General features: G+C 42.1%; 2 protein-coding genes across 2 annotated transcripts; one reads left to right on the forward strand and one right to left on the reverse strand.

Annotated features, from left to right (window-relative positions):
* Positions 1–26,408: 26,408 nt before the first annotated feature.
* On the reverse strand, positions 26,409–68,649 carry Wasf1 (WASP family member 1). The gene is given in 10 exon segments (XM_085690681.2): positions 26,409–27,269; positions 28,308–28,554; positions 28,556–28,937; positions 30,087–30,266; positions 31,324–31,496; positions 32,597–32,714; positions 33,854–34,007; positions 37,872–38,006; positions 41,484–41,644; positions 68,498–68,649. Coding segments are annotated over 9 exon segments (1,680 nt in total). The 5' UTR covers positions 41,617–41,644; positions 68,498–68,649; the 3' UTR covers positions 26,409–27,111.
* Positions 68,650–70,051: 1,402 nt separating this feature from the next.
* On the forward strand, positions 70,052–117,764 carry Cdc40 (cell division cycle 40). The gene is made up of 15 exons (XM_048425132.3): positions 70,052–70,497; positions 86,114–86,200; positions 92,863–92,992; positions 96,372–96,455; positions 98,309–98,448; positions 99,522–99,618; positions 101,536–101,675; positions 102,437–102,511; positions 104,387–104,432; positions 106,342–106,443; positions 108,574–108,689; positions 108,900–109,033; positions 113,329–113,405; positions 115,305–115,449; positions 116,244–117,764. Exons 1-15 carry the CDS (start codon positions 70,309–70,311, stop codon positions 116,419–116,421), a joined length of 1,740 nt encoding a protein of 579 aa, XP_048281089.1. The 5' UTR covers positions 70,052–70,308; the 3' UTR covers positions 116,422–117,764.
* The last annotated feature ends 4,132 nt before the right edge of the window (positions 117,765–121,896 follow it).

Here is a 121,896-nt window from a genome sequence, read left to right on the forward strand (position 1 = left end):
ACCGTCCATCTCTCCCCCAGTCCCCGACGGAGCAGTCCAGTCTTACTCGTTCGTGACTGTACCTCACTCTACACAGTGGTCCCGCATTTACACGGAAGGTGCACAGATGCTTAAGGATAACAGGTCCCTCAAGACTTCTTAATCTCAACTGGACATTAAACGATTTGGAGGGATTTATGGTCCATGGTTCCTTCTCCCCAAAAGCAATCGTTCACATAGTTAATTGAGGCAAAGGATGAGGGCCTGGGCTATGTCACAAATATTCGGATGTGAAGGAAGGAGCAATGGAACAATGCAATGGGAAATTCACTGTGCCTCAGAAAACCCTGTTCAGGGAAGCAGAAAAAGAAGTGAACAGCTCTACGCCTTATAAAATCAAGACTCTACGCTCAGCATCCTGAAGGGTGGATCCCTGCCAAACATGACTTCCCTAGAAAGGGTTTCAAATGTCTCCCCCCCTCCACAGGTCGAATACTGTACTCATCAAATCTGAGAGGCTACCAGGCAGGAGGCCTGTCTGTGAGGGAGTTTGTTTCTCACCCCTCTTAAGCTTCTGCTGATCCCTTGGGGATATTCTGCTACAGGGCTGCCTGTCTGGCACCTGCCTCGTAGTGAACAGCATGAGGCTAGGCTGATAAAGACAAATGCTGTGCTCTCTCTCAGGGAGAATACCATGGAAGAAATAAAGCCTTTTTAAAAAATGGAAAGGAAGGAATGGAAGAAGAGAGAGAGAATGAAAGAAGGAAGGAAGGAATAATGTACACAGCCGAGTGAGCTTAATAGGTCCCTGGAGAGAGAGAGAGAGAGAGAGAGAGAGAGAGAGAGAGAATATGAATGAATGCATTCAGTAGAAGGAACTTACTGGGTCCCTGGATACAGTTTTCTCAGGCAAGCTAGCTGTCCTCAAATCTCACGGTGGTTGCTTAGTCACCAGGCTAATTCTATTGTCCTGATTACTTGTTCCAAGACCTTTCCTGCCTCAGCATAGACGGCTGCCTACTGACAGCCTACTGAAGTCTGGATGCAGGAATGACTTTCCAGTGGTTCCATTCTGTCAGTCCAAACTGTCAGTAGAGGCTGAAGAATTCGCTTCCTGATTTCCTGACAGGCTGCTTTGGTGGCATTTTCTGTGGTCCATAATTGGCTTTACCTTACAGGAACTATGAAATGTTTGCTGTCTTGTAGAAAGCAGAAAAACCCCATTGCTATAGGCACAACTTTAAAAGATGCCCGATACTTTTTTGTTTGTTTGTTTTTGTTTTTTGGTTTTGGGTTTCTGTCCTAGAACTAGTTTTGTAGACCAGGCTGGCCTCAAACTCACAGAGATCTGCCTGCCTCTGCCTCCGGAGTGCTGGGATTAAAGGCGTGCGCCACCACTGCCTCGCAATTCCACACACAGCAACAATCACAAGCAGAAGGAACAATTGTGATTATGTATGTGCCTTGACTTCTATGAAGTGAGGGTGTTAATGAACGACATGACACACATGAAACATCTCGTGATTTTACTCGATAATGGAAACATTTCATACTGCTTTAGATTTTGTACTGTTTTGCAAGGAATTTAATATGTTAAATGTGCTTCATTTAAAAAAACAAGCAATAATTTATTTGTTTTTCCACATTCTGATGCGGATGATGTCTCTGAGTTTGGACCCGGCACACTCATGGACGTCACAGGAGAGACACACATAGGCTTTTTAAAATTGTGCGTAACAAATAAGATTTTGGGGGAGGAGGTCACATGCAAATCTGAACTATCATCTCAGTGCACAGTAGATGTGTGACCTCACAGGCTTAAGTGAAAACTGAGAACTGGGGAGATTTAAGTAACAGCTGAACAGAGGGAAAAATGAACACTTTGTTTTTAAGCCACAATGTTTTTATATTGCACCGTGGAGCGACACAAACATTTGCTGAATATTCATGCCAAGAGCTCTCTCTCTTTAAATGAAATGCCTGTTGCATAAATGTTAATTAATGTTTGTTGATCTATTGAAGAGTGATGGTAATCGAAGTATTTAGAGGCTGAGGAGATTTTATTTGAAAGTATTACCATTTAGATAATACATCTGCAGTGTTTTGGCATTTAGCTAGGGTGGCTTTTCTAAAATACAACAGAAAAACTTCTATTTCATCTTTTGAAGAGGTCCTAATTAGAAGGTGGCCAGCAAGATCCTCTTAAAACACCCAGAGTCATGGTGTTGTCCAGGCTGGGTCCACGGTCCTGCACTGAGTGGCTGGGGTCTGGGGTGGTAATGACCATGTTGGTGTCTGACCATGCTGCCATCAGGGCCATACTGATCTGGGTGGCCTGTGCTGTCTTGGGGGCCATGGTGACGTCCAGGGAGGGCCCAAGCTGCTGCTGAGAGCCACGTCTGTGTCCATGGTCCTGCTGCGGCTGGGGTCTGTGATGGTGTCCGCACAGGAGGTCATAGGAGCCACACGTGTGGAAATCTGAAGGCTTCACTGAACCAGTCCCGCCCTTCACTGGCCCTTGAACAGATGGTCCTGTCACTTGCTGGAAACTGTAGCCCACAAGCTGGCTCCGCCTCTCAGGGATGAGCTGGCTCCTGAGTTCAGGAGAGATGACCCTACCATTCACCCTGGGGTGTGCAACTCACCTGGGCAGCACCCTAGAGCTGACCCTATGGGGGGGGACGCAGGTAGGTCCAACTCTGAGAGAATGAGAGCAAGACAGCTAATGCCACCCCTCCCCGTTATACCCCCTACAGCAATCAGGAAAGAGGGCATAGCACCCCTCCTGGGCTAAACAACAGAGCTGGACCTGGTGGTGTGAGTAGTGGGATCTGAGGACTGGAGAGCAAAACTGACCCTGCTGCTTGCTGCAGGCTGCATTGGGTGAGCATGCCAGGGCGGCGCTGGAGAGCTTGCCTGGGTGTGATGACGAGGGAAAGGGGGTGGGCTGACCAACCCAACTACCACCCAGGCCCAGAACCAAGGCTATGCGTTGACCCACCCCACAGCCATCGAATCTATGAACTGTGAAGGGGACAAACCTACAGACCTAAAACTGCAGGATCTCCACGACGACACAGGACAACAGGCTACCCAAGAGGAGTCCCAGCAAGAGCACATTATTGGATGTGGAGCAGAAGCCAGAGGCCTCGAGTCATGTCAATGAACACTTAGAGACTAAAGGGTAAACTATGGGACTCAATGGGCCTCTCTATAGTTTCCATGACAAGATTCTTTTTCCTCCCTTTGGTTTGGTTTTAGGCTTTCCTATTAAATTTTATTTTGTTTCTCTCTCTCTCTCTCTCTCTCTCTCTCTCTCTCTCTCTCTCTCTCTGTGTGTGTGTGTGTGTGTGTGTGTGTGTGTGTGTCTGTGTGTCTGTGTGTGGGGGGGGGTGCAAGGGCAGAGGGCAGAAATAAGGGGACAGGGGATAAATGGATAAAGGGGATGCATGATATGAAATTCACAGAGAATCGCTTAAAGGTTAAATAAAATAAAAGATTCCGTTAAAGGACCAGAGTGAGTTTAAGGCTTCTGACTTTTGGCCTAAAGTTATTGTAAGGCAGTTGTCGCTACTATGATTTCTAAAAAGAAAATTCACTTTGATAGCTTTAAAAATATAGTATTCTGAAAGAACTGTGGATTGTACATTTTCCTTGAAAGACAGTAACTCTTTCTTGGAGATAAAAGGGCTAAACCAAGTCTAATAAACTCTATTGACAAATAACGGAAACACAGATGCCTGAACGGTAGTTCATGTTAAAATATAGGAAATAAATTAATGGAAATAAATAAATATAGGAAATAAATAAAATAATACATAATTTAGCATATAAATTTTCTCTAAATCAACTTTTCAAGAAACGCACAGAAGTATTAACTTTGAGCCAGCCTGGGGATGGTTCCATACCCTGTACCACCTGACTTCTGGTTCTTTTGCTCTTTTCCTCGAGCTCTGGAAGAAGCAGACCTCTTTGGGCAATGGCCTGCCATGTGCTGTTTCTCTAACGATCTTGAAGGTCACATCTAGAATACTGTAAGCTTAGTAAAGGAAAGCACAGGGTTCTTCAGAGGCAGAGACTATGCAACAAGGGGCGGGAAGAGCTCGGCCGGCCCACGGCAGGCAGGGACAAACACATGCACCTTCCAAGTTATGTTTGTCCAGAGGTCATTTACAGACTCTCAGTACAGACAAGATCCTCAAGCCATAAAGTCATCTCGGCTTGTGTGCGTCAAAGATCCCCAAGAAACAGGGGGCCCAAACCTTCTCAATATGACCAGTCACTTGTTACTCGCTTTGTGTAAGCCTTCCCAGTCTTGGACATCGCCTCTAACAGATCCTGTAGCTAACAGAATCCGTGGCTAGAGACGGGCTCTTCCACGCTCGCTCATTAGCTCACTGGTATATACACCAAAGCCCTGGAGATATGGAGAGTCCTGCTGATGACATGGGGTGAAGCACCCGTCTCTGCAAAGAGAAGCAGGAAGTGGGGTGGGTTTGGGGTGCCACAGACAACAAACTCTCCCAGCACCATGGACAGAGACTAGGTAGTGCGACAAGGCAAATGTGGGGTCCACAGGCAAAGTCCTGCAAGTGAGACAGCAATGGCAGAGAACGGCAGTCATCAAAATTTATGTCTCCTTGTGATGGCGTCTTCCGACAAATATATTCTAGTATATATACAAGTACATTCTGTGTTTCTTCCCTTCCTTCTTACCCTAGTTTGGTCCTCGCTAGTGACTCTTAGCATGACTATGGTCACTAGCCAGGGGCACAGTTCAGTTGAGAACATTTATCCATCCCTCACAGGCCAGCACTTGCCATTGGAACTGCCACCATATATTCTGTATCTATGTTTTCCGTGAATTTATTTGTATTTTTACTACAAGTGTATATGTGAACATATATATCTACTCATATTTGTTTTACGTGTACATATGTTCAGAAGATGTATATATCCTTAAAAAGCACATGGCATGCTCTCATTTTAAAGCTTTCAAACTGTAAACACTTGGTATACCATTTTTCTGCAGCTTGTGCGTTTCCATGCAGTATTTGTGAATTCCAGCCACGATTGTGTGTGCTGCTTTAATTGCTGCCCTGTCATTGCCAGAGTACTATACTGTTAAGTTATACCACTGTGGGAACAGACATAACTGACTTGCCTGGTTTCTTGTTGATGGCATTTCCTAGGTAGCACATAGAAAGATTTTGTCTTCCCAAAACAGGGAAAGCTCTTTAACACTTTCAAGTATAGCTAAATCTTTCAACTGATGTGCAGGATGTCCCTCCCCAGTGCACCTTAGAACTTCCAAGGACAGAGACAGAGCGCCCAGCAGTGAGATGTGGACCGAGAATTCCCGCCGAGAGGCTAGGGACACTCAGCTCACCACTGTCCGAATGGAAGAGCCAGGACAGGCTGGCATCTGCTAAAGGAAGATGGGTGGCTCTAATAGTGTATTAGACATGGAGCTGGGGGTCACAGGCCGGGAGAGGTCAATCTGACTAATTTCCTAGCAGAGCCCAGAAGACAGCAGGCAGGTCTAACAACCTAGAACAGTTTTGATGTCAAAGGTGGTGAACTTGGGCCCAGACAGATAAATATCCTTTTTTTCCCTCCACAGAGAAAGGAAGAGCCTGTGTGAAAAGGGGGGCTTGTCCCAGCACAGGGCCAGAAAGCCATCAGGGCCTCCAAGCAGCCTCTCCGCTCTCTCCCACCCCCACCCACAGGGCTGGAAACTGTCTGAGGCAGCAGCGGCACTCACACTAACCATAGCTTTACCATCTGCTGGGTTACAGGTGAGAGAAAGGGTGGGGTTCAGGGAAGACAGACGAGCCCAAAGAAGCTGTCTGTGGAGGAAGTTTCCACTGTCGGAGGGAGAAGGGCTGGTTAGTTATAATCAACACAGTAACAAAAGTATGAGAGGAGGTGGTGGCCCAGGGCCGGGTCTTGGGGAGAGAAGGCTGTGTGGACAGCAGCTCTGAATTTTTCTCTCAAGGCAAAGAAAATCCTTGAGAAGGCCATCAAACCCCTCCCTGGGGAGGACCACAAACCCCTTGCTTACCTAGACAACATAATGATTTCTTTTTAGTAGTTGAGAAAACAGTCTTAAAATTCTTACAGGTATGACCCCAAATCATGCAAATATAAATACATCAAAATATCTAGATTATGAAATTATTCTTTTTTCCTACAACTTGAAATGCAGTCTCTACATAAAAACATAATTTGAAAATTCTATCTGAAAAGCTGTTTCCAGTGCTGGGAAGAACTTCCGACTGTACTGGCTGGCACTTATTTCTCAGAAGGAAGAGACATGTGGGTTTTATAAGCCTCTACATAACCAATCGAAAGTCTTCTAGTGTTTTCTGTAACTGTAATTCTGATCTTCTATGCAAGCTAAGCTATGCCAGAGTCATCCATCATTTGCCTTCTCACACGTGATGTTACGGCAAGGGGCTGCAGGCTCAGTGTTCTGAGGAAGATGGTCTCTGTATCATTTCAGTTAACCTGACACCGTCCTCAGAACCTATCACAGGAGAGGGAAGTCCTAAGGAAAACAGTTCTCTTCATTTCCTTAAAAATCAACTGTGGAGGGGCTGGAGAGATGGCTCAGCGGTTAAGAGCACTGAGTGCTCTTCCGGAGGACCTGGGTTCAACTCCCAGCACCCACATGGCAGCTCACAACTGTCTGAAAATGCAGTTCCACGAGATCTGACACATTCACACCAATGCACATAAAATAATAATAATAAAAAAAGTTAAAGAAAAAAAAAGAAAAAAATCAACCGTGGATCTGGTACATGTAGATCTGATGCCTATAGACCAGCAGAAACAGGAGAACTACAATTTCTGACAATCTCTGTTGAGGTTTCACTGTTAGAAGTTATGATTGAACCGTAAGAAAATTGTATTTTAGTCAAGTATAAATTGTTAGTACTGTTTTGAACTTTTTTTGCTTTATTATTATTAAAACACTCAGAAATATCTTCTGCCTTATCTACTTGGCATCAGAGTGGTACCAAGACCACACACAAAGAATTTCAGATAATTAGAAAATAAACCTTTTATCAACTTCTTTTTTAAAGTGACTTCTGAATTAGAATGGCCCATAGAGACTCACATATTGGAATGCTTAGTCACTAGGAAGTGGAGCTGTTTTCAAGGATTAGAAGGATTAGGAGGTGTGGCCTTGTTGGAGGAGTGTGTCACTGAGGTGGGCTTTGAGGTTTCAAAAGGCCCAGTCTCTCTCTCTCTCTGCCTGTGGATAAGGATATAAAAGCTCCAGTACCATGCTTGCCTGCATGCCACCATTCTCTCTGCACTGATGATAATGGACCAAACCTCTGAAACTATAAGCAAGCCCCGTGATTACATGCTTTCCTTTGGAAGAATTGCCTTGGTCATGGTGTCTCTTCACAGCAACAGAACAGTGACGAAGGCAATTACCAACATGTATAAAGTCTTTGTGACAATATTTTTAAATGATTTGTTCCAAATAACCATAGAAGTCATGAAACTTTATTACATCCTATACCAGGGAAGGAGGAAAATAATACATTTTAAACTGTATCTCTAATCGTCATATTTTAGAGATAGTAACACATTATATTCATACAGAATCATGATATAAAACATCAGTATTCCCATGAGATGAAATAATCATTTCCTTAGAAAAATATCAGGCATTCAAACTCTCAACTATCACATACACACACTTCCAGGCTAATGTTATTCACAGCAGAACTGGATTTGAGGAAAGGTGGACCTCGGTGCAGGCGCATGCCTAAGAACAGATGGACTGAATGTCTATCAGGTGCTTTCCAACAGTTTGATTAAAACAGTGTACGTGTAGGGCTGCCAAGAAGGCTCAGCAGAGAAATGCTAGGGCCTGGAGACAGGAGTTCAGATCCCCAGGGTTTGGATTCCCAGTTCCACATAGATGCTGCATGGGTGTGCCAGACTGCTTATAATCCCAGTGTGCAGGAGGTGGAGACAGCACCTCTCCAGAGCAAGGCGACCAGCCAGAGTTCTGATACAGAAAGGTGAAGAGCAGCTGACAGAGACACTGACATCTACCTCAGGCCTATCACATGGATATGTACACCACACATACCCCACACTGCTATTACACATGGATATACATGAACACAGGTACACCACACAATGATTACATGCACATATATGCATACACACATACACGCCACATGGCTACATATACATGAATATGCATGCACACGGGTATGCCACATGCATGATTACATGCACAGATATGCATACACACATACATGCCACATGGCCACATACACATGAATATGCATGCACACAGGTACACCACACACACACGATTACATGCACAGATATGCATACACACATACATACCACATGGTCACATACACATGAATATGAATACACATACATACACCCCCCCACACATGCATGCACACAATGATTACATGCACAGATATGCATAGACACACATCACATGACCACGTACATTAAAAAGTGTACATTTACAATATACATACAACCTCAGAGAAAACAGTAAATGACATAAAGTGTCCCGCGCTACCTTCTCGCTCACAAGAACGACGCGGGACACTTAGGATCCTTCTGCAGAAAAGCTTTAATGCGTCTTGAGAGAGAGAGCATAAGCTTACATGGCGGAGACCCAGAATGAGGGGAACCCGTCCCTTACATAGGAAACAGTCCTCGCTTCAGACGTGTCACTCTTGGATTGGTCCGCTGCCCATCAACCCAGATGACGCCTCGGGAGTAGGCAGGGACAGTAGTAGAAAGTTACCAAGCACAGGCGCTGAGATTAAAGGCGTGTGCTACAACACCTTGAACTCACAGAGATCTGCCTGTCTCTGCCTCCCAGGCATTGGGACTAAAGGCGTGTACCACCACACCTTGAGGTCACAGAGTTCAATCTGCCTCTGCCTCCCAGGCATTGGGACTAAAGGCGCGTATCACCACACCTTGAGGTCACAGAGGTCAATCTCTACCTCTGTCCCTTGAAGCAATGGAGAATGTGGTTGCGGCCCTCCACAATAAAGCAGAAAGTTACTGGGATATCTGAAACAGATTGGTTGGGTATCTCTCCTATTCTGGCAACTTTTCTGTAAGGAACATTAAGAAACAAAGTCAGTGCCCAGTGTTTGGAACTGACAGAGGGCAGAAGGCAGGGCAGCAAAGGTGCAGAAGTGAAATTCCTAGCCAAGCACACAGGAGCTCCCCAGGGTCTAGGACAAATTTCAGTTCTGACATTGGTTAATGTCCTCTTGCATTAATTATACCGTGTATCCAGAGCGGAAGGTGCCCCTTTCTGGTCTGGGTTCTGAGAGTAAGGTCCCCCTGCTAAGACACACCCAGCACCAGAATTACAAGTAATGCTCCAGAGAGGCTGAGAGTCAAAGGGAGAAGTTTGCCTCTCAGATGAATGCAGCGCAGGGAGAATCCCAGACAACTGATCAGTGGGACAGACCTGACCATGACCAGATCCAGTCTGTCCAAACTGGGTGTAAGATTTTATTCTATGGTGATATATCACCATAGAACCTTCATCTGGCGATGGATGGAGATAGAGACAGAGACCCACATTGGAACACTGGAGTTAACTCCCTAGGTCCAAACGAGAAGCAGAAGGAAAGAGAATGTGAGCAAAGAAGGCAAGACCAGAGGGAACCTTCATCCGATGATGGATGGCGATACAGACGGAGACCCACATTGGAGCACCAGACTGAGCCCCCCAAGGTCCAAATGAGGAGCAGAAGGAGGAAGAACATGAAAAAGGAAATCAGGACCGTGAGTGGTGTGATCACCCACTGATACAAGGGGACTGATCTAATGAGAGTTCACCAAGGCCAGTTGGACTGGGACTGAACGAGCACGTGATCCAACCAAATTCTCTGAATGTGGCTGGCCCGGAGCCTTTCTGAAAAGCCATTGACAATGACACTGGGACTTGTTTCCTCTGCATATACTGGATTTTTGGGATCCAGTCTGTTTGGATATTCACCTTCCTGGACCTGGAGGGAGGGGGGAGGAACTTGAACTTCCCACAGGGCAGGAAGCCCTGACTGCTCTTAGGGATGGAGAGAGAGGAGGAGAGGGAGTGGGGGGAGTGGGAGGGTGTTGGGAGGTGGGACGGAAATGGAAACTTTTATAATTTAATAAACTTTGGAAAAAAAATAGAAAAAAAAACTCATGATCCAAAAAAAAAATTTTTTTTTATTCTACTTGCAGGCTGAACTCCACAGAGCTAAAAGAAGGTCCTGAGACACCTGGGACGCAAAGGGCTCCTTACAGCAAAAGCAGCAGCTACTGGCAGATGCCTGTGATGATTTCCTGCGCTCCAGGCTGCACTTGAGTGGGAACACAGACACAGATGGATTAGCACGTTAGTGAGCTGTGCACACCAGCTAGCTGTTAGAGGAGAATGACGCTTTGGGTATCTGCTGCTTAGAGCAGGAAATTAGCAAATTCTTTGCCGCAGCTGGAGATTTTTATCTCCTTTCCTCATGTCACCAACTGTAAAAACATCAGTGGAAAATGACCAGAATGAACAGTGGTCAAGACCCGGAGTCATGGAGGACTCACCGGTTAGTCCTGGTAGTGCATGCTGCCAATCATAATCCAAACACTTGGCGCATGTATCTAACGTGGGCGGGTTGCATAGGAAAACAGCAGTTAGGAACAGATGGGTGGGTAGGGAACAGTAGCTCATTCAAAATCTCATCATTGCTTAAGTAGAGGGCACAGGAATAAAGCAGGTCCCTTCCAAAATGAGACTGGGCTCCCGACGGAACATGGGATATGGGGAGGGAAGGGCTCTCCTGACGGTGTCGTCTGGTTTCCCCCTTGCAGCTGTTTCTTCCTCCCCAGGTCGTTCTTTTCTCTGGCCCTCTCGTGGCACACTCCTGGCTGGTTGGGCTGCTTTCCCTTCTCCTTCACAGGCTTTCCTGTGCTAGGGTGTGGCCATTTGCATCTTGCCCCTCCCATTGCATGTGAGGCTTTCCTGACAGTTCCAACTCGACAAAACTTAAACAAAGACCACTGTAAAAGCCAAGGTTCTAAGAGTCAAGCCACGGTGAAATGCTTGAATGTACACGTTTTTATTGCATTTATATATTTATTGACTGCACGAAGGCACGAATGGGCAGCTCAGAGGATGATCTGCAGGACCCAGCGCTCTTCTTTCTCATGAGGGGCCTTGGAATTAAACTCAGGTTTTCAGGCTTGGTAGCAGGCACCTTCACCCATTCAACCATCTTGCCCACCCAACCTTGGCTATTCTTAGTTTTTTATTTTTCCAAATGAATTTTAGGATGAGCCTAACAAACACCATGAGTAATAACTTTCTTAAGGTTTTTTTTTTTAATGGACCTGGATAACTTTATATGTTACTATCCATGCAGTTTATATCCACAGGGTAAACTAATCATGAGGGAAACATCCTGCTGCTGCAGAAGCATCCGAACCTATCCTCAGTGCACATTCACACATGGGAATGTGACGGATCGGAGAGTGACATTATGATTCAGTGGAGATAAGATCGTTTTTATTCACAGGGACAACGGTTAGATTCCCTACTTAATACCCACACAAAACTAAATTCTAGATGGTTAAAGACCTAGCCGACTTCATATGCAAAGCTAAGCTGTAGAGCTTCCTAGAGAAATTGGATAAGAGTATCTTTATGACCCCAGGGTATAAGAGATGCCAAGCACAGGCCAGAAATGAAAATAATAGTAAATCTGACTATTAGAATTCAATGATGAAACTCATCATGCTCAAAGTGAAAAGGCAAGCTACAGATTAGGAGACCGTATTTACAGCTCATATCATCATGCGACATAAATCAGCAAGAATAAGAAACGTTCTGCAAGAAAATGGCAAAGGACATTAACAGACAATACACAGGGAAACTTAAGGGGCCAGCAAACGTGTGAAAAAATGGTAAGTAAAGACAGATTATTTCACAGTCAACAGACTTGTAAAGATTATCAGGCAGTGCCTGCATTTGTGGGAACTATCAAAAAAGAAATTTTAAAAAGGACTTCTGTTTAAAGGACCTAGTGGAAAAGATAGACAGCATGCATGAACAGAGAAGGAATTCCAGCGGAAAGAACTGAAAGAACGAAATAGAATCGCTACAAGAAGTCTAGCAAGAGACTTAATGGACTTTCGAAAGTAGATTTGCTACAGCCGAAACACAAACAAAAAAATCCCCAATGAGTTTCAGAGACAGCAACAGGAATCGTCCTGAACTGAAACAGAAATCAGCGAGTGTGGGATGGAGCCGAGAGGCAGACCAGAGCATCTAAAACCCAGACGACTCCCATTCCGGAGCATACAGACAACTGCGATCCCCAAAGAACACCAAAGAAGAAATATCTGAGGAGATGATAAAGGTTGTGATGTGTCAAAAGGGACCGATGACCAGCCAGATTTGATAAGCACTGGGTAACCGGTAGGATCTTCCTCCTCACTCCATGAAGAAAGCAAGCAACAAAAGCCTGGAGAGGAGCAAGGGATGTATCAAGGGATGCATCACACTGAGAGGGCAACAGAAACAGGATGCATAAAAGATACATTGTTCAGTGTCAGAAGCTTCCTGAAGTGACCTTCCAAAGACCGCCCCGCTATACACACTTCATGGGAAACAGGAGCTACCTCAGCTCTGCCATTCTTTGTATGTGCAAGCTGTCTTCTGTCTGGTACGTTAGTAAACCTTAGCTGGGTGATAAAGAAATGAACAAAAAAGCAACATTCAAGTGTAAGGACCGCCAGCGCTGCCCCGTTAGCGTCAGAGTGTAATAAGTCCCCTCGATTTCTGCTTCTGTACTTTCAGCATTTCACAGTAACTAATTCTGATAATAATGACGTTAATTCATGCATTTAAAAAGTTATTTTAGCAGTCATTTACTGATGGCCTATGAACTTCAATCTAGACTGAAGGCTGAGGATACAAAATTTAACAGGATATATAATTCTTAAGGTTCTGGGGTGGGGAGATGGTTCAGCTGGTGCCTGCAGAGCAAATGTGAAGACTGGATATTATAGTGGTATTTTATCTATGTTTTAATAAATAAAGCTTGACTAAGATCAGAGGGTAAAAAAAAAAAGCCACTAGAGGCCAGGCAGTGGTGTTACACACCTTCAATCCCAGGATTTGGGAGACAGAGGAAGAAGGATCTCTGTGAGTTCAAGGACACCCCGGACTACACAAGATCAATGCAGAAACAGATTCAGGTGGTGGCGGCTCACATCTTTAATCCCAGTACTAGGGAGTCACGTGCCTTTAATCCCAGCACTATAGGGACATATAAGACATTTAAGATGGGAGGAGACTGAGGCCCAGCATTGGCAGAGGTAAGACTTCTCTAGTGGTTGGTTGTTTTGTTTTTCTGATCTTCAGCTTGAACCCCAATATCTGTCTCTCGGTTTTTAATAATCGTGCTAAAGGATATGATAGTGTACATCTGTAATCCCAGAAAAGGATTACAGGAGGTGGAGACAGGAAAATCCCCAAAAGCTTGAGGATCAGGTAGCCTGGATTACACAGTGGCAAAATGAGAGACTCACCTTAAAGTGAAAGATGAGAACCAACACCCAAAATCGTTCCTTGAAGCATGCATGACTGCACACACGCACGCACGCAGACAGGTGCACACACATACACAGATTAAGATTCTCGGAGTCCAACAGAAGGATAGTAACCTAAGCAAGTAATTATAATACACTCTGGCAAATGATACACTAATATTTCAAATGCATGTTATATTGCCCACATTTCTTAAAGGGCAAGGAAATGCACAGTAGCTTCCAGCAAGAACAAGGATTTTAGCCAAGTTGTGGAGCTGGATGAGGTACAAACCTAGTCCTTACAGCACATGAACTACAATAAGACGCAGGCCAAGTTCAGCTCGGAGCCTCAGCTCCTTCATCTATGACACAGGGATGATGAATGTCCCACCCTGTTCTACCATGAGACAAATCAACGGAAAGAAGTCATGTAAACTCAGAGCAGCACCTGCCACCAAAATAGAGCTGGCTGGTGGGTCATGAAGAGAGCATGTATACTTTTAGGCCCTAGGAATCTGGAAAACAAGCTACATCCACAAGGGGAAGGATTCTGGACAACTAATATTTTATCAAATATGCACTGGACCAGGAAGTAGCAGGAGAAAGATGGGACAGACATGGTCGATGAGCTAACAGAACGTTACTGGAGGAGACGGCCATGAGGACAGCATTTGTGATCTCCAAAGATGCTATTGTGACTCAAGTTAAAACAGCACTGAACTCAAAAACATGTGTCAAACATACAATTGCCTTTGGAATTTACTTATGATAAGGCCATACAGCTCCAAACAGTGCCCTCGAAGACCTGAACAATAAACCTGACAGAACTATACATTTTTCTCAGTCCTCAAAATACTAGGCACACTCTCTCCATCTCTCATGGAAGCCTCTGTATCTATGTTTTGGAACAATCCCCTTTGCGAGTTAAAAATAGCCTAGATGGTTCACAGCCTCGTTTTTGTTGCTGTTGTTTTGACATGTCTTAAAATGCAGCTGCATGCAACAAACAGTTTAATTGTAAGTTTAAAAACCTCTGTGGAAACTGCATTTTGGGTTACTTGCACTCAAGATGCAACATGGTTACTAACTGCTTTTATAAGTAACAAGATGGGCTTGACTTTAATTTCAGTGTTGATAACTTAGCTAGCCAATGTCTTCGGATAATAGTGGGTTTGGGAGTTCTAACCTCTTGCTATGGACAACTAGAAATGGTGGGCAAAATATTAAAAATGCTTGAAGTCAACCGGGAGGCAGGATAACGAAGAATTATCACGTCAAGCGGGGGGGGGGGGGGTGTGAGTTGTCGATGATTCAGTGCATAAAAGTGAAAAGAAAAGTGACCCTAATGGCTCCGGAGGAAACTGTCATGAGAAAAAGCGGCACTTCCACCAGCCTCGTGGTGTGAAGAGGCCAGGCGCCAGCTGAGAGGCCGGCCAAGCCAACTTCCCTATTTTAGAGGCTCTAAAGGGCTAGTCCATGGGAATGTCACTGATTCCCGAAGACAGGTCTTGCAAAGATGGCTACGCAACCTTACTGAATATGCGCCTCTGATAGGGGAATCACCAGGCTGTGACAGAGCTGTTCTTACCACGTCCAATGAAATAAAAAGCAGCATTAAAAGTATTGACAGAAGTCGGGTGCCGTGGTGCACACCATTAATCCCAGCACTCAGGAGGCAGAGGCAGGTGGATCTCTGCGAGTTTGAAGCCAGCCTGGTCTACAAAGTGCGTTCCAGAACAGCCAGGGCTGTTACACAGCAAAACCTTGTCTTGGGAAAAAAGAATATTGACAGGAAACTGGGGTCTTTTTAAAAATGATAAAGTCTACAAATGACAAACACTGCAAAATTGTAGACAACTGTAGGTTTAACAAAGGCTCATGAATTCTGAGGGAAGACAGAAGAATATATTAAAATGAATCAGGCAGGAGTATAAAGCAATGGTTAAGAGACTGGAGACAGTAGAAACACCCAACACGAAGGTACCTGGAATTCTAGGGGGAAATAAAGAAAACCAGGCAGAAAATGTCCCCAATCGGTTAAAGACACCACAGCACAGATCCAAGATGCCCGTTGGATCCCAAGTACCACAAATAAAATGAAACCATTGTATGAAACAGATTCTGTCATTCAAGGACAGTAAGTAGGCCAATAATTCAGTGCAGGTGAAATGAACACAACTGGTGTCTAAGGAAACAACCTACTATCAACAAAGGCAGAAAGATCTTGTTTTTTTATTTTTATTTTTATTTTAAAAAAAAAAGCCCTGTGGGGAGTGGCGAGGGATATCTATTAACCCAAATAGGTTCAAACACTTAAAAAAAAAAGTCAATCTTACACAAGCTGAGAACATATTTAAGAAGACTGCAAAAACAATTGAAAAACTTGAGATTCGAGAAATGCATATTTAATATTACTAAAATAAAGAGAAAGCCACACTGGATTGATACAGAAAAAAAAAAATCTGACAAAATTCAACTCCAACCCAGGATGAAAACTCTGGAAGAAAGCCCTTAGGTGGCAAAGGGCGCTATGAAAACCTTGCAGGTTATAACCTTAGAGGGAAATACGGGCTTTCCCACTAACGATGAGGGCAAAGCAGGGACGCTCACACTCAGGCCCTTACCACACTCACTCAGTGATGCACTGCACGTTCTAGCTAGTACCAGAAACAGATGACACGTGGGTCAGAAAGAAAGCACAGGAACTGCTCCCAGGAGACTGAAGATCTGCTCACTAGAGACACAGTTCTTGAGACTATGTGTCTGTCTGAAGAAGCGGTCTTGTTATGTACCGTGGTACTTCCTTATGGACCAGGCTGGACGCAGACTCGGGACTGCCCTGTCTGCCTCTGGAGGCTGAGGACTACTGGTGGGCATGTGCCATCATGCCCGGCTCCCAGAGATGTGCAACTGAGTCACTTGGGCTACACCAGGGGCCAGGAGCACACAAGGCACACAACAGCAGCAAAGGAAAGGCGTACAGTGATCATTGTCTGCTGCTTCTCAGTGTCTGTTATCTGCTCTCCTGATTCTAAATTTATATGGAAAAGCAAAAGACCAAGGTCACTGAACACAATCTCACGGGAAAACGGGGAGCAGGCTGCATTCTGGTTAGCAATCCTGATTTAAATCTGTAAGAAAACTGATACTAGCTGGGCAGTAGTGGTGCACGCCTTTAATCCCAGAGGCGGGAGGCAGAGACAGGCGGATCTCTGTGAGTTCGAGACCAGCCTGGTCTACAAGAGCTAGTTCCAGGACAGGCTCCAAAACTATAAAGAAACCCTGCCTCAAAAAAACCAAATAGAGAGAGAGAGAGAGAGAGAGAGAGAGAGAACTGATACTACTATGAAGATGTGAGTTACAAATATGCAGGTATTCATCTACCTACACTTTTAGCACTAGTCTACACATAATAATCAATCTCCGATTATAATCTAGATGTAATCAATGAAAATAGTCATAAGAAATTCTTAAACAGAACACACATACACAAACACAAAGAATGATAAAACAAACTTCATTAACATGAGTAACTTTCCCTCAATGGGCTCCATCAGAGAGATACACCACAAAGGAAGATGATATGGCTAGCAGCCACACAAAAACGTGCTGAGTCTTATCAGAAGTCAGGGAAAGGAAAATCTATTAAAACTACAAGGACACATTGTCACCTATCCACGCAAATGACTAAAATAAAATAGTTTGACCGCCTAGGTCAAGCTAGGGTGTGAAGAATCAGAATCATGATTACTGGTATAAGTACAAATTTGCCAACTGTTTCAGGAAAGAGTTTGGCACTATCTCGTTAGACTAGGGGATGAGTGTCCTGTGACTCAGATCCACTTATCTGTAAACGTTCCCAACAGCAGAATAGATAAACTGTGACGTAAAGCACAGACACATACAAACATGGTTAAATCCCACAAAATTTTAAGACGTCAGATACACAGAGCATATCTGCATAACAAAAGTATCATTTATTTATGCATACCTCCAAATTCAGGCAAAATTAGACAACAAAAATTAGATTAAATCTTCCCATTGGGGAACAGTTACTCTTTTTAATGAAGTTCACTTTATCCTTTTGTGTGTGTGTGTGTGTGTTCTGTTTTACGATTTTCTTATGCTAAGGTTAGGATGATTGTCCTATGTTGATTAGTAGACTGTGGTTTTCATCTTTTACACCTAATTGTAATTTGATAGCCTGAGGTTGGAATTTGGGAAAAATTGGCAATCGGAGGTGTCGGGAGAAATGTCTTTGGAGTAATGACAGTAAGCTACTCTGTGACCTGAAAGGGGGTTTGCTGACAGATTACGGAACTGAAATGAAATGTTACATATTTTCCTATATACATTGCTCACAATAAAAATATTACAAGAAGAAAGCCTGGAATCTGGTTAGTTGGCCCTTCACTCTGAGCTATTTTAAAAGTAATGCTAAACAGTTTACATAGAATTACCCACATTTTTCTGTTTCTCTGAAATAGAAAGTCTATTGTCAAAGGACTATGGGAAACCAACCAATTCAATGATTAAAACTTTGGTCCCATCTCAACAGGCTCTAAAAGGGAAAATTAAGAGGACCACACCTAAGTTATTACCCGAGCCAAGGAGACATCATCATAGAAAATAGATTCCTACTGACAGAGTAAATTGGGCAGACAAGGTAACTCAGACATGAAAGAGGCAAACGCAAATCCTGAAGGGCTTTCCTCTGCTCTTTGTTCTAAATTACATCATCAGAGCAGGATCGTCTCTGACAGGACTCTGAGAAGGAAGACTCTAGACTGGAAAGACGACCATGCAAAGGGCAGCTAGAGCTGTTTTAATCTGAAAATAAGAAAATTCTGCAGGTGAGACAGGAAAAGAGGGTCTGTCTCCTAGCCTAAGAGAAGGAAGCCGGGGCGATGCAGAAGTGGGGAGGAACAAGGCCTTCTGATGGAAGGTGATTGACTGGCATGATCTGACAACTCCAAAGAGCCCGGGGATGCACTCAATGACGAGAGGAAATCAAAACAGCACTGCAGCGGAGAGTGTGAAAGCTTCAACGTGGAAATGTAACCATGGAATTAGGTCAGGCTGCTGGGAAGCAAAACAAACCAGCCAAACCAGCTCCTGTACAGGCTGCATACTGGAGCCACTGTAAGCTGGTGATCAGCAACCTCAACAATTGCTTGCTGATAACTTTGTATTGATAATTTCTCTACAAAGCTCTTACTCTGTTCACATCCATCCTGAATGAATCCCTGATCTACCTGGAACTTACACATCCCTCTAAACCTGCCTCTCCCTTGATACTCCCTTCTAGCCTGGACCCTAGAAGTTACCTCGACTCTTTCCTCACCAATAAACCAGCTCAGCATATCTAAGCCTGTGGTTCTCAACCTGTGGGTCATAAACCTCTGAGAGTCTAACAGCCTTTTCACAGATATCAGATAGCCTGTATATCATGTTTACATTATGATTCCTAACTAGCAAAATTAGTTATGAAGTAGCAATGAAAATAATTTTATGGTTGGGGGATAACACAACATGAGGAGCTGCACTGTAGGGCCGCGGCGTTAGGAAGGTTGAGAACCACTGCTCTAAGTAGCCCCATCTCTCCTGCCAACAGCCCATTGTCTGTCACTTATGCTAACCAGGAGTGGTTCCAGTTGTCTGCATACACATTGCTAGCTCCTTCACACTTGTAGCCACTGGGCAGGTTTGAAAATTATATTCTAATGTCACCTCTCCAGTTTCATTGCCCATGGAGCAAAATGCAAACCCTTCTGAGAAGTCATTCTGAAGACCCCTCACGACTCATCCCTCCTGCTCTTGTTTTGGCCCTGCATCCCATGCTCCAAACCTTTCCTGCCATTCACAGAGACCTTTCCAGTGCAGGGGAGACCCCTCTCTTTCTTCCCACTTGTCTGCCAAGGTATACCTCCAACCTTCAATGCTTTCTTCTCTCTGGATGCTTGTCCTGACTTCTTCAGTGCGGTCTCTCTGGTGGTTTGAATGGTGGCTCCCATAGGCTCATATACTTGACTACAAAGTCCTCAGTTGGTGGAACTGTTTGGCAAGAATCTCAAAGTGTGGTCTTAGAGGAAGCTATCACTGGCGAGGGCTTTGAGGTTTTAAGAGTCATTTCCATTTAGCTCCCTGCTTCCTGTTTGTAGCTCCAGATGTAAGCTCTTAATTATGGTTCCAGTGCCATGCTTGCCTACCTACTACTATAATCCTGCCATGGTGAACATGGACTCTAACCCTCTGGAACCATGAGTCCCAAACACTTTATTTTATAAGTAGCTGAGCTGGACAGTTTTATGTCAACTTGACACAAGCTAAAGTCATCTGAGTGGAGGGAACCTCAATTAAAAAAAAAATAAGATTCAGTTGCAGAGAATTTTCTCAATTAGAGATCAATGGGGAGGGGCCAGCCCATTGCAGATGGTGCCATCCCTGGTTTGGTGGCCCTGAGTGCTATAAGAAAGCAGGCAAAGCAAGCCATGAGGAGCAAGCCAGTAAGCAGCATCTCTCCATAGTCTCTGCATCAGCTCTTTCCTCCAGGTTCCTGTCCTGCTTGAGTTCCTGTTCAGACTTCCTTGGATCAACAGTGCTGTGGAAGTGTAAGTCAAATAAACACTTCCCTTCCGTACTTGCCTTTTGCTCATGGTGTTTCCTCACAGTGATAGACAGCTGCCTTCATCGTGACGGTTTGTCACAGCAACAGAAAAGTAACGAAGACAGAAATTGGGACCAAGGAGTGGGCTATTGCTGTAATGGGCCTGACCATGTATGTGGCTTTTTGGAAGAATGTGGAAGACTTTGGGACTTTGTTCTAGGAAAAGTATTGGAAGGCTGTAAGTAGGGGCTTAAAGGGCCATCCTAGTAGGAGCCTGGAAGACAGCAGTACTAAGATCAATGTGGACTATGGAGGCCCAGCTAAGAGGTTTCAGAGGGGAACACTGGCAACTCGGTTAGCGACCATTCTTGTGATATCCTGGCAAAAAATGTGGCTGCCTTTTGCCTTTGTCCTAAGAATCTGCCTGAGGTTAAACTAAAGAGCTCTGAACTAATTTTGCTGGCAGAAGAGATTTCAAGATAGTCTAATATTGACTTTGTCACTTGGTTATTAGTAACGAACCTCACGCAGGTGAAAAAGAGCAAGCAGGGCACAAAGAAATGCAAAACGTACCGTTTGAGGAGAAAAAGAGCACCAGGCACTTCAATGTTGAGTCAAGGTTTGTGATGAAAGAGAAAAAGAGAAATGAAAGAAAGGGGGTGGTACCTTTAGGGCAAGATTCCATTCAGTTAAGTTTTCAATTTGCAAAAAAAGAAAGCTTATGTAAAAAAGAAAAGCAACAACAACAACAACAAAAAATCAAAGTTTTTGCAAATCTAACACAAGGAGGGGGCCCAAGCTGGGCAGCATCTGCTTCATGGTCTGACTTTAGCCTCATGACATCAGACACAGAGCTACAGAATTTGGAGTTTGCCCTGGGTTTTGGTCTTGCTTCGATCCAGGGTTTCCTCACTATGTCCCATTTCCTTCTTTTTGGAATGGTAATGTATATTCTGTGCCATTATATGTTAGAAGTATGTGATCTGCTTTTATTTTACAGGGGGGTTATAATTAAGAGATTTTCTTTAGATCTCAGAAGATAACTTTGGTTTTTAAACTGCATCAAGACTGTGAAAGGGCTATGGGGACTTCCGAAGCTGGACTAAGTGCATCTTGCATTATATGGCTGTGGGCCTGTAGGTGGTCAAGGCGTGGATGTGGTGGTTTGAATGAGAATGGCACCCACAGGCTCAGGTCTATACTCCCTTGGTGAAGCTGTTTAGGAAGGATGAGGAGGTGTGGCCTTACTGGAGGAGGCCTGTCTCTGGGGGTGGGCTTTGTGGTTTCAAAAGCCCACAGCATTCCCTGTCTTGCTATCTCTGCTTCATGCTTGCACATCGGGATGCAAGCTTCAGCTCCAGCTCCAGCATGCCTTGCCTTTCTGCTGCCACACTCACTGCCATGATGGTTGTGGTCTCGCCTCTGAGACAGAAGCCCCCAGTAAACTCCTTCTTCTACAAGTCGTCTTGGTCATGGTGTTCTGTTACAGTAACTGAAAAGATAGTCTCTGTGCTGCAAGCTTCTCTACTATAATGTTCACTGTGCTTTGTCAATTTATCTGCATACTCAGAAAGGAGGGCTCTGTCTATTCACTGTTACGGCCCCAGTGCCCAGGCATCAACCTTGCAGTATAAAAAAATAAAAGTCATTCAATAAACAGAAACAGAATAAAAATAATATAAAATAAAAACAAAACATCTCTCACAAGAATGTGCTCCTTTTAGAGTGGGCTAAGTATTTCCTATGTGTTTTCATTAAAGTTAGAAGTATATTTCATGTCCTTAATGAATACAAGTAAAATATACACTAAGAAGTACTGGAAGATGTTAAAATAGAAAACATGGTGATTGAGTAACTCTTGTATCTTTTTGGTTGTTTCAGGTCAGAGAGGTAGATGGGGAATTTTATTAGTCATGAAAATATCTGTGTTCCATATCAAAGAAATAGTATTAGAAAAGCTAGCCTAAAGGCAGGATGGATAAACAAGAAAATTATCAAAGTCTTTTGAGTATAACACATACATAGTATCCCGTAAGGTCACACACGTACACACAATAAAATATTCAAAATCATTACAGGTTTATAAAAAAAGAATATATACCCCAAAAAGAAACTCAATACATGCTCAGTTGTGTGTGTGTGTGTGTGTGTGTGTGTGTATTTTCTCTTAAAGTAAAAAAAGCCAGAGCAGCTGGCCTTACAATGAGAAAAAGGTATTGATAACTAGCCTTAAAAAAAAAGGGGGTCTCAAATGCTCATTCAAGGCTGTATTCATTCTTCACTCAGAGCCTGGCTGTCAGGCTGAAAAGCGGCAGCGATTATGGCTGCATTCTACAGTCCAGTCATGGAGAACATAAATAATGTGTTCTTCATACCACAGTGAATAAATGGGGGTGCATTATATGTATTACAAGGGCCTATGCATTCTTGACTTCATTAAGTTGCCATTAATTAATTACAATTATTTATATTCAACCAGGAAATTTCCTAATTTGGCATTTTATTAGTGCAACACAAAATTCTATCTTTCAATCGATTTGCAGAGTGTTTTTTGTTGTTTGTTTGTTTTTACTGGTATATATGCAGTGTTATCGAGTGAACTTAGCAGATAATTGGCTCAAAAAGGAATTTAACTATTTGAAAGAGAAGCTTGAAGTAATTTATCTTACAGTTACTTCACTTTAGGGAGGTGGTTTTGAAAACAGCTGGGATCATCAAAAGGAAACGTAGTAGGGGTGGCAGAGACGGCTGAGTGGTTTGAGCTGGCGAGGCGGCACCTGAAGCTCTGGCAGAAGATCCAGGTTCAGTTCCCAGCACCCACATAGCAGCTCGCAACTGTAACTCTACTTTCAGGGGATCCGACAGCCCCTTCTGTCCTCTGTGGGCACACAAGTGCACACAAGTGCACACAAGTGGTACACATACAAAACAGGCAAAACGCTCATATGCATAAAAAAATCTTTAAAAAACAAGAGCAACAGTGCCACGTTTACTGGGGACAAAGTTAAAGCTGCACTTTGAAAGTAACTCATGGGAATTCCCATTAAAACACAATCAATTTTGCTTTCTATACTTAAAAAAAGACTTCAGAAACATTAATGATTGCCAGCTTTTGACCAGAAGCCACTCCTACACTTTTCATTTACCGGAACACACAGACACAGACATGCAGACACACACTGATGACATCAAGGTATGTTTCCCACCAACTGTTACTGAGATTAACAGAGAAAGAAATTTTAACAGGAAGAAATACTTTAAGAGTCGTGGGTAACAGAAAAAAAAACCGAGGGCATTTCTGAAATCGTTTATAATAATAATTTTGGAGTTGCCTATTAGCACCCAGCAGTCTTGTGAGCGGTCTATTTCGCAGGCTCAAATAGGTAAGAACCTGCTATGCCAAGTGTAAAGACTCTGCTGAGAGCCGCAATGAAAGAATCAGAGGAACCAAAAGAAGAACATAGTTCTAGTTGTGACGACCAGAGAGTTCATGGAAACAGAACGTGAGACGGATGTGCAAGAAAGAGTAGGGCCTCCCAAAGATAAGCCCAGGGGAGGCACTTCATCACTTCACACCCAACCCAAATTAACACCGTTTGTCTTTGGGATTCATCTCGTTTGCTCGCCTTATTGTAAGTTATGGTGACAGCTTAACATGCCTTGTAAGCCTGAAGCTAGCAGCTACCCTGCACTCAGGAACAACTAGAGAGGAAGCCCCCTCTGCTCTACAGGCAATGGCTGCCCTCATGCCAATGTTACCACTGCAGGGCAGCACTTCTCCCCACCTACCGACTCACCATTCCTGGGGAGAAGAGGAGGGAGAGCCCACAGATGCCAAAGGGATCTCCAAGTTTGAAGCACGTAACTAAGACTGTTCACTGGATTTGGTGCCATTGTGGGAAGTGGGCGCCCCCAACACACGCTCATTCTGTTTGTGGATAGCCCTGCTGAATATGGAGAACAGTTCGGCCATAACAAGGTGGTCCTTAGTAGCTTTCACTCTTCTTATGGAAACAGAGCTGACCTGAGACAATGTTTAAAAAAACTCTCTCAGGGGGGCTGGAGAGATGGCTCAGTGGTTAAAAACATTGCCTGCTCTTCCAAAGGTCCTGAGTTCAATTCCCGGCAACCACATGGTGGCTCACAACCATCTGTAATTAGGTCTGGTGCCCTCTTCTGGCATGCAGACATATATGCAGACAAAATATTATATACATAACAAACAAACAAACTCTCTCTGCCAAGTAAGCCGAATGCCCTACACTAAAAGTTTCCTTTGACTCTACAATGGAAGCTATACCCGGCTTCTTCTGCTGGGGTATCTCCCAGAGATAGTCTCAGAAATAAAAGAGGACGCTCTATAACTATGATCATATACACCTCTCGACTTTTCCGACAGGCATGACATCCACTCTACTACTAAATATCACTAATTTTCACTCGAGTTTCCCTTAACTGTTCAAAGCCCACACCGTTATGTTTTGGTTAGCCAGCTATAGTTAATCTTTATAAAGTGTCTGCCACACAAGTCTAAGGATCTGAGTTTGGTGTGTAAACCTTGACGCCGGGGTGCTCATCTGTGACCCTAGCACTCCGACATGAAGATGGGAGAAACTCTAGAAGCTTACAGGCCAGTGAGCGCATGTAGGGGCAAGCAACAAGAGCCCAGCTTAACAAGGTGAAAGATGAGACAGACACCTCAAGTCATCTTCTGGCTTGTACTCCATGCATGTCCTCCATGGCATGAGGGCCCCCTCATACACATGCGCAAACATGTACAAAGATTTTTTTTTTTAAAATGCAAGTTCTAACTTTTAAATTAAAATCACACTTAAGAAGACAGACTTTAACTGACATAAACTCTTGTCCTAAACCTGTGGTTCTCAATCCATGGGTCATGACTCCTTTGGGCAGGGTTGTTGAACGACCCCCTCACAGGTACTGTGTCTCAGATGCCTTGCATATCAGATATTTACAATTTACATTAGATGCATAACAGCAGTAGCAAGGAAAATAATTTTATGGTTGGGAGTCACCACAACACGGGAACTGTATTAAAGGGTTGCAGCATTAGGAAGGTTGAGAACCACCGTTTTAAACTAAGCTATCTAAAAGACTGAATCAAGTTTTTTGTTTATTTAAACCATTGGGATTTTTTTATATACAAAAATTGCATTGCTATAGAAATAATATAAAATGATGAATTTAGTTCATCATTTTTGTTTTATAAACATCACAGGTCATTGGTTATTTGCTATATACCTCCCATATTATGAATGACTACGAATCAACCACCTATTTCCCCAAAGTGCTTCATGAAATAACTCACCTCAAAAACTTAGATGCGAGACAATCAGCACTCACTGTTTGTTCATGAGCTCCTGTGTTTCCCTGCTTACAATGTGCCAGGAAGCAAGTGACCCTGGTCAGCTGCTTTACCACGCCTCTCCTTGGCGTCATTCTCTACAAGGTTTCTGATCCACAGGACAGCCCAGAGACGGGAGGGAGGGGGGACAGGCATGGGGAGGAGGTGGAGGTGTAGGATTGGTAGCTTCTTCACTTTAGCCTCCTGCACCTTGTCAAAGCAAGTCTTCGAGACTCCCAGACTCAAGGAACACAGTGCGCCACCTGATAAAGAACTGGAAATGGAACTGCAAAATGTGGATACAAGCAAGGCCGAGGAGTGAGGCCACTTAAAACGAACAAACAAAATAACTGACTTGTCTTAACTCCATTTAGTTTAAGTTTCTGTTTCGTTTTGTTGGTTTGTGTTTTTGAGACCAGACCTTACCATGCAGCCCAGGCTGACTTCAAACCCTCACCCTTGCCAATCTTCAAGTGCTAGACTGCGCTGCAGCCAAACAGTCACAGTTGGTTCTCTTAGCAGCTTTAACGGACGTTACCGGATGTTACCATGCCTCCCTGTCACCTTCAACTGATGCAAACCCAAAGAGCTCATCCTTACACAAACCTGTCAAGCGTGGTGATAAACCGACAGTAAGGCATGCAGGGGGCAAACAGCAGTAGGAATGTTAAGGTAATGATGAGCTGAAATATAACTGTATAACTTCAGAAAAGTATGGTATAAAAGTTCCCTTGCATAAGAGACAAGTTATATTTTAAAAGTCCCAGAGGACGTACATAGCTGAAGTTGTCCGTGAACTCTTTCGTACACTACCTATGCATTTAGAAGCTGCCTTATCAACAGACACACTCAAAGAGCGACACTGGGAACCTTTAAAATGAACCATTTATTACATCAGATTGTTATTCTCACATTATGTAAGTTACACATATGCTTATTCTGAGTATTTCACATGGAAAAAATTTAAACTTCTATAGGCAAGCAAAACTGTACCACACAATATATAAGTGGGAAAGGGGTTCTGCTAAACGTTCAAATAAGGCAAGTATTTAAAAACAATAAAATGATAACAAAAAATTAACCATTCCTTAAGAGAATTCAACACTACAAGCTAAATGTTCTTTCTGAGTGTATTCATATAATCGAGGCAGTGTTTCTTCACTGAAAACATCAGGAAACGGAATAAGGCTCATTAACAGACACAGCTGCCCTCAAGGTTTCCTTCTCAGGTGCTTTCTTTAAATTTAAAAAACAAATCACAAAGTGCACAATTAAGGTATATCAAAAACTGAATCTGCTACTCTAACAACGGCTGCCCATGCTTAATACTTAGTGGTTTATTGGACCAAATTATATTTTTCTGGGGGGGAAAAGAAGATAAGCCACTGTAAAATATTTAGTTTGAAATATATGCTAATACTTTTCATAGAAATCAAAGGTTATGGAGGAAAAGGGGTTATTCATTATGAGGAATAGGAAGCAAAACACTAGGATGACCAAACATTTTCAGAGAACAAGCGCCACAAAGGACATGTGCATTCAGTCCTGCAGTCGCAGCAGTGCGACTTCCTTACTCCAGCCAGTCTACTTCGTCGAACTCCGAGTCGTCTTCCGAGTCACTGTACTCCACAGCAATACGGCGAGACAGGATGGTGGCAACGTCATTCTCAATGCGCTCATGCTTAGCTTCCTGTTCACGCTGCTCTTCGACTTTTCGAAGCTGAATACCTGATACAGCAAAGCCAAACCAATCATGTAAAATCAGAACGCAAAAACTAGACACAATCCTTAGGGATTAAAACTAAAGGCGTGTTTGGAATACTAATGGGAAAATAAAAAGCGAACTCTACGGGAAATGAATCGGAAGGAAGTGGATTGGGGTCTTAAATCTTCTGTTACACGAGCACCTGTAAATCAGGTCCTGAACCCCCAGCTATTCCCGGGGATATCTGTATTTCACTATCATGCTCTGTTGTACTTCACGCTCATCTGTAACCAGACGACACACTTCTACCACCTTGAGGGGCAGATCACCTGCTGAACATATCTTCTGTGGCCTTACTGATCCCTGTACTTGAAGGAAAGGCGCTATCATTCTCTAGATTCTTGACTCCCGCTTAAGAAACACCGACTAAATGAATGAATAAACATGATTTTTTTTGCTTCTAAGTGAAGAACCTTAATCCTTTAGAGGTATCTGGTGAAACAGATGTCAATTACACCCCAAATAAAAAACTTCTGTACTGAAAATATTTTAAGGAAGTTAATAATATACAGGAGGGGGGGAATTTTTATTAAAATTGCTATATCATAGAAGTCCAATGCTATAAGTTTCTTCTTTCTTTTTCAGATAGTCTCACGTAGTCCAGGCTGGCATGGGACTTGTCACAGCCAAGAATCACCTAGAACTTCTGACGTTCCTCACACCTCTAGCTCCCCAGTGCTGGAAGACAAGTGTACGCCACTATGTTCAGTCTTGTGTGGCGCTAGGGCCAAGCGCTCTGTGCACGCTAGGCAAGCACTCTATCAACTGAACCACATTCCCAACTCCATGCTTTCTACTTCTCATTCATCTTAAGAATCCTTACCAAGTATCAAAATGAAACAGTTAAATGTTAAAATATGGAAGTTCTGCTTCTTAAATGCCATTTGTACAAAATCATGGCCACCTAAAAGTGTATAGAGAGGAACACAACATTGTCCTAAGCATTCAGAAGATTTCCAATGCTACCTTGACGGTGCTTTCCAGGGCTCTGAGGAAATTACCTTTCCGTATTGCTTCCAGTAGCACACTCCTCGCGTCACTGATCACAGGCAGGGTGGACGGATGACGCTTTGGCTCAGAAGCAGGGATGACTTGTGATGGAGGAGACGGGGGCATTAATGGAACATGGGGACCTGGGGCAGTAGATGGAGTTGGATGTAGCCCAGAGGGAGGATGAGCAAGAGCTGCAACTGTGACAGGGGATGATGGCCGAATGCCAGGTGGTGGTAGAGGAGGCGGTGGTGGGGGGTGGCGGCAGCCCCTGGACGTCGCCTTGCGGGAGTGGATGAACCGGTACAGTCTCACATACTGGGGCAGCTCTAGCTACTGGTGGAGAAGGCTGGACCAGAGGAGGAGCAATGGGAGGAGGAGCTGGGTGAAGAACGCCAGGGGCGATCTGGAGAGGAGCTGGCGGTGGCGGCACTGCTGGGGCTTGCAGAGCAGTGGCTGGAGGTGGAGGAGGGGGAGGCACTGGGGGGGGAGGAGTTGAAGTCATCGATGCTCTCAAGGAAGAAGTTGACAAGGCAGATGGAAGAGGTGGTGGAGGAGGTGGGGGAGTGGGGCTCACAAACACGGGTGTCCTGCCTGCAGCCGGTGACTGGGGGCGATTCTCTATCAAACCTGTGGCCGAGCTGAAATGATAGAGAGATCCTCAGAGTTACTGAGCAGGAAGCTAGAAGGAAAACAGCTGTAGGAACTGTAAATGAACACCAGCAGCTCCACCAATAGGCCCGTTTACACACCCCTATAGAAATTTTACACTATTTAACACTATTTCTAAAGAGTGAGAGCTAAAAGTGTACAAGAATGTACATAGTGTATCAGAGAAACGGAGTTTTGGTTTGTAATAATCCAACTTTCTGAATAGACTCAACATTGTATGCGACCTTCACATCCACCCGGGAATTTTATGCCTACTTTAGTAAGTAGTGTCCAACACTGCACTGTGACGGCGTTGTATGTCTACGAGAATGCAACCCTTCCACACTCGGTGTCTGCACGCATACCTACGGCAATACTGGCTAATGTGATGATGGTGCGTTTGTACGGAAGCTGCTAAGGCTCATTGTATGTCATTTCACTGACGCCAATGCCAGCTCATTAAAACCCACAGAAGGAAATTTACAGTCCTTTTTCTTCCTGAGGCTGGTATACCAAATAAGTCAGTGATACGAAGCTTTTGTGGTCTGTTCCATTTTAAACTAAAAATGGTAAAGCTGGGCTGTATTTCTATTAGAAAACTTCTTTAATATGCCCATGTTAAAAACTTCTAAGTGTCTAACTGATCACATTAAAGTTCAAAATAGCTTTACTGAAATATTGCTATAAGAAACTGCCTATTCTCTCTGAAGTTACTAAAATATTTTTCTTAATATCAAACTAACATCTTTGGCCTCCATATTTTAGACCTTTATGATGTTGTAAAAATTCATTTTTTCTTAATAAACTGTGTAAGATAACGCTGGTTAACAAAGCTGCAAGTACATGAAAACACGAATCTTTAAAGCAATTAGCTAAATGTCCCGAGGAGAATGAACCTGTTCTCATCAGAGGAAAGCAAACACATTTTCTATGCCAAAGGCTCCTTGTTTATGAACCAAGTTTTGTTTCAAGCGGTCATTTATGGACAGTCTCTGGCTGCTTCCACGTAACGATGGCAGACTGGAGCTCTTGTGACAGAGACTACTTGTCCACAAAGCCCAAAATGTTTACCACTGACCCATTAAAGAAAAAGGGCCACTGGTCCCCAAGATAAAGTATTAAGAGGTTGTCCTGCATACCTGATACAGGTGGGTATGGGTTTTGCATCTCCTGCCCCATGCATTGGTGGAGGCGGAGGTGGCTCATGGGGTCTGACTAAGACCCTTTCCTCAGCTCTGGTAAGAAGTTCACTCATCTGGCTAAATGGCAAGGCTGAAAGTGAGTAAGATCCATCCATATGATCCACGTATGTCTGTGGCCTTAAAGGAAGAGACATAAGAATAGTGCCTCTATTAGAGAAATGAAATGTTACATGAATGGTTATTCCTTGGAGTTATGCCAGTAGTTTATTTCTGTGAATTATTTTTAACCAATGATTGACAAGTAAAATATAAAAACTGGAATTTATTACCACTTGGACACAGGTTTTCTTAAACTAATGGCTTCCAAAGGTTTTGTGAACAGAAAACTTTCTCTGGTTCTAGTTTTCAGCAACATGAGATTTAGACAAAATCTTAGCTGAGCAACTAAAGATCTGTATTTACCAATGACAGTGCACTCTGGGAACAAAACTGGATTAGCAGATGTGCAGAGTGTCACAAACTAGTGTACTCACACTGGTACACAAACCAGACAAATGCCTGTGTTACCTACAGATTGTTGTTTAATTTCCTTTCTTTCAGTTTCTTTTAGTAATATAGCTAATATTTCAGTTATGCCTCTAATACTGTCCATGTGTTGCTCATTTCTAACAAATTAGTATGATAATACATACATAAATTCCGACAGAAACTTGAAAGCACTATGTTATGCTAGCACGTCACTTAGGAGCCCTGGCCACTGAGAAAGGAACAGGACCTAGCGCACATGTCCGTAAGAGGAGGCAGCAATTCTGTCTGACATCCCTGATGTGTCTGAACTTGGGGACTTGGAAAGAACAGAATTGAAGCTCTTCTTATCTCCAGTTTCATATACGATAAATCAATACTTCAGAAATATTCCAGACACACTTTACTATGGCATCCAACATAGTCTACCTGAAATATTGGAAGTCTTCACATAAAAGCTAAAACAAATCATAAAACTATCTACTTTAAACACTTCTTTCTATAAATGCCAACACGAAGTCCAAATGTGGAAAGGACCTGCCGAAGAGGGTTAAGTTTCACCAGGTTCAGTGGTTAGGGTTGAAAACATTTCTATTACAACAGGGCCTTCTTCCAACTCCACAGCTTGGGAGCCAAGACTTAGATGTACAGAGAGATATTATAAGTAAATAAATGTTTAGCATTCATTCAGAAACAAAATAAAAGAAACCTTGTTTCAAAATGAGAGGCTGGGCCATTGGCAACTTCAATATGTTTGTGTAGGAGATCAGCATCATCTTCAGCCAGCTCTGGACCCTGGGCCAGCTTCTGCCATTCTCTCCGCCTGTCATGAGGAGCTCTTGGCACTTTTTCGGGTTCATGAGGACGATCTAGATTTTTCTGCTATAACAGAAGTAGTGATACAAAGCCAAGTGGTGAAATGCTAAATACTTAAAAAGGGGTTATAGAAGTCAAGATGAAATCCTAAGGTCAATGTTTAAAAAGGCAATGGCAACACCATATAGCAAATCTAGGGCCGTTCCACATGTACATTCTGAGTTAAAACTGACCAGATTTCACTGTAATCCCAGTTTCTCACCATGGTTTTCCAACTCAATTTCAAACTGAGGGATGAGATACAAAATGGGGTGCCTAGACCCAGAAAATCCTCTGGGTGCAGACAAGTCGCTAACCCTTACCCTCATGCCTGCTATTAATAAGACTCAAAGGTTTACCATGGATGACGGAACTACTGACTCCTGGTCAGATAACTAAGACACTAAATTATCTGTGTGGGGAGTGGACAAGAATTACAGTCGGGGGAGAGAGCATAGGAGAAGGTACAACAAATATCAAATGCCCAAAGGAACAAAGCGGGTAACATGTATGAAGGAAGCCTGTCAGGTGGAAGACGGGGCATGCAGTGAAGTAAATAAGCATGGCCATCTAAGGAATTTTACTTCAAACAACGATTTGCAACCCTTGTGCTTAGCAAACAAAACCTGTGTTCGGGGGCACTTTAGCTTGCCAGTCACCGGACTGCAAACTCCAGCTCGAACACAAGGGCACTGTCCGGCACATAAGAATCTAACAAGAGAGTATTATAGGGACTGAGGAAAGCAGAGATAAACAAAGGCATAATGAAGACAGCCTGTGCCTCCACTGTGCCAAAATACAACTTGTTCCTTCCTTCTATTACTTTAAAAGTCATTAGCAGGAAATAAGGCAGATTCAGGAGAATTTTACCAGAAAGTGGAAGACGGCAGCACAACAGCCTGGCAAAGGGATTCAGTGAGGACACAACAGCCTGTGGAAAGCAGCCAGGACACATGGTGCTGCAAACAGTGTTGGCTTAACTTCCTGTCTTTACTCACATCTACACAACACTCCTTTGTGACCTGTGTAGTGAAGGATTTCAAGGCATGGGCCCAACGAAACAAGACCGTCAAAGTGTGGGCTAACCAGGTTTCCCACGTGCAGCAACACACGAATCTCGTTAATACCTTCTGCTTTCTCTTTTCCTTCCTCTTATCCTCTGTGTCTTGCAACATCTTTTCTTTCCACAGATCAAAGAAATACGAAGGATTGGTATAAAACTTCAGCCCTTCCTTCCCATCGTCCCTGAAATACAGTACGTCCAACACCATGTGTTAGGTGGGAGAGAAGACAATCAGACAAATTTATCACCGAAGCGTGCTTCCCCTCACACCACGCCCACTATCCAGCACCGTGACACATAGCAGGTGTAACAGTATGGCCTCCCAGGCATGGGGCAGTGATCTTGGCACTTGGCAAGAGGGTCATGAGTTCAAGGCCACTCTGGACTGCGTAAGGAGATCACGTCTCAAAATGAATAAACATTGCCAAAACAGAGCACTGTATATTTTTTAATAAATAAATCAGAAACGAAAGCATGGAAGATGAAAAAGCAGAGCATTCCAGAGCTAAGACTGTAGTTTAAAGCGCTGCTGTGCATCAGCAAGGCCACCTTTGCTGAGCGAGAGACTCCTAAGTCCTCTGAGAAAGGTTAATAATTAGAAATGGTTTTGCTGGAAAGCTAAGTCTGGAAAGCAGGCACATCATTTAGAACAGAGACCTGCCGTGTGCACCAGTGTTCCTCTGCCGTGTGCACCGGTGTTCTAACAAAGTTAGCATCTTACTAAACCCAAAAGCTGTTTCTCAGTTTTCAGCCTGACATCAGCACTCACTTATATCCGTCAATCTGCCTACTGAACCAGCTTCAAATGACAACTGGAATGTCATTTTCTCAGAACGTGTTGTACATCTCAAACTGCCAAGTTAATAAATCCTGTGAGAGAATTCTCAAGAAACACTAATTGCGGACTTCACCGGAGTATGAGGTGGAAAGTTTTAAACAGATACACGTCCGTTACTCAGAAAGTGAAGATATGCATACAAGAACAAAGAATGCAACAAGTACGGTTGTGAGTACTGTGGAATTTTTAGCTTCTTTTTCCTAAGATTAAAAATAAACTGAGAATGACAACGGCAACTTTATTGACACAATTCCACGGTAATCACTTCGCTAGTGGCTCTTCATAATAATTACTTAAACAGGTCCTGGTTTTTGTATGTCAGAGTCTGTGAAGCTCATCTAAAGAATAAAGGTTTTCTGAAAGTAACAGGTAGGGAGGCCATTCTGTTGACTAGAACCAAGTGAGATTAAAACCGTGTAAATCTAGCATTTACATCTGAAGCGTGAGAGACACAGTGGGGTTTCTGACCGACAGTCTACTGACCTGTAAGGAGTGAGGATATTGAGCGGTGGAGGCTGCTCACAGACATCGTAAGTCTCCTGCAACGGGATAGGCAAAGTCTTGCGGTCGAAAAGCTGCTGATCCTGAATTGTGGAGCTTCGGAAAGCTTTTCTCATCGTAATATCTTGCAAAGATACTAAAACAAAAACCACAAACTCATTTTATTTTCCTAAGACTGATCAGCTGGATGACATCTCAATACTGCATATTTATTTCAAAGCTAGTAGTGTGCCTTCAGTGACATCATCAGCCAGGAGTCAGTCTCAATATTCTATCATTATATTTATCCATAGCTCGCTCTGCCTGATCTTCTAGGTGAGTCTGGACACAACTTTTGGTTTCTCAAGCTCGGAGAGTCCTAATGATAAATTTCCAGTATTTCTTTTTCTTTGCTGGCCATTCCTGCCCAACCCCATCCAACTTTAACTCTTTCCTTTTCTCTGTCATCCTTTCCCATCTGTTCTCTTCCTCATTAGCTTAGTCAGAAGTACCTGAAGGAACTAACACCTAGTGACAGTCCAGGCTGACTTCTTGCTATGTATACTGTAAAATCACACGTATGTCATCTATATTAGTTTGAGTTTAGTCTTCTTTTGTATACTACAATGATTTCTACCTAAGCATAAATTTTTGGAAGACTTAAAGACTTTTTTATACCTTACTATCCCCAGTAATTGGTACAGTAATCATATACATGATGATGTAAAGCTAATTTCATTTACTTTTGTACTGTCCAGCATATTAGAATAAGGCATGCACCAAAACATTGCAGTTCTGACATTTAGAGTGATTTCTTCACATTAAAAAGCTGGGTAAAGCCAGAATGATAGCTCCCAGCACTTGGCAGGTGAAGGCAGCAGATTTGCCACAAGTTCCACGACAGTCTAGTTTATAGAGTGAGATTCTATCACAAAACAAAACTAAAAACACAAGATGAAGATATCCTATATACTGAATGCGTGTGACTGTGAGTATACAAATGTTGAATACCACGGCAATGCCAGTAAACAATCACAATTTTCAACTATCGTCCCTAAAATACTGTACCATGTCTTACAGATAAAATCCAAGAACATCTCTATTTGTACAGCAGCGGTCTGTGGTCACAGAGGGACTGTGTTTTCAACAAGTCCACAGTTCCAGTTTGTGACTGACGCATTTATAAACATCAGAATACAATTCAGAGATAGGGGAAAGAGGCTCTTCCCTCCTGTCATCAGAGAGTAGATCCTGTGTGGGATGGAGGTGTCCACCAATTTTCATTTCAGTCAACCTTGCCATTTCAGTGAACCCAAAATTGCTTTTCCTTCTTTAAACACAAACAGCCAAAGCTAGAAAACATACAGCAGGCTCAGCAAATGAGGTTAAGCAGCCCACCAGAACAGAAACAGGACAGATCTGGTTTCCAGGCTAATTCTTCCCACAATCCACACACTGTTTCCAGGCAGGGCAAGGAACTTGGAGAGATTGCTGCTGCTCCCTCCCTCCATTCAGCAGTTCTAACTGGCACCAGACAGAGCCCAAGGCCATTCTGGTAAGGGAGATAAAAAGCACGCACAACAGCAAGTCCCTTCCTACCTCCAACTCTTCCCTGTCACATCTTACTGGTAAACACACCGCTGTGACAATGTATTTTATACTACCTCAATAGTGTTACAGACACAGTATGTCAGCTCAATATGCTTGTAAACAAAATGGGATTAAATATAATTGCATTCATTTTTATAACTTTTTAGACATTTTCTTAATTACTTGGCAGTTTCATGGTTGCTACCACTTAAAGATAATTGAAAATACTTTTATCATACTCTGCAGTTTAATTATATGTTCATAATGTTATTTTCTTTTAATTCCCACTGAATTTCAAACCCCAGATTGAATCACAAATCTCCACAGAACAATTCCAATTATTCACATTCAAAACAGTTAAGTGTTCAGCTTTTAGATTCAGAATTAATTCTCCATGCTTCACATATTTTAAAGGAACTACAGAAAAAATAAAGGAAGCCATGTATAATCCTGACATGCTCACACCTTCAGTCATATCCTGGTATTGGTACTTTTACTTAATGATAGTGTTCAGATATTTATTAGCATTTAACAGCATGAGCGTAACCAGAATGCAATAATACATGCAACAAACTGTCAGGGAAGAAAATCAATAAATGCTATACTTAAAAAGAATTAGCATTTTGAAATTAAATGTTAAGTTTTGCTACACATGAAAATGGAATTTATACAGTAATTATTACATGACATACATTTGTAACAAAATATTAAAAAGAAAATGTTGATATAAATTAAATTTGAAAGTATGTATGGTTATAATGGATTTCTCTACACTAACAATTAGACATATTTCAAGAATTTCAAGAAATGTGATTAATTCAAAAGAAAGCTCTAAGAAAGACAACCTACATGCAAAACACACATGGGACAGAGAATTTGGACCTAGAATACAGGGACACTCTTACAACTTCACAATAAAAAGATCATCCAATTTTAAAATGAGGTGTTGAAGGAAAACAAATAGGGGCAAAGAAATGAATGAATATTTCTCCAAGAAAATATACACAGGGCTCTAAGTTCAGTGTCATTAGTCCTAGCGGAATACAAACAGATCTAAGAACAAGTGGAAGACGCTGCTCACAAGAGACCACTTGCTATGCCAACCACTCACATGACAAGTCCAGAATAGGAGAATCCACGGACACAGTAGATTAGTGATGACACTCGGGCAGCGTGGGAGAAGGGACGGAGAGTGGGGCCTCTTTATGGAAGCTAAAACTGGCCTAAAACTGGCTGCAGTTATAAAACCTGGTTAAATATGCTAAACAGACCTTGCTGAACTGTAGTTCAATGTTAATGAACGATGTATGTTAAGAATAATAAATACTCATTACATTATGCCACAAGTTGCTGTTCAAGATATTCACCCTAACATTCTACTCTTTGCTTTAAAAATATTTAATGCGTCCAATGTTTAAATTTAGATCTATAATTTGAATTTATACTAAAAGTGTTGTTCAGCAAAAAGTTTGATGATATACTATAAAAATTCACATAATTCTCTATAGCATATAAATTAAAATTAATACTCTCAGTTTCATTTCTTTTCATGGACAAAAAAAAGCAAAGCAATCTGTGCAGTGGTGGCACACACCTTTAAACTCAGCACTCAAGAGACAGAGGCAGGCGGATCTCTGAATTCAAGGCCAGCCTGGTCTACAAAGTGAGTATACAACTACAACCACCACCACCACCAACAACAACAACAAAAGCAAATTGTGAATTTTCAGTGTTGTAAGGCATTTAAAAATTAACATGCAAGGTATCTACAGAAGCATAAAGTGTGTTTTTAACCACTAAAATTTCTACCATACTAAATAGCAATGTGTTTTTTAAATAAAATCTTGTATTTCCACTTTCTTCTTGGCATAGAACAATTTGGGGAATGTTCATTTAAAGCAGACAGTAGTAGCCAATTAAATATCAAGGTCATGGTTCAGCAATCTTACACAACAGCACAGTAAAAGAAGTTACATCTAAACCTTTAGATTTTAGAAACTCTCTGCCGGGCAGTGGTGGCGCACACCTTTAATCCCAGTACTCAGAAGGCAGAGCAGGTGGATCTCTGTGAGCTCAAGGCCAGCCTGGTCTACATAGCTGTGCCAGGACAGGCTCCAAAGCTACACAGAGAAACCCTGTCTCAAAAAACAAAACAAACAAAAAAATTTCGGATACTTTTCAAATAATTTTAGTTCCTCAGATAAAAAGCACACAAAAAGGAAGAAAGAACTTAAGAAAGTCTGATCAAAATATTTTCATGTCAAAACTTAAGAGACTAGAAGTATTCCCAAAAAAGGTATTTGTTTTTTAAGTAGAAATGGAAGTCAAGCTGGCAGCACGGCAGTGAAGGCCAGGGGTAGACTCTAATGGATCCACACTTGACACTGTTCATAAACACACGTACAGGAAGACACACCGAGAGCAGACTTACACTCTTCCTCTTTAGGGTCCAGCTGTGTGACACTGACGGACAGGCGGTCCACGCGCTCTTGCAACGAGTTAACTCTGAAGGAGAAACTATGTGCTTCATTGAATAATTCTCCAAATATGTCTTCCGCATACTTACCTAAGCAAATATGAAACACACCGCAATGTAACAAACTGTGCTCTCATTCACAACAAGCAGTATAACAGTTAAAAGTGGGGTCCTGTCACACAGGGCATTTATCTGGAGCTGCCTTACACCTTCAACCCTACCCTAAGGCTGCTCAGAGATACAGGGGAGGGGCTGGGAAAACTGATTCTAAACCCAGCCTTACTACATCCTGCTTGGTGACCTGCGTCTAAAATAGGAAGACTTTATATGCTTCACACTTAAACTTCCAGATGAGGGTTAGGGAAGACTATTATGCAAAAATGCACACAAATAAGGTATGTTTTCACTCCATAATCAGCATAAATATACAGACTCTGCTAGAGTGGGATTTCAAGCCAGAAGCAGAATACAAGGCTATACGGTCTTAGAAAACACAGAAGCAACACTTTGGAGAGACACGTTACCTTCTCATAATTTTTTTTAAAAACCAGAAAAAAGCTGAAACTCCTTAACTTTTCTAGTCATATATATCCTTATTACCAAAAACTAGAAGCCAAATGATAACCAGAAATCCTCTGAAGTTCACAAATTTTAAACAGAGGATGACATTTAAACAAATATGAAAAGCAATTTAAAATGCATCTATTTTAGACGCAGGCTCACATCTTTCCTTCATTTACAGTGAAGCACTGGTATCAATTCCGTCAACTGTCAAATAGGAATAATAAATAAAATATATTATATGTAATTACATATTAGTTATATTTATAAGTATAAATAAATATAAACGATAAATTTAAAAAATCTATCTCCAAAGAAGTTTTAAGGCAAGATGACACAGGCACCAAGATGCATGGCAGTAACCTGGCACAAGTAAGATTCCGCAGCACTGGTTTAAGAACCTAGAAGTGAGAAAGCTGTCTAACTGTGGGGGTGGGACAGTGCTCCTGGTGTCCCCATACAGTGTCCCGGCAGGTGAGAGAAGCATCACAAATGGGATAGAAATACAAATGTTAGGGACACAGAGATGTACCTTACTACTTCATCTCTTAAAGTCATCAGTTTAAAATAAGGAATTTTCATAGATTACACGCCTGAAATTACAAGCAGGTTTTTGGATGAAATGCTGGCCAGTTTCTGGTTAGCTGGACACAAGCTAGTTGTTTGGAAAGAGGGAGCCTCAAAACGCCCACCAGATTGGCTGCGGGCATTTTCTTGACTGATGATCAACAGGGGAGAGCCACACTCTGGGTGGTGTCACCCGTGGGCGTGGTGGTCCTGGGTGCTCTAAGAACGCGGGCTCAGTAAGCAAAGAGAGCAATTCTTCTAGGGGCTCTGTATCGATTCCTATCTCCAGCTTCATGTCTGGAGTGACGGATAAAGTGTGATGTTATCTGGTAGAGTTGCGGGTGGCAATGAACCCTTTCTTCCTCAAAGTTGCTCATGACCATGATGTTTTACCAGAGCAACAGAAAACCCAACTACAACAGATACATTCACATCTTCCTGGAGAAAGGATCCATAGCTTTCCAACGGCTTTAAAGAGTCCGTGACACTCCCCCAGAAGTTTACATGCCATACACTGGTTGACAGCATCCCATCCATTCTCTATATTCCTTACATCTCGTACCTGTCTCACTTCCCCTCGGAAAAGAGGTGAGATTTGATGTGAAGCTGATATGCCGCCATGAAGCCCAGCTCTGAACTAGACCACTGCTCTCCACAGTGTCCTTGTCTAGGACACTACGCACAAACTTGGACTCTGCCCCATCAGTCTCCAGTCACCAATGTCAAGTCACTTCAACTCTCCCCACGAGCACAGGGGTTTTGCCTCTAGTCTTTTCCTTCTCAAAATATTTCATTCTTTAACGACCTATTTCAATCCGTACTTTAATTAGGAGGCCGCCTTAAATCATAACCCACCTATGATTGCTTTTTAAAGACAGCTCCTGCAATCTATTTGAACGTTAATTATATGCCTGTTCCTTCTACTCAGAATGGTTCCTATACATATCTGAGATTCTTCAACTAAATGAGATGTTATTTTGGGACAACAGCCACAAATCTTCAACATTAAACAGAGCATTCAACTTACTCTTCCAATGTCTGTCTACTTACTTTGTCTTACAAATCCAGCCCACCCAGGCCCTCTCCTACTTTCCAGCCTATTATCTACCCAGAGTCTGGAGGTTTATGTGAAGGTCTGACCTTGGGTGCAGGGGCAGTGAGATGGTGGAACACTATCAACTGGAGACCGGTACGAGGTGATTAGGTCATGGAACCATCTTTCAGGAGGCTCCAATACTGTTCTCACGGGCTGAATTAGCTCTAAGAGAGCAGGTTAAGACATCTTAGAGACCTCTTCTTCAGCCAGCTGGTACCTTCCGTTTCTCCATCATATTCTGACACAACCAAGTGGACCCTCACCAGAGGCTGAGCATAAGGCTGCTCAAACTTAACTTTCAACTTTAAAAGGTATGACCTAAATACATCTTTTCCTTAAAGGTATCCAGATTCAAGTATTTTGTTACAGCAACAGGAAAAAAAAATACACTCTGTTAACATATTTACACGTGAGAGCAAAAATCAGACTTTATTAGCTCATCTCAGCAGTATGAACAGACTGTTTATACTGAACCACAGGAAGGAGAGCAAGACACCTTTTAGGTGATTAGAACTGCAACGGCTAAGAGACAGCAAAAACAGAGAACAAGTTTATAGAAAGTGAATTTTAAATTTTCATTAATTATCTATTACAAAGCATAATTATTTTCTAATAGGAAAATATACACTTTATTGGAATAGAGATGTACTCTTATTGAGAAGCCAGGGGATGCCCCTAAACCACGTGGAGCACTATAATTTATGGTCATTGCTGTGCTCACAAGCAGTTTTTGCAATATCGGTGTAAAATGGAAAATCAGAATTGTCAGGAGCTATTTTAATTGCTTTTTGTATGTTTGCCTACCAGAAGCTGAGTTCCCTTGCGGTTTTCACATCATGGCATGTTTTAGACTCTTGGCCCCACATTCTGACGTCCCTTACACAAAATTCACATTACTGGCCTAATCCTATCACTAGTGACGGCCTTACCTTTCTCTCTATACCTCTGATAATACAAAAATATTTTCTTATGTTAGCAAAATATATTTTAAAAGAGATCCTAAAGTCCCAAAACATAAACAGCTGAATGCTTCAGAAATAGGAAAGAGAAGAAGCAACAACCAAGCAAAGTCCAACCCTGGCTCTATCTTCCGCCCATCAAATCACATTTTCACATTACTTTCAATAATTCTAACCACCATGTGATACTGGTTTGAGAGATTCTGTTAATAGGAAGAAGAAATTACCGTTAAAACTCTTGATTTTACATAGTGACTAATTCTCACAGTAACTAACGTTAAGATCTTTATATGAAACATCCTTCCTACACAAGTACATTTTCTTAACACGGTAAGTCTAAAGCAAATTCTGGTCTGCAATATTGAAACTGATATAAATACTTACTTAGGCTACTTAGTTGTCTAATTATATTTGCCAGGGAAATGTTGGTTACACATTCCAGTTCATTCTTAATGCCCCTGGGCAGCGCTGTATGGCACAAGTGCCTAGGATCAATGTTTCTTTTCACTAGTGGCATCTTGAGATCAACCGCTGTGCCGGCTCACCTGTGAAAAGCAGGAAGAGAAATTGGTATTATTTAGCTGCAAGCAACACAGAGTGACACATTTAAGAATGAAGTTATGCACTGTATGAAGACAACGTAATAGGTCACCTGACCTGAAGACACCAAACTCGTCTGTTAACTATTTCTTTGCAATTAATAGAACAAATACACACACACACACAGAGTATCCTTTTAAATCTTCAGTATCAACGCCCCTCCCCCCGGAATTCATACCATTGATTTTCACCATTTATACTATGTAATTGGTGTAAGGTCCTTGCTAAGTCTAAAAAAACTGAGAAAGTAGCATTGAGTTTATATTCCTACATACTGCAACTGTGCAACAGCTCACCACCTGAAATCTCACCAAACCTACCAAATCTTAATTAAAGTTCTCCTTCTTTGAATCACGGTCGGTCCTCACTTGGCTGATTCCTATGTGGTGCATAAATTTAGCGTGGAAGGGCTAGTCAAACATCGCGTCTCCCGATACCGCGGTTCATATTTCACTGACCAGAGAATATTAACTATGAATGTATAAACTCAAGCGTCATTATGCAGAGTCTGGGTTACAAATCAGTCACTATGAGATGCATCGTCAAACCGAAGTCGGTTTGTTGCGCTGTAAAAACTGTTCACTCATGGGCAGCAAAGCTTTTAACCACGATGCCTTCTTGCCTGCCATCCTAAACGCACACAAAGTTTTACAAAACAGTGGTGGAAAAGGGGAGCTGACAAAGACAAAGGAGCAGCAAACAACACGAAAGAAGATAATGCTGAAAACGCAATTCAAATATAATCTAAGTGGTATAAAAGAACAAGTGGCCGACTTGAAATGCCACTGCTGCCACTGCCTGAGAGACTATGGAACTGGAAGAACCTAGCAAAGGTCAATTTATGGTCACAAATGAGAAATGTCCCTGTGACAAAGGGGAGTATGTTCTGCAGAGAGCAGACTCCCGGAGAAGAATTTCACATTAAGGGAGGTCTCAGCGCTGTGGCACAGCACTGAGGGAAAGGATAAACCAAGGGAGGCTGATTCAAATGCAGCAGAGAGAAGCTGAGCGTTTGCCAAGACGCAGAGAAAGACGCTCACTCTGCTAACTGTGCTTTTGTGAGCTGCACAAGGCTAACACTGTTCAAAACGCTCTCGGCAAGTTCTTTAGTAGGAAATCTTTAATGATTCTAATGGTGTAAGTTACATTTTACTTACATCCAGTAAATTTTACTTTGTAAAAAAATCCTTACACTTTTTAAACAGCAAAAGAGTTCTTAATGCCTTCTGGTCTGTTATCATGTGCATGATGTGTATATGGATGCAGACGTGCACATGTGGCTGGCAGAGAACTTCTTAGAGTCTCTTCTCTCCTTCAAGCAAGGACTATGGGGACCAAACCCAGGTTTTCAGGGCAAAGCACCTTTACCTGCTGAGTCATCTTGCCTTCAAGATACTGCTTTGGAGAAAACAAAAACAAAAACCAGGGAATATTAAAACATCATAAAGAGTATAATTCTCCCACGGATTAAGATCATTTCTTGTAGTCTCCATTGTGTGTACCTGTGAGCACGTGTAGGCCAGAGGTCAATGCTGAGTGTCTTTCTTAATCACTCTCCACCTTGTTTTTGAGACACGGTCTTTCCCTAAACCTAGAGCTGGAAGACTCAAGGCCACCAGGTAGTCTAGCCTACAGGGACTCTCCTGTAGGTGGCACCAGTTGGTGTGCCCTGCTACACTAACATTTTACAGAGATGACAGGGAGCTGAACATAGGTCCTTGTGCTCACTGAGTAAGAACTTTACAGACTGAACATTTCTCCAGCCCCATGGTTTATTTTTTAAACATGTGTGAGTGTGTGTGTCTGTGTGTATGCATGACTCAGCCCCCAACTCTCCTCCTTGATCCCTCCTCACTGTATTCCCGACACTCTAACCACCCTCCGACAGTCCTGTCTCACGCGTCCTCTGACTAGGGTGCCTCCCCCTCTCATCCTCACAGGGAATATTAACTGTTGAGACTATACTCAGCACCTCCTCTGAAATCTCACTGACCTCCCCAGGAAATAACCACCTACTTTTGGTGTCCTCAACTTTGACCCATATTTACATTTAACAGAATTCTATGAAGTATATATATATATATATATATATGCTATTTATTAGATTGAGTTACATATTAAGACTTAAAAGAAAAATTTGAGCGAATCAAAATCTTGCCTAATCTAACTTGTATTCCTAATATCTAAATAGGTGATGATCAGATGATCAATGAGTGGTCATGGCGCATATGTGCAGAAACAAAACTCTTTAGGTCACTGAGAAGGGAGACAAGCACACAGACCTTTCAAAGTCAAAATACATTGTGCCATAACATAAAACAATTCATTTCTGAAATTGTTACACTGTTCCCCTACATCACAGGTAAATACACTACCATAGCAACCCCTACTTTCTCACTATTATATAACCCACACAGTTCTAAAGATAATCAGTCTATTGGATAGAAAAACCTAAAACAAATTTCAGGTTTTTCAGATATATCTCCAATGTTCGATGCTGCGGGAGTACCTTCCGCTCCTTCAGCCAATAGTCTCTGAAGTGCGAGCCCACAATGCTGCAGCATTGGTACTCCCGCAGCAGTTCTTGGCAAATAAATTATCAACTACTGATGCAAACTTAATGATATGACACCTAAACAGACCAATTCCTAAATTCTTAAAAATCTTAACTTCTTAAAATAATTTTAAGATAGAAATTTTAGCTAAAATCTAAGCAATGCTTTTAATTAGAAAAACACACCTTTTATGGACATGCTTCTAAACCCTGTTGCAGGCTGTAATTTAAAATTTTAATTTAGCTGCAATAATGCTGAAAATAACAGGTTTACTAAAGTAGTAGATCAAAGACAACACAACTACAGAAACCCAACCTCAGCAAAAAGTCTGACAGCATTCAAAACTAAAGCCGCACTCTGGTGACTACATTAATAATTTTCTAAGTTCTTTTAAGTCTGTTTTCTGTTGACTTTTAATGAGGCAACCTATGTATAAAAGCATGAAGCAATATATAAGCATCAAAATATGCAAAGATCAGATACCACAATGATGGTGAAACTTTAGAAAAAAAACCCACAAAAACAAGTTATACAAACTCAGAACTCAAAAAAACTGGCCTATAGAGAAGCCAGCCACAGGCCCGGCCGGGCAGCTGGGTGCCTGAAGATGGACGCTGTAAGTTAAAAACCTTCCTTTTTAATTTGAACAGAAAAGGGGAAATGGTGTGTGAAGTCCTTCTGTATATGTGTTACTTTTATTGGTTAATGAATAAAGCTGTTTTGGTCAGTGGCTTAGCAGAATAAGGCAAGGCAGGAATTTCAATCCAACAGAGGAGAGAGTAGGCGGAGTCAAAGAGAAGCCATGTAGCCACTGCAGAAGACAGACACCAGACAGAGCCTTCCTGGTAAGACACAACCATGTGGTGATACACAGATTAATAAAAATGGGTTAAGATATAAGAGCTAGCAAATAAGAAGCATGAGCTAATAGATCAAGCAGTGTTGTAATAATTAGTTTCTGTGTAATTACTTCGGGTCTGGGTGGCCGGGAACAGCTGCGCAGCCTCCGCCAACAGGTGTCACTACAGGTAACGGGTATGTAGTGGAGAAACGGTAGCTAAGAAGGAGCAGAGCGGTTCGAGTCCAGTGGGAAAAGCGGATCTGAAGACACAACCAACGTTGGGGAGGAACTGGCTGGTAGGTGCTGTCACCTGGGGCTCAGGTGATGTCACCTGGATCTGTGGCCCTACCGCAGACCAGGTCTGTGTTGATGTCCATGGCCCATGATACTACTGAGGACTATGCAGATGTCCATGGTCTAGATCACCACCTACGCCACAGTGATGCCTAAGGGGCCTGAGCTGCTACCTGAGGCCATGCTGACACTAAAGCCCAAGCTGCAGCCAAGGGCCATGTGTGGATCTGTAGCTCTACTGGAACCTGGGTCTGTGGGTCATGTTATTACCAGGGCCCATGGGAGAGCTGGCCCATCCTCTGGGGAGAGCTGGCCCCAGCGGCAGGCATCAGCATGGGAGAGCTGGCCATGACCCTTGCCTGAGGGGTGGTCCCAGCAGAGGCCCGAACTGACCAACAGCTACCCCATCTATGAGCTGCTGGATCCTGTGAAGGGACCAATTCTGTGGGACCATAGCCACAGGATCTACAGGACTCAGGGCAGCGGCAGGATACCCGAGGAGTCTTGATGAGGGTCCAGTATTGATGGTATGCCAAAAGCCACTGGCCTTGAACCAGACCAACAACTTTACAAACAGAACTGTTTGGACAAAAGGATATGTTGCATGTCATACTGCAGCTTCAAGGCCATTAGGACAAATGAGTATGTAATAGAGAGGTGGGAAAGACAGAGGAGTTAAGTGTTTTGTTTTGTTTTTCGTTTTTAGGCGGAGGGCAGACATGGAAGGACTGGGAAATAAGTAGGATTGGGGTGCATGATGTGAAATTCCCAAAGAATCAATTAAAAAATTATGAAAAAAGTAACCTATAAAATTGTTGTGCAGTGTTTCATTCTTTTGGATATTTAAGGGGCCCACCACCCAGCTCCCAAATAAATCACACAGAAGCTTATTCTTAGTTATGAGTGCCCAGCCTTAGTTTGCCTTGTTTCTTGTCAGCGTTTCTTTAAATTATCCTGATACATTTTCCTTCTGGGTGTTTATTGGCCATTTAGTTCTTTATTACATCATCAGGGGTTTTAGGTAGGTAAAGAATCACAGCGGCTTCACAGGATTAAACAAATGCAGCATAAACAAAAGTCACACACCTTAAAATGATATTCCCCAACATGAAATTATTTAAAATGCTTAAAGGAGTACAATGCAAAAATATCACTGCTTAAAGACTACAAAATAATTATAACCAACAACTCTTTTTTAATTTAAATGCAAAATGTCATTCATATACTCATATATTTAAAGAGCCCCCAGCTGGTGACAGTATTTAGGAGGCCACAGAACATTAGAACAGGCCCTGCTGGCAGAGGAGGGTCTATAGTCTGCCTTATCCTGGTCCTCTCTGCTTCTTAGTCCTCCACCACGTATTTCTGCAGCCACAGAACTGCTGTCATCCCTGTCTCATCAGTCAAAAACAACGCCAAAAAACTCTCAGCCTTCTGTAAGTTACTTCTGTCAATACTTTTTTAGAGCAATGAGAAAAGTAACCAATCCATCCTGCTAATGCAATTGCATGCGGAGCATAAGAATTACTAGCATTTTACTATGGTAACAGCAGTGAGGGACTAAGTCTTAGGACATGTCAGAGATCATGTCAGTCAAACAGTCAACGACCATTTCAGGTGTTTCTTAGTTAAAAAAAAAAATACCATTTTTTTTTAAACAGACTTGATTTGCTTTTTCTCTGAGCCATCTCCCCACCTAAGAAAACCTAAAGATTAGAATGGATTTAATTATATGTAATAAACTACTTAAATAATTTGAGCATAGAAATGTTTAGAGAAATTATTCAGGAAAAACTTTTTCTTAAAATACTATACAGATTAACAAGATGCTTTACAGTTAGGAAGGGCAAAACTGATTAAGGTAATATAAATGTTCTGAAAAGAGAATTCATGACATAAGAATCACACTAAAACAAAAAAATATAATTTTGAAACACAAATTCAAATATGTAAAATCACAGACCCCCAACAGGAAACTATCCCAGAATGTACTGTTTAAAAGAGTACTAGTCCAGGGCTTCAGAGCTTGCTGCCCTCGAAACTTCCGGTGTCCACACCCCAGACTTCCATCACTGTAAATCTCCATTATCGTAAGCAAAAATCTGAAGGGAAAAAATGTGCAAAACCACCTAAGGACTATATACAAATAACAAGCTTCCTCTATGTTGTGAATCTGCATTCAAGATAACAAAACCCATTTATGAGCCTAAAGAACTATGAATCACGCTGGACAACTCCAGGTACAGGACTGCTTTGAGATGCTCTGGCTTTTGCTTAAAGAATTTTTCCTGACAGCAGTGCTACCTTTACCAAAAAATTAGGTAATTGTATTTTGTACTTCACGTGACAACACTAAAATGTTACATTTTGACAGGCTGAGACAGAAGAGAATAAATTGTTAAATGAAATAAAGAAAAAGCAAATGAAACAAGCTACACAGCAATCATAACACTGACAGTATCGACCAATTCAAGAGAGCCGAAAGAGGCAGTGCAGACAAGCAGCTTTTAGATCACCAGATCCAACTTTATTAAGTGATTCCACGTTACTCTTCAAGAAAACATGTATTTCTTAGGTTAATAAACCAGTACCGAAACCTTACAAATCTATATTATTACAGCAAGGTTATTCCCAGTAGCTTAAGAGATGTTACTTTGAAACTTGAGACGTCTGCACCACCTGAAAACCAAGATCAAGCACTCTACACTAAAAAGTAGCATCTTGAGGCATTTGAGACATTGTAACCCTTGCACTAAAAAGGGTAAGGCAGGTAGGACCATTGAGAGTTCAAGGCCAGCCTGAGGGACAAAAAGAGTTCTCTGAGAGATGAGCCTTGTCTGAAAAGCAGGATTTACCCGAGTAAATTTATTTATTATGGCACCGACACATGGCTACTCAAGATCTCACAGTTTATTGGACACCAATGACAATTACTGTACTGCACGCTGCAGGGGCAAGAAAAACACAGGCTCTCTTTGGATTGATAGGATCTAGTATCTAACTATGTAAGATCTATCTCTCTGTCTGTCTGTCTTTCTTTCTTCCTTTCTCTTTTTCTTTCTGGTTTCTCGAGATAGGGTTTCTCTGTGTAACAGTCTTAGCTATTCTGGAACTAGTTCTTGTAGACCAAGCTGGTCTCAAACTCACAGAGATCTGCCTATCTCTGCCTCATGTGTGCTGGGATTAAAGGTGTACCTGATTGCTCTCTGGCTGATCTAATTTTTTTAAAAAAGATTTATTTCTTATGTATACAGAGTTCTACCTGCAGGCCAGAAGAGGGCACCAGACCTCATTACAGATGTTTGTGATTCACTGCTTGGGTGCTGGGAATTGAACTCAGGACCTCTGGAAGAGCAACCAGTGCTCTTAACCTGGGAGCCATCTCATCTGCCCCAGGGTAGAAAACTGAATGGTATATTATCACGTTTTGAAGAGCAAAAACATCTTTCAGACTTCTGATACTAATATTTTATGTTACTTAGATATATGCAAATATATCTTTGTAACTCCTTATATAACCATGAAAAAGAGATGTAGCATTAGGTCCGGTTTGTTGGGGTTTTTGTTCTGTCACAGCCAGTAAGCCCCAAAGAAAATTACACAGAAGTCTCCATAAGTTATAACTGCTTGGTTCATTAGCTCAGGCTTCTTATTAGCTCTTGTAGCTTATATTAACCCATTATTCTTATCTATGTTAGCCACATGGCTCAGTACCTTTTTCAGTGGGGCAGGTCACACCTTGCTTCTTTGGTGGTCTGGGCAGGACTGGGGAAAAGAGCTTCTTTCTTCCCAGAATACTCCTGTTCTTTCTTCCTAGAATATTCCTGTTCTCACTGCCTGTCCTCTACTTCCTGTCTGGTTGTCTTGCCTAAACTCCCTGCCTGGCTACTGGCCAATCAGCATTTATTTAAAACATGATTGACAGAATACAGACAATTCTCCTGCACCAAAGAGAAAACTACAAAGCCAAGAAATTCTAAATAATATTACTGAGTATGAAGACATTCTCAAGCTCTTAAAGCACTGCCTGCTACAAGAATTGTGTACTAACTGCTTCAAAAATACACTTTACTTTGTTGATGCTGTATGACCACAGCCATTTCTCTGAAGAAATTCGATTTATACAATACCCAGTTGATGCTAGTTAGTCTTACAGTGTAAAATATATATATAGGAAGCTTGCCTCTATACTAGCATCATTAAACTGAAAGGTTCCAGTTAGACCATATTCTACCAAAGTATGTTACCATAATCATAAAACACACTACAGCCACGTGACACGCAGCCTTCTAAAAGATTCAGAGTATGCTTTTACAACTTCGGTCAAAGTAAACATTCAAACGAAACAATAAACAACATAGAAACCCTTGAGCATCTACGAAGATGTCCTGGGTAAGAACCATTCTAGTCCAAGCTAAGTGTATGTGCTCTAAGAGGGGAGCTCCTCCCCTGAGGATGAAGGGCTGGGAGCACAATCCGCTTCTCTGTGCCCTTCTGACCATGCTCTAGTTCTTCTTAATAGTAAGATGACTCATACATCTTACTATTTGTAAAGTGTGCACTTTACAAAGACATTTTCACAATTCTTTATTCAGAGAATAAGTAAAATTTCACTGTGAAGAAACACAATTATTCTCTTTCCCAAGCCAAATGGAAGAACATGTAACTCTAAAAGCAGCAGGGTGTGCCCTCGTTATCACAGAGTACAGTCTGCCCACAGACTCCTGGCACGTGACTTCTGCCCAGATATGAGAAGTTTATACTTGATCCAAACAGTCTGTCACCTTCAGGCCAGATCTCCTCTCGGTCTTGAGATATATTTCCAGATATTGGCTGTCTGTCTTTTCAAGTCTCTATTAAGAAAACTCAAAATCATGAGCCCTATTTTCCTCCAGAAAAAATAAAAAGTTTGGTCATTACTGTTAACAGCTCCATCAAACAACAGCCAAGGCAGAAATACCGGGATCCTTTTATCTCTGACCGCACGGTGTCTGATTTTTACAAAAGTCTCCACCAGCTACCTTTCGAGGACTGGTGGCACTAAAGCTGGCACAGCTCTTACAGCTTCTAAACAGCCAGGGCTGGAGAGGCGCAGTGGGTAAAGGCACCTGCTGTGCAAGTCTGAGGACTCGAGTTCCAATCTCCAGAATCCACACAGAGCTGGGTGCCTCTGTCCCAGTGCTCCTCGAGTGAGACAGGAGCAGAGGCAGGGGAGTCCCCACAAGCTGCCAGTCCGCCATCGGACTACTCACCAAGGCCCCGTGGGAGGTGAGAACTGATATCTGAGGTCGTCGGACCTACATGCGTACTCAAAGTGCACACATCGAAACATTCTTTAAACTGACAATCTTCCATTTTCTTCAAATTTATATTCCCATCTCCCTCACAAACACTGGAAACACATTTTGATCCCTGCTTTATAGCCTGTAAGATAGGTTGTAATTTAACTTTCCCCTAGTGTGGGACAAATTTATGACTTTCAAATACTTTCGCAAAAATTAACACTGCAAGATGCTTTTGCCATGGCCCAAGTTTCTATTGATTTTAATATAAAAAAACTTGGCTGGGAGGCAGTGGCATATGTCTTTAATCCCAGCACTGCAGAAGCAGAGGCAGGCGGATCTCTGTGAGTTCGAGGCCAGCCTTGTCTACAGAGCGAGTTCCAGGACAGGCTCCAAAGCTACAGAGAAACCCTGTCTGAAAAAAAAAAAAAACAAAAACAAAAGCAAAAACAAAAAACAAACAAACAAAAACCCCCAAGCCTCTGAAACACTTGTTTTCAAAATAGGTCCTTATGGGATAATAGTTTTCAGCCCTCACGTGAGAGCATTTTACTGCTTCCTCAGCTCTCTAAGAACCAGGACAAGTTAACTTCTTTGGACATCATTTCTTATCTTCAAAATGAGGATGTCATCATCTCCCTTAAGGGATCTGACAGGACAACAAAAACAGTTATCACATGTACAGATGCGGAAAAGCCCCTAGCGCACAGTAGGAACCCAGTAAGCACCGCCTCCTTGCTCACTAATAAAAGTCACACTGATGTTAGGAGATAGAACTGGTAATCTGCCTGACTTCTGTTCTTAAATGAGAAAATGTGTGGCCACAGTATCACAGGGCAAAGATGGCTTCCAAACACAGCATGTCGGGTGTACACGGGTGTACTCAGCACTCTCACAGAAGAGGGCAGAGACAAAAAGAATTGAGGCCAGATTTCAGTTACGGCAAGACGATGGAAGACTCAAATGTAGAGAAAAGATTGAACAAACTGCATGTGAGGGATGTCTGCTGGTCACGGAGGCAGAAAATTCTCAAGAATAGAGTAGAGGGGTTTAGGGGGACCGGAGAAATAGGTCAAATAAGGAGGCTCAAAGGAATGAGCATTCATGAGTGTAGAAGGTAAAAGGCAAAGGCTTGTTCTGCTGGCTGACTCAGATAAACAGTAAGATGAGTCACGAGAATTATTTCTGGATCTTTTGACAGCAAAAGGATACTCGCTCGTGTTTATGTTAGGGTCTAAGGTACACGCTATAGCTACGGCAATAAACACCCTTTCTAACCTTACTGCACACAAAGAACATATTTAATGATTGGCATTACAGGGTTCGTGCTCTCGGCTCCAAATTCCAACTCATTGTTGATTCATTTCACTATAACCATGTTGACTTCCTCCTAATTGTCATTCCTGGACTTGCTAATTACCAGGAATACATAATCACTTAAGGATGGTTTTATTCAGTGCTACAGAGACACTCCTTCGCTACCTTCCTGCCTATTATATGTTCCTGACATAATGTGTCATCTTGGCATTTCACTACAGTACAGTATTTTTCTCCTATAAAGTCTGGGCATCCCAACATGTGCTTCTCTTCCTGGACACTTCCGAAACACAAAAGAAAAGTGCTGCCGACTAGAATCCTCACTGTTAATAGTTTTCACTTTAGGAAAGTCCATCTTTTTCTTTTTCTTTCTTTATTTGTTTGTTTGGTTGGTTTTTCGAGACAAGGTTTCTTTGTAGCTTTGGAGCCTGTCCTGGAACTAGCTCTTGCAGACCAGGCTGGTCTCGAACTCACAGAGATCCGCCTGCCTCTGCCTCCCGAGCGCTGGGATTAAAGGCGTACACCACCACCACCCTGCCATTATATCCATCTCTTTCAAGACAGGAAGAAACACCAAAAGCTAGGGCAGATAATTAGGTTTAATTTCTGCAGATAACTAGACTTACCTGGAGAAGTTAAGAAAATCGTCAAAGTTCATAAAAGGCGCGGCAGAGCCGAGAGCACAGGTTTTCACATGTTGCACATCCTGGTTGTTCTGCCCTTAACTGGTGACCAGCTCAGACCCACTTCGCATTTCTGACAAGCCAGCCTCCCCACTCTCACAACACCTGAAGATTCCAGTATTTGGAGCTGCAAATAACGCTTCCCAGTTCTCAGATGACTGTGGCTGCTACTCATCCTGGGCACTTACAGAACTGGAGAAAGCTCCAGGGGACAGCACTGATGCCTCATGGTAGAAGAAATGGCAGAGGGGAGGATATTTTAAACCAAGTACAAGAAAAGTAAAACACAGAAACTTATTTGAAAGGAACATAGAAGCGGAAGAAAAAGAAAAAAACAAAAATGTACTGAAACTGTACACTGTGAACTGTGGTTTTCAATGAAGAACTAATCATTAGAAAGTTACGGAATTAACCAAGAATGAGTGACTCACTGAATCACAGGGTCTGTACACACAAACACATACGCACAGTTATAGTAAAAATCGCCAGTTTATATCCTCCCAGCACCCCAGGAGTCTGCTGACACCCCTGCTCACACCTGATGGACACTAACAGTCTCTGCTGACACCCCTGCTCACACCTGATGGACACTAACAGTCTGGCCAGTCAGGCAAGGCCAACTTCACCTTATTACAAAGTTTTACCTAGCCTGTCGAAACCTTTCACTGCAGCCCGGGAGACGGCGCAGTGACTAAGCGTGTGAGAGGACGAGAACCACCCAGGCATGAGGACTGGTGTGTGTAAACACCGGGTGAGCATGGCTACCTACTTGTAATTCCAGCTTCGGAAGGAAGAGACGGGGATCTGCTTAGCAAGCACTAGCCGGAAGGGTGACGTCCGAGTTTGCAAGACTGTTTCAATTAGTAAGGCAGAAGAGCAATCAGGTGGAGTGCCTGTGCACTTGGGGGGGACAGCACGACAGACAGACAGACAGACAGACAGACACACACACACACACACACACGGAGGGGGGAGGGAAAGAGGAGGGAGAGAGAAATACAAGCAGTATGAGAATAAATAGGATGCTAGATTAGGCTCCATGGAATCTTGTCCAGTACTTGGCCGAGCTGCATGATGAAGATGAGAACCGCTGATACTGGGGTAACCACAGGACACCGCCAGAGCCCAGGGAAGGCCTGCTATCAGTGAAGGGTGGTGACGTTACAAGATCCTTTCCACATCCTCGGTTCCTTTGGGCATTTGATAAGGGTCTTCAAACATTGATTCCTAGTGACACCAGATGGTTCTGAGTAGAGCTTGGTATTGGAATGTGGCCAGCAAAGTGAACAAGTACCATTATTTACAAGGGCACATACACTTTGGGAGGGATCTATTTCTTTAAATGGAGTGTCATCAGCAATACGATCGTACACAGTTCTGACACATAACCAAGAGCAATAGCAATAGCCTGTATTATTTTGGGGGCCTTATCGAGAGGTACACACACTGGTACTGGAACTTGTTTTAATGTGTCACAAGCATTTGTGAGCAGCACTCTGTCTACATCTGTGTAGTGGTTTGAAAAAGAATGGCTTCTATAGGCTAATATACTTGGATTCTTAGTCATCAGGGGAGTGGCACTGTTTGAGAAAGATTAGAAGAATTAGGAGGTGTGGCCTTGCAGGAGTTAGGTGCAGCCTTGTTGGAGAAGGTGTGTCAATGGGAGTGGGCTTGAGCCGAAGAGCCAAGCAACCTAGGAGTGGTGGCGTGAATCTGTAATCCCGGTGCTGGGGAAGCTGGGGCATGTGCTGCCAATCCTTGGGTTTGCAAAATTCTTAAGTAAAAGGCAGTGTCTAAGAAGCAATGCCCAAGATACTTTTCTCTAGCCTCCACCTATACTACCTACCTACTTCTGTCTGTCTGTCTGTCTCTCCACCCCACACCCTCAATTCCACAAACTACATTCATGAACCAGAAGCACCGTCTGAAACTTCTCCCAGGGACACAGACACAGAGACACACAGACATCTATTCACCAGGCAGAGATCTCATAACAAACCACAGTATGGATACCAACTGTATTAGTCAGGGGTCCCTGGAGCAACAGTTCTCAACCTGTGGGCTGCGACTCCTTTCAGGGTCAAATAACCTGGGTTGTCTAAGACCATTGGAAAACACAGCATTTTTCCCCCTAAGACTAGTTTAATTTATTTGTCTAGTTTATATGTCTCCAAGTGCTCATATTTCCCTACAAATAACATGACTTTGTTCTTTATGAAAAAGAAAAAGTTAGGGCCAGTTTGGGCTACACGATATCCTGATTTAACAAAATAATATCACAAGTAATAAATACAGCATTCTAAAATAGTATCCATAATGGCCTCCTATTTTACCAGTTCTTATGGTTATGCAAAAAACCACTATCAAATGTGTTGTAGAGGAACAACTGACTCTATGGGTCAACAGTTTTGGTGGGGATCGCTTGTGCTCACAACCAGCTGCCAAGCAGGTGGTAACTGGAGAATCTGTAACGGCCCGGGTAGCATGGCCATTCTCATGCTCCATGACTGTGCATCATCTACTTGGCTGAGACCTGAAGCATGTAGACACATGTAAGGCATAGAGGTCAAGCTCAGAGTCGGAAAACTAAGTTCCACTGAGCCTGCTGACCAAAGCCCTATGACAGGAAGGACCAAGACTTAAAGAACGGAGAAGCAGAGTCATCAAGATGCTTACTGTGGTTTTACAATCTCCCATGGACATCTGTATCACGCACCGTGTTAATATGCAAGGAAAATAAAATTATTATGTCCCAACCAGTCTTCTAAGTACTGAAGTGTTTACATAGAGTTGTGTAATCTTATGTGTATTTTTTAATCTTGAAATATTGATTACTGCTGCTTATATCTAGTTTTCTCAGAAAATGAGATACTTTCTTAACTTTATTCAGAAAGGTATATCTTTTAATCTTATGAAATAATGATTGCTGTTAATTATATATGTATTTTCTTTTTTGGAAAATACACATTTACATGTAGTAAAAGTAAAAACATCTCATATTTCTAGCAACTCAAAGATTAACAGTTTACATTTTATCCAAAAAGAGTTGTAGGTTGGCTATATTACTATTTAGATATTTGTATTTCATGGGAATCTTGGGGTTGTTTTGGAATATTTTTAAACTTTGGTAATTTTATATCGGTATATAATATATCTTGATCATAGTCACCCCAAATTTCAACCTTCCATCAATCCCCCACCTCCCCAACACATCCTACCTATATTTCTTTTGTCTTTGTTTTCTTTTGAAGGTATATAGTCTCATGTTGCTCAAAATGGCCTAGAGCTCCCCAATTAGATCAGGCTGGGCCTGAACTGCTCCTGCATCCACCTCCTCAGACATACACAGGCCACCATTCCAGGTTAGATACATGTTAAAGAGGTAAACTAAGAACTAAGGATAGAAGTAACAACGTAGTAACTCTTCCAATCATTATGTTCAATGAAAGAAGCCAAACACAAAGCTACGCATGCCATGCATTCCTTCTACATAGAGCCTGCAGCAGCAAACAGTTACTACTGCTTAGGGAAGGGGTGGGACTGGTGGGAAGGAAGAGTAGGGAGAAGACAAAGGCCGCGGAACTCTGACAGAGACTCAGCGAGACTGTGAGGATGGACTCCTATATGAACCTCTAAGCTAAAAGGCATCCGATGGTTCAGTCATTGCGTCAATTACATTTTCAGCAGAACTCTCAAAAATCCGTCTAATCAAATACAATCAATCACTCCAACTAAAGAAAACATCCATGCTATGAAATACTACTTCCGATTACCTACAGATAAAAGCGATCTAAGGTTAGTACTATTAACTGTCAAGTTGACAGTGTATAAGTAGGCACAACGGTTTTTAAAGAAACTTTCTAGAAATGCAAGCATAATATCTTGGACACAAACAGACTAAAGCGAATTAAGAGAAGCACAAGCCAACCAAAGAGCTTCGCTCTCCACCTTCTGTCAACACACTACAATCTTATGCCCGACGTGAGAACAAGTGTGGCTGTATGGTGGAAAGCCGGTGCAGTTAAAGCCTATGGTATCATTACCAAAAATAATCTACAGATAAAATAGCAGGTAAGTTGCTGATCTCTCATAACATACTTATTTCAAAAGTGCAACGTTTCTCCTCAGACACCACTTCTTGTGGTGTTTAAATTTCAGGACAGTTCCCCAAACCTATCTAAGCAGTAAGGATTAATTATCCTTTCTTCTGCACCGGTGCCCCTTTACTGAATCACTGCCATCGGCATAATGGTTAAGTGATAATTTCATCCACCTCAGAAAAAGAAAACAAGATTTCTTTCGGTCTGACATTTGTCCCTCTAGCCACACCTCATTTGTTCTCCTGAAAGGCAAAATTCCTTCGCAAGTCACCTGACCTCTCCAGTTCTCACGAATCTGTCCATGCTCTGTCCACTCTGATTCCCAGGACTGTAAGAGATCCTGTCACGGGGTCCATCATGACCAAGCTGACTTAGCTTCTCCTCATTTGAGATAGGAGTAGCTGCTCACTCCTTCGGGACACTGCATGCTGTCCTCCCAGTCCGTTCTCAGGGCTCCATTCCTCAGACATAATCTAGATACTTTATCCTTAGCAATATTCGCTTCCCTGGCTTTCTTACCATCAGATACACTGCAACCCAACATTAAAGAACCTCCATGCTTTACGCTCACCCTCAAGTATCAGTTGACGGTAATTTTAGTAGTGTTTGTAAGACAGATGAAAATGACAATCAGGTAAAAATACAAACAGAAAAATCAAATTAAGTGTAGCACAATTTTCTGAAGCACAATTAATAAAAACTCAGAGAGAGAAAATGGAGTTCAACCCGAAGGCCAGAAAAGCAAAGTAGTCAGCCATTGGCTCTTACCTCTACCTCAGCCCAAAATGGCAGCAATCCTGCCTCCAGGCATCTCAGAATGAGACTGAGAGCTGTCTCTTCCCATTTTATGATCCTCTCCAGGGCTGGAATTAAAGGCGTGCACCACTGGGATTAAAGCACGCACCACCCGGTGTCTTTGGCAAACTAGTGTGGTTACTGGGATTAAAGGTGTGTGCCACCACTGCATGGTCTGTAAGGCTGATCATTGGGGCTGTTTTACTCTCTGATCTTCGGGCAAGGTTTATTTATTAAAATATAAATGAAATGCCATTACACTTTTCAACCACCTTTCTATAAGGTTTTACATGACTAGTACAGTCACACAAGCTTAAAATATTACAGTTAAGTAATGAAAAGCAAAATAAATACTCTTTCTTTTTAAATCAATAGTTTCTGGACCGAATCCTCTCTCAGGCTTACTGCCTTGTCGTTCTCACACCGCACCCTCTCGCACTGCAGTCCCAGCCAGCGCTGAACTTCAGTGGCTACGCCTGAGGCTGGGATTACAAGTGCTGCAATTACAGGTTTGAGACAACACGCCCAGCCCACAGCAGGCTTCAGTGAGGGAATTTAATGAGTGGGCACACACACTTGCCCCTACTCAGGAGGTTGAGGTAAGAGGAGTCAAGGAGTCCGGTGCTAGTCTGGCAATACAGCCAGGCTGTCAAAAAGTAAAAGTCGAGGACTGGGGTTACGGTTCCGTGGGTGAAGTGCTTGCATCTGACGGGTCCCCAGGACCCACATAACAGCCAAGCACGGTGGTGTTTCTGTAGGGCTGGAACTTCAGGAGGTGATGGTACTAACTAGCCAGCCAGTCTTGCTGAAATGGTTCATTCCAGGGCCAGTGAGACTCTAGTCCCTCCACACAAGGCTAAGAATGATAAAGGAAAATACCCAACGTCAACATCTGGTCTCCACAGGAGCACACAAGGGCAAGCAACACTACCACACACACACACAATTAGGGAATTCAGAAATCTATCTCTATTATATGAAATATATGCTAAATTTCATGTTAAATTTATGAAGAGTAATATCATTTGTCTGTACTTAACATTTTTTTTAAAAAAACATATGTGATATGTAGGAATAAGTGCACATGAGTGCAGGTGCCCACAGAGGCTAAAGGCATTGGCTCCTACTGGGTCTATGGACTCTGGGAACCAAACTCATGAAATAGGTCGTCTGCAAGACCCTTACTGAGTCATCTTTCCAGCTTGTACATTTTCTTTTTAATGCTAAGAAAGAAACAAAAGTCTTTATATAGAAATCTACTGAGAGCCGGGCGGTGGTGGCGCATGCCTTTAATCCCAGCACTTGGGAGGCAGAGGCAGGTGGATCTGTGTGAGTTCGAGGCCAGCCTGGTCTACAAGAGCTAGTTCCAGGACAGGCTCCAAAGCTACAGAGAAACCCTGTCTCGAAAAACAAACAAACAAACAAAGAAATCTACTAAGAGACACACTGGTTCACGTCCTTCTGCGACAATAAAACAGTGACTTTTATGATACTCGATTGCTGTATATGAAGCATAAGATGGTTAACTATCATGTTCAAAGTCTTATTTTTACAAGCAAAGAGAAGATATTTCTAGCAGAGCAATCCGTAGTAATGCGTGATGCTCTTCATCCCTCCATGACTCTCGTACTTCAACACGGCTGGTGCCATTTGTTGACTGGAGCACGTTTTAGCATTCAGACGAGACAAGGCTTCCAGAAATGTAACCCTTCTCCGTACGACTCTATGAGCACCACTTTCGGTTCTAAAGACAGAATAGCACCTTTCCCCCTACTCAGCATGCCAAGTGCCTGTGTTCACGCTTGAACAATTCTGCTTTCCAGATTTCCATCTTAGAACTGGCCCCTCTCAACCTAAATATTCTGCACGATCCCTGTTTCCTCGTCGTTAAACAGCTGGCTTTCCTGTGCTCCTTTCAGTCTCATTTTCAAAACACCAGCAGAGTTTCCTCTGCTTTGCTTCCTGCGTTACTTTTGAGGTTCTCTTCAAAGATGGACATGGGCCTTCGCCTGGGTTTATGAGAGAGCAGTCAATCACAATGTAACACGTTAATCTTCTTCAACCTCTTCAAGATCCTCTTTTCCCTCCTCCCCCCATGCTTTAACCATGTACTCCCAGAGACAAATTTTATTACATGCCAAGTCTTTACTCTTCCCTTCTCTCTGTGAATCCATCTGCTCCCAGATCTTGAACTACAAGCTCTAAATTATTTGTAGAAACTCAAACAAACAGCTCAAAAAAAAAAAAAAGACATGTCATATTCCAATGAATAGACCCCAAATTCACCATCCATGACTTTCCACTCTCCCCCCCAAAGGAAACTTACTATTCTTTCTTTGACATTAGCTATTTATAGTAACAATACCATATCACTTAGGCTATGATTACCTTTAAAGCAAATTTAGATTTAAACAAACATTAGATTATCCTATTAATCAATTCACTGAAGCTTTCGGTATATGAAGTGTATGTAAGAGAGACAGGACTGGCATGTGTGTACAACACACATGAAGGTCAGAGAACAACTTCTGGGAGTGGGTTCTCTCCTGCCAGTGTGGATTCCATGATCAAACTCAGGCTGTCAGGCTCATGAGGCAAGGACTTTCCCTACTGTACAGGCTGTCAGTCAGCTCCTGACTGTGTGCAAACCACTGGTAAAATGGCTGCAGTCTGCTACTGTGAAGATATTTCCTCTGTGACAGGATTACTGCCATCACAATGTGAACTGGAATTGCTCTGATGAGCTACAGAACACCTTAGTCCACAGTCAGGTCAACAAAATAAGGAGAACAATAGTGAGGGCCCATGTGCGCTAGGCTACAATACAGAAGCAGTTAGCATCATCTTGGGGGGAGGGAACTTGGGGGGAGAAATTCAGAAGACCCTCACCTGAAAGACGCCAGTCACCACTTCTTCCTTCCCTAGCTGCGATTGGTCAAATCGCAGTATATAGCAAATGGAAGGCCGACTGGGCCTTGGGACTGGGGATCAGTTTCATAAAACTTATTGTTTGTCACCCACTTTCCAGTAAGTAGCCCCAATGACCACAGAAGGGGAGTTTAATTGGAACCCATTCTTTAGTCTGTCAGAGCTCTCCTGGGGTGAATAACTGTTTACATTTCTCCAGGAGAACTCAAGTGACCTTCTCATTCAAATCTTTTAATGATAAACTGATCTGGTATGCTACATATAACCTAAACTCTGGAATTAATTCCTAACAACCATCTCCAATATTGCAGCTGAGTAAGGGAATTAAAATAATTCTGTTTTCTTCTCTATGTTGACAGAAAGTCTGAGTCAGAAATAGATAGAAGGCATTGATATTTGGCAAAAATTATGAAACTTCTGTCATGGTTTACATTTAAAATTTAGTTCCTGCCTGGAAAGGTAAGCGTTGTATCTTTTCAAAGTTGTTTTGAGGATTACATCAGCCGTGTAAGATATGCAGCACATATCAGAACACAAGCTTTCTAAAATCAGTGGCAGAGACCAAATGCAGACCCATGAAGAACATCAGGTATCAGAAAATCTACACCTGAGCATGTGGTCCTCAAACTGCAGAAGGCAACAGTAAGTCAGAGTGCAGCTCAGTGCTAGAGAGCTTACCTACCTCGGACAAGCCTTCGGGTGGATCCTGAGCATTAATTACTTAACTAAATTAAAATCAGAAAGGCATGGGAAAAGAATCCTGAAGAGGAAAACGATTTGACTCTAGACAGACAGGTTCGGTTTACACTGGACATGTCTCATTGTCAGCCATTCAAATGAGAGGCACAATGACATACTTCAAGTTTTGAGAGAACAAAGCTACCAACTTGAAACTTTGTATTCAGTTATTCCAAAGTGAATCAATTAATTTCTCAGACAAATAAAGACCAAGGGAATTTGCCACAGTGAATATGCCCATCAAGAAATGACAAAGCATTTCTGCTGAGGGAAAGAAAATATGAAAACATAGGCCAGATTTACATAAGGATAGGAAGGCTTTGGTGTTTTTTTTTTTTTTTTTTTTTTTTGAGGCAGGGTTTCTCTGTGCCCTAGCTATCCTAGAATTAGCTCTTGTAGACCAGGCTGGCCTCAAACTCACAGAGATTCACTCACACACCTCCTGAGTGCTGGGATTAAAGGTGTGCGCCACCACCACCCAGCAAAATAAAAATATTTATAAAGATAATAATTCTTTCAAAATAATACATCAAGATATTATGTGATCTCATTAAAGGAAATGAATGACACCAGCATTATAAAAGAGAGGAGAGAGGAATTGGGAACAGTTATTAGTATCTAAACCACCTGTTAAGTAGCATAATTGTATTTATATGTCGACTTAGAGTCCCTGTAAATGTATCCAAAAAATCTGGGCAACCATTAAAAGAAAGTTTTAAAAGATATAACTGATATGTTAAGAATGAAGAGAAAAACAGAGCCAAATAAAAGGTTCAATTAATGTCAAGAAAAATAAAAGAGAAAGATTTTTAAAAGCAAAGTATAAGAGCAATGAACACAAGCTAAAAATATGATAGCCATTAATCCAAAGGTCACTAATTACTTTAAGTTAATGTGAATGGTTCAAATACACCAACTAAAGAAGATGTTCACAGAATAAAAAGTAAGGTCCAACTACAAACTCTCGACAAGAAATGTACTTTAGATAGAAAGACATAGGTTAAAAATGAAAGAATGGAGAAAAATTTGGAAGAAAAACAAACTCACCAACCTAAAATTTTGTATTTAGTTACTCAAAAGTGAACAAAAGCCTTTCTCAGACAAATAGAGACCAATGGAATCTGGCAGCAGTGACACCGGCACCACGACGTGACGGGACAAGTTCTTCGGGGGAAGGAAAGCACTAAGCATGGCCTGGACGTCAACTACGCCAAAAGGAGGCCTGAAGTGGCTAGATTTAGCAAAGGACACCTCTGCATGAGGGGGATTCTCCGGAATTTGAAAATGTACTATGATAAGATAAAGGAGTACCTTTACTAAAACAATACAACAAACTTTTTAATGCACATGATCTTCAGAACAGACCATCGAAATACATGGAGCAAACCTGACAGAAAGCCAGCAGAAATGGTTGGATATACCAGCATAGCAGGAACTTCAGCAAGCCTCACTTAGTAATGCACAGATCCAATAGGCAGAAAAATAAGTCAAGATATGGTTAAACTAAATAACATCAATCAGCTGGATCTAAATGTCAAGCATAAAGTACTTCAATCTGCGAACAGAATATACGTTCTTCTCTAGCTCACATGGTCCATTCACTGAGAGATGATGTTTGTGTCATAAGTACACTTGGGAAAACTTAAAATCTGAACTACACAATATATGTTCTCAGAAAACAACCAGATTAAATTAGAGAACATAAAGACAGACAGAAAATAGAGAAATATTTGGAGATTGAATACCATAGTTCAAGTCTCAAATGAAGTCTTTAAATATTCAGAACTAAAGGAAAATATGTTTTTAAAAATCTTTTGAGAGACCCCCCCCCCCCCAAACAATGATAACCAGGAAATAAAAGGAGTCTGGCCTGGAGGCTACACCTGTAATCCTAACTTGGAAGAGGAGGCAGGAGGCTTGGGAGTTCAGGAGAAGAAGAAGTGGGAAAGGAGGCTCTTAACTCACACTTCCAACTCAGGTAACTAAGCAAGCGTGCCTGCAGTAAGGGGAAAGAAACTAGTGAAAAGGACAGGAATCGATACAATTAAAAACTGGAAACCAAAGAGACACTTCTGTTAAGAATTAAAACACAAAACTCCTTATTTTTGTAGACAAATCTAAAAACTAACAAACAAGCAAAAAACCCAAGAGCCTTCTTAACCTCTGTGAGAAGAACTAAACTAGCTAATCTATATTCTGACCCAAAAGCTGTTTCTTCTAAGCTGATTTAATCAATGCAGAAGCATCAGTCAATTAGAGTACTCAAGAAAAGAATAGGGAGAAGCCAGGTGACTATTTGATACTTTCAAAAAGATCTGTTTGCCGGGTGGTGGTGGCACACGCCTTTAATCCCAGCACTCTGGAGGCAGAGGCAGGCGGAACCCTGTGAGTTCGAGGCTAGCCTGTCTACAAGAGCTAGTTCCAGGACAGGCTCCAAAGCTACAAAGAGAAACCCTGTCTTGAAAAACAACAACAACAACAAAAATAAATAAATAAAAATAAAAAACAAAAAGAGAAAGAAAAAGAAGGAGAAGAAAAACAGCTCTGCTGCCTTCATTATTCAAATTCAATTCAAGAGACATAAACATCTAGATCCACACTGCAGAGTTGCTCTAAGAAATGATACTCCTGACAGTCTAGAGTAGGAGGAAGAAAGAGGGACTGGAAATCACATTGTGTTGAAATCCACTCCATTTTTATTTAGTCATATGACCTAGAACGAACAACCTTATCTAAGACAGAACACTTTTGCGTAGCTGGCAACTATCTAAAGTACAAGTCCAACCAATTCATGCAAAAATAAAGACCTATTACAAGGACATGGAACAAAAAATGGCATCTTGGGTGAACTCAATCTCAGGACCATGGACAAATACACTGTCTACAGGAAACTAGCAGCTCCCTGTAAGGCCCTGGGTCCTGAGCAGCCATTTATTTACCTGGTCTAAACGGCAAGAAAACAGTCATTAGGAGTCTCAAGAGTTTGTATCTTATAGCCTGGACAACTGGAGACAAAAAAAATTTGCTCTCCCTTTGGGCATCAGGGACCGAGGAAAAAAACCGCTAGATAACAAACTCAACAGATTGTGACTGGTGTTCCTATGGCCTCCTTCAACAGTCAGGTCGGATCCAGCCATCAGACTGCCTTACACCTTCCATGGGCTTCCCCACCAGACCCGAGATCCATTACTTTGTAAAACCAGGCTCTAGTAGACTAGCTCCGACCAAGCAACACGCCTGCTTGGTTGGGTTTGGCACTCCCTTGGCCTTTGTTTTACATAAAGAAGAAATAACTGGTTTAGCAGAAGGCTGACAGCCACTACCGGGTTAACCAACTGCAAGTGAGCAGAGGATAGGCAGAAAGGTCCAAACGACTTTATTGGGAAGAAAGGGGAGAACGCAGTTCCCAAGACAACCTGGGATTCAGCTGAGCACCAATCTGGGAAAGTAAATGTAAGAGGCTCCATGAAGTGACTTGCATATAAAGCAAGCATAAAGTACTTCCTTCCCTCTTTGGAGAAAACGCTATACGTTACCTTTGAATATCATTAATCTCCAAGTAAGTTCATTAAAATACCTACAAATACTCCCGTTTAAGAGACAAACAGCCACTCCGTGATTCCTTTTCTCACAACACTCAGATCTTTCCACTCACAGCAGAATGACTGTCAGTCTACAGCAATGGCATCCACACACCCTACTGAGCTGAAACTAAAAAACAGGCACTAGAAACATAAGAATGAAGCGGGGGTGGTGGGGACGGACAGACAAACAACAGAATGACTCATCTGTCTCCAACCCTACCAAACCTCTCCATGCCACTATAATTCCATTTAATTGTATTGAGAGGTTATTTTAAAAACCTATCAAAATTAATAACGGAAGAATTAAACATCGTGTTTCCAAAAGGAGGCATATGAAAAAAAGTCTAGAACTATGTTATTTTCAGAAGTGGATGTAGAAGGAAGAAGCCCCTGAAGAGAGTATAGGCAGAAATATTAGAAAGGAAAAACGTCTCATAAGAAACGGGGGGTTCCCCAGATTCTTTTATGTACCTTAGACTTCTGTTCTAGGGAAGAGACCAGCAGGGACTCTCAAGAAGTAAAAAAATCACAAGAAGACCCCCCCCCTCCAGTTTCTCACATGCCCTGACGTCCTGCCCCATAGGAGGTGCAGAAATATGAAAATCATGAAATATCTTCCTCTTCCTGGTCAACGGACGAAAAAAGGCAAGCTCCTGAAAATCTGTCACGGCAACAAGACCAAAAAATCATCAAACAGCACTATAAATACTTCAAATATTTTCATGTATTTCTAGCAGCTGTTAGCATAATTTTATAATTTCCTAGAAATTTATAACTACTAGCATAATCATGTAACTCCAGTATATTAGGCGCTAAGGAGGCTATTAGTGGGCTGTGCCTCATCACTAAGCACACTGCTGCTCCTGAGAAAGGATGTTCTAAGTCAGTGGTGATTAATCCTCACTGGGAACATCGCTGGATGTGGAATCACCCAGACACAAACCTCTGGAGGTTCCAGAGATGGATCACTGAGACCCACCCTGCATGACGGTGACTCCATTCCAGGCACTCAGATCCTGGATAAAACAGAATAAATAAAACAGAAAAACGAAGTGGAGACCCACATTTTCCTCCCTCTTTGATGCGGGCTTCCCTCTACACCTCTCATTCCTGCGGTCAGCTGCTCCCACCCCCACCCTGCCACCTTCATGGACAGCATCCCTTCAAACTAAGCACAATACATCTTCCCTCTTCTAAGCTGTTTCCATTAGTTCTTTATGTTCTATCTCAAGAATGAGGAGAGGAACTACTACAAAGTCTCACAGCATGGTATGACTTTATAATGCAAGGAAAAGTTCAGACTACCAACCCAGAGGAATTCAAGATTCAAAATTAAGAACAGGAAGTATATAGCTCAGTAGTGGAGTGCCTGGTGCATAGGAGGTCCTGGATTTTATTTATCCCCAGCACTGAGAAAAAAAGAATAAAATAATGGAGAAGAGAGAAAATTTAACAATTATAATCTGCATGAAATAAACAAAAACATATAATGCTTAGTTTTATGAGGTTCTATCTTGAATCCATTTATTTTTAAAATCTGTTACATAAGCAAGCACAAGACTTCATTTATATACATCTTTTTTACTAAGCCTCACTGGAAAATTGAAGTCATAAAGAAAGATAATTTCGGAAACGAACGTGTTAATGCCCATTTTCAAGAAGTGCACTGCAAGATCATTAACATCTTTTCAGGTAGGGTGCCAACATCTACATCATTCGGTATCTAGTGCTAGCTCTGGAATATGTGGTACAGGGACTACAGCGGAGGTTACAAAACCCTCCAAACACATCTTTCTCTTTAGAGATAACACCGCTTTATTAAATAAAGTATTTGCTAAATCCTGCATTTGGTGGCTGCTCCTTTTGTTTGCTGAACACAGATGAATCCTCTGCTATTTGTTAAATGCAGTGCCACCACCTTTGGATCTGTGACGGTAAGTCACAGAGGAGTTCTTATCCCCACAGAGCTCAAGAGACCAGAGCTTTTCTTTACCCAATCGAAAAAAAAAAAAAAAAACCCAGAAAAAAGTTAAATTTCAGTTCTTTATATTTAAGAAAACATGATAAAGATGCAATCAAATTAATCTCAAAAAATAAAATAAAATTGGCTATACAATGAATTGTAAGATTGCAGAGACTTTTCATCTATACAACTTCCTCCCACAAAGTAACCAAAAGTCTCAACTGAAGTAAAGGATATAGTTTTACACAGTCTTTCCACAGGAGTTTCTGCTGAGGAAATGAAAGAGTCAATCGCTTAATAAGGAAACCAAATATATTCTCTACTATTAAAATGAAGATCAAGCCTTGGAAAAGATAAATTATTCTTAAAACTAAGCAAAAACTAGAGATTATACCATAGTAAAGCATCGTCTCTCGACACATGGAAAAAGCTGCCCTACAAGAGGGTATCTTACAAGTGATCACAATTATGAATCGTTAGTCAAAATTTTCTAATAAAAAAGACCGTCAACATTTTCTAGACTCTTCGCGAATTTAATTCAATATTCCACTTGCTACCACTTTTATCAGTATATCTGTAATTATTACATGTAGGCATGCAGTCTAAAATTAAAAACCACGAAGAAATAAGAAATTCTTCAAGTTAAAGCCACCTCGCCATAGCAAAATCAAATGTAAACCAGCCATCTTCAGGTGCCATGGAAATACATACTGAGGCATTTTTATGATTCAGCAATTAAAATACTTAAAATGAGTTTAAAAGTACTATGAAAATATTGTCTATGAATTAATGCATAATATCTTGTGGGATAGAGCAATGGTCCCATCTACGTGTAAGGAAAGCAAGGCAAAAAGATGTCCATTTTGTAAACTGCAAGATCTTTCCTAGCCAAGTAATGATTCTACACCACCAACTTATTTGAAGGCGCAGTGATTGTTTAATAGCACTTGCAATCACTGTACCTTCAAATTCTTGCATGTCTGTGTGTAACCCCGTTTTTATCAAAAGAATTAACAAACTGAGCTTAACCACATAAAGATGAGAAAGATAATAAAAAGGGGAAAAATGTTTCTCGTAACTAATTCATTTTTAAATAATAGCATTTAAGTGGTAACTAATGTTTGTTTCTTACATTTCAAAAACATATTTCATCCTTAAGGTAAAGTATGCAAAACTGGATCTCCTTATCCATGATAAAAGACAGAAAAAAATAAAGAAAAAAATTATAACTAGCAATAAAATATACTGTAAAAATAGCTAACTGAAAAGTAAAATACAAGTAACTCAGGGAGTTAAAACCCACTCCATATTAAATCCTTTCATTCAAATGAAGGCTATAATTAATCAAATATTCTACAAATATGAAATACAAAACTTTTATTATTCAAAACAAAATTTTGTACTAAGTGTTTTATTAAAAATATTCAGAATAAATAAAAATGCTTTATTGGATCACCAGGGATAAACTGCTCCGCGAGTTCCAACTGGGACTGCATTCGTAATTGTGTTACGCCGCTATCAGCAATTAGAAAAATGAAAGTTTACCAAATTAAATTTACAAACATCAACGCAGTGAACAAGTAATTAAATTAATCACACCGATTACTGAACAGAAACAAGACTTCGCTAATACGTGAACGTCAAGAAAAATATGTAAATAGACTTAGGCACGTTTTGTATAGTAGAGGAGAAGGTTAGAATGAATTGTATTTAAGTACCTATTCCAGCTAGGTATTAATCAATTAGTCGGTCACAGGGCAGGTTGTGAGTGTTCGGTTCGGATGAGCTTTCTTTTCACCATTATTCTAGTTCATCATCCGCAAGTGCAAGAGAAGGTGTCAGAGTACGGAAGCTAGGGGGCACGCTGTAGCTAGGGGAAAAGAAAAATGGGAAAGGTGCAATGGATGCTGCATAGTTGAATAATTATCTGGGTGGCACAATGGGCGAGTCCTGCCGACATCAGAGCGCAGGGAGCGTCTCCCTAACTCTGCCCGAGGAACCTCCCGATTCCCAGGCATGAGAAGAGCCGGCAACCGCTTTGCCTTCCTTTTCAAACGGGAAAATAAAGGGATGCGTGCACTCGCTTTACCGTAGTCGTGCACAGGGAGCCGAGGCGCAAAGACCGGCAGCCAGAGCTTGCTTTTCAGAGCGGCTGGCACGCAGGGCGAGCCGGGGCTCCGCGGTGGGCTGCAGCCTTGGCCGGCGCCGAGGCTCGAGGGCGGAGAGGCGGGGTGGGAGCGAGCCCCGCGCCGCAGGTGAGAGCCGCAGCCGCTGCACCCGGAGCAGCCTCGGGCTGGTCCCAGCACCCGAGATCCCGCGCCTCGTCCTCCACACGCAGCCCGGGCTGCTGGGCGGCGGGCGCGGGGGAGCCCGGGATGGGGGCGGGGGCGGCGCGCCCATCATCGCCGCCGCCGCTGCAGACCCGGGCTCCCACGCACGCCCCTCTCGGCTTCGGCCGGTGGAGAACAGTTCCCTTGCCAGGACCCGGGGAAGAAAAGGGACAAAATCCTGACAGACTCGTGCTCACCGTGAAACCGTGGGGGGCTCGCGCCTTACCCCTTCTTCATGCTTCGGCGGCGGTCGCCGGTTCTGCTCCGTGCTGGGACTCCACCGAGAGCCCCTCGGGAGCGTCGGGCTGCGGGGTGGAAGCCGCGCCGGACACTGGCTGAGACGCCGGGCCGCCGGGAATGCCACCGGGGGCGCCCACTGGTCGCCCGAGCCGCGGTGCGCGCGACGCGCGAGCGAACAACACCGCGAGCCGCCGCTGCCCTGCGCCGCCCCCTCCCCGCGCGACGCTCCACAACCGGGCGCGGAGACCCGCGCCTGCAGCAGGGGGAGCCGCGGGGCGCTCTTCGCCTCGCCCCACAACCTTTTCCCGGAGCTGAGCCCGGCGGGTCCCAGGTTTCTGGACTTAAGATTTGCACTTTCCGCTTGAGCCTTGCAGGTCGTAGGGCGGCGTGGCGGGAGATTCACCCTCCGCACACTTACTCATCCGTGGGCAAGAGGACGGAGCTTCCCCCTGTCCTCGGGCTCCGTGGTATTGTCCAATCCGCACTTTGGGGGAGGGGGCCGGAGAGAACGATGCTGGGCTAGGGAATGGGGGAAGATGCTATCCAATTGAATGAACCATCCTTTGTGGGGCGGGGTCGAAGGCCGACCCCCTTCTGCCGGACTCCGCCTCCTCCCTTCAAACTACATTTCCCATGGTGCATTGCGCTTTCCGCCCCGCTGCACGCCGGGAGTGGAGGACTTCGAGGCTTCAAAGGTATCTCTGAACAGGGTCTTTAATCAACGAGGTCCTGAAAGTTATATGTAGTTGTAATTCCTTGTGCTTCTCTAGATAAAGGTTTGCAAACCTCAAGTCCTTCCACAGTTATAGGAATAATCATTAAGTTTTTTTCAAAGAGGTTATAAATGATTTTTTTATTAAAGAAGGTAAACAACGTGTTTCTTGGCAATCTGTCAGGACCTGGGAGTCGCTGCTTCTTCCGCCCTGGCCTGACCACAGCACAGAGGATCTGTTGCAGTCATGTCCGCTGCGATTGCAGCTCTTGCTGCTTCGTATGGTTCGGGTTCAGGGTCCGAATCGGACTCGGACAGTGAGGGCAGTCGGTGTCCGCTGCCAGCCGCCGACTCTCTCATGCACTTGACCAAATCACCTTCAGCAAAGCCCTCTCTGACAGTGGCGGTGGACTCGGCTCCGGAGGTGGCGGTTAAGGTAAGTGTTTTGGCCATTGATGGGTGCGGGAATTGGTTTCAGCTTCCAAATGGCCTGTCTCTGGTGAGGTGCTGGTTTACTTGGGCGCTGAGAAGTAAGTTATCAGCGTTTACACGTCTTCCCACATCTTCCTCCATTACCCCCTACCTCTTGCGTCTCCATCACTTAAAAGTGGTCCGGTAGGGAGGAAAGTTTGAATTTTAGGCTAGGACGTAGCCTTGTTAGAGCAGATGTAAGTTCGGATAGCTAAAAGTGGGTCAGGAGTTCCTAACTAGAATTTATTTCCTCACTGGAAGTGAGCCCGTGATCAGGCACTGTTTTGGTTTTGAGAAACTAGTCTCGAGTCCTGACTTCACCACTTGCAAATTACACAGCTTCCTCTCTTGTATAAGGGAGATAGTTGTTTAAAAACTTAACTATATCGAGAGATTATTGTAAAGATTAAGTTAAATTATAGGGTAAAGGTTATATAGCACCGAGCCTAATGATCTAATATAACGGCAGTGCATGCTAGCTATTGTGATTATCGATGCTAATACAATGAGTGGGGAAAGGACATACACTTTAGGAAGTAGCTTGCATGAGCACAGTGAAGGGAGAGCTAAGCCGAAAACCCAGCTATGTAGTTCTTGACTGAGTATGTATTACTGTCCAGAAACAACAGGCCTGAAAACCCAGAGGGCAACAATGCACACAGGAATCATTCTAGTGGGGGAAGCAGCCAATCAAATGTGAGCAAATAAAGTAATTACAGATCGGATTGAACACTGGGAAGGAGAAAAAAAAACACTTTAGAGAATAAGATAGAAATATGATTTTTGTAGAATGCTCAGACAAGTCCTTTTGGGGGGTGCGGTTCAAAGAAAAGTGAAGTCAAGTAAGCTACAGCGAGAGTTTCCAAGCTTAGGTGACTTGCAAACCTAGGAAGGCAGAGACTTGGTGTGTCTAAGGTTGATGTGCCTTAAACCCAATGAGAGTGTCCGTCAATCAAATCTCCCTGTGGATGCTTGAAGTGTGGAGAGGGAACCTGTACAAAAATTCCTTCATAAGATGTCCCTCGGTCTTGTTTGTCTCTTAAGTCTTCTGCAAGTTTTGGCAAACCATTTATGAAACTTTGCTTTTTTTTTTTCTTTAATAAGGACATCTGGCATGAAGAAAATGCTGGGAATTCTATCTTTAGAACAAAACAAAGCTCTCCTAACTGAGGACTTTTCAGCCTCCTCAGTCTGTTCCTTAGAAAACTCAACTGTGGGTGCTGTGCCTTCTCCCCATCTTTGTCACACATCCCCACCCCCAGCTCAGTGCACCCCCTACCCCCAGCTGAGTGCAGTCTAGCCTCAGCTTCTTTGTTAACTACTTGCTGGGGATAATGTCCTAGGCCTTCCATCCATCAGGTCCTGTCATCGGGCTTGAATCTCTGCATCAAATAACACTGTTATGATCCCTCTCTCTCAATGCATTTTTCCCTGTGGTTTGCACTGTGCTCTCCTCAGCGTTTGGGCTCCCCGATCTTCCGCCAGCCCCTTCTGCTTTACTGCCCTTTTTTCAAGTTTAACTCCACATAGTCTCTCTCGTATATATATTTTTTAACCACAATATGTGCTTCTTCCCAGCGGCTCATGGGTGACCATTATGAAGAGGACATAGGCATGAAACGAATCAAGATTCCAGCATTATTCATGTCTACCTCTAGCGCTTACCCACATGACGACTTGGATACATTCTTTAAAAACTCGGAGCCAGTTCTTACTCATCTGTCAAGTAGTTTTAGCTACCAATTTTCAAGAATGTGAAGCAGTTTTAACTGTACCAAATACACGCTGGTTAAATGCCAACCATCCTGGTAAGCCATCCTAAACTCTTTGCCAGCTTAAGCCCTAAATTAAAAAAAAAAAAAAACTCATCCAAGATGGTTCTCAGGCTCCTCTTGAGTGGTGTGCTACGAACTTCAGTTTCTTTCTCTCAGTTCACTTTTGCATTCTCATTTCGACTGATCCTCACCCCACCCAGTGACCCAAGCCGTAAAACAGAAGCTCACCCTGTTCACTCCATGTTCCCAGAAGCCAGTTAGTTGTTCAGCTGCTACTTCTGCTTCGTTAGGCTTTTGTTTTGTTTTTCAAATCAGTTTCATCCTCTGTGTTTTCCTTAGCACAGCCTCCACAGCACCCCTGTTTCTCCTAGGAATCGTCCTTGACTTTTTCAGCCATTGCTTTTCCCACTGTAACTGAGTGATGTTTATCAAATTTCTCTTTCAGCTGCTGATGCCACCGTTTAGTTCGGATTCTCGTTTCTTCTAAAACAAGAATAACTTTCTGGGTGCTTCTTTCTTTTTGTCTCCTAGCTCCATACCCCGTCTTTCTTCCACAGTCCATTTAGAATGTTCATTCTAAATTCAGATTTCACTGTGTCACATCCCTGTCCGAAAGCATCGTGTTGTCTGTTAGATAAATACGGAATTCTTTATACAGCCTGTGAAGCCTGCCGTCCTCCCGTTCTGAATTCTCTAGAAAACCCATAAGTCTAATTTTCCTTCCCAGATTCCCTGACCTCTCATATCCAGAACTGTGGTCCCCCAGCTTTAGTGTACATGTTCCTTCCCCTATCTGTCTGTCTGTCTGTCTTCTATCTCTCTGTATTCTGTATATCGATATGTCTTCCTATAACCTTTGCCATATCCCCACTGGCATCACTTACCACATTTCTAAGTTTGTTTCTGGGGCCCAGAGAATGTTGTCTCCCCAGTGTCTTAGACACAGGATTGAGGGAAGTTTGGAAGAGACTGTAAAAACTAAAGAAAAAAGTCTTGACAAAGTATGGACATTGAGAATCAGAGTTGGAGTTGAGCAGTCAGTGGTAGGAAGTCAGTTGTCTTGAGAGCTTGCTTAGTTCAGGCTCTAAGAAATTGGTTCAGTAAAAAAAACAGGTGGAATCAACCTCAGAGGCACTAGAGGTTCGGAATGAACTGGGCTAGATCCCCGGCTATCTGGGTTCTATCATAAGAGATGAGCTTTGTCTACTGGCATTTGCTTACATTCAGAAAAGATCACATGTAGGAAATGTGATTGCAAATGATTTGGAAATGATCAAGGAAAGAACTGTAAGCATGCAAATACACACATCTACATTTGACTGATTTTTCTAGTGATTGAGAATATTTAGCAAAAAATAAATGTGTGTCAGGGAGAGGAAGGATAGTGCATATTACAGAACCCAGGGGCAGTCAGAGCACAGTTTATTCCCTGGCTCCTTAACTCGCCACTGTGGCTGAGCAAGTAAGCTCCAGGTTCAGTGAAAAACCTGTCTCAGAAAATAAAGTGAAGCATGGTTGAGGAAGACACTTGACACCAACCTCTGGTCTCTACAGGCATGTTCCCCTGCACACAAATGTGTACACATGTACCACACACAAAGAAATTAAAGTTTAAAAAAAATGATCGCATAATAAATTGGGGATTAGCAAACTTCAATAAAAGGCCAAATTATAAAGTCTTTTACATTATTGACCACATGTTCTGACAGGCCTTTCTTTTTCCTTCACTTCTTTGTCATCAACACTTCAAGACTGTGAATGCCATTCTTTCTTTGTTAGTACAAAATATAACCTGTAGGCCAAATTTAGCCCATAGACTGGAGTTTGCCAGCCCCCATTCTAGACCACACCACATTGTTCAGTAACAAAGTCACATGACACATCAGTCCCTAACTTCAGTGCATCCTCATTAAAAGCTAGGCACACAGATAAAATTTCCATGTAACTATGAACTTGCCCTTGAGCCAAAGAAAAAGGTTACAAGATATTTGGGCTTGTTTATTTGTAGACAGGACCTCAAGTATCCCAGGCTGACCTCAGTCTCACTGTGAAGCCATGGATGACCTTGAACTTCTGACCCCCAGCGCTGAGGTTGTAGACTCACACCACTCTTCTGCCCACACCATGATTCTTATCACCTGAGCTACATCCTCAGCCCATAGTAAAATATATACATTAGACTAAAAAGTAAAAAAGATGATAAACAAAACAATGAGGTGCAGCCATCCCACTTTTTTTTAAAGTCCACTTGCACACATGGAAGACTGTAAGTGCACTGTTGTGGATACAGCAGACGAAAGGCGCCCTTCTGGATGTCTTTTCAGCCTTTGTGTTCTTTATCTGGTGTCACTCATAGATCATGCAGCTGGTTTCTATGAAGCGGTTACCCTAGAAACCTCATGTCAGAGTTCCTGAGAACCCTTACCTTCTAAGCAGCACAACACCTTCAGTTTTGCTCACACCCCTTGTTAAGATGCTGTTGTGTGGTGTGTGCACACACATACACCACAGGACATCCTGAATGACAGTGGTTCTTGCATCCTATCAGCTAAGATCCCTGTTAGACTGTCTTCTGATCCAGTGGCTGTTGGTGGCACGTGAGTCCACGTCTAGTTTGTCTTTATGGTGTTTGTATTATTAATGCTCTTTCTTGAGGGTATTTTACTAGGTTTAGTTTACTTAGCTGAGAATTTCTCTCAGCTCACTTAAGACATTTTACCTACTCAGTTGTTATAACAGACCAGCTGTCTTTCTAATGAGTCTAGTTTTCCTTGAAAGTGGTTTCCATAATGATTTTCTTTTCTTTTGGCAGCATGTAGATATCCACCACCCCCTTTTATTTTATTTAAAATATGGTTTCATTGTGTTTCCTGTGGAATAAATGTGTGAATTTCTTTCTTTTTTTTTCACTTAAAATTCTTTTGAGTTTCTTTAGCAGGAGATCGATTACTTTAGATTATGAATCTTTCAGTGTTTCTGGGAAGTTCACAGTTCTCTTTACTACATATTTCTTAGCTGCATTTCCCTTTGGTTCTGGAACTCCATCTACATATATTTTTATTCGCTATTATATAGTAATGATTTAGTGTTTTTTTGTTTCGGTTAGACTTTTTTAAAATATAACATTGTCCTGTTCGTGTATTAGAAATCACCACTTTATACATGTGCTACGCTGGGTTAGGTATGGTGGTACACATGTGTAATTCCCACACCTGAGACCAAGATAGGAGGATCGTGGTTCAGGGTCATCTTGGACTTCATAGATATACAAAAGACGAAACATAAATTGTGATAAGCCTCATGGTATTGCAAGAATTATTATGCTGGCACACTAAAGAGGCAGAGACAAGTTTCAGGAAAAAAAAAAAACAAAATTATTTATTTACTTACTTTATAGTAAAAAAAAATTAAAAATGGTCATTTCAGACAATGACTTTATGGAGTTTGGTCTAGTGGGTAAAAAAGACAACAATCCATACAATAAACAAATACACAGTTTGCTCTAAGAAGATAAATACCATGAGAATGGAATTTAACAACATTAAGGTGTTAATAATGGGGTAGACAAATTATTTTTATAATCTTTTGGGGTGGGAGGCAGAATGCAACCTCCAGTTTCATTTCTTAGGTGCTGCTTATCTTTCTGTTGTTTTGAGAAAGGGTCAAACCAGTCCACTGGCCTGGGACTTGCCCATAGGCCAGGCTGGCCCTAGAGAGTCCCATGGCCTCCTGCCTCTCTTTCCCTAGCCCTATACTTGACAAAAAGTGCTCAACACCACAGCGGCTTCTTTTGATGCAAGTTCTGGGACCCTAACTCAGGTCCTGTGCTTGTAAGGCAAGCACTTTACTAACTGAGCTGTTTCCCCAGCTCTTGCACACCCTCACCCTCAGCATTGCTCTTTGCACACCCTCACCCTCAGCATTGCTCTTTGCACACCCTCACCCTCAGCATTGCTCTTTGCACACCCTCACCCTCAGCATTGCTCTTTGCACACCCTCACCCTCAGCATTGCTCTTTGCACACCCTCACCCTCAGCATTGCTCTTTGCACACCCTCACCCTCAGCATTGCTCTTTGCACACCCTCACCCTCAGCATTGCTCTTTGCACACCCTCACCCTCAGAATGCTCTTTGCGCCTGGCTTCCCTGTCCACCTCAGGACCAGTCTGGCTGAGGTGGTGCCAAATCCAGTGACAGTTCTCTGTGGATTTACATTTTCTTTCATCATTTTAATTTAGCAAATATTTATTGACATATGCTGCCTAACCTGGACTTTTACAAGGCAATAAGTGTATAAAATGTAGCTAAAAGTCAATTGCAATAAATAATGCATTACAAATACTGTGAAAAATAAAACATTCCTTAAGACTGCAATCAGAAAAAGACAATCTTCCTTCGTGTGGCAGGAGGAGGGAATGGGTGGAAGTAAATGAGAATGTGACTTGTTAGCACATGACCAAGGCAATGCCTCTGATGCCAGGTGGTCACAGTGCAAGTGACCAGAAGCATCAAAGGACTTGGTGTGTTTTAAAGGCACCCATAAATGAAATACAGCAGAAGAGGTATGCATTTATTAGGTGGCGTTAGACCAGGTGAGATATATAGGGCTATGAGGAGGGATGGCTGGAGAAGTGTCTGCTGGGAGAAAGAGCAGCTCTAGGTGCCTGACTGGTTAGTGAAGATGGGTCATGGGGAAACCTCTTTAGCAGAGCATTCAATGTGCTGACATCTATACTTAATGAAAATCTCTAGGCACTTCGGTAAGAGGCCATGAAGGCCAGGAATGGGGTCTGGACTGGGGAAATGAAGAGGTGGTAACTGTAAGATATGAGAATGGTAAGGTAAAGAACTGGACTTTGAAACTAAAGAGTTTCAAATAAAAACTTCACTAGTAGTGTATTTTTTCTACAGTACAATTGTTAGCTTCAGGAAATCCCACTGTTTGCTGAATTTATGCTGTGACTTTGTGTTGCCTGTGTATCTTGGGAATGAACGTATCCTACCCTCATCAAGAGGCCAACCGAACAAAAATGATGCTGTTGGCGTGGTCCTAGGTTGGCTGTGCGTTTGTATGTACAGTCACCTCCTGGCTTATGTTTTCGCTGCAGGTGGCAAGAAAGCTTATGCCAGGGGATGGCAAATGTAGGGGGAGGAATAAAGCAAAGGAAGGGAAAGGATGTAAGAGGAGAACAGCCTTGTGGGCGTCCAGGGGAGGAACTTTCTGAGGAGAGCTGAGAGCCTTACACGTGCCAGCAAGGCCCTACCACTGAGCTCCATCCACCGCCTCCCTCGGGAGCTTTTACTGGACTTTCACTAAGAGTGGAGGCTGCTATAGTACAGGCTAGTGTAACCTGACCCGATTTTGAAGGAACTGCTTGTGACCTCTGTATGGAGGCTGTAGGTGGCAGGAGCAGGAAACGGACGCTGCTAAAGCACTCAGGTAAGTGGATGAAAGGTGCTGTTTGAACTCGGGGTAAAGGCGTGAATTCTGGATGTGTGTGGAGGGAAGTTTGATGATGGGCTGGACATAGAGAGTGGAAAACGGTAGAGAGTTTTGGGTAACTCCTCAACAACTGAAGGTGAGTCCTGGAAGAGCTCATTGTGAGAGGGGGCAGGACTTACAGGAGATGGCTGTTAAGACACCTGAGGAGAAAAGATGTCAAATCTAAGATTGGATATACGAGTCTCTAGAATTCTAGGGAGGGGGCCCAGGCAGAGGTAGCAATTTAAGAATTGATATATTGGTAAGCGGAGGAGTTAAAAAAGAGAAACTATTAGTGATTCTCGTCAACCTGTGAATTACTTAAGAAGGTAGAAATATTGACTTGGATTATAAAATTTTACATTAGGAAAATCCAGGCACAGCCACGTTGTTTCCTTTGTTTGCACGTCAAATAGGGTTGCTAAATTCCACAGGTATGTCTCTTTTGAATTTGGATCTAGACAACCAAGAAGAGTTAGAATTTTTTCTTTTTTCTATTTTTATTGGAAAATATTTTTTATACAATATATTGATTACTCTTCTCAGATCCTCTCCACCCACTCAAATCCACACCCTTTCTTTCTCTCTCATTAAAAAACAAGCAGGCATCTGTGTTGTGAAGTAATCTTTTCATATACTATAAATATGCGTTACTCTGATTGGTTTAATAAAAAGCTGAATGGCCAGTATCTAGGCAGGATTCCTGGGGGCAGAAGGGGCGTTGGGAGGAAGAAGAGGGAGTTGACAGCAGGATGCAGAGGAAGCAAGACACACAGGAGGAGGGGTAGCAGCCACGAGCCATGTGGTACCACGTAGAGGAACAGAAATGGGTTAAGTTATAGGAACTAGTTAGAAACAAGCCTAAGCTATTGACCAAGCTTTCAGAATTAATAATAAATCTGTCATGATTTGGGAGCTGGCTGGTGGAGCAGAGAAAGACTCACTATACATTTAAAATAATAATAAGACTAGATAAAATAATAAAAAAAAAACCAGGCCAAGCAGTAGTGGCACACGCCTTTAATCCCAGCGCTGGGAGGCAGAGGCAGGCAGATCTCTGTGAGTTCTGTGAGGCCAGCCTGGTCTACAAGAGCTGGTTCCAGGACAGGCTCCAAAGCTACAGAGAAACCCTGTCTTGAAAAACCTAAATAAATAAACAAATACCAGAATAGGATGAAATAAAGGGAGGGGGCAATAAATAAATAAAAGCACAAGAAACATACAGACCCAGAAACACACATTCACACACATAAATCCCATAAAAACAAAATCAAAAACTATAATATGCAAGCAAAAGACCCGTAAGGGTTTTGTTGTTGTTGTTGTTGTTGTTGTTGTTGTTTAAAGTCAAGACAAAGAACCCTTAAAAATGTCATTGAATTCATTTTGTGTTGGCCAACTACTGCTGGGCATGGGCTGCCCTTGAGATTGACGTGTGTGCCTAGTGAGAGTTCATTGGAGAAAACGACTTTTTGTGAGTGATGATCAGTTGGAGATAGCTTCTGGGTTAGGGATGGGGGCTTGTCCCTTCTCAGCACTAGCGCCTCCTCTGGCTTAGACCTGGCAGCCCCTTTACATACTGCCACACTCTATGAGTTTACAGTGCATCCATCCTGTTGTGTCGAAAAGGCCATAATTCCTTGATGTCTTTCATTTCCATTGGCTCTTACTATCTTTCCACCTCCTCTTCCTCTGAGTTCTCTGAGTCCTGAAGGGAGGGATGTGGTGGAGACATTTAGGACTAAGTGTTCTAAGGCTTCTCACTCTCTGTACCTTGTCCAGCTGTGGGCCTCTGTATTTGATCCACCTACTGCAAGAGGAAGCTTCTGTGTTGACAGAGCAAAACACTGGACTATGAGTATAACAGAATGCCGACACATTCCTTTAGCAGAACAGCAGTATTTGGGTTCCCCTATGGCCATGGCCTAGCTAGGCTCAGGTTCTTCACTATCAAAGCTTTGCCAGGCATGCGTCCCATCTCATAGAGTGGCCTTAATACCAAGGAGATAGTGGTTAGTTACTCCCAGAACTTTTGTGGAAAAAAGTTATAAAAAAAATTATAGCCTTCATTTGAATGAAAGGAAGGATTTAATATTGGGGGCTCTTAAGATACACTTACACAGTGTATCTTGTAGACAGGTCACCATTGTAGATTGAAGGATTTGTAGCTAGGTTGGTGTGTACTTTTCTCCTTTGGTAGCATGCAGAGTACCTTCCCCTACCATGAACACTAGCCAGTAAGGGTGAAGACTCCAAGTCAGCACCAGCTCAGCTTCTCCCTGTCCAGTGAGTGGTGGTGATATTTTGTTTATGATCTCTAACAAACAAAGCTTGCCTGGAGTTCAGAGTGCAGAGGCACTATTAGCTATAGAGGCCTGGCAGTGGTGGCACTTACCTTTTATCCTAGCACTCAGGAGACAGAGGCAGAAGGCTCTCTGTTAGTTCAAGGCTACCCTGGGCTACATGAAATTGATCCAGTCTAAAAGAGAAACAGAGCTCACACAAAGGTGATCCACGCACTTGGGATCCCACGCCTTTAATCCCAGCACTAGGGAGGTGGAGACAGGAGTGATATGGCTGGGTAGGGAGAGGAATATAAGGTGGGAGGAGATAGGTGCTCAGAGCAGTCAGTTAGTCTGAAGGAGTCTGAGGAAGCAGTCCCTCTGAGGAGGCAGTCTGAGGACAGGATGGCCTCTTCGGTCTGCGCTTTGGTAGAAGTAAGACCTCTCTAGTGGTCACTCTGCTTCTCTAATCTTTCTCTGAGCTTTCACCCCCTAATAGCTGACTCCGAGTTTTTAATTATGAAAACCAGTTATAATTTGTGCTACAGTGAGTTATATAGGTGTTGTCTTCATCAACAGGGCCTTACCACCAGTGTGTGGAGAGCAGCCTGTAGTCTTGGCAATAGCCTGGGTTGTTTGGGGATTTTACGAGGCTCCTTTCACCAATAACTCGTGACTCGCTTAGATTTAGCCCATTCCCGGCACTGGAGGTTTCTTTTGGTGGCTCGAGATGTCTAAATTTTTTCTAGCTACATGCGTTTTCCTATGAATTTCTTGATTTTGTTCTTTAACAGTTGAGTAATATTCCATTGCACAAATGTGCTGTTGTCAGTCATCTATCTGTGTCCTTGCTGGCTGTGATGATAGAGCAGCAATGAGCCTGCTTGAGCAGGGGGCCCTGTAATAGGATGTTGAGACGTTTGAGTGTATGTCCAAGAGAAGGGTAGCTGCATCTGAAGGTAGCTAAGATGCTCAGCTTCCTGAGGAACCACTATACCAATTTCTATCGTGTCTGTCCAGGTTTGCACTCCCACCAGCAATGAATGAGTGTTCCCCTTCACATCCTCACCAGCAAGGGCTGTCATTTGCTTTATTGATATTGGCCGTTCTGACTGGTCTAAGATGAAATCTCAAAGTAATTTTGATGACCAAGGATGCTGAACATTTCTTTAATGATTCCTAGCCATTTAGGTCTTGTGTTTTAAGAATACTCTGTTTAAGTCTGTTCCCCATTGTTTATTTTTAATTGGGTTGTTTTCTTAATGTTCATATTTTTGAGTTCTTTATATATTTTAATTATTAACCCTCTAGCAGATATATAGTTGGTAAGAATCTTTTCCCATTTTGTAAGCTGTTGCTCTGTCCTAATGATGGTGCCCTTTGCCATACAAAAGCTCCTCAGTTTTATGAAGTCCCATTTATTAATTGTTCCTAGTGCCCACTGGTATTCTTTTCAGAAAGGTTTTTCCCGTACCAATGAATTCAAGACTATTCCCATTTTCTCTTCTATCATATTCAGTGTGTCTGACCTTTCATTGAGGTCTTTGATGCATTTGGATTTGAGTTTTGTGCATGATGATAAGTGTGGATCTATCTACATTCTTGTACGTGCTGCAGTACAGTTTGACTAGCAGCAGTTGTGCTGTCCCTTCCCCCCCATGTGTATTTCTGACATCTTTATCAAAAAACAGGTGTGTCCCTGGGTGTGTGGGCACATGTCTGTGTTTTCATTTTACTTACGTTGATCACCAAGTCTGTGTTTATGTTAATACCGTTTTTATTACTGTAGTTCTCAGGACAATTTGAAATCACGGTGGTGACACTTGAAGCCATTCTTTATTGTTCAGAATTGTTTTAGCTATCCTGGGTGTTTTGTGCTTCCATGTGAAGCTGAAAATTGTCCTTTCAATTTCTGTGAAGAACTGGGTTGGACTTTGATGGGGACTGCATTGAATCTGTAGATTGCTTTTGGTAAGATGGCCATTCTTACTATGTTAATGCTACCGCCCCCTGAGCATGGGAGGTCTTTCCATTTTCTGATGTCTTCTTCAATTTCTTGATTTAACTTCTTAAAGTTTCTATCACACTAGTCTCTTACTAGTTTAGTTGGAGTTACCCCAATATATTTTTAGTGAGGCTTTTGTGAACGCTACTGTTTCCCTGATCTCCTTCTCCGTCCACTTGTCACTGGTATGTGGAAAGGCCAGCTGGTTGTTGCACTAGTTTTGTACCCTGCTACTTTGCTGAAAGTGTTTATCAGCTGTAGAAGTTTCCTGATAGAGTTTTTAATCATTTATGTATACAATCATATTATCTGTCAACAAAGATACTTTGACTTCTTCCCTTCCTGTTTTGTCCCCATAAACTCCTTAGTTGCCTTATTGCTCTAGCTAGAACTTCAAGTACTATATTGAGTAGATATGGAGAGAATGGACAACCTTTTCTTGTTCCTGATTTTAGTGGAACTGCTTTGAGTTTCTCTCCATTTAGGTTGATGTTGGCTGCCGACTTTCTATAAATTGCTTTTTATTATGTTGAAGTGTATCCCTAGTCTCTCCAGGACTTTTATCATGAAGGGATGTTGAAATTTGCCGAAGACCTTTTCTGCATTTAATGAGATGATCATGAGATTTTTATCTTTCAGTTTGTTTATGTTGTGGATTACATTTATCAGTTTATGTATGTTGAATCATCCCTACATCTCTGGTATGAAGTCTACTTTATCATGGTAGATGATCTTTTTAATGTATTCTTGTATTTGGTTTGCAAGTATTTTGTTGAGAATTTTCACATCTGTGTTCATAAGGGAAATTAGTTTGTAATTCTCTTTGTTGGGTCTTTGTGTGGTCTAGATATAAGGGTAATTATGGCCTCCTAAAAAGAATATGCTTAGTGTTTTGATTATTGTGTATAATAAGGATTCTTTTCTGGCTCAGCCTTTCATGTGTTTTACATGCTTTGTTTACAGGTACCTCCTTCTGGATGTTAAGGAAATTTTCTTCTTTGGTTTTGCTGAAAATATTATCTGTGCCTTTTACCTGGGTTTCTTCTTCCTCGATTACTGTTTGTTATTTATAGAGTTGGTCCTTTCATTAGTGTCCCAGATTTCCTGGATTTTTTTTTTTGATTTAACATTTTCTTTGACTGAGGTATCCATTTATTTTATCTTGTCCTCAGTATCTCAGATTCTTTCTTCCATCTCCTGTCACTGTTGGTGAAGCCTACCTCTGAGGTTTTTGTTTGAGTTCCTAATTTTTTTATTTCTAGTTTTACCTCAGTTTGGGTTTTCTTTAGTGATTCTATTTCTACTTTCATGTCTTGTAGTGCTTTCTGGTGCGGGAGAATTATCAATATTCTGTCAGTCATGTATTTTAATAAAACGCTGATTGGCCAGGCAGGAAGTATAGGCGGGTCAACCAGACAGGAAGTAGAGGCGGGGCAATGAGAATAGGATAAGCCTAGGTAGGAGAAAGCTCCCTCAGCCACTCCTGCGCAGACCACTGAAGGGGCAGCATTTAACTTGCCCAGCTGAGAAAGGTACGGAGCCATGTGGCTAATGTAGATAAGGATAATGGGGTAACATAAGTTATAAGAGCTAATAAGTAGCCTGACCTAATGGGCCAATCAGTTTATAATCTTATGGAGTCCTGTGTGTGATTTTCTCTTTGGGGCTTGCTGGTTGTGGGGTACCGGGCCGGACAGATACCCCAACAAGCGAGCCCCTCATGTTACATATGGCGCCAACGTGTGGACAACTGTATCCACATAAAGCCTGAGACAGTTTGGGAAGTAATTCTAGAACAAAATGACAGCATTGCACGTGGTTTCTTGGTAGCAGCAATTTCTCGTGTCTGCTCTGCTTGCTAGAGGCAAGCAAGTGCTCTCATCTAAGAGAGGCTTCCTGACTCAGCTTTAGCTGCAAAACCTTGCAGCTCTTTAAGAGGTCCTGCAACGAAACACTTAAACGGTGTTGGTGAAAAGCTGAACTCATGCTTTTCGGGTTTTCAGCCGTAACAAGAAAAAAGCTGTGCTGTTTTAAAATGCCGGCTTTCTGGGCCGTCCTGCCAGGGCAAACTCTGACTCTTTCAGGCAGGCAGTCCGACTGAGTGTGGTCTGTGAGCAGAATGCTACAGCTTACTTCCTGGCAAGGACCTTGAAACGCCATAGAGTTGTGGCAGTGAACACAGCTCTGGCTGGTATCTCAGCCATGAGGCTGGAAAGCTAAGGAATGGGCTGGATCTAACTGTCAAAGCTACGGCTTTAGTCCTACCCATTAAAGACTCGTGTGGTAGAAAAAAAAAGATATACAATAAAGAGAGATTCAAAGAGGAAGAAAGCCTCTACATGGTTTACAGTGTGTTAAAAATATATGCAGGCTAAAGGTTAAAGTCATTAAAAATAAAAAAGAAAGAAAGGGAGAAATAGGGTGTGGTGGTACACACCTTTAATCCCAACACAAGGGAGGCAGAGGTAGATTGACCTCTGTGACTTCAAGGGGCAGAGGCAGATTGACCTCTGTGACCTCAAGGTGTGGTAGTACATGCCTTTAATCCCTATGCCTGGGGGGCAGAGACAGATCTCTGAGTTCAAGGTGTGGTAGCACATACCTTTAATCCCAGCACTGGGGAGGCAGAGACAGAGGGATCTCTGTGAGTTCAAGGACAGCCTGGTCTACAGAGTTATTCCAGGACAAAGATATACAGAGATCCTGTCTCAAAAAGTAAAAGTAAAAGTAGAAGAAATAGAGGTTAAAATAAAGATGGAAAATATATAGAGAATCTTGATACTGTATGCTATTATGCTCTCTTTGAATTGTTTGAACGCTGAGGAAGGAGAAACAGCTGCTAAAAGACATTTGCTTATAAATGCTGCAGAATTAATCCAAGATAGGTATTTTGAAAATATATGTAACCCTCATGTTACAGCTTTCTTCATTTCATTCAGTGTTTGTTGTATTTTCATGTATTTTAATAATTGATTTCTTCATCTCGTCTTTCAGAACCTCTAACACATTCATAATATCTATTTTGAAGTCCTTTTTTTGTACTTCAGCTATATTGTGTTTCTTAGGGCTGCTGTTGTAGGGCTGCTGAAGTTGTTGTACTGGCTGTTTTGTGTGTGTGTGTGTGTGTGGTGTGTGTTTACTCTGATGCCTACCCAACTAGGTTTGGAATGATTGTGATTCCAAGTGTTAATATCTGCACATTAATATCTGCACATAATAAAACTCCAAATGTACAGAACAAAAAAAGAATGTAAAAACTGCAAGGGGAAATGACCATGTCATATAAAGGCAGAGCTATTAGAATTACTCCTGACTTCCCAGTGGAGTCTAGGTGGGTGTTCCATTCCTTGTTTTTTGGATTTGAGGAGAGTATGGCAGCTGTGGATTGACTGGTAGGGAGTGCTTCTGAGTCCCTTTCTGATGGCCTCTGGGAGTCCTGGGTAGGTGTTTCTAGTTATTGGGGACTAACAAGAAGGAATGAGGCTGGGCTAGAAATGGGGACTGAGAGGGTCCACTGTGAGGAAAACTGGGTCTGCCACATTTAACATAGTTCCAGGGAGTAGAGGCAGAAAGGATGGACAGGTTACCTTGCAGATGGTCTCCTACAAGACTGGAGATGAGACTGGGGATTGGAAATGGAGGACAGGAAGGAGTGGGAAGATGGTCTGCCTGATTCCCAGGCTGTAGAGGCCAGTGAGTTCTGAGGTAGAGAGAGAGTGTGCCTCTGGGTGTTGGCGCTGACACAAGGTGATGGCACGGGGAAGCTAGGTTTTCTTAATTTAAGTGTTTGGTAGTGTTAACTTACTTAGTTAATAAAGTTAATTTGTTGAAAAATTATGTATTTTATGTCTAAAATTGTGTATATTACGCATGTGTTTCATTGCTCTTTGATTGTTATAATTACTAATGCTGTCAATCTAAAGTAATAGTCACAAAGTCAGCATTTAGGTGTTCACAATGCTGATGTGACTTCGCTGTTGTTCCTAAAATATATACTCACTTAGCAAGTTTGTAACATTCATTTGGCTTTCTTTTAGGAAGATTTGGAGACTGGAGTTCACCTTGACCCTGCTGTCAAAGAAGTTCAGTATAATCCTACCTACGAGACCATGTTTGCTCCCGAGGTAAGCATCAAGCCTAGGCTCTCCCTTAAGTTGAGTATTGCAATTAATACAGAGATGGATAAGTGTGTGTTGAATTCTTTAAAAACTTTTCTCATTCAAATATGCTACTCTGAGTTTTAGAGAACATATCCTTCAAGTCTCCAAAAACCTAAATAGTTTTTATGAGAATTCTTTTAAAAGTCTGATGACTGCATATCTGCCTGCATGCAAAAGACTGGTCATCCAGAATTGTCTTTTGAAAAGGGGAATCTGAAGATAGCTAAGTCTTCACTGTGCACTTGATATCCTTCCCTCAGCAGTGATAAGGGACTATTGCAATTAACTACAAAGAAAAACATGGTTTACCATTAATACCCATTGTATTCTGAAACTGTCCCAAATGCCTCTCCAGTATCATAGTCTCATCATATTGTGGGGAAGCCCCGTGCTCTATGGGATTCTTCCTCCTTTTGCTTAGTGAGAAATAGTAATAGAAACGGTGGGAAAGAACGAAGAAAGAATTCATCGTGTCCACTCAAAGTCTTTGAACACTGTCCATTAAGGAAAGCTTATTTTAAAAATTAATAGCCTTAGACCTTAAAGTGGAAAGGCACAGACTATTTTCTGTTTTCTTTTTGTAAGGTATGCCCTCTACCCCTGCTAAAAAGACTTGAATAGCGGGATCTTTAAGGGACATGCCTCTAATCCCAGCACTTGGGAGGCAGAGGCAGGCGGACCTCTGTGAGTTCAAGACCAGCCTGGTCTACAGAGCTAGTGCCAGGACAGGCTCCAAAGCTACGCAGAGAAACCCTGTCTTGAAAAAACAAAACAGAAGAAGAAACATCTTAAAGGTAGACATGGGAGCTGTAGCTTCTTGTATCTTGGTAGAAAAATGAGGTCCTTTTAATAGCTTCCTTTGCATAGCACACAGACACATCAGCATGCCAGAGCTGTGTCATACTTCACCTGTCTTGGTCACCATGGCATCGGAACAATTGCCTTTGAGATGCATAGCACAGTCAGTGCCATGGTGTCTGCCTCAGATGCCACAGTGCTCCAGCTGTTCTGTCAAAGCACAGTACACCAGCATCTGTTCAGGTCCTCTGAGACTTGTGCACGCTACACCTTCTTCTGTTGTCTCTTAGTCCTGCCCTCCTGGAACTCTGTAAGCTGTCTCCTCTCTGTGAGTAGCGTCTCAGCCGGCCCATTAAAGTGCTGTTCATGTATGCGTCATGGTTTTGCAAATGAAAAGAACCTCAGTGAAGTCGTGCTTATTTGCATTCAGAGGATGAGAAAATCTGGAAACAGTTGGTGTGTAACGTTTCGATGTCAGTTTATTGTCTATGAGGTCTGCTGTTTTTCTGAATTCTGAGCTATTATTAACTGCAATATTGCTATATAATTATATTTTCGAAAGTTTCAATCAAAAGACTAAATGTGAATTAGTTTTGTGATAATATTGGCAAGTCAATTATCCACTCATTATTTCCATCCATCCTTCCTTCCTCGTGTTAAGGAGCCACCACTAACATGTAAATGTGTTTATGTTAGGAAAAACACGTATGTTAAGGTTTAAGAAAGGAGTGACGCTTGGAAACAAATTTAGACTCTTTAATAATTCCAAGGAGGCAGCAATCGGTGCTATAACAGATTGTCAACTTTGTGTTTTATGACTAGAATCTGAATCACTTGACCAGGTCTAGGAAGGTGTCACCGAGGACTTTGCTAGATTCAATTCAAGTCCCTATATGTTGAAGATCCGCTGTTGAAACAGTGTATAACCCCTGGCCTCCATGTAGTGCTTGGCAGAGGGTGTGTTCTGTGTTTTCTTAACCAGAAAGACACTGGAATGGTCCCTGAGCCTCTAATGTGTTGTTCATAAGTTTATGGGGGGGAGGGGCAGAGTTATTTCTCTATGAAATTTAAATTTGAAGTGGACAGTGGACAGTATAGTCTAGGTTTAGAATGTGAAATTTGAAATGAGACTATGTATTAGCTTTTGTAAGACCTTGGATGTTCTTAGTTTTCTCACAGTTAAAATAAATGTTATCTCTACTTTATTGCATTATAAAAATACAGGAGTTAATGCATGGTATGAAAATTGAATTTTTAGGAGAAGATGCCCAGTTAGGGCTTGAACGATAAAAAAAAAAAGCAGAGAGTAATGGATGAAATAAAACTACCATTTATTTTTATCATATACAGAAGTATTAACATACTTTTGCTCCTTTTGTTCTTAAACTTTTGTTACTTAAACCTATGAAGTAAGTTTTTTTTTTGTTTGTTTGTTTGTTTTGTTGTTTTTTTTTTTGTAGAACAGAAACCAGTCTCTGATATACAGCTGTCAGGTAGTGGTGCAGGAGAATTGTCTGTATTCTGTCAATCATATATTTTAATAAAATGCTGATTGGCCAGACAGGAAGTATAGGCGGGTCAACCAGACAGGACGTAGAGGCAGGGCAATGAGAACAGGAGAAGGCTAGGAAGGAGGAAGGCATTCCTCCATTCCTGCCCAGATCACTGAAGAGGCAACATGTGAGCTGTCACACTGAGAAAGGTACTGAGCCGTGTGGCTAACGTAGATAAGGATAATGGGGTAACATAAGTTATAAGAGCTAATAAGTAGCCTGACCTAATGGGCCAATCAGTTTATAACCTTATGGAGTCCTGTGTTTGATTTTCTTTGGGACTTGCCAGCTGTGGGGTACCGGCCGAGACAGAAACCCCAACAAGCTGGCCCCTCGTGTTACAAGGTAGCATTTTGTAGGACTCAAGTTCAGATCTCTATTAACTATCCATCAGTACCTTGAAGCGCATTTGAAGGCCACTGTGTAATCTGCATGATACACCGCATGACTTTGTTAATTCTCAAAGTTAACCAAATTGCTTATTTTGCAATATACCATTCTTCCATTGCAACCAACAACTTCTCCTAGCTGGTCTGCCTATTAATACAGAATTGTTTGCTCAAATTATAGACTGAAGTTGAACTATAGTGGACAGTGTTTTATATCAGCAGCTTCCTGCCTTGAGCTAGATAAATCCCTTTTTAGCTTCTTAGAGATAAATTATTTATTAGTTTCTTTAAAATTATATTAAATTCACCGGACTCAGGAAGAATTCCAGACCCCTAAACTAGCCATGCTTTTAGGGGAAATATATATATACATCTAAATTCAGAGAACAAATGCTAGTTGCTATTAAAAAAAAATCTAACAATAGGAACTACTTAAATATTAATGCTTTACAAATACTGTAGCTTCCCACTCTTCCGAGAAGATTGCGCCCAAGGTTGTCAGCAGCAACAGCAGTAGCAGCGAAGTGTATATAAGTAATAGTCAGAGTCCGCTTACATCTCACAAAATTATTCTGCCAACAAAACTATCATGATCTTTTCCAGATTTGTAGAAAGCAATTCAGTTAATAAATTCTTATTTTAAAATATGTTTATAAATTTTGTGCTTTAATGACACCATGAGTATTAATGAAAAATTTAGCAATAGCTATATTATTAGTTCAGTGATGTGGTTTTTCCTTGTATATTTACTTATAGTTGTGATTTTATGAAATCTATTTTTACCAGTATGCATTTTCTTAATTCCAAAGATTGAGTCTCCTGAAGACTTCTGAGAACCTCTTCCTTTTCTTTTTCTTATTTTTTTAGGCAGGTTGTGGGGCGTGTTGTTTGTTTGTTTGGTTTTGGGTTTTGGTTTGGGTTTTGGCTTTTTTGACAGGGTTTTTCTGTATAGCCCTGGCTATCCTGGAACTAGCTTTGCAGACCAGGCTGGTCTTGAACTCAGAGATTCGCCTGCCTCTGCCTCCTGAGTGCTGGGTTAAAGGCGTGTGCCACCACTGCCCAGCTCTAGAACTTCTTCTTGTAATAATCTGATCTCTGAGACTTACATACCCTCATCTTCTTATTAAAAATGTTTCCCCCCACTCTATATAAGTCACCACTCACAGTAGTTGAAGATGTTAGGCTGCTTCTCTTAGAAGCCATTGTCATTTAGAAAGCTAAAAACTGACCTCTGATGTGAGTCACCCACACATACCCCTGCTCCCCTTGGTACTTAAGTCCTGCGTTCTGCTCTCATTGGTGTGGTGGCTGCTCTTGGATGTCAACTTGACTACATCAGAATTAACTAAAACACAAGTGGCTGTCAACTTGCTCTCTTTTCCTGTATGTTCTCACTCTGGCTGGCAAGTCCATTCCTTCACTGCCATCAGAGCCTATGTTTGTGGGATTGTTATGCATACTGGTGACAAACCCAGACATCGAGACATCTCTTTTATTCTTTGACGTTCTTTCGGTGGAAAGCCATTGTTGTACTAGCCTGACCACAGCCTGCAAGCCATCCTAATAATTCGTGTGTGTGTGCACATGTTTGTGTTTCTGGGTCTGGGTTACCTCAGGATGATTTTTTCTAGTTCCATCCATTTGCCTGCAAATTTTATGATGTCATGGGTTTTTGTTTTGTTGTTGTTGATGATGTTGTTATTTTAACTTCTGAGTAATGTTCCACATTTTCTTTATCTATTCTTTGGTTGAGGGACACCTAGGTTGTTTCCAGTCTCTGGCTATTATGAATAAAGCCACTATGAACATAGTTGAGCAAGTGTCCTTGGGATAGGATGGAGCATCCTTTGGGTATATGCTCAAGAGTGGTGTAGCTGGGTCTAGAAGTAATCGATTCCCAATTTTCTGAGGAACCACCATATTTAATAAATGTTTCTGTATAGAAATCTCTGTTCATTGATGCTGAGGCCAGTCTGTAAGTAGTGGACTGAACTCACTTTAGAACTTTCTTCTAAAGTAGGTGCTCCTTTTCTAATGGGGAGCACTTGTAAGCCCTGTGATAGATTATCACACATGCTCAGAGGACCAAGGGCAGTGGGATTCTGTCTTAGATTCCCTTTTCCCTCACATGCCGCTTTGAGGTGTATCTGGAATGCCCAGGTGGTGCATCTTAGGAGCTCTTAATCATTTTATTATCTCGAATTTTGTGGCTGTTTCTGTGCATTATAATAATTTCATGAGTAAATGGAATTGTCAGCAACTTCCGGCAGACTCACTGTCTTCTGTGGTTCTGCTGATCTGCAGGTGTGGCTACAAAGTCCTGTGTTGTCCATATAATTGGTCTTTATAGTTTGCACTGAGTACAATTTAAAACTTGGTTGAAAATTTGGGTATTTTAAGCAGAAATGAAAGTTTTCAGTCTGTGGCAAACTTGTGTTGGTTTATTTTCCTCTAATGCAAAAAAATATACTAGACAAATAATCAGACAGCTAAATTCATAGTTTTTCATACATGGTGTATAGAGAAGACAGTGCTGGTTAAGGAGAAGCAGAAATTTGTATATGTGGCTTTGAAAATGTATCATAGAAAAGATGGTTCTAAAGATAGCAACTTGATGTTTTAATGTCAAAATATTTCATCGGGATCAATTGAGTGTTCCAGTGTTCAGATCAATGCCCTTATGTGCCGAGAGTATTAGTGTGTGCCAGTAGTCCCAGCAATCAGGAGGTGAAGGCAGGAATATTGCTAATTTGAGGTCAATGTGGGGCTCCATGCAAGTTCTAAGTCAACCTGGGCTACATTGTGCAACAAATAAAACAATAATAAAGAGAAAAATATTAAACTCATTCTTCCCTAAGTTTGAACACTCAAATGACTCTTCATAAAAACAAGCAAAAATTAAGAACTTTCAAAAGATTGGCAGGAGTTCCAGAGCATCTTGGGCTGCAGAGTGAAACTTGTGTCAGTGAGTTTGATATTCCAGAATCTTTTATAATAGCATGACTTAGTAGGGGTTAACACTGCATATTGTGGCATTTCTTAACTGAGTATTTTACAGTTAGACTTTACAGTTGCGCATGTAGGGAAAGTTCTAAGGTAGTGAGACATTGCCTCAGGTTTGGTCTAGCCTTGGTTCTAGTAGGTTGTTAAGCATGGCGCTGGGGTGGTAAACCACCCCACTGTAGGATTCTTTATGAATAGCTGAGCAAAGTGCCTGACTTTTCAAAAACAAATTAACATTTGGAAAATAATTCTGGAAAACGCAGCCTTTTAAACCAGTAGGTCACAGTGCCACTGTTTTGTGGAGAAGTTCTATTTACATTTGTGGTGTGTCTTCTTGGGGACTGTTTCAAATACTTCAGTTTTAGTTTGTTTCCCGTCCTGTGCCTCCACTGGGATCCTAATTGATCTTATTTGATTAATGACATCTCTGTGTTTTATGTTTGCCAGGCACAGTGGCGAATGTAGAGGATTCTGAGTCTCTACCTTTGAGGAACTCATAATTAGTGAGAAAAACATGCTTTTAAAAGAAAAGATTGTTTTCCAATGCTGTCACTGACAAGAGATCACCCCAAACCCCCAAGTCACAATTTAGAAAAATCGATAGTAATTCTCAGTTACCCAGAGACATGCCTTCAGGTTAGACTTCCTGCAATGCCAACATTTAACTCTTGAAATAAATATACACATGTGGACTTCTGCGAGCTGCGCTCTTCTCCTGTCCCAGGGACTAACAGACAGTGCTAATCAGTCATTGCCTAATTCCCCTGGGCATGTGCGGCTGGCATAGTCCCCAATAGATCTCTCAGTCCCTGGTGGTTTAGAGTTGAAAATACGTGATATGGTGACTTCAGTAACTGTTTCTCCCTTCCTTATAACATTGCAGTTTGGACCAGAAAATCCCTTTAGAACACAGCAAATGGCTGCTCCTAGAAATATGCTTTCTGGATATGCCGAGCCGGCGCATATCAATGACTTCATGTTTGAACAGCAAAGAAGAACGTTTGCTACATACGGTAAGGTGCTGATAAAACTTCGGCGGTTGTAAGTTTGGCTTGACAAAAAGCATGAGTAATATATGCTGTCCTTCATTTTCTCTTCTGTCTTTGTAAGTTTATGGGTCTAGATTTCACCAAGGAGGCAGTGTACTTTCTTATGCACACCTATAAATACTGACTGAGAAGTGACTTTGAATATTGAACTTTTATTTTTAATCCTCCATGATTTTTTTCATACTATTGTCTGTGATCCTAAAACTAGAATGTTCCTTGTTATTATACTTGGAAATGAACGTTTGTTATTAAATGTCCATCACATGCAGGTGATTATTAAATTGATAAAGTAAAAATATAGTATGAAAAATTGTATTCATTATCTTATATACTACTTATCTTTATTCTGTTTCTCAAATCTTATTTCTTAAATATTTTCTCTTAGTTACTAAAGCCAGTAGAATAGTAACAAATCCTTAGTATAAAATAACTACATTCTCTCAGTAATAATTTTTTTAAAATTAAGCAGTTACAGAAATAGTTGTGAAAAGGATTTGTCCTATATTATTGAGTTATGTATCACCATGCTAGGAATGCAGTCAGTGAAAACTGACACCAGCAGGGGATGTAGCTCAGTTGATAGGTTACTGGCTGAGCATATAGGCCCTGGGTTCAATCACCAGTGCAGCGTAACCGTGATATAATTTTAGTTTTCCAAGAAGTACAGGGCCTGAGAATCTGCAGTTCAAGGTCTTCCTTGGGCCCATAGTGAGTTTATGCCAACCTGGGCTCCATGAGATCCTGCCTCAAAAACAAACAAAAAATAACAAAAAGACTGCATACTACTATAATCACCCTAGAAGATTTCGTTGATACTTCTAGTATCAGTAAAAGGGTTACAAATTCACATCGTACCCTTTGCCTACAGTAATGTGTGACACACTAAAAACTAAGTCATGAGAGATGGGGATATGGCTCAGCTAAGAGCACTGGCTGTTCTCCCAGAGGACCTGGGTTCAATTCCCAGCACCCACATGGTGGTTCACAGTTGTCTGTAAGTCTAGCGCCAGGGGATCCACAACCCTCTTGTTACCTTTGTGTACCATGCACTTGCATGGTGCATAGACATACGTGCAGGCAAAACACCCCACACACACACACACAAAAAAAAACTTATGAATTTATATTCTAGCTTGTACTAAGACAGACTTAAAGTTTTTGTTTTCATAGACTTTAGAAGGGGTCATTTAAATAATTTAGATAGCTTAGTCTCCTTAAAATAAAGCAGGATTAAAAAATAATAATAAATTATGCTTTTATTAACATCTACTTTTCAGGTTACTTTATAGGAAGTATAAGCATTTACAGTCATTAAGTTTGCTTAGAAATTGAACTTGTTTGAAAATAAACAGCCGTTGTGGTGTGTCCATGCCTTTAATCCCAGCACTTGGGAGGTAGGTGCAGGCGGTCTCTCTGAGTTCAAGGGCAGCCTGGTCTACAGAGTGAGTTCTAGGATAGCCAGCAGTTTAGAGAGAAACACTGTCTCAAAAGGAGGAGGGCATTAAGTTTTCTTCTCTGTGGAGGAGGCAGTGGATTAGGTCAAAGGCTGTGCTAGTAAACATTGAAGACATAAAAGGTGTGCAGCTGTAATGTAGGAAGAGCCTGGACACTCAGACAGCAGATAGGGCTTCGCCTGGCTTTAGGTCGACTGTGTGCCTAGCGCTTGATTTTCCCTTTGTGTATAAAGAGTAAATACAAGGCTTTACATTGCTGCCCTATTTGGGAAGTCCTAGAGGAGGGCCATCCTTACATCCTGTACTACTGTTACCTGTGTGAGACAGCTAAGGTGATGGCCCATAAGTTCAGGTTTACCCGAGTATCATATCCCAGCTCTGAAATGCTGCTGCTGAGATATAGAACAGTATATGCCATCTATATGAACAGTATCCTACCATCTCAGTAAATGTCTGGAGGAGATTTCTACTCCATAGTGCGTTTAGTTTATGCTTGATGAACTGCATGTACTGTGGTCTTCAGTGGTCCACTGGAACCCAGGAAAAGAAGTCTACCCAAACACACTCATATTAGTTTTTCCCAAGTCCACTACTACAGTAAGTGCTTGATCTAATCGCTCTTCATTATAGTCCAGCTTATTCACAAGAAACCCCGGATCGTCAGTTAGTCTGTGTTCACAGTCATTTTATGTATCAAAGATTACAAAATCGTCTTCTATTATCCCATAGTTCAAATAAATTATTATACAAACATTGAAGTTCTTTAGTATTCTCGTGAGTCTTGAAGCTTCTTTTCCGTTGTGAGTTTTCAATGGAGTTCACTTTTTTCCCATTGGTAGTCATTCTTGAAATGGATGTAACACTGATGTTATCCTTAGAAACCCGAAGTCACTTTCAGAGATTCAACTCCAAAGCCAAGCTCTCTCCTCTGGTTATAATGGTGGAAGAAGAGTATATGCAAATAAGCTAATAGCCAGATGGTTGGTTCTATTCTGGTATATTGTAAGGATGATTTGAACTCCTACATCCTTGGCCTGTTTTAAAGTTATACTTCATAACAATTCTTTTTTATATTTCCCCAAAGAAATTCAGTCTTTAGCTGCAAAGTTAAAAATAAATATTAAGTCTATCCTCCGGTCTGTGCCCTATCAGAAGGGCACTGGGGCTTTCTCATGGCTGCCGACATGGTTGTAAGCCATAGGCAGATAATCTGGCTCGGCTTTAGGAATATACTGGATTATTAGGAAGGCTAATTTTATGAAACATTTATTGTAATAACACATCCGCTCAAGAAAATTCTAATTTGACTGTTCATATTTTTTTGGTCCCCTTTGACCAATGAAGACCACGAATACATACAACTGTGTACGGTGTAACTGGGTGAAGGATCGTATTCCTATGCCAGCAGATAGCCTTACTTCTCTTACCAGGAACATCAGGAATTGCTTTTAAAAGTAGTGTTATAAGATTGGAAACTGCCCTTACTAAGAAAGATATTTTCCAAATAATAGCTGTAGCTTATATATAACTTCTTATCCGGTTTCTTTTCTGTTTAATAAGTAATGTTCTAACTATAGTGTCCATTATCAAGAAGGAAAAGGAAATAGCTTCTAACTTTCTGGACACAGAATGCACCTGTAATTTCAGCCCTGCGAGAGTGTGAACTGAACTGGGTTCACAGCTAGAAAAGCCCTTAGTACTGCAGTGACTGTCTGCTGGTTTCACCCTGTGAAATACCGCCTGACATGTGGGGGAAGGGATGGAAATGGAAGTGGAGCTCAGAAAGGAAGGCCTGGTTCTTAGGGAAGGAAACTAGGCAGTGGGTGCTTGCAGACAGTAGTGAACGAGCTATAAAGAGGAGTTGATCATTTGCACCTTTCTGCTTTCAGGCTACGCACTGGACCCTTCACTGGATAGCAATCAAGTGTCCGCTAAATACATCGGGTCTGTAGAAGAAGCTGAAAAGAATCAAGGTAATATATTTGGACTAGGTAATTATAACGAGTGTCTTGCAGTCACCGAACAGTAGGGAAAACTAGTAATTTGTTTAATTCCTGCTTTTTTTAAGGTCGAAGTAGCAGAGCGGTAGGGGTTAGAGCGCTAGTTCAGAACCATGACTGTTCACCGCTCACACCGGCCACTCATTGGCTGTGTCGTCTTGTCAGGAAGATGGCAGTACTTACCTCTCTTGGTTATTTTAAGTACTTGATACCGCGCCAACCCCTAGAACTCATTCTATTACAATTAATGCATAGGTAAATTGGGCAATTGGCCTCTCAGCTGTCAAGCTACATTTTAACAGGAAAATTCCATGCTAGGTGTCCACTGAAACAATTTCTGACAAATTGCTGTGATAGAAGATTTTTAATATGTCTTTTTAAATATATATATGTTTCTATTCACTTAGTAAGCATGACGGACAACATAACCTAAACGACACCTTAGTACAAAGCTCATCAGACTATTGGAATCTTATTTACAAAATGTGCTCATTGCATGAGGATAACTTGCTTTCTTAGTATGGGGTAATTAGTATTGTAGTCGGGTTTTAATTTGTTTCGTTGTAACCCAAACTGCTTTGAGTTCGTATAGATGGACTTTTTTCTTTCAGTTAGACCTCTATACACACACACACACACACACACACACACACACGCACGCACGCACGCACGCACACACAAATTAGATTCTTAGTCAGCTTTTGACCATGACATTCAAATGTTTCTTTCTGTTTAGTGGGTACAAACAGTATGCAGCCTTCACCTACTGATGAAATCAAAAGCATCATCCTTTATCAGTCTATTTAAGGTCGATGACATTAGAGGCCAAATTTAGATTGTCAATCTAAATTTATTCATTAAATTTATTAAATTTATGTAAATTTATTAAATTTATTCATTAAATTTTAATTCATTAAATTTATTCATATAGAATAAATACCAGATTCTATGAAGCATTGTTTAATTTGTATTGTTTATACACATGAAATGAAAATAAAATATGGTCTATGGTAGTTTAATTCCATTTTAAAATGATAAATCACAGTTTATTTTTGTTTTCAGAGTTGCTGGGCGTGATGGTGCACACTTACAATTCCAGTTAAGGCTATCCTAGGCTACATGAAAACAAAAGCAAAACGAAACAATACTGGTTCATTAACAAAACAAAGCTGAAAAAAATACTGCTTTTTTTTTTATTCATTAAGAAAGTGCCTGAACCATGTGGTGGTGGCACACGCCTTTAATCCCAACACTTTGGAGGCAGAGCCAAGTGGATATCTTGAGTTTGAGGCCAGCCTGGTCTACAAGAGCTAGTTCCAAGACAGACTCCAAAAACTACAGAGAAACCCTGTCTTGGAAAAGACCAAAAGAAGGAAAAAAAAAAAAAGATTTCTGGCCCGAGCAACTCCCCAACTTCCCCACACCTCCCTCTCCTCAGATCTGTCTTGAGTCTTTAAAAGCCCAAAACCAGCAACCTGGTGATCCCCTACCGCCTGGGACCTCCCCTGCCAAGCAGGACTGTTCTTTCCACTTCTCAAGCTAAACGATGATAAACTTCTCTCTGAAACTAAAACCAAAACCAAAAGAGTTGCTATACCATTCATTGTAAGTCCTTTAAAGAGTGTTAGAATTTGAAAAACATCTTAACATCTTTTCCTCAAATACTGAATTTCTTCTTGTCAGCAAGAGTGGGTCTACATGGCAGTTTCAGACAGATTTTGGTTTTGGTTGCTCATAATTACTTTAGCCAAGTAAAATCTTATGTACTGATATTTCTAAAGAATGTAGACTTGCTCACTTACTGTTCATGTTTATCGTTAATGTAGGTCTAACTGTATTTGAAACTGGTCAGAAGAAAACAGAAAAGAGGAAAAAGTTCAAAGAAAATGATGCATCTAATATTGATGGTTTCTTGGGACCGTGGGCAAAATATGTGGATGAAAAAGATGTAGCCAAACCTTCAGAAGTAAGCGTTGCTGGTTTTCTGCCACAGTTCCACTGTGTGCTCTGCATTTGTCAGTCATATCTGTGTTGATAAATGTGAGATTTCCCTAGAGGACCCATGACTCATCAGAATTTCTCAGCCTTAGCTGACTGAGAAAATATAAAATTTCTTTGCTTTCTTTGCAACAGTATTTGTATCTGCCTTTTTTTACTGCTGTATTTTCTCCTGTGCTCTTTTGACTAATATAGAATATGGAACCAATTTTTAATAAAAATTAGCCTTAATAATGCTCATCATAGGTTGCCCTGCTTGCTGCCCTTCCAATACCTGACAGATTATTACTACAGTGTCAACATCACTATAATTCTGGACTTGGTAGGGGCTTTAACTTACTTGTTTTTAAGTTCTATCTATATTATTTTTTGCAATGAAGTTTATAAAGTAAAACTAGAGAATCCCCATTGCACCTCCCCCCCCTCCCCGGCCTGTAGCCCAGTCTCTGAGAGCTGGGCTCTGTTCTCGGTTCTGGAACACAGAGATGGACAAGGTTAGGGAACTCTTATCCTTATGAATTTGTATCCTGGCTGTTGTTTACACCCGTATAACTTAGTAGCGTGGATTTGCTGCCGGCTAACTTTAGGTGTCCTATATTGACTTGTTTATTGTAGATATGGATTTGCTGTTTGCCTGTCTTCCCCTTCCCAGCTCTCCCCAAGAAAGTTGATCTGAGATCAGTAATGTTGCTTATGTCCTCGTGACGATGTGAAAGCAACTCACTGCCAACAACCCTGTCTTCTTGAACTCGAAGTCCTCTGAGACCAGATTTTCTGATGGCTTGGCTTTTCATTCGCATAATCAGCATAACACATTAAGTTTATTTCTGGGTGTTCCAGAAGTATGAACTTTACGTGTGCATGTGTATAAAATCAGTTTAAAAATATTGCTAGGCATGTGTCTAGTGTCAACTTGTGATTAGTATGAGAGGTAATCCATCTCTATCCTAGGAGACGTGTTTGTAAACCTCCTTATAGGGAGTGTATGACCAACAGTCATATTCAGTATTCATTCGAAAGTTCTCATCTTTGTTTCCTTAGGAAGAACAAAAGGAATTGGATGAAATCACAGCGAAGAGGCAGAAGAAAGGCAAACAGGAAGAGGAGAGACCTGGGGAGGAGAAAACAATCTTACACGGTAATGAAGTTTTCACATCTTTACTGTCATGAAAATCCGTTGTTTATTTTCATTCCGTATATTTCATTCATGCCAGTTCTTCTCACTGTTGGCTGCTATCATGTGACCATTATATTAAGAATAATTTGCATCCTACAGAAATTAACATAGACTTTATATGAATGAAAGAGGAAATGTAGGATGATTAAAGATAAGCAAAGATAATTTTTGTATAAATATCAGTGGGTATTTTAAAAAAGAGTAAAGAAAAAACTTGAGTGATCTGTCAGTTTTTTCCTAAAGTAGTACCTTAGGTGCGTCAGTCGTTAACTTCATTTCAGACCCAAGCCACGTAAATGTCCCTGTGCCATCATGTAGTACATTTCACTTATAAATGTGCCCTAACATACCTGTTCATTAAGAATTAGTTTCAGTTGGGGAATTTCGTAGTGGTGGTCAGCTTAGAGAATGATTCAGTCCTGGCCATACTGCTTTGCCACACCAAGTGCGTAGGGTTCAGGAGGCCCCATTTAGCTTCGCAAACTTGGGTTTTATGTCTAAGGAGTCTGGTAGTGCTGTGTGCTTATCCCATGACCACCATAAGCAGTGCCTGGCAGCATTGTTGAGCACCTAGCCTGTGCCAGGTGTGCTGCCAGCTTCTGTAGGTACACTGTAATTTAAGTTGGCTACTTAAATTTTTTCCACTGCTGGCTCCTTTTCACCTGAGAACTCCCTCTGTGACCCGTGTATGCAGTCGCTCTGTGAGACTGCCGTACAAAGGAAACCTTTACCTGATCATTACAGAAATTTTTAAATTTTGATACATAAATTTTACCATTCTTTTAAGGTGAAAACAAATTTTCATAGTAATGAAATCAATGTTTTCCTTTATTTTTACATAAGAAATAAATCTTGGTTGAGTATTTGATACTGCAGGAGGTAGAAAGCATTTTAATGTTTTTCAGACTTGGTCAATATTTAACTTCATAGTCATCAATGCTGAGAAGACCACTTTGCATGAATACATAGTACAAAATGGCAGACGAATATTTAGGACCATTGCAGAGATTGTTTGAAATTCTGTCCTAATTCTAAGCCACAAGTTACTTAGTAATTTCCAATGAAACTCAAACCAACCACTGAAAAAGCAGCTTTTTAAACCAAACAAACATGGTCCAAAGGTATACTAATTGGATGATCACAGGGAAAATGAAAACCTTTGTTTTCCAAATTAAACTCTTGTGTGTCTAGACTCGCACAAAGCTTCATACAGTTAAAGGACTGCAGTGATAGCTTATGAGAGTGTTAAATCGGAGCCGAGTCCTTTCAGCAGCGGTGATGTTACAGAGGAAATAGCACGCACAGTGTGGAGCGCACATGGACGTCCCAGGCTCCAGTGGACCTGCTGGGCTGCAGTGCAGCTCAGGAAGCTCTGCTGGAAACACCCCAGCTTCCTTCCTTATGCATGTGGCCATGAGTGGTCTAAGCCGCCCATGTGACTTTTCTTGTGAAGTTTGCTGAGAAAATGGAGAAAGGCAGGTAGAACAGAAGCAGATGGTAAAGTGGGGAGGTGGAGAACAGAGAGCCGACACTTGCTCTCTGTACCTAAGGGTTATCTTTCCATTCCTCGTGGCGATGGTGTTGCCGTCAAGTCTCTGTTACTGAAATGTATAGCCAAGCAAGAGAGCTATAGATCTTATTAGAGGTCTCATACCTCCTGGGTGTCTAGAAACTAAAATGCTACCTTTCCTGGTAATGATAGCAGGGATTCAGGAGCTTAATTCAGCCAACCCATGATCTTAGCGTTTACTGTCATTGGCGTGATATTCCCTCTGTCTCGGTAGAACGCTAGACCTTGGCATTTGCAAGAGTACAGATTGCATGATCATGACTTATGTTTATTTATGACTGTCTTTTTATTTATTTTTTTTGTTTTAGTTAAAGAAATGTATGACTATCAAGGCAGGTCCTACCTTCATATACCTCAGGATGTTGGTGTTAATCTACGGTCGTCTGTACCACCTGAAAAATGTTATCTTCCCAAAAAACAAATTCATGTATGGTCTGGACACACAAAGGTAAGGCGACTGAGTATTCCCACTTTAAAACACAAAGGGAAGCTGGTGTGGAACTTCAGCTATTGGTCAGGGAAGTCAGGACAGGATAGGAGCCTCAAATTCAGGGTAAATGTGAGATTGGCTTTGCAGAGTCCTCCGTGGATTGGTCACCCAGCGGTCTTCAAGGCCATCCAGGTTGCTCGTGACGTGAGCTTTGTGGGTCATGTCCGTCCTCCACACTGTTGCTTGTTCCTTCCCCCACAGCTTCCTGTGCCATCTGCCTTCTCTTGGCACCACACGGTGAGTGAAGGGCAGATGGCAGCCTGTCTGCTGCTTAGCCCCGGTGACTCTGCACCAGAGGGGAGGAGCTCCTTGCTTCTTGATCCAAGGCAGTGTTTGTGTTTTAAATTATTTTATTTAAATTATTTTAAAACAACGCAACATGGGATATTCACGCACTTTAGAGGCTGATGCTATTTGTCAGCTGCAGGGTTCCAGCTGTGGTCTCCAGAGCTTTGCCGAGAGCAGGGAACCTCAGAGAAGAGGGGAAAGAAGCGGGACAGGGAGCAGTTTTGACTGGCTCACCGTAAGGAAGTGAAATTTAAAGTTTTAAATTGAAAGCCTTCAAGTTTAGTTTAGTATCGAGATAGGGCCTCTTGGAACACTGATAAAGGCTCTTCCGGAACATGATATTTGGAATAAAGAAAAAATAACAAATTAGGTTGCTTGCACTACTCCGTCTCTTTGAATGCTTCAGGGCAATAATGAGGTATCTTTTCCAGGGTGTCAGTGCGGTCAGGCTCTTTCCTCTTTCTGGACATTTGTTGCTGTCTTGTTCCATGGACTGTAAAATTAAGGTGAGTTTTCAGGAACCCAGTGGGAATGCTGCAGAGCCAGAACTTTGGGGAGGACTGTCTGAGTAATCAGAAATAAATGTGGGATTGTTAGGCAATTAGAGGCTAATTGTTTTCTGTTACGTATGTAGTTGTTTATGGCCTGCTTCCAAACTTGTAGATTCAGACATGGCTCTGTGGTCCAATTGGCTGGGCTCTTTTTAAAGCTCAGACAGCTGATTAGGATGTAATCCAATCACTTTGGCATTGGGCACATAAATATTGAATCAGGAATAATGCATTTTTTATCGAGGTTATGGATATGTAACTGAGTTTGTTCCCCAGCCTGACTGAGGACAGAGAGAGCTGTGATGGAAACCCCTTGTCCAGAGAGGAGACAGTGTAGTTTATCCTTTCTCCCGAACACTCGGACACCACTAGAAGCATCGCCGTGTTCTCGGGAGTTCCACCCTAGCCTCTTCCCAGCTGTAGAGTGCATGGCAGGAACAATAAGCTGTCGCTCTTGTCAACTCGGATATAAAGGGAGCTTCTTTGAAACCTTGTTTTAAAGAATAGTCGGTATCTTTGTGGATCATTGTGGTGGTTCAGTAAATCCCAGCCCTATAGTATTCTTGTGGCTTGGAGAGTCAAATTGTTAAGGCTTTATTTATCCTTTTTAAACAGTAGTAAGTATTACCAGTATATAAAGTGGCTGCATTTGTCGGGAACAGTCATTTAAACATTTGTCTGTAATAAAAACACTTTGTCTCTGACTAAAGCAATTTCTCAGAAAACTCCTAATTTTCTTTAACTTTCATTGAGATTATGATCTTCCCTTGGATCAAGAAACAAAGTTGAATGTAGCTCACACCTGTAGGCATTTCATAGGTACCTATGATATGCAAGGGGATTATAGTATAAAAGGTTTAGAAGTCCTAACTATCCCGCGTTGATGTAAATAACCATGACGCAGGCAGGCACAGGAGCACATTCTGGCTGTAGTGGAAGCATGCCGTAGCAGGAAGGCCAGGAAGGGGAGGGACAGGGAGAGTTGAGTCTGCTTGGGAAAATGAATAGAAGGAGTCAGTGTGATGAATACTGAAACCTACAGCAGGTTTGTGGTTGCCAGAGGATAAAATATTGAGGAAAAACAATAATTCCAGTCCCAGGCAAGGGAACAGGTCCCAGAGGTCCTTGTCTGGCATGTTCAGGACCTGAGGCTTCTGTCTGGTTGACACTGGGGGACCATAAAATGCTTTCAATCTTAGAGCACTAGCAACATTGATGAATTTGAGGGAGACAAGAGTGATGCTAGTTTTGAAGTCTTTGTATTTATCTGCTTTAGATATGATGAGCATTACGAGCCATAGATAATATTTTCATGTAGATTCTATATGAGAAAAGTACTTTTTAAATACTTCAGTATGAAAATGGTACATAACGGCAGTTCTTATAACACTTAATTCTTTTACAGTTAGTTTGTTACAAAAGTAAAAGCTCTTCCTCATAGAAAAATACGTAAAGTACAGAAAAAAAGTAGGAAAAATAAAAATACCCAGATAAACTCCATATATAGCTAAATCCTCTTGATACTTTGTAAATACCTCTCCAAGTATAAAGTCTGTGTGTCTGTGTGTATCCCAAAAATATAACTCAAAATGGCAAACTAGTCAATATTTAGTAATTAAATCCATTGTGCCTACAAAAGATGTATATACACACATAGCTAGCACAAGACTGTTGTTATTGATAAAAACTTTCATTAAGACTGATATCCCCAGGGCTAGTGGCTTTGCTCAGTGGCAGAGCACAGGCTTAGAGTACATGAGGTCCTGGGTTCAATTTCTAACATCATATAGAAAAAAATTTACATTTTCATGTGTTTTTTATTTTTTCCAGCTATGGGAAGTTTATGGAGACCGGCGCTGTCTAAGAACATTTATTGGTAATATTTCTCTTTCTCCCTGTCTATAAATCTGTTTAGGAAAGCTTTTGCACGAAAGATAACATCAGTAGCAGCGATGTCACCGCCCTGATGTGAAGGAAGGACTCACAGGTCTACTGAGCTGAGTCATGAAGGAGTAAACACTTAGGTAGGCAGAGATGACTTGGAAGTGAGAGGAGCAGAAGCAAAACTGGTATGAGAACGTGTGGTAACTGTTTCCAGGGTATAGGAGAGGGACGAGACTGGATAAAAGTAGAAGCAGACCAGTCTGTGGAGAGCCAGCTGAGCTAGTAATGAAGGATACTGAATCCTGGTGGCAGGGAAGAGCCATTGGACAGCCCTTTCTGGAAAGTAATGTGGTTGGAAGTATACAAAGATTATGTGGCAATCTGGAATAGACTTTGATAGACAAACCTAGAAGTAAGAAAAGAAATTTATACAGTTATTTTGTTAGTCTCTCTTCAAAATGGTGAGAGTATGAACTAAAGCACAGAGACAGGAGAAAGAATTTAATAAGATTCAGCAACAGGATATGAGTGATCCACGGCAGGGCCTTAGACACCTCCCAGGTGGCCAGGAGAGTGGTAGCGCCATTCAAGCAAGGATGGGAATGTAAGGTTTGGACTGTTGAGTCTGAGAGTAAGCAGGAGCCATAGGTGACTCTTTAGAAGGAGGTTGGGAGCAGCTGAAGTGCAAGAGACAGTGGGAGTGAGGATGAGAAGTGGCCACAGGGAGCAGACTGTGCCAGCGTAGCCTGACAAACTCTTCTGTCCTTGTCGCCTCCTGTTACTTTTTCCAGATCTAACTGTGCGCACTGAAGTGCCGTGGGCCACAGTGGCTCTGTTTTTAGATTAAAGTGGGAGTCTGTTCTCCCATGCTCTGCTAACGGTGTGGGCGCTCTATGCGAACATACCGATATACCACGCCAGCACCCAGGACTTTGAGGGAGACCGTCACTGTGTCCAGGGGACTAAAATGCCCCTCAGATGCAGCGGGTTTCCACTCCTCTGCCTCACCCATACTGCCAGAACTCTTCAGGGGGAAACTGGAATTCTCTACAGACAGCCACTCTGCAGGGATGGGGGGGCGGCTGCTCGTTGCTGTGCTCACATTTGCTCCTTGCTCCTTCCGCTTCCGCTGCACCCGCCTAGCTGCAGTTCTGTGGTAGGGGTGGTTCCGGGATGGAGCCCTCGGGTGACAGTTTATGTGAAATCATTGTGTCTTGGTCATAGTGAGAAACAGGCATGTTTCTGCTTTTGTTTAACGACATCTTAGTTCTCTCAAAAAACTTTGAAAAGATTCATTCGTCTGGCAAGGTTTGACGTCCAAGGAAAGAGTAATTAGGGCCCTGAAATTAATTTAATGTCAGGATAACATCTTTTAAAAAATAGAGGTAACATCATGGTTTTGAATCGGTTTTTATGGAATTAAATAATGTGATCTCAGAAACAGGCAATTACTGGTTAAGGGCTGCAACCTCCTGCACTTGAGGTTTGGAACACTTTGTTTTTACCTCTAACATGGTGAGCAATATGGGAGGGACGCCCCCTCCCCCCAAAATCTCAGCTATTTCTTTCGCTGGCAGTAATTAGAACTTTAGATCTCAATAAATTCTTGACTGGTTAGTCATCAGTGTGTGCACTGCATATTAAAAAATGCCACGACCAATTTTTTAAAATTATGCCTTTTCCCTGAGTTCTTACCAAAATGTAACACGTGAGAACCACCTGCAGAGACTCTTGAAGGAAGACAAACTGTCACCCCAGAGCCTGTGTGCAGAGTGCTGGTAAATCAGATGGGGCTGACGTGTTGGCTGGCAGCTTCCATGAGGTCACTGCCTAGTGCTTCTCAGTGGTGCTTATGCCGGGGAGCACTGATCTCACCATAGCTTCTGTGGCTCTGCTTCTAGGTCACAGTAAAGCTGTGAGAGACATCTGCTTCAACACCGCAGGCACCCAGTTCCTCAGTGCGGCCTATGACAGGTACCTGAAGCTCTGGGACACCGAGACGGGTAAGTGCGCACGGCTTACTCTCCTGAGCTATCAATCTGTGGACTCAGAAGACTGACTGGCCCTCTTGTGAAGTGGTGCCTTCTCCATCTGCTGCTTCTCGTTAGTGAGAAATCAGCTGATAGCACAAGTGTGTGTGTAGATTGATGCTTGTCTGTATAATTGGTGCTTTCCCTGTCTAATGATCTTCTTATTCCCCCACATCTCCTAGTATAGGCATTGCATAGATCAGAAGCAAATTTAATTTAATTGCCCAAATTGATAATGTAGATCTGAACTCATATGGGTCAGTCGGTTTTACTTAGTTTACAATATTAATTGCATCCATATTTTGTGGTGGTATATAACATGAGGAGCTGGCTAGTTGGGGTTTCTGTCCCGCCCGGTACCCCAACAAGCCGGCAAGCCCCAAAGAAAATCAGTCACACAGAGGTCTCCATAAGTTATAAAGCTGATTGACCCATTAGGTCAGGCTTCTTGTTAACTCTTGTATCTTATATTAACCCATTATTCTGATCTATTTTAGCCATGTGGCTCAGTACCTTTTTCAGTAGGGCAGATCACATCTTGCTGCTTCAGTGGTCTGGGCAGGAGTGGGAGGAATCAACTTCCTCCTCCCCAGAATTCTCCTGTTCTCATTGTATCACCTCTACTTTCTGTCTGGTTTTCCCACCTATACTTCCTGCCTGGCCAATCAGCGTTTATTTAAAACATGATTGACAGAATACAGACAATTCTCCCGCACCAGTGGTATAATTGTGAATTACTAGAAAACATCTTGTAGGATCAGGAATAAAGATGCATAGCTACAATCCCAGCATTCAGGAGGCTAAGGCTGGAAGACCATGAGTTAGAGGCCAGCCTGGGCTACAAGCATGACCCAGTCTGGGGGAAAAAGAAAACAAAATAAAACAAAACTGTAATTTTGCCAAGTTAATCATAAGAAATAATGTTTACTGGACATTGATTATGCTAAGCATATACTGGTATATAGAATTTGATTTTAGCACACCCATATGAGGTGTGTGCTAGTCTTGCATTACAGGTGAAGAACTGGCCGTGAGCATAGGCTTCTCAGAAGCATATGTCTAGTAAGTGGCAGAATTGGTTCAATCCAAGGTCATAGTGACTCCAGCCCAGGTCCCTCACCTTGCTTGTCACAGTTCTCAGTTCTGACTACACATTGCCATCCTCTGGAGAGCAGCCGAGCTGCTCCTGCCTGCCCTCCACCCTTGTGTCAGTGTGTAGACTGGGTTAGGGTCCACATGACAAAAGGCAGCCATCCTACAGCTCTTAGAAATTAAGGTACACATAAAGTATTAAGTGCACAGGTGTTCAGCAATTTTTTTAAATAATAAACTTGTGCAAATGTGTTTTAAACACTGTCAAGATCAATACATAGAGCATTGCAGCGTGTGGTGGAGTTTTGTGCCCTTTCCTCGTGTGCACCCACTTCCAGCAACCACAGAGCGTCTGTCACCATAGGCCCCATGCCTGTTCTTAACTTTGTAGATATGATCACGCCAGTAATTTCTCTTCGTTTCTAACTCTTCACCCAACTTCACATCTGACATACACTCTCCTGGCTTATACCCTAACGTTTTCTGCTGCTCAAAATAGTCCATGGATTGATGTAATTAGATCTATCTCTGTAACTAGTGGTGCATTACTTTTGGGAAAATTGTATAGTGTGTGTGTGTGTGTGTGTGTATGTGTGTGTGTGCGCGCGCGCATGTGTATTCACCTTATTGCCTTGAGATAGGATCTCAATTGAACTGAGAGCTTACCAGTTTTGCCACACTGGCTGGCCAGCAAGGTCCCATGTGTCTTTGCCTCCCAGTGTTGGGTTTACAGACATGCAGAGCCCCTACCTGTTTACAGGATGCTGGTGATCAAAGCCCAAGCGCTTACTTGCACAGAAAGTGTTCTTACCAATTGAGCCATCTCCCCAACTCCTGAAAAAATAAATTGTAACCATTAAAAAATCTATGAAAAGTACCATTGTAGTGGTTTTAAGAGCAAGCAAGCTGCCCTTCCTCAAAATTCATTAAATCGTGACTTCTAAGACATGCCATTGTCATCCTTTAGGAATGAAATTTATTTTTCTTGTTCAATTTGACTCTTTGGTTTAGGGCAGTGTATATCAAGATTTACAAACCGAAAAGTACCCTATTGTGTCAAGTTCAATCCTGATGAAGACAAGCAAAATCTCTTTGTGGCTGGGATGTCTGACAAAAAGATCGTGCAGGTACGCCTCTTTCTAGTGCATCTGTTAGGGCTGGTAAAGAGAACAGAGCACCCACCACTGATGCTGGCTACTTTGAGGGTCCTCACATGTGCTTAGAAGGAAGCAGTCAGTTCATGGGCGTGGGACACTAGAATCATTAGGTTCCCAAGTATAGTCTGCTGTTGTTGTGAGTCCTCACCTGTTTGTACCTTCTCTGTTGTCGCTGCACAGTGGGACATCCGCAGCGGAGAGATTGTTCAGGAATATGATCGGCATTTGGGAGCTGTCAACACCATTGTTTTTGTTGATGAGAATCGAAGATTTGTGAGTACATCTGACGATAAGAGCCTAAGAGTTTGGGAATGGTGAGTTTCCATCGGTGAAATGTCTGACTTTCATAAAACAAATAAATAAGTACATAACAAAATAAAATTTATAGCTGAAGTCAAAGCCTGATAATGTGCAGCTATTTGCTTATTTTTCCAGCCAAAGTGTTTTGATTATTTAAGTGCCAACAATTTGGAAATTGAAATCTAAACATATTATCCTTCACAGTCTTTGGAGAATCCTTCAAAGTACGTGGATTTGAACTGCTGGTTTTGTGGTCGTGATAACTGTCTTAGCATGGCTTTACACATTCTTTTTTATTTTTATTTCTTGTTTCTTATATGTATGCATGTATGTGTATGTGTTGGCTTTGTTTCACTGCATCATGTGGAGGTCAAGGGCAGCTCTGCGGAGTCAGTGTTCTTTCACGGTGGTCTAGAGACCACACTCAGGCTTGCACGGCAGCCCCTCCCTCCAGGTCTTCTCACTGGCCCCTCACTCTTTGTTAGATATCATACTTGTCTTTGCAGGATGACGGGGTCACACATAAATATCCTGGCCTCCGAACAAATCCAAGCTTTAACGCCTGCTTTGTAATCATTCATGCTATAAATTGCTCCCTTTCAGCTTTAAACAGGCCTTTTGCTTATTGAATATAATCAGAATGTATTGAATACTTTTTCCTTTTATCCAAAAAAAGTTTATCTAAAGTCAAAAAAAATACTTAAGCTGATTTCATTAAGTATTATGATTGTTTTATGATTTAGTTGCAAATAAGTAAGTGGTAATCTTTCTTATTAAAGTCAGTCCTTGGATGGAACCCAGCTTGTTTTTATAGTCACAAAGCACAGCTCAGTGGAGACCACAGCCTTGCAAGGACTCAAAAGTGCACCTTCCCTTCCACCCCTAGAAGCTGTAATTTAAGAGAAAGCCAGCAGCCTTGAGCCCCAGCCAGGGTTTCCTGTTCAGACTGACTCCCCTGGAAACCCGAGTGGGCCGAATAGGCCCTCGGTATTGTTAAGGCAATCGAGGTAATTTCAGATTTAATGCAACTTGTACACCAACACTATAACCTTCGAGATTATCCCCCAAGGACATTGCCTGTACTTTGTATCTAATCTTAACGTTCAGTTTCGTCCTTATGGGTCATGGTTTGAAACTAAGGTCTGCCATCCGAAATGGTGCTTTTTAAGAGATTTAGCACTCAGTGGGAGAGCGCAACACCCACAGTGAAAGAAAGGAGGAAGGAGGCTGTTTTCTACAGAAAATATGATGTGAACACCAGTGTTTTTGTTTGGATGGTTTAGCTTAGTTTGGGGCATATGCACATGGTGTGTGCGCACTTGCACATCCCGTCCGCATGTGTGCAGAGGTCAGAGAAGGATGCCAGGTTGTCTTCCTCTCAGTCGTGCCTTGCTATTACATGGGTGCTGGGATTTGAACTCAGGTCCTCATACAAGAGTACAGCAAGCGCTCTTAGTTACTGAACAGTCTCCCCAGCCTGATACTACAGTGTGTGTGTGTGTGTGTGCGTGTGTGTGTGTGTGTGCGTGCGTGTGTGTGTGACAGATAGAAATGTCAGTGGTTTGATTTTGCTTAAACATTCAGACATTTGTATCTCTCGATGCTGTTCCAGCTCCATCATTGAAAGCAGAGTGGTGTAAGAAGGTGGTTAATATTGAGGTGCTGTACCAGTTAGAGGACATCGGATGCTTGTATTTTCTCAAAATGCTTTGATTAACTTAAGGTGGCCACGTTAGCATCCTTGTTCCCCTCTGGAATCCTAGGAAACTCTGCTGAAAGGCACACTGCTGTCTTGTTGCCGGTGATGCCGTGCTGCAGGTGTCTGTTTGGCATCACCTGTTTTCGTGGTCTGTCATTGATGACATTACAGGTGTGGAGCTAGCGCTTTCTATGTATGTGTCAGTCACTAGGCTAAGCATGTTATACAAACTCTTGGATTTCATGTGCAAAGCCGTCTCATGAGATAGGTGTGTTTATGTGGGGTGGGAGCCTTTTTCTCGTTCCTTCTGTATAAGGAAACTAAGATAGTTTAAGTGATCTACCTAAGGTGATACAGGATGTGAAAAAGTCAAAATTCAAATGACAGGTCAGACTGATTCCAGAACTTGGATTTGTGGCTCTGTGGCTGAGAGAATGACTGGGGAGACTTGCATCTGCTAACAGAGAGCAAACAGCTCGAGACTGTCAGGAGCTCCTGCAGCCTCTGCTGCAGTAATCGCTGGTGATTCTGCCGTTGGCACAGGAGAAGGGGCCTTAAGCTCACATCAAGATTGAGCCCAGGCACAGGAAGTTCCCAGCTCTGGGGCTTTTTATGCAAGAGGCATTTTTCTAAACTTACGTGTCCTCTACCTCGTTGTAGAAGAGCGCCATAATAGAGGATAAGAATCAGATGGCTCAGTGGTTAAGAGCACCAGCTACTCTTCCAGAGGACCCAGGTTCAATTCCCACTGCCTACATGACAGCTCAGGATAGTTTGTACAATTCTATTTCCAGGGGATCAGATGCCCTCTTCTGTCTCCTGTAGGCACCAAGCACATACATGGTGCACAGGCATACATGCAGACAAGACGCCCACACACATAAAAATAAAAACTTAAAACAACCAAAGGAAGCTGGGCTTTCTGTCACAGTGCTACACAAACAACAGCTAATGCCCTTGAGAAGGAGAACTGGGGTTATGGTCGATACCAGCAGCTGTGGCCTGAGAACCATCTGAAAACATGACAGTAGGCGTGGCGGTTTTCTTTCTGTCTTTAACGAAAGGTCTTTATTTTGGTAAAATGTTTTTTAAAGGAAATAATACAGAAATGAATCAGCATTGCTGTTTATCTTTTAGCTTTAAAATGCCACAGACTTGTTAGTTCATTTCCAAACCAGATGATCTGAAATCAGTTCCAACCTTGTTACAATTGAATCACAGTATCTAAGTAGGAAAATGGTTCTGTGTTTATGACGTTTAGCTATGCCTAGCAGGAATTCACAGAAATGTGAAGTTCCGAGGGTAGTGCAGATTCAGTTCTGTTCTCAACCTTCCTAGTGCTGCGACCCTTTAACACAGCTCCTCACGTGGTGCTGACCCAACCATAAAATTATTCATTGCCATTCCATAACTGTAATTCTGCCTCTGGTATGAATCCTAATGTAAATATCTGCTGTGTGGCCCTGTGAAGGGTCACTTGACTCTCCGACCCTTGAGAGCCGCTGCTCTAGAGCTGATTGTATCTGGAGTCCTTAACACAGGGCACTAGTACTTGCTGTGCTTCCTAGAGATGTGGACCTAAGGTGTGGTTGATTAATTTAGAAAGTGCCCTTTCAATCCATCTTATAAGAGTCACTACATACTAGTGATAAATACAAAGGTGGGGGGCATGAATCTTCTTTAAAAACTTGGAGGGTCATTCTGAAGGTCACTTCTCACTGCGCTTAGAAACGTGACGTCACTTCCCGTCCTTCCCTGGCCATCTGTTCCTTCTGGATGTTGGGTAAATGACAGAGAAATCCATACATGAAGTGAAGTGTAATTATTTTCCAGTTAAGCAAAGTATTGTCGGTATTGAATCATACCCTAAGACTGCACTCGCTCTTCACCCCGTGCTGACCATCAGAGTCCGTGTCCCACACAGACGGAGCAGCCATGTCATAACCCCTTTCAGAATTTCCAAGTAATTTTTATTATAAAAATATAATGAAAACGAAAAGGTACTTAGTACATTTGGTTCTTCATTTAAGTGAATACTTCAGAATTTTGTTTTATATTGAGGCATTTTTGTCAGATGAGGTTTTCACTGTTCTATATTTTGCTTTTTGTCCTGGACTATACACTTTAGAAATACTTTCCATGTAAACTGAAAAGAGCCTTGGTTCCAAGCCCTTAATCTCTGAGGCTTGGGTCATTTTTCTGGGCGGGTGAAGGTAGCACACGGGTCCTACAGCTCTGCCCTCCACACTCACTCCCCCTGCTCGCAGGGTAATGAGGTGAGGTCGGCTGGGGGATACATAACGCTCCTTGTAGGCTTGCTCAGACATCCTCTTCTGCCTCCCATGGTACCTTTTAAGATGAGTTCATCATTAAGGGATATTTAGTAATAAGGGCCAAAGTTTAAGTCCCATAACTAGAAACTAGAACTATTGACACCATTATAATTTTCATGGAAAGTCATTTGTAAAATAAAAGCTTTTTAATAATAAACTCCATCCTGGAAGTTCAATGAAAAGCAAGTTGCTTGTGTTTGGGTACATTTGGGTAATTCTTCTGAACGTGCTTTGGCGAATTACTCATTCTAACATGTATGCTATTTTCAATTTTTAGGGATATCCCTGTGGATTTTAAGTACATAGCAGAGCCCAGCATGCACTCAATGCCTGCAGTGACTTTGTCTCCAAATGGTGAGTTGGAACATAGAACGTGTTCTAAAATGAGCTTCTAAGGCACGGAGTAATTGCTGGAGTCATAGGAACTGGAGCACTCTGTGCAGGGAATCAGGATGCTGCCATACTTGTGTAAGGAAACCTTTTCAGTAGCCGGAGTAATTACTGGTTCTCATATGTGAATCACCTCACCCACTCCCTTGTTTTGAAAAAATAAAAGAGTCAGTGATTTACAGTTAGCATTAGGGATTTCTGACAGTTGTTTTTTGTTTGTTAGTTTTTAATAATTTTCCTTCCAACACAAATAAGGTTCAATAAATCATTAATAAGAACTTTTCTCTCAAGGGAATAGGAAATTTTGGTCTGATTCTTCAAAATGAGAACATTTTAGTGATTTTCCTCTAATAGGGCTTTTAAAGCAGTTTTGCAGCCCTATTTGACACTCAGGTCAGTCCTCATGCTCATGCTCCTTTCCATTAGGTTTGACTGGGGCAGCAGGGATAGGTCACCGCAGTACAGAGCTTGCCTGAGCCCTTGTCCACATTCCACTCTGGATAAACATGCACAGATCTGATGCGGAACTTCATCCCTCTGGTTCAGCTTTGTTGAGCTGGTGTCTACTGGTGCTCACATCTGGAGCCCCGTCTCCTTCATGGCACGTTTCTGTCTTTGTTTGACTGCCCAGGGGTCACACTTGATGCAGCCCACTCACTGCATGAATGCACTTGGGAGCATTAATGATGTGTTCTTGTGTGTGTGTGTCCACCTACATGCATTAGTGTTTTGCCTGCATGTATGTCTGTGTGAGGATGTCTGTCAGATCCCCTGAAACTGGAATTGCAGACAGCTGTGAGCTGCCATGTGGGTGCTGGGAAATGAACCAGGGCCTTTAGCATGTAGTGCTCTTGACCACTGAGTCATCTCTCCAGCCCTAATGATGGATTCTTGTTGATGACAGAGGCCCTTCTCTCCACCCCTCTTCGTGGGAGCCATTTTGCAGGGCCCAAGTTGAAAAGAAAGGGTACAGAGGATTGTGGGAGGGAAAGCTGCATCTGCAAAAGATTTTCTTCAACAAAACAAAAAGTCAATACAGTTTCCTATTGGATAATCCATTGTCTTTTAAGTAGCAGGTAATTGTGCTGCAGGCGTACTGATACTGTCAGGCTCTGATGGGGATGTAAAGTGAGTGTTTTCAGAGCTATTCTGGGGGCAGACCTAGGACAGGAAGAACCCTCCCCTCTGTCTGCCTCTGTGGTAGCTCAGTGATGGTTGACAAGAACCCTGTCATTCTTAGAGAAACAACAAGCCCTACGTACAACTTTGTCAGTCCCCGTATGTACCTTTGTCATTAGGATTCCAGACATGATGTACAAGTCTTCCCCTCACATAGGCAGTGCTGGGACTGTCTCCTGGGTAATTCTTACAAGTGTCTAAGATGCTAGGAAGCAGTATTTAGGGCCTGGGGCTTGCAGACTCCAGGGTAGATAAAGCAGCACACCCTCTGAGAAATAGTTGCTGCGGTCTTGCTAATCCTCTTTGATTTGATACTTCCCATAGGTCTATTCTGTAGTTCTGTTGTCTGGAGTCATTATAAAATAATTCCACTTAGCATGTTTTATTAGTAACTTAATTCTGTTGGCTCCAAGCTTGGGAATTGTTTCCTTGTTTTTAAGCAGTCAAAGCTCCATGTGAGGAGTTCTCTGAGACAATGGGAACACGGGAGTGGGGTCCGGTGCTGTAGGTAAAAATACCTCTTGCCAGTGCCTGATTGAGTGTTCTCCCAGTGCCAGAAGAACTTACTTTTCTGCTATCAGAAAGCACTTGAGCACAAAAGTAATGAAAGCTAATGTATGTAAAATAAACTTTAAAAAATAGTTAAATCTTCCTCTCAAATATGCCACTTACTGCATTTTACAGGGAAATGGCTCGCATGCCAGTCAATGGATAACCAAATCTTAATTTTTGGAGCGCAGAACAGATTCAGATTAAATAAGAAGAAAATTTTCAAGGGTCACATGGTAGCAGGCTACGCTTGTCAGGTCGACTTCTCTCCAGACATGAGGTAAGTTACGCCTTCCTGTTCACAAACCACTGGGACCCGTGTCAGTGCTCGAGGACTGGGTACTCTTTCAAACTGACAGGGCAGGCATAAAGGGAAGAACAAGCTATGGAAATTACATTTTGGCTTTTCTGTAGGGCCTTCATCAGTCTCTAATACTGCTTAGGCCTATGCCTTTAACTGTTACCTAATCCATTCTGTCTGCATCACCGTGACTTTCTCTCTGTTTTTCTGTGTCACTGTGGTTGAATGGATACCAGGAGAATTCCCCATCACAGTGTTGGACAGACTTCAATTTGTCTACACTGAAAACAGAAATGTAGCTTTTGGATATTTCTAGGTCACAAGAGTGAAATTTCTGCATTCATTTTCCTCCTCTTAGTTAAAAATATATAGGTAGAAGGAATTCAGACATCCTGTGACTTTCTATCTTTAGCATGGTAATGAGGCCTCAGATTCTTCTTTCTGCTTCAGCCTTGGACATGTGCAGTGCAGATCGAAGCCAAAGCTGAAGTTCACTGCAGCTCAGTGTACCTAGCAGGCTCACTGCTGCCTGAGAAACAGGTTCCTCTGCACTCGTCCTGTCTCCTTGGTGAAAAGTAACATTCCTGCTCTTAGGCTGGCAGCTTATCGGAGGGGAGGGACTGGAGATGGCCAGCGGCAGATGCGCGTGTACTTTGTCTTCTGCGTTCTGTACCTTCACGTTTCTTAGGGTGAAAACACGGGCACTGTCTGTCAGTCCGTTTCACCAGGTCACGGTGTGTGAGTAATTGCAATTTGTTTTCGTTCTGTTGCAGCTATGTGATTTCAGGAGACGGAAATGGAAAATTAAACATTTGGGACTGGAAGACCACAAAACTCTACAGTCGATTTAAAGCTCACGATAAAGTGTGCATAGGTGCAGTGTGGCATCCCCATGAAACGTCCAAGGTCATCACGTGTGGCTGGGATGGCCTCATTAAATTGTGGGATTAATGGGATTAGTCCTTTCACAATCTGGGATCATTTTTGATCCAGTGTCATATTTAACTATTTAATTATTAAAATGTGTTGGATGACAATTTGATTTATAGGTAATCTTTCCATATATGGCCTTATGAAGTTGGCCAATGGTTTTTGTTAAAAGCGTTGTAAATTTGCCTCATCTAAGTTCATTGGCAACTTCATTTTATTCTTTACAGATGGTATTTATGTGAAGAATGACAGCTAACTCTACCTGACAGTTAGTTACTCTTGGCAGGCAGTTTGCATTTATCCCTGAGATATCACTGGAAGGACCATTTGGGGGTCTACTGGATAGGGGACCCTAGAGGAAATGACGTGGCTAATGACCCAGAAAGCACCAGCCCTTACCAGTCCACCCGAAATGGAAGGAAAAGAAGGGACTGGTGCAGTTTGATTACTAAAGATCGCGGAAAACACTCAGAGTTGCTGTTCCTATCATTTTCATTGAATCAAGTTCTAGGCTTTGGGTTTCATGAGTTCCATTATTTTTATGGCCTGTGTTGTATATTTTTACTTGTAAATGAGTGATCTTTATTGGCTGCAGCATTTCTCTGATTATTAGGCAATGTAAAATTAAAAAGCAGCACACAGTTCCTCCCTTGACTCTCTTCCTGGTCAGGATGGCTAGGACTGTATAGACCAAAGCCGAAAGTGAGGTGTCTCTGAAGATGGAACTCTGGTGAGCTAGCCAAGGCTTTGGATTTTCCCATAATCACTGTCAGTAAGGACCTGGCGGCGCTCTCAGAAACCAGGGTGTGCAGGGCTCTCCTCACCACCCTACTAACGAGTCCCCTCTGGCTGAGCATGAAGGCATGGTCCAAAATACTGCCTTGCAATGTCTTTGAAGTCACATTTTGGTTTTGATTTTGGTTTTTTTTTTTAATTACTCTGATTTTGCTTGTGAATACAAACAGTAAAACTTTTGAATGTTAGAAAATATTAAACTTCCTTTCAGATCTTTGTAAAAACATTGACTCTGTAAGAAAATACCTAGAGTCCCCAATTTAAGAGGCAGTAACCATGTTGTTTTCTTTAAATCACATACTGAACTTTGCACTGCCAAGCTATCGCCATGTCTGTGTCTCCAGGAAGGGTGGCATATAGGCGGAAGGAGTCCACCACCTTAACAAACGCGAATGTCTGAAATGTGGCGGGGAGAGACTTCAGCGGTATCGCATGTTTCCAGTCATAATTTTAGAATCTCCATTTCTCTTACTGTGTTTTTGACTGTTTCTAAACCGAGTAACTGTACATAAGAGTTTTCTCTTTTTGAAAAGACCCTATTTTTGAATAAAGCATTCTTTTTATAGAAAGTGCTGCTGAAATGTCCAACGTGTCCTTTTTAGTCTTAAGTCTGTGTAGACGCCAGGTCAGACCATCTCCAGACTTCATTGCAAGTGGGCGTGTTTACATGTCAATGGTTTATTCTAATTAACATGAGCAAACACAACTCAGCACCCTTGAAGCATTTAGGGTGTATAGACATGCGGGATTAGAGTGTACAGACAGCACACAGACGGTCGGGTTCTTTCCCAGCATAGGAAATCTGAAAGCGTGGTGTTGCACACTGAGTGCTCACACACTGTGAGTGTTCGCACACTGTTGCACACTGTGAGTGCTCGCACACTGTTGCACACTGTGAGTGCTCGCACACTGTTGCACACTGTGAGTGCTTGCCTTCTGCCTCATCCTTACTGCAAGATCTTTGTCGCATCCTGAAAGTTAGAATTGTTGAACTGGATTAATATTTAAACACTGAAGCAGAGGCTGGACTGACAAGAAGTTCAGGCAAGCAAGATCTTTCCAGGTAGAAACATTTTATTTGTGTGTGTGTTTTGAGACAGAGTCTCATGTACCTCAGGCTGACCTCAGACTCACTGTCTAGCCAAGGATGTGTTTGAATTCTCTGGCCTCTGTCTCACAAGTACCATATCTGGCAGGAAGTGACTCCTGAGAAACACATTATGGGGCTGGCCAATAACCTTAAAATGTTTATAAACTGCCAAAAAGGGAATTTTGACAGTGAGATGTCACTCTTTGAGCGACAGCCATTGAGATCCTAATCCCAGCACCACCTAATCCCAGCACCAATTGCAGACATCCCTTGAAGATCGGCTGACTGGACTATTGGATTGTGTTGCTTGCTGTGATCGACAGTAGTGGATAGTTGAGGGGGCCACGGTAGGTTCTCCTGCCAGGACGGAATGTAAAGTGCCAGCCAGACCCTCCAGCAGACCCTCCAGCAGACCCTCCAGCAGTCCCTCCAGCCAGACCCTCCAGCCAGACCCTCCAGCAGTCCCTCCAGCAGACCCTCCAGCAGTCCCTCCAGCAGACCCTCCAGCAGACCCTCCAGCAGTCCTTTGGTGTTGGTGTTGTTTGGTTGGTTGCTTTTGGTTTGGGGGTTTTCGAGACAGGTTTTCTCTGTAGCTTTGGAGCCTATCCTGGAACGAGCTATTGTAGACCAGGCTGGCCTCAAACTCAGAGAGATCCCACCTGCTTCTGCCTCCCGAGTGCTGGGATTAAAGGCGCACACCACCACTGCGCCAGTGTCCTGCCAGCCGTCTTAAATGTGGATCTCAGCGTAAGACCTGGGGAATACAGCTGCCATACATAATGTTCACATTTTAGTGTCTCAGGCTGCAGTTGAAAGCAGTGTTGTGCCGTAGTTTTACTGGCAGCATCCACGGACAGTGAGTCATAAAGTAGCTGACATAACAGAGTGTAGACAAGGGAACTGCAAAGGAGCCAGTGGAGGACAGTATCTGTCACACATCAGAACAAAATTCATGTCATGAAATGCATGATCGGGGAGTAAATAAACAGAATGAACTAACAGAAGATTGAATTAAAGTGAAAATATAGACACACATAAAATTCCTGGGAACCTTTCCTTAAAATGGAGTATTTTTGTTTCTAACTCAGATTAAAACTTTAGGCAAGCTCTCCAAAGGATCTTCCAGTGAGATTGCACTAATGGGGAGAACCATGAAATTAGAATCACAAATTTATCTCAGACATTTAAAAATCTAGGCTGTTTGGGATAAAGAAAAAGGATAGCCAAAGTCCGTGTGGCTACCTGTATGCATGTAGGCACATATAGCACATGCTCGTATTACACCTTTTATGCGCACAGTTACTTCAGATATCACGGAAGCAACATTCCTTGTTTTACCCAGAACTAAAGGAAATGCAAACTTTCAACCAAAAGTCTTGAAATGACTTCATTTTCAGTGACTTACATGCACCATTGTCCTCGTCTGCCTTCTGTTGCTGTGATAAACACCATAGCAACTCAGGAGCCAAAGGTTGTTATAGCTCTGGTCAACTGAAGCCGAGGCACAAGCCTGATGCGGGAACCATGCCCAGCTACTTCCCTTCGTCTTACACAGTTCAGGCTCACCTATCCCAGGGATGGCACCGACCACAGTGGGCTTGGCCCCTCAGACATGGGTTCACAGTCAAGAATCTGTCCCACAGACACACCTACAGGCCAATCTGAAGGAGGCTGTTCCTCAGTTGAGAATCCCTCTTCCCAGCTGCATCCAGGCTTGTGTCAGTCTCACGAGATCTAGTGAGCACACCTGCCTTGGCTGCCTTTAAGTGAATGTTTTAGCTCCCTGCTCTCTAACTGCCAACGTTTTAAACCTCAGGAGTTTAACTCAAATCTCAAAGATGTGTTTGTTTGTTTTGTAGATCAGGCTGGCCTTGAACAAACAAGAGATCTGCCTGCCTCTGCCTGCCTAGTGCTGGGATTAAAGGCGTGCACCACCATGACCAGATTAAACATTTTAGAATTTGTGTTCTTTTCAAAGTTACTTTGAAGATTATAACTATTATCATTTATCCATTCTCCTTCCCTCCAAGCCCTTCCATGTACCCCCTCCTTGTTCTCTTTTAAATTCATTGTCTCCTCTTTCATTAATTAATTATTGGTGTGTGTGTGTTCCTACTGCAGAAGTACAACCTGTTCAGTCTGTGTGATGTTATTTGTGTTTGTGTTCTCAGGGCTGGGTATTTGGAACTGGATAACCTATTGGTGTGCTCTTCCCTGGGAAAGACTTTCTCCTGTGCGGCATTCCTTAGTTGGCTGTGGTTTTTTGTCCAAGGTTGTGGCCTCCTGAGTGCTCTCCTGTTGTCCAAAATTTTCTGTTCTGCCCGGTTCCCACAATCGTTATGTCCCAAAGAAATCACACAGAGGTCTACATTAATTATAAACTGATTGGTTCATTAGCTTAGGCTTCTTATTAACTCTTATAACTTATATTAACCTATTATTCGTGTCTATGTTAGCCACGTGGCTTGGTACCTTTTTCAGCGAGGCAGTCACATCTTGTTTGTTCTGTGGCTGGATCAGGACTACAGACTAGGACTTCCTTCTTCCCAGAATTCTGTTCTCATTGACCTGCCTCTACTTCCTATCTGGCTACTGACCAATCAGCATTTATTTAAAATATAATTGACAGAATACAGACCGTTGTCCCACACCACTTCCACACTCTCCCTTCCACATTAGCATGTCTGTTGCTGGCATTCTTGTTTAGTTAGTGTTTAGGAAGTCCTGTTGGAGAATTCTGACATTCTTAGGAGACACAATCTCACTGCAGATTCCCTGTGCCTCTGGTTCTTACAATCAATCTTTCTGCTCCTCTTCCACATAGATCCCTGAACCTTAGGTTTAGGATTTGTATTGTAGATATGCTTTTAAATTCATGTACAGAGCACTGTGCAAAGAGATTCTATTATTTTATATATGTGTATATTATATTCCAACAGAATATATGAGTCTTACATTAGTTTTAACTTTCTTAATCACCGGGTTAAAGTGGGCAATTAATCTTATATTTTATTTAACATATCTAAATTTTTATTTTAACATATATTCAAATTTGAAATTTAGTATTTTATTTTTGTATCCTAAGACTTTGAAACATAGTATTCTACGCTGATAACATGTTTTAATTCAAACTACCTAATTTTCATTTAAAAAAAATCTTTCAAAGTAAATTTACCTACCAAGTTGTTAGAAGCATATACTGGAAGGGGATGTCTAAAGCTGAAATGTGTGTGTGCGTGTGTGCGTGTGTGTGTGTGTGTGTGTGTGTGTGTGTGTGTGTGTACCCACAGATGCTGGAAGAGGATGTCTAAAGCTAAAGTTACAGTCAGTTGAATATGAATACTGAAGCCTGAACTCAGATCCTTGGCAAGAGCAATATGTACTCTTAAGCACTAAGCCATCTCTCCAGGGTCCTAACATTGTTTTTAATGAAAAGAAATTCAGTTGTTTTGAATTCCTCAGCCATTTTAAAATATATGTTTATTGTTTAAGAATTTCAAATAATTTTAATACTATTCTCCCCCACTCTTCTCCTAACTCCTTCCAGATCCACCCACCCCTCAGCTCCCCTTCCCAGCTTCACCTCATTTTGTTTAGAGCTGTGGGTCAAA

The sequence above is a fragment of the Myodes glareolus genome, chromosome 1, assembly GCF_982192425.1.
Source record: "Myodes glareolus chromosome 1, mMyoGla1.1, whole genome shotgun sequence".
Classification (NCBI taxonomy): Eukaryota; Metazoa; Chordata; class Mammalia; order Rodentia; family Cricetidae; genus Myodes; species Myodes glareolus.

Coding starts and splice junctions, on each gene's coding strand:
- Cdc40 (XM_048425132.3), top strand. CDS start 70,309: ATGTCCGCTGCGATTGCAGCTCTTGCTGCTTCGTATGGTTCGGGTTCA. Junction 106,444..108,573: donor GCTCTGGGACACCGAGACGG/GTAAGTGCGCAC, acceptor TCTTTGGTTTAG/GGCAGTGTATATCAAGATTT. Junction 115,450..116,243: donor GACTTCTCTCCAGACATGAG/GTAAGTTACGCC, acceptor GTTCTGTTGCAG/CTATGTGATTTCAGGAGACG.